Source organism: Carex rostrata, chromosome 7 (genome assembly GCF_964058835.1).
Source record: "Carex rostrata chromosome 7, lpCarRost1.2, whole genome shotgun sequence".
Taxonomy (NCBI): domain Eukaryota; kingdom Viridiplantae; phylum Streptophyta; class Magnoliopsida; order Poales; family Cyperaceae; genus Carex; species Carex rostrata.
In genome coordinates, this window is record NC_135924.1 from 2,844,106 (window position 1) to 2,961,104 (window position 116,999).

General features: G+C 32.6%; 7 protein-coding genes, 1 long non-coding RNA gene and 1 pseudogene across 10 annotated transcripts; 3 read left to right on the plus strand and 6 right to left on the minus strand.

Moving 5' to 3' along the window:
- The first annotated feature begins 1,192 nt into the window (after positions 1-1,192).
- LOC144556652 (uncharacterized) lies at positions 1,193-3,629 on the plus strand. The gene is made up of 4 exons (XM_078305039.1): positions 1,193-1,198; positions 2,067-2,466; positions 2,762-3,039; positions 3,347-3,629. The coding sequence occupies exons 1-4, from the start codon at positions 1,193-1,195 to the stop codon at positions 3,422-3,424; spliced, it is 762 nt and encodes a 253-aa protein (XP_078161165.1). The 3' UTR covers positions 3,425-3,629.
- An 8,948-nt stretch (positions 3,630-12,577) lies between these two features.
- LOC144557613 (putative laccase-9) lies at positions 12,578-15,802 on the plus strand. The gene is made up of 6 exons (XM_078306209.1): positions 12,578-12,803; positions 13,268-13,422; positions 13,511-13,884; positions 14,078-15,046; positions 15,314-15,478; positions 15,598-15,802. Exons 1-5 carry the CDS (start codon positions 12,696-12,698, stop codon positions 15,442-15,444), a joined length of 1,737 nt encoding a protein of 578 aa, XP_078162335.1. The 5' UTR covers positions 12,578-12,695; the 3' UTR covers positions 15,445-15,478; positions 15,598-15,802.
- A 16,571-nt stretch (positions 15,803-32,373) lies between these two features.
- Positions 32,374-34,317, minus strand: LOC144557366 (uncharacterized). Of its 2 annotated transcripts, XR_013512632.1 has the most exons (5): positions 33,949-34,317; positions 33,468-33,515; positions 33,139-33,187; positions 32,870-32,975; positions 32,374-32,644 (listed from the first exon to the last, which is right to left on the minus strand). It is a non-coding gene; the product is annotated as an uncharacterized LOC144557366 (long non-coding RNA). The 2 variants fall into 2 exon arrangements; XR_013512633.1 differs by having other exon boundaries at positions 33,139-33,510.
- Positions 34,318-39,918: 5,601 nt separating this feature from the next.
- Positions 39,919-42,811, minus strand: LOC144556815 (galactan beta-1,4-galactosyltransferase GALS1-like). Its single transcript, XM_078305267.1, has 5 exons — positions 42,162-42,811; positions 41,624-41,847; positions 41,227-41,539; positions 40,961-41,140; positions 39,919-40,535 (listed from the first exon to the last, which is right to left on the minus strand). The coding sequence occupies exons 1-5, from the start codon at positions 42,674-42,676 to the stop codon at positions 40,178-40,180; spliced, it is 1,590 nt and encodes a 529-aa protein (XP_078161393.1). The 5' UTR covers positions 42,677-42,811; the 3' UTR covers positions 39,919-40,177.
- Positions 42,812-56,739: 13,928 nt separating this feature from the next.
- Positions 56,740-61,618, minus strand: LOC144557418 (subtilisin-like serine-protease S). Of its 2 annotated transcripts, XM_078305985.1 has the most exons (11): positions 61,478-61,618; positions 60,955-61,064; positions 60,745-60,842; positions 60,469-60,627; positions 59,627-59,738; positions 58,734-59,304; positions 58,564-58,658; positions 58,100-58,342; positions 57,774-57,888; positions 57,497-57,686; positions 56,740-57,407 (listed from the first exon to the last, which is right to left on the minus strand). In XM_078305985.1, the coding sequence occupies exons 1-11, from the start codon at positions 61,550-61,552 to the stop codon at positions 56,863-56,865; spliced, it is 2,313 nt and encodes a 770-aa protein (XP_078162111.1). In that variant the 5' UTR covers positions 61,553-61,618; the 3' UTR covers positions 56,740-56,862. The 2 variants fall into 2 exon arrangements, with proteins under 2 accessions (XP_078162111.1, XP_078162112.1); XM_078305986.1 differs by lacking the exon at positions 61,478-61,618 and having other exon boundaries at positions 60,745-60,837; positions 60,955-60,984.
- A 15,504-nt stretch (positions 61,619-77,122) lies between these two features.
- On the plus strand, positions 77,123-92,404 carry LOC144556653 (galactan beta-1,4-galactosyltransferase GALS1-like). The gene is made up of 7 exons (XM_078305041.1): positions 77,123-77,726; positions 78,692-78,752; positions 79,011-79,079; positions 90,287-90,441; positions 90,533-90,845; positions 91,311-91,490; positions 92,047-92,404. The coding sequence occupies exons 1-7, from the start codon at positions 77,399-77,401 to the stop codon at positions 92,402-92,404; spliced, it is 1,464 nt and encodes a 487-aa protein (XP_078161167.1). The 5' UTR covers positions 77,123-77,398.
- Positions 92,405-93,557: 1,153 nt separating this feature from the next.
- Positions 93,558-94,817, minus strand: LOC144556654 (cell division cycle 20.2, cofactor of APC complex-like; annotated as a pseudogene).
- Positions 94,818-102,813: 7,996 nt separating this feature from the next.
- On the minus strand, positions 102,814-103,868 carry LOC144557627 (protein LURP-one-related 8-like). The gene is made up of 2 exons (XM_078306224.1): positions 103,434-103,868; positions 102,814-103,184 (listed from the first exon to the last, which is right to left on the minus strand). The coding sequence occupies exons 1-2, from the start codon at positions 103,686-103,688 to the stop codon at positions 102,819-102,821; spliced, it is 621 nt and encodes a 206-aa protein (XP_078162350.1). The 5' UTR covers positions 103,689-103,868; the 3' UTR covers positions 102,814-102,818.
- A 9,447-nt stretch (positions 103,869-113,315) lies between these two features.
- On the minus strand, positions 113,316-116,739 carry LOC144557349 (putative wall-associated receptor kinase-like 16). Its single transcript, XM_078305919.1, has 3 exons — positions 116,094-116,739; positions 115,836-116,000; positions 113,316-114,730 (listed from the first exon to the last, which is right to left on the minus strand). The coding sequence occupies exons 1-3, from the start codon at positions 116,662-116,664 to the stop codon at positions 113,556-113,558; spliced, it is 1,911 nt and encodes a 636-aa protein (XP_078162045.1). The 5' UTR covers positions 116,665-116,739; the 3' UTR covers positions 113,316-113,555.
- Between the last annotated feature and the right edge of the window lie 260 nt (positions 116,740-116,999).

The window sequence follows — 116,999 nt, forward strand, 5'->3', positions numbered from 1 at the left end:
AACATAAAAATATTATTTAATAATTCAGATCGACTGTTTAAACCTTGAATCAGATATACAAAATCTGCAAACACCCAACTTACTTTATTTGAACTTTGAAGTAAAATATAACTTTTATTTCATCAAATACCCAACTCACTCTACTGTATATACTTATCAAGTATATTAGTACAAGTGCTATGTCATGAATCAACTAATGGCGACTTTTATATTTGGTGATTCATGCTTAATATCTACAAATCACACACAAATTACCCTCCTCCCAATATTGTTAGATTCATATCAAATTATATTGAGAACAAGGGTGTCTGTAAGTAACTACACTAACAGCTATTACTAACAGCCATAGCTAAATAATGAATAACATACTATAGACTAGTCCTGACAATGTACATATGATTGTATCACTTTCGTGCACATGTAGCAACTTATTTAAAAAAACACTAATTTATTCAGTCAGGTGCCTTACCTTAGTACAATTCGAGGAATCAGCTTCTTGGTTGACATTTGGCTCTGCTCTAGCTAATATACAATCCCTTGTTCTTCTTGCATTCCTCCTAACAGGTCTTGAATTGATGCAAATCTTCAAAAAATGAAATCTATGTGATTGGATGTCAAGGTAAGGTCATTCTTGCATATTTCATGTTATTAAATAATTAAAAATCAATAAAATACCAAATTAGGGAATTTTACCCACACATCCAAACCAGCATCACCGTTAGTAGTAATATGAATTCGTTGTGGTTCAGTGACCAACCTTCTCAGTCTTTTCGAAAGTGGCAAATGATCTTGGACCGACATTGATGAAATTAAATTACAAATCAAAGAGTAAGGAACCTTTAAAACTACAAATTAATGTTTAAAAAAACTAAAGATCTAAAACCAAACCCTACAACCATATTATCCTAAAAAACCCCAAACTAGAAAACCTAGAAATTAAGATATAGACAAGGTGTCAGTTGCAGGAATCTTATGACGAAGAGCGCTCGATCGGTGTTGTTGAGGTGGTGGGCAATGAGTGTTATTGTCAAGACGAAGTAGAGGCGGAGAAAGTGAGTTACCTAGATATGACCTTTAATTTCGAGAGTGCGCTAGAACACTCTGTGTTGTTGGATATATATTTTTTGACACCCTAGCTCCCCCTTTAACTGTAATACCATCGGCTATGTAGTGATGGTCAGTAGTCCCATTGATGGCGGTATGTGGATAAATATGGTGGATAAATGCAAAGAGTACGCACGTATTTATTAATATAGCATTGTCGCTATCAACACCTCTCCGATACCATAGAGGATGGGCCTCATTTACGGTTTGAGATTAAATATCATAGCTTTGGGATTCGGACTAGCAATATTATTGGGCTTTGTGATTCGTGCCAAGTTAAAAAGAACAGTCTAGATCCATTAATTGTAAAAGATTCCCTTGTGAAGTATTGAAGAGGATGTAAATTTGAGTTAATTCATGTAAATTCAAGCAACATTTACTAATTAATTTATGTAACTGTGCAATTAATCCACATAAAAGTTAACAAGTTGTGCATACAATTAATATAGATAAACAATATATGAGGAGAGATCCACTTACAATTAACATTTGTTGATACATGTTTCTTATAAATTGATATTTCTTAGGCAATAGGTAAACAATCATAAACAAATATTAATTGTAAGTGGATCCCTCCTTATGTGAACATGTTTCGTTGATATTTCTTATAAATTGATATTTCGTAGTGATTTGCCAATTCTAATATTGGAGTTCACTAATTCAATACAAGGAGCTTGACAACACTAATCGAATTGTACATGCAAGCAACATTCACTTAATTTATCTAAATGTGCAATTAATCCGCATAAAAGTTACCGAGTTGTGCATGCAGTGGGTAAACAACATATATATATATATATATATATATAGATAGATAGATTAAAGGGCCTGTTTTAATTTGCTTCTGTGACCGTCCGATCTCCTTCAAAAATCATGTAAATTAGAGATGATCAGATCTAAAAATGGCGGAACAGGAGATGTCCAGTTAAGCACCCTTTAAATTTGTGAAGTAAAATTTGGAGCTGGACATCTCCAATTTTCACCACAGACCTCCCCGTCCCAATCTTCCTCTCTTCCTCACGCAAAACCTAAAGAGAGAGAGACGCGATCCTCTCCAACCCCGACCCTCTCTTCCTCTCTTCCTCACGCGAAAACCCAAAGCAAGAGAGGGAGGGGCGCTCCTCTCTAGCAGCAGCGGCAGTAACACCGCCGCTTTCTTCTTCACCGCCACACTATTTCTATGGGCGGCATCGATAGCCTTCGTAATAACCTTCAACGGCCGTTGTGAGCTGATGGTCATCACCATTGGTTTCTTCTTCTTCCAAACGGCGAATTTTGTAATTCGTCGCTTCATCTCTGAAGACCCCCTTCTTGTAAATACCTCCGTCTCTCTTCTCCATTCCCCTCTCATTTCTGCCACAGGTAGGTCAAGGCACCTAATTGCTCTTCTTTTGTTTTGTTTCTAGCAATTTCTTGTTACTTTGTGGAAATTTTGCTTCTATCTCATGTAGGAGTTTAAATTTGAAATTCTAATTCTAAAGAAAAAAAAAAAAGCTTATTGGTGAAATTATACGTGCATAGCATAGAGAAGATTAACCAGAAGCATGAGATCTTATGAATTCTTCCAATTGGTATTTGGTACTTACTGAAATTTAGCTAGAATAATCAATTATGATGTTTTCTTACTGAAATTTAATTAGCTATCTACATATTGCAGTTGTATATATACTTGTAAATCAATGGATAATGAAAGTTCTGAGAGAGATGTTTACACACGAGGAGCTAGTGACTGGTACTTTGTATGGCGCACATTGGGCACTATGCTTTTCATGTGGGTACTTTGCATATGACCAATTGGATATGCTTCTGTACAGGTTGTATAGCGGGTTCATACCCGCAATCCTTCTGCACCATTTGATCCTTTTGGTTTGTTTCACACTGGCTCTCTATAAGGATGTTACAATCAACTATCTCATTCTTTCGCTTGTATGTGAGGTACATTTGTCTTGAGTTCTGACAATCAATTATCTTTTAATTTTCTGCACTTTAGCATTACACATTCTAGAAATGTTTATTCTAGCTGATGGTTCTTTTTAAGAGTGCCTTGTAGTTTATACCGCTATATATACAGGATCGCTCCCTCCTAAAAATAAAAATAATATAAAATGTAAGAACAGCAATACTACAACACCCCCAGAAGAACCCATAACAATGATAAGGCAGAGGAGCGGAGGGAATAATATTGCTCTTTTCCCATTTCCTTTTGTTAACTCTTTTATTAATCAATTTCCTTTTATTTCAGCTTCATTCTATATTTCTACATACAAGGAAAGTGAGACGAATGGCAGGGGTACGAGATGTAAACAGCCCACTGGTCTGATTTGAATGGGTTCTTAATTGGTGGACCTTCATCACTACTCGGCTTGTATGTCACATATTAATAGCTTACAAGCTAATTATAGATGCGCATAAATTTGATATAGGAATTGAGCTTCCATTAGCTCTCTTTGGCATGGTTGGTATGAACATTTTAATTGTATTTTTGGTTCTTGATTTGTTCAAGGCTTTTCAAAGGGAGCGGAAACAACAAAAGCATCAAGAGTACGTAGTTGTCTAATTCCTTTGCTTTTTTCCTCTGATTGAACTTTGTAGTCACTAGACTATACAATTAAACCTTTTAAATGTGCTTATTTTATTAGTGGCTCGCTGTATTTATTTGCATTATGATATAATTAGTCCTTTTTTTCTCATTTTTTTAGTCATGTAAAGCTAGATTTGTTTTGTACTACTTGCACTGACTTGAGATGCACAAGAAAGTTGTAAATGTACTTTGTTATTGTTCCTTATTCGATAGAATATAATTTCCACAATGCGCTTGGGTGGGAAATGCAAGAAGAAAATGATCTAGTGCCTTGATCAGAACAAGAAGAAAGAAGAGAAGAGGCTGAAAGAAATAGAACATTGTTATTTTAATTTCTTTTGGTTACATAGTGATCGAAGACTATAAATAAATTAAAGAAGAAGAACAATGCTATGTTAAATTTTATTTTTTTCCTCATGCTGTGCAATTTCTATTTAAGATGGTATTTATGAAATATGATTCAGAAACTGGGTTTATTGTTTTTCTGTTTACTGTTTTTCTGCATATTTTTATATGTTGCTATTTACTGAATTGCCCAGAATCAAGCCCCCAAGTTGGATAAAAATGATAAATCCATACATGAAAACAAAGCAAGCACAGTATATCAGTCACAAAGCACAGTATATCAGTACAAATGGTAAAAATGATAAATTCATATATCAGTCACAAAGCAAGCAACATACGCAATTCATGTTTTGACATTTTTTTGTACTATGAGGAGAATTGTACATTTTTCACACAAATCATCAACAACACTTGTACCACTAATTCAAAAAGAAAAAAAAAAGGCTAGATAAAGTAACCTCAATAGAGATAAAAAAAGAGAGAGGAATCTCAAAATGCTAAAACATAAAACTAATAGGTAAAACGTGCTTAAAACTTCATGAAACTGGACAAAGGTAAACAACCACATATTAACAACACACATTCAAACAAATCAAACACATTTCGGTTCGAATCTTATTCAAATCAAACACAGTATATATAGAGATTGGCTATTCTACTTCCATAAGCATATGAGAGCATATGCTTATAACTCATTTTTGCATTTTCAATGTCCAAATGGTTGATCTCAAATGCTCAGCATGTTCTCCATATTAATATGTGTTTGGAGACCAAATTTTACATTTTTTGGAATTTTTTTACTGTTTTTTCAGAATTTTTCAAAACAGGGTTTTTCATTTTTTTTTTTTTTATGACTGTTTTGAAAAATTCTGAAAAAATAGTAAACAAATTCCAAAAAATATAAAATTTGGTCACCAAGCACATATTAACATTGAGAACATGTTAAGCACTTCAGATCGTTATATATATATATATATATAGAGAGAGAGAGAGAGAGAGAATGCCTAAGCTCAAATCATTTGTTACTGGACTCAGGAACAAACGATTCAGTTCTCTGATTTCCGAAGTTCAAATGGCCGATCCAAACCGTTAGATGTTTAATCTATATTAAAATGTGCTTGGAGACAAAATTTTATATTTTTTGGAATTTTTTTACTATTTATTAAGAGGGTTTGAAAGTCGCTGTTTTTTTATGGTGCAGAATTTTAATAAAAACAGCAACTTTCAAACCCTCTTAATAAATAGTAAAAAAATTTCAAAAAATATAAAATTTTGTCTCCAAGCACATTTTAATATAGATTAAACATCTAATAGTTTGGATCGGCCATTTGAACTTCGGAAATCAGAGAACTGAATCGTTTGTTCCTGAGTCCAGGAACAAACGATTTGAGCTTAGCCATCCTCTATATATATATATATATATATATACATACACACACACATGTATGAATCATAAAGATTGTGTGAAGATTATATATATTATGTGAACATGTTTTGTTGATATTTCGTAGTGATTTGTCAATTCCATTGAAGTTTACCGTTTCTAATTCTATACGTGAAGCTTGACAACACCAATCGAATTATACATGCAAGCAACATTCACCAATTTATCTAATTGTGCAATTAATCCACATAAAAGTTACCATGTGCATATATGCAACATAAACACTCAAATAAACATTCATATATAAAACTCATCTCCTTATTTATAATTATAACACAACAATTACAACACATCATATATATATGCAACAATTTCTTTTGATTTGACTAATTAATTCACTATATTTTATTAGACACTAAATTTATAATATCACTATTAATTATCTTGGTTAGGTTACAAAGAAACGGGTCAAACTAACTTTCAACTAAGAAAACATGTTCTGAACAATAAATCATGTATTCATCCCAAGTCTTCAGTAGTGTCGCAATGGACATGTGACAATTAATTAATCTATATAAAAGTTACCATGTGCATGCAACATAAACACTCAAATAAACATCCATTAAATTCATCACAGTATTTACAATTAATTACACAACACAACACATCATATGCAAACTTAATATGTAGGATCAATTTAATATATATAATTATAACACAACAATTACAATACATCACACACAGTAGTTGATTAATGGTAGGACCGATTTAATATAAAGCCAAACTTAATATTTTTTGCATTGGAAGAGATAACACTATTGCAGAACAATTAAATGAGATGAGTGTCACAAGCTGTCCAACATCCATGCAAAAACATTAAATCATGTTTTAATCCTGAGTCTTCGGCAGTGCAAAAATGGACACACAACAGTGGACTTACGTTGTTGTTTGAACTCTTTCACAAATCACCACTTAATTTAAAGAGAGTTTGTGTAAGAGATCAAACAACAATGCACTGTTATGTGTCATTCATACACTGCAGAAAACTCGAGATCAAAACGTGATTTAATTTAAAGAACATGTTTTGCATGAATTTTGGATAGCTACTGTGACACCCATCTCATTTAATTGTTCTGTCATAGTATTTTCTCTTCCAATGTAAAAAAATATATTAAGTTTGGCTCTATATTAAATCGATCATACCATTAATCAACTACTTGACATGAAGCAACAACACAACAATTAAAAAACATATCACAAACATCAACACACAAAGTATGTCCGACTAACATGAATCCCTGCAAAAAATGTTCTAAACATTAAATCATATTTTAATCTCGAGTCTTCGGCAATGTAAAAATGGCCATGTGACAGTGGATTTATGTTGTTGTTTAAACTCTTTCGCAAACCACCACTTAATTCAAAGGGAGTGTAAGAGATTAAACAACTGTAGCTACCGTGCTACAAAACCAACGCTCGACTCAACCTTTTAAATGTGATTTAAATTTTATTCGGAGTCGCCACCCGTAATGCAACGGGAAATACACAATCTAATTTATATATGCCCATGGATAAGCTAGGTTCGTGTCTTGGTTATGAATGTGGAAGGTGTTAGGCACCACATTCACCCGATAAATTGGTCTCTACTAATTCTAGCTTTCAAAAATTTATTTCAACAATAATGTATATTACAAAATGAGATAAGCAAGCTTGACAAACAACAATAAAAAGAAGGAAGAAAGAAGAAAAAAAACAGAAACAAAGCAACTAAAAGAGAATAAAAATTAATCAACAAGATTTCAAGCCACAATGATCTTCATTATTGTTATTAGCACGTCATGATAATTTCTTCGATGGCTTGGATGGATGGTTTTAGTATTTTGAGAACTTGGTTAATGGAATAACATAACAAGGATGTCACTCATGATTTTTGAGGGTCATTATGTTAGGGTTTCATGAGGATATTTGTGGAAAAATTATTTTTCTTCCTTGCTGTTTTTTTTTTCTGTGGGCTGGATTATGGACGTTTTGCTCTCTTTTTGTGCTTTGGATGCTCTAACCAACCATGAAGATGCAGTGGAGATGTAGGGAGCTATTTATAGGTGGAGTTGGAAGCCATTTGAAGCTTAAAATCATGCTTAATCTGCTGCAAGAAGCCATGCCCCACAGTTGATCCTGTTTTGAACAGATTTGACTAGAATTAGAAAAAGGCTGTGAAAACACTGAAATATAATGATTATAATGCAGGAGCAAAATCCAAACAATGCCTACAGTTACTTAGAAGGTTTTTCTTAATTTTAATGATCATTCTACACATCTTAATGATGTTTATCACCAAGAACAAGAGGAAACATAGCAGCAGGATTCTTGCTGCTGAAATTCAGAAATTTGCCTTATTCTTTGATCAATTCCAAGAGGATAAAAAGCTGAAAATTTGCAGCAAGGATATGACTAGACCATATGCATAAATGAGTTAATTTTATTGCTTTAAATCTCAATTTTTGTTGTTGAATTTGCTGCTGAAAAAATGGTGCTGTTGCTGAATTTTTTGCTGCTGATTTTTCTAGCTGCTGGAATTTTTCCTATAGTTGAAATGAAGTCATAAAACATTCTTAATATATGTAAATACAAGTGAATAATTTAGGATTTTAAATTTTAGGTCCCAAATGATGATTTTTTATATGTTTTTGGTGTTTTGATTTGCAATTATCTAATTTATTAGGAGCATATGATAAACAACTTCCTTCTTGTGAAATAAAATTTTTGGGCAGATGGATAGCATGTTTTACACCTACAAAATTCAGTAGGTATGTTCCCCTTCAAGGAAGATTAATTTAATTAATATCTAAGAACAACATCATGTGAAATAGGCAAAGATTGTGCTGAAATTTCAGGTGCAACTTGATCTTTTGACTTGAAATGACATGAAGAGCTAGAATCTAGCTGAAAATGAGTTACAACTTGTTCCTTGGCTGGTCCTACCACTTGCACAAGTGATGTGAATATAAATTTTATAATCATGACTTGTTATGTTGCTACTAAATCCATTTGGAACTTTTCTGAAAAAAAAAATTTTAAGTGTAATCATGCTCAAAGCTTATGAAGATATATTTTTCTGAATTTTTGTGACATTAAAACATATTTGCTAATTCTAGAATCATTTAAGTAAAGTGACTTGTGCACTAAATACTATCATTTCCATATTAAAAAGCTTTATTTTGGGGACGAAAACATATGCTTGATATAAATGGTAATGTCTTGCAAAATAAATCATGGGTTCTAAGAATTCACATATTTAAAAAAAATATTCTGATGGTTCGTAATTCTTTTGAAAATAACACTGCTAGGATATGGTTACATATATTAAAAGACTTTTTGATTTTTGCTATATATGCTAAAAGATAAAACATGGCCTGACTTTGAATACAGAACAACATTAATCTTATACGTGAGGCAATAATATAAAACGAGTAATGAGGGTGATATTCGAAAAACAAGCACGTTGACGATATGACCTTTATTTCTTTTTACGACAAGTAATTGCCTAGAATTTTGGGCACGTGGCAATTAATATGCATAATAGTTTCACCTATGTTTCGCCAAGTGCAACCCGTTGAGACTATCAAAACAAATTAATTTGCTGATCCTTAATTATTCTTATTTTCGACATATTTAGCTTAACTTTTAGAAGAGGATGCAAGAAAGAAATATATTTTATAAAATTCTTAATCTTAGTCATGTATTATCACATTTTACCCAAGTGCTAGTATTTATCTTAGGTTAAGAAGGAAATATCGTACTACATGTTTAGATAGATTATCAAAGCGAGGGTTGAATACTCGCTCCCGTCATAACAGAAAAGGTGACACTTGCTCAGAACTAGTGTTCCAGACTATCGAATATTTGTCCATGCTTGAACGATGCATTTCACATTTTAAGCTAAGATAATTAGCAAATTAAATAACTAATTCATATCATAATTTTGATATCTTATCTTAATTTTGCGAGATAATATTGTTTTTTGAAATGTGTTTTTCCCACCCTATATATATATATATATATATATATATATATATATATATATATATATATATATATATATATATATATATATATATATATATATATATATATATATATATATATATATATATTTTGGATTTTATTTTAATTTTGCCAGGTGCTACATACTACTAGAATTTATCTTAAAATCGTGAATAGGAAACTATCGATAATAATCATCATTAACGTGGATATAATTATTTTTTGAAGTATCTTTCACACTATTCTCGTGCTGAATTTTGTTCAACCAATAGTACACATCTTCAGCTCGAAACTTAGCAGTAAAAATGATGCTTAAAAAAAATTGATTGCAAAGCGTACCTCATTTTGCAAGTGCATGGAGATAACATTCTTCATTTGTCTTGAATTTTCCAACTTGCGCTTGGTGCAAGCACACATTTTTTTTTTATTGTCAAGATTACACAATTTAGGGTGTCTACAACAACAATGACTTGTTACATGCCATTTTTACACTGCCGAAGTGTTGGGATCAAAACATGATTTAATTTTAAGAACAAGTTTTGCATTGATTTTGGATAGCTTGTGACACTCATCTCATTTAATCAACTACTTTACATGAAGCAACAAAACAATCAAAAAATATATCACAATCAGGATCAACACACAAATCACAATTAATACTGCTAGTTGTTTCTTGAGAATCGAAGATACTTCTGCCTCATTTCGGTATATTGCAACTTGTCTGTAAGGTTGCATATGAGGATTATTTAAACTTAGGTTACTTAAATTGGCCGTGTTGTCACACCAACCCATCCATTGATTGCATCTTGGACATGTATAAAATTTTCTCTCCAGATTCTTTTTGGTCTTCGAAAGCATCACAAATTATAAGATTCTGATGAGTAACGACTACTTTGGCTACTCATTTCTCCTATACAAAAAAATAACATTAATTAACTAAACCCTAATTTAAATTAGTTGTTCCCTAATTTAAGAAACCATTCAAAGTAACGATTAAAATAAACATAAAATAAAGGAGGGAAGAGTGATCTAGCATACAAATTAATGACTCAGGAGAGGAAATGTTGATCTTTGTCCGTCGATTTGGGAAGTTAAAATTTGCAGCGAGCAATATAACACAATACTTAATTTGGGGATATACTGGAAAGCTCTGGAGAGATGAATCGATCGACCTAGGGTTTATTGGAATATATAAAATATAACAGCATCACCATCGGTTTAACATATTGAGTAGATAGTGTATACTAAACCCGAGGTTCTAATTATTTACAAAGCGTTGCCCCTGGAAATATGCCATCGGTTCAATATGGTAATGAGTTGTTATTACTTTGTACTATCACCAACGGATCATGTACATAATGGATGGTAAAAGTAACTCCCTCAGTGCCATCGGGCATTTAGCCGAACTGATATTGAAGAGTCGCTCAATACTAACTATTCGTGAAATTTAACCGATGGCAAAGGAGGGGGTCAGGAGAGGGTCTATCAACGTCATTGGGTTTTTTTCCATAACAGACGGTAAAAAGTTCAAAGTAATTACAGCGATGTCACTTGTGACGTATACCATGAGCATATTTTTAATTAAATTTTCTAAGTATAATGCGTGCGCAAACAAAAGGTTGCTTTAATTACACAACTCTACACTAAGCATTGTTATCCATATTTGCAAGGAAAAAGGTATATAAAATTGTCAGTGACCTGCCGTTACCAATAAAATAAACATTAATTACTCACAAGTCATAAGTCATGGTCTTATGAGCATATTTTTAATTAAATTTTCTAAGTATGATGCATGCGCAGACACAAGGTTGCTTTTTTTCAAGGTTGACAAAAGGTTGCTTTACTTACACAACTTTAAGGTTGACAAAAGGTTGACAAAAGGTTGCTTTATTTGCAAGGAAAAGGGTATATAAAATTCAGATAGTCATACTCATACTCGTATTACAATATATAAAAACAAATCTTGAAGTAGGTTTACATAAAATATAGTTATAAAATTAACAGCCAATGTCCAGTGGGTAGGGAATCATACGGATCGGATATTATTTGTTCGGATTTGGATCCATATTTCAATTTTTGCATATTTGGCTATTTGGATACGAATAATTTACAGATAGGAATTTGGATACAGCTACAATTTAAGTGGATATGGATACAGTTTTGATTTTAAAATCAAATACACATATGGATACAGATAATTATCTGTATCCGTATATTTTAAGTTTTCATATATCTGTTTATCCGACAGAATTCACATCCGATTTCTTTTCTCAATCCCAATTTCCACTCCCATTCCTTCGACTTCTTCTCCCACGGAACCTGTGAATCCACCAAATAGATTAAAATTCGTAGTTGCTCTTGCAAACTAGTGACGAAATATGATACAAGAAAACCATTCCTTCTAGTATTCTAAACCAAGTATGGTACAAGAGCCAACAAGATTCTTTTGTCTAAGAATTATTTTTCATTGTTTTTCTTTTAGTATTCTAGACCATTCCTTCTAGTATTCTAGACCAAGTATGATACATAATTGGATGGCTTGACCTCCAACCTTTACTCAAAAAAAAAAAAAAAAACAAAACAAAACAAATATGATACAAAAACCAACAAGATGTTATTTTTGTCTAAACAATAAAATTCCTGCTTCCAACACCCTTCCTACTATTCTGATCAAGTTCAAGGTCTTGATCTTCTTGACCTAGTCAGATTCAATATATAGATTATTCCTTGTAAAAAAAATGAAATTAGGAATTCATATTAAATATCCGAACTATATCCGTATTCATATTTGTATCCATGTAATATCCGATTCGCATCCGTATCCATTTAATATCTGCATCAGTATTCATATCCGTGTAATATCCAATCCGTATCCATATCCTAAAAATAAATACAAATACAGATATGGTTTTGCCACTATCAGATCCGTATCCGATCTGTTTGCACCCTACCAGTGGGCCACGACACTTGATAGTAATGTTTTTGGAACAATTGAAAGAAAAGGATTCTAATTTTGTTCCTATATTCAATAATGGAGGCTGAGCCTATTCTTCGTCTTCAGAAAATAAAATAAAACATTCCTATAAAAACCATCAATATATGCATGTTCTCCAAAGCTCACTATACCAAATAAGTATATGATTACTGCTCTAATTAACAGTCTCCTCCGAGGAAGGAAACAACCCAACAAAATATTGAGCAATATCGCTTTTGGTTTATTTTTTATTTTCAAGCACCATGTCTTTTAGTAAGCTTTTCTCGTTATGGCCAATAGTTATCGGTCTAATGCTATGTTGTTTGTTCTCCATTCCATGTGGGGCCAAGATTCATCACCATACCTTTGTTGTAAGTGATTTCTCTTCTTAATTTTATAATCCATGCAGTTTCCTTTTATCAAATGGCAACTTTTCAATTTCCAAAAGGACAATCCAACTCATGAGCTCATCACGCGAATGTTGGAGTTGAGAGTAGGTTCCATTATATATAGGCTTTACCTTAGACTTTAATATACATTGTGGGGCTAATTAGCATTATCCACTCCAAATTCGATCCATTTTCACCCCTAGATCAAGGCAATATACTTGTGTAAAGGGAACAAGTGAGGTTATGGTACCTGTTTTGTAAAGTGCGGATTGGTCCTTACTATTCATCCATATTTTTGTTTGTAAAGTCTAAACAGTCAATCCGAACTGCTTATAATATAATATTTATATGAAAATTTACATGGAGATCATATTTTACAAGTTTTAGATAGGTTAAAAATCACTACTTGGGTGGTTCAAAATATTTGTTTTTTTTCGCTTAAACAGATTCAAGAAGCTACCTACACCCGGCTCTGCAATAATACAAAGAGCATTCTAACTGTCAATGGATCATATCCGGGACCCACTATCTCTGCTCGCAAAGGCGACACAGTCTATGTCAAGGTCATCAACAGAGGGAACAAGAACATCACTATCCATTGGTACTATACAAACATAGTACATACATAAAGAATCTGTTATTTGCATTATTATGCAAGACACATGTATTCATCTAATTTCTATCTATAGGCATGGCGTAATCCAACCGAGGGACCCGTGGTCAGATGGACCGGAATACATTACTCAGTGCCCTATCCAACCAAGAGCCAACTACACACAACGGATCCAATTTACAGAAGAAGAAGGCACGCTCTGGTGGCATGCACATAGCGAATTTGATCGTGCTACTGTTCACGGTGCTATTGTTATTCACCCGAAGCTTGGAACCACCTTCCCCTTCCACAAACCCCATAAAGAATTCACGTTGATTCTAGGAGAATGGTGGAACAAAAACATAACAGATGTGTACCAAACTGCAATTGAGAGTGGCGGTCAATTCGATTTGTCTGATGCCAACACCATCAATGGACAGCCTGGTGACTTCATGCCATGCTCAGCAAATGGTAATTTATTGTTCCCGGTATAGGAAGTTGTTTATTTATAATGCAAGTTGTTAATGCTTCATAAGATGGAGATTCTCTTGGACAAAGTTTGTTACTTTATCAATTTAAACACAATTAGGAACCAAATTTATTATTTTTTTCAAATATAATGTGATCTAACTACGTGTATCTTTCATTTTTTTTTTTGTTGCAGAAACGTTTAAGGTACAAGTCGAACAAGGCAAAATGTACCTCCTCCGTGTAATAAATGCAGCGATGGAAAATGCATTCCTTTTTGGGGTTTCTGGCCACAATGTAACGGTGGTTGGAACTGACGCCAGCTATACGAAGCCTTATGTGAATAAATTTATCATGATCACCCCGGGCCAAACGATGGACCTCCTCTTACAGGCCAATCAATTCAAAAACTCTTCTGCCCCATTCCGTTATTACATGGTCGCAGCTCTATACTTTGATGGAAGTTCTAGAGCTGATAGAGATTGGAATGAAGCTGTAGCTATTTTAGAATACAAAAATAATCATTTCTCGCCATCAATAAAACCGGTTTTCACATCCTTACCAAAGCACAACGACACTAATGCATCAGCTGCGTTCACTAGTGGTCTTCGCTCACTGGCCAGCTCAGATGATCCAGCTGTCATAACCCAAACTGTCGATGTCAAAATGTATATCACGATATCTTCGAATGAACAATTGTGCCCTAAAAGCACATGTGACGGTGCAAACGGTAGTAGGTTTGCTGCTAGTATGAACAATGCTAGTTTCCAAAACCCAAAAATTGCTGTGCTAGATGCATATTATAATTCTATAGCCGGTGTGTACACCACTGACTTCCCTGACGAACCACCGCTCTTCTTCAATTTTACTGATGCAGAATATCAAGAGAATGCAAAATTTGTTGATAAATCGACAAAAGTGAAAGTGCTCGAGTATAACACAATCATGGAGATTGTGTTTCAGGGCACTAACTTAGTAGACGGACAGGTTACCCATCCAATACACTTGCATGGCCACAGCTTCTATGTCATTGGAAGAGGAACCGGGAACTTCGACAACACAACAGATCCTCTGAGTTACAACTTGGTTGATCCGCCATATCAGAACACTTTGGGTGTGCCGAAGAACGGTTGGGCAACTATCCGCTTTAGGGCAGCTAATCCGGGTGAGTTTATTCTTTTTCCTTTTTTTCTTTTAAATATCAAATTTATTGAATCTTTTTATAGATTTCATTTTGACAATCAAAGGTGTTACACAACTACAATTAATGAGAACGATCTGGTTAGCAATATTTGATTAGATAGTTGATCCGGACTAATTAAGTAGATCAGCAAAATTAATCAAATAGTAGATTAGTTATTGTTACAAATTGTTGTTTTGAGTGTTTTTCAGACAATAATCATAAAATATTTTGGTTTTGCAATTAAATTAGGTGTTTGGCTCATGCACTGTCACTATGAAACGCACTTAATCTGGGGAATGGATACTGTGTTCATAACAAAGAACGGTAATAGTACAGAGGCAAAAATGCTGCCTCCCCCTTCTGACAGGCCTCCTTGCTGATTTTACTCGAGCATTGTATTATTTTTTTTCAAAGGTGAGTTTGTACTGATTATTTATTGTATATTAATAAAACAAATAATTTTGAAATATCTTTTCCTCGTTAAAATTATGGTTGGATTTTAACTTGTTATACATTTGTAAATGGATAAACAGATGAATAAAGATTGAGTATACGAAAAAGACAGTAAAGTATAAGCTGGATTGGAGAACAGGGAGATGCAAGATTTAATTAAAGGAGGTGTTAAGATCTGTCACAAAAAACTAAATCAGAAACTAAGTAGAGTTTATTGTCACTTGGGCTTCTTTTACTTGTACACCCAATTACTTGTGGTAATTAATTTTAGTTGATTTACTTGAATGGTATACAAGATCCATTGATGAATTGTTATGTACCATCAAATATCCATTGATGCATTGTTTCTAGGCCCAAAATGAAACTCAGGTAATTGGGCTCAAATAAAAGAATTATCTTCTAGGCCCAAAATGAAACTCAAGTAAACGGGCAAAAGTTTGACTTCATACATTTCTTATTAAATGAGGGTTCAAAATGCCTTCATTTTTTGTGTCTCCAGCCTTCATTTTTAAAATGATAATAACTCAAAATTTAAATTACAAACTTTATTTTCTCTATGTGCTCATAAAAAATTATCACATTTTGATTTTGTTTATATATGAATCAATAAGTTAAAAAATCAACATCTAGAGTAGTTAATTTTGTAATACTTTCGGAGTTTTGAGCGTACCACAAAATTCTCAATTGAGAATTCAGAAAAGATATATGTTTTAATATAAAAGTGAGGTATTGAATTAAATTGTTGTCACAAACTAACAAATTAGAAAACTGAATATTTATTCTATATATACATGCTATATATTCTTTTATATATTAATAAAGACTAAAATAGAAATTTTATAAATTTAAAATGAATTTTAATATAAAAGCCAATATATCATGCCTCTAATTTGAATATACATACTGTTTCAGAAGACAAAATATAATTTCAATAATTTTAAAAAGGGAAAAAAAATTTTATGCCACCCCAAAACTTGGAAATTACCAAATTGCCACCTCAAAACTTAAAATTATCAAATTGCCTCCCCAAAACTATTCAAATTATGAAATTGCCCTATTTATACATCTAATATACATAATTGATTAAATTTTTTCTGAAAAGTATTGTATTAAAAACGTATTTTGATATTTCCAATTTTACCCTTCATTTGAAGGGATAAAATTTCAACTGCTCTCTCCAGTCCCCTTCCCTTCCAGTCAAATTTTTTGTTTCGCTCCCTCCCTGGTTCGCTACCCTCCCAAAATCAAACACACTCCCTCAACCCTGACTCTCACTACAGCAGAAATACCCTTCTGCGACCGGCCAAATGGGTCGCAGATGGGTGAAGCGCCGGTCGCAGAAGGTCTGAACCGGTCCCAGATGGTTGAAATGGGTCGCAGAAGACCCCTTCAGCGACCGACTAGATCCGTCACGGATGCGACATGATGACGTGGCTAAGAACTTATCAGAGACCAACTGAGCGGTCACAGAAGGTTCCCATATGGGTCGCAGAAGCGTATTATTTTTTTTTTTGTTATTTTTTTTATTATTTTTCTTTTCTCCAATTGGTACGAAATGTATCAAACAAATTTAATATTAAACCCATTTTGTTCATATATTTTTCTCCAGCTCCAATTGGTACGAAATGTAATTCATAAGCATTTAACATCAAATAACAATTTCCACAGAATATGCAACCTTTATAGTCACTGGAATAAATGGAATTAAAATCAACACATCAAATTTCAATTTGTTTTATTATGATTATTCCAACAAATGACATATTAAATAGCACTGGAATAAACATATTTTGAACCATAACATTATATTATACAAACACAAATAAAATAAGGTGCCCAAAAATTGAAGACCTGAGTCTATCATTGAAAACCAACAACGAAGAAAATATAATATAAGCCAAATGAGCATAGACAAAGAAGCTGTACACTTGAAAAGATTATGGCACCGCCTTGAAGAAGCTGTACACTTGAAAAGATTACTCGAGTTGCATTGAGTTAATTGATATTTAGTTTGCCAAAATACTGGGTCTGCTAGTGGTTATACCAAATTTGTGCAGTAAAATACTGCAGTTGGTCTTATAATTACTATTGTTTACCAAGTTACTCGTACCATTTATAACGATCTGCAAACAAAGAATTTTAACCCTTTTTTCTCAAAATTTAGTCCTAATCTGTCTGTATATTACCAAGATATAGGTTAAGACGTCATAGAGTTACTGTCAAAATTCTAACTCATTGCCTTCTAAAGTAGAAACCAGCTTGTAGTCACCTTTCCAACTAAACAATTGTGCAGACATGATAGTACATAAAAATAAATACCGTGACAGAACAACAAACTTGAGACTTATTGCCTGGTACGTACGGAGCTGTTATCACAAACAACATTGTCAGGAAAGGAAGATCCAATTCACCTAAATCATCAACGAAAACAAAAGGCATGCGTCAAGGGTTTCAAACTAAACAAAAGGCTATATATCAAATTGCTCAATGGTCAATTGGTTTCAAACTTGCAGAAAATTTGATACATGGCCTATATCAAAATAGCAAACATATCTACAATTTTGATAAAAGTGTTGTGTTGGTTTTTACTATTGCAAATAAGTTTCTTGTTTATATACCCTATCCCAGAACTAATATGAATAATATAATAAAAATCAAAACCTGTCCTTAATGTCAGCAATGACTTTGTCTACCACTTGAACTGGGAATTTCTTGCCACTTAGCTTCTTTCTTAGTTCAGCCACTGAGAAAGCCCTGTTTCAGATAATTGATACAAGTAATTAATTTGAAATAATAATTAGAGAAAAAAATTTATCAGAACAAGAAACCCAGAATAACATATTTAGCAAAATTTTGATAAAGCTAATGGATCAGATCCAGTCAAATAAAGAATAAGATATTATACTGTATGAATTTTAAGGCTTTGATTTTTCTTGAAATCAATTCAAAGGGTAATTAAGTCATCCTAACTTTTCATGCTAATTATTTTCTGAGCCTTTACACAAAGTATATTGTTTTTCAGTTTTTTATTTACACAAGGATGTAATCATACTTTAAGAAATAAATAAATAAATTTGAGAAAGATCAAACCTCCCTGCAAGTAACTGAATAGCAACGTTTTCAGCTTCTTCTAATGTTCTTTTGCTTATCTCTTCCTCTTGACAGCTACTCATATCATCTAAATTAACTACTCGAAAAAATATATATTGTAAAACAGTTTATCTGACACATTAGCAAAACAGTTTACCATTACATTTTACATTTCAAATATAAAATTGTAACTTCCACATGAAAAGTTTAGGAAGGAAAAAAGAACTTACTGGTTGCCGCTTCTGTTGACCATTAAATAACACTGAAGTTATATAGTTTATTTTCATGCTGGTGCGCATGCATCTCTCTAATCACACGACCTCACTCCGCATAACCAAATGTTGAAATTAAAAAGAACTTTACTGGTACAGGAAAACGATAAAAAGCACTTTACTGGTACCAGTCAAAATTGAACTGATGTACGTGCTTAGATCAACATTTCCCCTTTGCATCCTGGTACAATGATTGAAAGCCAAACAAAATATGAGAGATTTGATCAGATCGCCAAAACCAGGGACAAAATCGATTAAAATCGAAAAGAAAATTGAATTACAAAGGAGGCAAACCTTGACAGTGAAATCGTGTAATAGCTAGAGAGGAGGCAAACCTTGACAGTGGAGATCGAGAACGGAGAGGAGGAGATCGAGAACGGAGAGGAGAGGAGGAAAGAGCGTTTCCCAGCAGTGGAGGACAGTGAACGGTCGGTGGTCGATGCGTTCCTAGCAGTGAAGGCGAAGAGGAGGAGAGGAGAACGACGGCTACCGAAGGAGAAGAGAAAACGCAGCGTTCTTCCGATTTTTCAGCGGAGGTGTTCTTCTGATTTCGCAGCGCCGATTTTTTTTTTGCTAACCTAACACAAAACGCGGGAGAGAAGAAGTACTGGAGGCGTGTATTTCAGGTGACCTTCTGGGACCGGGCCAAATCGGTCCCAGAAAGGTGTGGGCGCCGGTCCCAGAAGGCTGTGAGTCAAATCCGTCCCCGCTGCTTTTTTTTTTTTTTTTTTTTTTTTGAAAGTCTTCTGCGACCGACGATTGGACTGGTCCCAGATGGATCATTTTGCTGTAGTATCTCTCCGGCGCTCTCGCTCCATCCTTCCCTTTGTCGCCGCCAGCCTGCTCCCCAGAACCCCAAACCAACGATCCCCTCTTCCAGCTACCCCGCTCTCCAATTCCAGCCCGTCTCTCCTCTACCGCACTCAACCGCTCAGTATCTCCTCTGATTCTCGCGCTAAAGCCTCCAAGCTATGGGATCAAGTCGCCCGCCAGCAACAGGTGTCTTCAATCTTTCCTTCTTTTTCTATTTTTCAGTTGATCAATTGTCTCTGATTTTATTGCTTTACCTTGAAGCGGTTGATTAAATGTAATGCGACAAGACAATATTTCTTTGAGTGACAGGCTGTAATGAAGCAATTTTATGGAAGTGACAATTACAATTAAGACTAGGTAGCATACGGAAACTAAAAGACATGAAATGCAAAATTATTAATTAATTTAACATGAAATCTTTATTGTTCCATCGGAAGACCCAGTACAAAACCAAGTATTGCTTGGATCAAATGCAACTAATCGTACCCATCCTAATTGATCAGTTTACAGTTTAAATAAACGAAGAAACAAGTTCTGGTATATACAGGAAAGGTCAAGACAGGAAAGATGTTGCATAAAAAAAAGGCCAAAACTGTTACTTCAAGATATACTGTCTTTTAATGCTGGTATAGAGCATCCAAGGCAGTAATACAATCAAAGAAAAGATTTCGGCCATTTACTTGGAATTCTATCTATCAGTGCATAACTAAATCCAAATCTAAGTGATGCATTTTGCATTAAATATTCTAGAAGAACTTGCTATTTAAGTGAGTATTAATCAGTGGTCATTTTTTATTTGTAAATTTGAAATAGAATTTCTAATTTCTATCTCATTTTATACTTGTCATTACACAGAATTTTCAAAGATATCATCCGTGGCATTGGTAATAGAGCACAAGAATACATGTCAGTAGCACCACTGGAGCAAACCCATAGCACATCAGCATTAGTGCTATGATAGCACACATACTGGAGCAAACCCATAGCACATCAACATCACCACTATGATAGCACATAACATCAGAAGTTGTGAAGATGTAACAATGTTGGTTAGAGAGTTTGTTAGAGATTCAATTAGGTGGTTAGAACTCTAATTAAGAGTCTAAACCATATTTAGTCAAGACAGGATCTTAGACAAGCATCTCTTTTTATACATCAATGTAATTGTACATTTTACAATCAATGAATGAAAATTACAAAAATTTTAAAATCCCTCTTAACTTCTATCTCTGTTTAGAATTGGCATGAAAATCTGAACTCTAATTAAATAATTATTGCAAACTTCTGGCTGCTACAATTTGTAATGTTACTACTTTTACTTTAGTTGATTGAAAGCAGGTAACAACATAAATGCTACTATTGCAATATGACAATTAGCACCAACATCTTTTTGCTTAGATGTATCATGACACAACACTGATTAGTATCCGAAATGAATGTCTGACAAGGAAATGTATATTTGGTATTTCTCTTACCAAATGACATACAAGACATACAATTTTTCTTATAGAAGTAATCTACTTAATAGCAAAAAAAAAAAATCAGTGTTACATCTTCATAATAGAAAAAAAAAAAAAAAAAAAACAGCACCATTACATCAAATTGCTGGTGCACAAAAACCAGCATCTTACATGCTATATCAGGTCCCTAACAAAAAAGTAAGCCTTTTGCTTACTGATACACTTCTGATAACAAAAGAAATGTGTTATTGATAACAAAATATGGGCATAATTACTCTAACAACACTACTCAGATTCTTCATCATCAACTTCATCGTCGTCATCACTATCGTAAGCTTTTTGTTTACCCTTTCCAAAACCTTTTTGAATCTGTAAATTATGTGAAGCTATCGTTAATTAGTTTACCCTTTCCAAAACTTCATTGTCATCATCACTATACATAAAAGGAAAAAAATGAAATTATTTCTGGTGCAGCTCATATAAAACATCAAAACATCATGTACAGCATTGCAATATCAGAAAATATAAAACACGTCGCATGCCTCTAAGGCATGTTGAGTCTCATGGTTATGTATAGACACTGAATTTTCAATAGCAACATGGGGAACTAGTGGGTGAATAAGTGCTAGCTGAACTAAAGATCCTACAAGTAACAAACAGAGTTATTGTAAAACAGATCATGTAAGCCTGATTTGAGTTGCCAAGGCGTTACTTTCCCCTAATTTATGACTAAACATCCCTCAAGGACCATTAATTATGCAAGTAATCCTCAGTTATGTGCTTTCAATACTCATGCAAGCCTGATTTGACTTCAGTTTTGCCTAAGGTTTGAACAATATAGCTTGTTAAGACTCAATTGTGGCTAAGTTACTCCACATTGGTACAGTAGATACCAGTACTGAGCTGGCCAAAATCTAAATGTTGCTTTATTTCTTTTTTGAATGAGAGGGTTGTGGCCATTCATAATAGCACCAATTACCCACCAAAACCCCAGAATTCAATATTTGAAAAAATTGATTTCATCTATTTGAAAAACGTATTTACCCACCAAGACAGCGGAGGAGAGACGGCGGAGATAGGCCGAGCAGAGACAGCGGAGAGGCTGAGGAAGAGAGGCGAAGGGGTTGATTTCGGAGCAAGAGAGGCGGAGGAAGAGAGGCAGAGCAAGAGAGGCTGATTTCGGATTTATAGTGAAAGAGAGGCGGAGGCAGGGTGAAAGACAGAAAGAGAGACGGAGGAAGGGTGAAAGGAAGGGTTCTGGAGATATCAAGTTTAGAAGTTTATTAGTTGAATTGAAGGGTAAAATTGGAAATATCAAAATACGTTTTTAATACAAAACTTTTCAGAATAAATTTAATCAATTATGTATATTAGATGTATAAATGGGGCAATTTCATAATTTGAATGGCTTTGGGGTGGCAATTTGATAATTTTAAGTTTTGGGGTGGAAATTTGATAATTTCCAAGTTTTGGGGTGGCATAAAAAAAATTTCCCTTTCAAAAAATATACATAGAAATTTTCAAAGGTCCCTAACTCAAATCCTTTACAAGAAGAAGAAAGTTGCATCTTTTCTTTCATGGTATCTGGAAGCTGCTTGATTCTTCCAGAAAATGATATGATTCCAAACAAAACCTAACTAGAGCTCAGGTTTTGAACCAAATGGTAATGATTCTAAGAAAGCTAAGTTTCTTGTGTCATAAAAACGCCTGAGAAAATTATTACCAAATTATGCATTTTCTTTTTTAAGAAAGCAAAAAGAATCAAGGAGCCAAATTTGACCAAGTATGAAACCTAGCTCAAGGTGTTTTATAGGTCCCGAAAAATCCATAGTGTGACATACTTCATACTGAACTAAAATTATCACATTTCAGTTTTGTTTATATGTGAATCAATAAGTTAAAAAATCAACTTCTAGAATAGTTTTGCAATACTTTCGTAGTTTTGAGTGTACCACAGAATTCTCAATTGAGAATTCAGAAAAGATATATGTTTGTTGTACACAACAAGTGAGGTACTGTATTAAATTGTTGTCACAAACTGACAAATTAGAAGACTGGATATTTCCTCTGTACATGCTATATATTATTTTAATATTAATAAAGTCTCAATTAGATGTTTTATAAATATAAAATGAGTTTTAATATAAAAGTCAATATATCATGCCTATAATTTGAATATATATACCTAACGTTTGTGTGATGAAAAATTTAGAAGACTAAATATGATATTATAAATTTTAGAAAGAAAATTTTATAATTTCAATAAATTTTAAAAATATACATAAAAATTTTCAAAGGTCCCTAATTCAAATCCTTTCCAAGACGAAGCAAGCTGCATCTTTTCTTTCATGGTATCTGGAAGCTACTTGCTTCTTCCAGAAAATTATATGATTCCAACAAAACCTAACTAGAGCTTTTCAGGAAAGAACCAAATGGTGATGATTCTAAGAAAGCTACGTTTCTTGTGTTATAAAAACGCCTGGGATAATTATTACCAAATTATGCTTTCTCTTTTTTAAGAAAGCAAAAAGATTCAAGGAGCCAAATTTGACCAAGTATGAAACCTAGCTCAAGGTGTTTGATAGGTCCCCAAAAATCCAGTGTGACGTAGTTCACACTGAACTAATACACAGATTAATTAGTCCTTATTGACTCTTGATTAATCTGAAAAAAAAAATATAACCTGAAAAAAATATATAATAACTAAACTAAATTTCAGAATGGACCCATATGTCAGTGGCCTACGCCTTCACCTGCACCCGCCTTCTCTCTGACTCTGTCCCTACTCTATATCTCTCCCTCTTGATCGAGCTCTCTTGCCTTCTCTCTTTTCTTGGGAATGTTGATGTCGAACAAAGCCCCGGGACTTAGTGTGTTATTGACATGTCCTTGTGGTTTCTTTCTTTTGATAAGCCTTTGGGCTACATAATTTTTCTAATTATGTGAATCGAGTATGGTTTAAACAACCAATCGGGTGCTTAAAATTGTTGATTTATAGCTTGACCACTCGAACTGATTTTTCTTGGTTTGGTGATTTCTATGCTTGATTAATATGTTGTTTAAATCTCAGTTTGGTTTAGAACCATTATTCTAATCATGTCATTTGGTTTTGATTCTATAAGTTACTGGTATGATTTTTGTGATGTCAGAGACCAATTTGTAAATTTTGGTAAGCTAGAGGGAATAGTTACAATTTCTGAGAATCTGTTAATAATTATCCCTCATCAGAGGGGCTTAGCTATACAAATTGATTTTTTTTTTAAATATGTGGGCTGATATGTTAATTAATAGATCGTTAGTAATTTCCCTTTTTCTGATGGCTTAGATGAAAATTTTGACTTTTTAAATGTGGAACTCGGCTAGAAATGAATTAAAATGTTTGTCCCTTTTAGACCGATTGGGCTCGGCTATAATCTTTTTATAAAAATTGGGCTATGGCCCATACCAAAAATAAAAGAATGTAAGATAAATGAATTTTTTGGATTGGGCCTTCTCTTTTAGAAAATAAATAAAACAGAAACTTAAATTTAGATTTGGGCTCTTTGTGTTATTGGGCCGAAAATTAAAAAAATATGGAGTTTCTTTTAACATCGGATTTGGGCCTTTTAACATGGGCGGAATTAAATAGAAAGGGATTTTATGTACCCTACTAAGCACTTGGTGTGGTTATCACCTAAATTAGCACAAGGTAATACACAGAAGGAAATACAGTAAAAGTTTATGTTTTACTTTACATTTATATCTCTGTTTTTAAAGTTCAAACAGTCAATCAGAATCGTTCAATATGATATCTATATTAAAATAAGCTTGGAGACTAAATTTATATATATATATATATTTTTTTAGTATTTATTTGTTATTTGACTTATTTTTAAGATAAATATTTTTTTGAATGATTCATAATCTTCCCAATCAATAAATTTCTATCTAAAAATATAGTAACTTTTTTTTTAAATATATAAGGTTTGGTCTCCATCACATTTTAACATAAAAATATTATTTAATAATTCAGATCGACTGTTTAAACCTTGAATCAGAGATACAAAATCTGCAAACACCCAACTTACTTTATTTGAACTTTGAAGTAAAATATAACTTTTATTTCATCAAATACCCAACTCACTCTACTGTATATACTTATCAAGTATATTAGTACAAGTGCTATGTCATGAATCAACTAATGGAGACTTTTATATTTGGTGATTCATGCTTAATATCTACAAATCACACACAAATTACCCTCCTCCCAATATTGTTATATTCATATCAAATTATATTGACAACAAGGGTGTTCTTAGGCTCATCAATCATTTGCTAAACTTCATAATATATCGAAATGATTTTAAATGACAAATCTAAATAGTTAAAATCGATCTACTTCATACGTGATGCATTTACATATCAAATTATAAATTTTAAAATTAATTTAGTATAAAATTAACTGGACAAAAATAATAAAAATTAACATATTAAAATTAACTTATAAATATTTTCTGACCAATTGATTTTATACTATATTAATTAAAAAATTTATAATTTTGAGATGTAAATGTATTACTCGTGAAGCATATCAGTTTCAACAATTTAAATTCGTTATTTAAAGTCAATCCTATAAACTTTAAAATTAAGCTAACCAAAACGTTTGGTGAGCTCAAGAACTCTCTAATTCTACTCCAAGCTAGCATGCACTATGTTCATCAAGAACGAGTGGGCATAGCTCCAAAATCTATCAAATTAGCTTCAAATGACAAATCAAAACCGTTGAAACCGATCTACTTCACGAATGATGCGTGTACATGCAAAAATTTCAAAATTTCAAATTTATTTAATACAAAGTCTAGCAGTAAAAAAATGAAGATTTATGAGTTATTTTAATGCATTCAATTATGTAATTATTTTTTACCACTTGATTTTATATTTATTGAATTTGAAAATTTAAAATCTTTCATGTACACACATCACTCGTAAAATATATAGATCTGAAGAATTCGTAGTAGGGGTGTCAGCGGGTACGATACGGGTCGGGTGAAGATATTTTCATACCCGTACTCGTTATGATAACAAAAAAAAATCTTTACCCTTACCCGTCCTTTCGAATACGGTACAGGTCAGGTAAATGGATAAAAAAGTGTCATTAACATTTCGATTTATGCTTTCGATAAAATATTTTTCAAAATAAGAAAAAAAAATAATGAATACAACTAATTTGTATTATGAAAATTAAATAAAATACAAAATTTTATTGTATCATGTATCATCTTCATACAAATATATATCTATATATATAATTTTATTTTTAAAAATTATCTTATACCAAAACGGGTAAGATAACGGAAAAAAATCATTACCCTTACCCGTACCCAATTAGCTAACGGAAAAAAAATCTTACCCTTACCCGTGTTTTCGGATAAGATACGGGTCGGGTAAACGAGTAAAAGGGTGCCATTGATATTCCTAATTCGTAGTTTAAAATCAAATCAACAAATTTTAAAATTATACTCATAAAATCATTTTAATAAACAAAGTTCACGCTATTCGTCCAACGGAGTGACTGTTTGACTGAGTGCTAATTAATGTTTTGGGTAAATTTCGTCATAGGTCACTCAACTTTGTTATTTGTCACGAATTGGTCACTCAAGTTTGATTTGTTTCTTTTTAGTCACTCAACTTTGTTATTTGTCCCAATCAAGTCCCTCTGTAATTTTCCATCCAAAATCTTAACGGAATATGCATATTCCGTTAGCATTTTGGATGAAATATGCTCATTATGTTAATATTTTGGATGGAATGAGTATATTCAGTTAATATTTTGGACGGAATGGAAATATTCCGTTAAGATTTTGGATGTAAAAGTATAGAGAGACTTAATTGGGACAAATAACAAAGTTAAGTGACTAAAAAGTGACAAATCAAACTTGAGTGACCAATTCGTGATAAGTAACAAAGTTGAGTGGCCTCCATCGAAATTTACCCTAATGTTTTCCTTACCTCGTAACCAACATGCAAATAAAGGTGACACGTGTCCGACACAGAGATACGCACCTTAGTTGCATTTGTGTTTGAAGCTGGTGCTTCATGCTCTGTGAGGGAGATGGTGTTTCTTCATCATCCATAATTAATTGGATTGTTTGATAAATTATATTCAACCTGCGGGATAAAATTCTAACCTGCTACGTAAAAAACGTCTATTTAGATCGATAATCGGCCGACTAATCGTTAGCGGTGATCAAACAGTTATAGATTTTCTTAATTAATCGGTCAATTATTTCTGATTATGACCGATTATTTCTGATTAATCGCTTAACGGTACTCTATTCGTCCAACGAGTTATTCACAGTACTGTCTGCTATCTCCTTTTATTTTATTTTATTTTATTTTTTTCTGTAGAACTCTTCGACAACAAACTGTGTTGTTTTTTAAATTGACCCACTACACATTTGGCTTCGAGATAAAGCACAGAATATCCTGAGGTGTGAATATTGTTTATTTTTCTATCTAGGTGTGAATATTGTTTAATTAGTCGGGTAAGGCTACGGTGCTATGGGTTGCATAGAGAGCTACGGTGCTACGGTTTAATATTCGAGTTTTCAAAATTCTAACGGTCGATCTGAACCGTTTATCTTGTTCTCCATATTAATATGTGTTTGGAGATCAAATTTTATATTTTTTGAAATTTTTTTTACTATTTTTTTAGATAGGTAGAAAATAAAATATCTAAATGGTGCAGAATTTTTTAGATCAAGTGATTTTTTACCTATCTAAAAAAACAGTAAAAAATTTTCAAAAAATGTAAAATTTGGTCTCCAAATACATATTAATATGGAGAACAAGATGAACGGTTCGGATTGACCTTTAAAATTTTAAAAACTCAAATATTGAGCTGTAGCACCGTAGCCTTACCCTAATTAGTCTCTATGGGTTCTCTTTATTTCAGATGAAAAAAGTGATAAAAACGAAACAAATCAAACAATAAGAAATGAGTGAGTCTATGGTGCTATGCATATTACGATTTGTTACCGTGCTATGGCTTTATATTTGAGTTTTCAAATCCTAACGGTCGATCCGAACCGTTCATCTTGTTCTCCATATTAATATGTGTTTGGATGGTCCAGAATTTTCATATCAAGTGATTTTCTAAATATCTAAAAAAATAGTAAAAAAATTTCAAAAAATGTAAAATTTGGTCTCCAAACACATATTAATATGGAGAACAAGATGAACGGTTCGGATCGACCGTTAGAATTTGAAAACTTGAATATAGAGCCGTAGCACGGTAACAACCCATAATATGCATAGTACCATAGACTCACTCATATGAAATTCATAAAACTCATATGGCATCAACCAATCGGGTTGAGCTTGACTGTATATCAGATCCGATCTCATTTCAGTAGATCTATAGGAAACAAAACAAACCAGATCCATAGAAAACTCACATGCATGACTATCAAATTTGTTTCTTATTTGCATCGATCTTGACAGTCAAGGCTTGACTGAATCAGATTGTTTAGTGCTTTCTTCTTAGGGTTTATCTTATCTTCATTGTTGTTGGAGAGTGAAAGAGAGAAAGCAAGAGAGAGAATGAAGGAGGAGATTTTAAATTTCGATTAGGCGGGAGGAACAAATTTGTCGAGGGTTTATCTACACTTCATTCTAGATGGATGGACGGACACGATGAGAAGATGATACAATCCGTGAGAGGTGGTGATAGACAATGAGAAGAGAGGACACGGATTAGAATTAGGTGCTTCTCTCTCTCATTCCTCATTCCTCATTTCTGATGGATCAGGATTAGGCGGGAGGGAGGGAGGGAGCGAGAGTTCTGGTATGGCTTGGTACGGGATTGACAACTTGTATGGTTGTTTCTAAAATGCAAATTCTTATGAAAAAGAGAGATAATTATACAAAGGAGATGGAAAGATGATAAATGGAGACCAACTTTTGTTTGTTTACTACTATGTTACTCCGATACTTCACTTAGGGTTAGGGCTGCTAATGAGTCGAGCTGACTCGCGAATCAATGAGTTGAGCGGCTCAATATTTCATAACGAATCGGACTCGAAACTAAAAAATGCCCTAACTCGACTCGACTCACTTTTGAAAGAAAAAAGCTCGGCTCAGCTCGACTCATGTAAACACTTGGCTCGACTCGCGAGCTCGCGAGTCAGCTAATGAGCCGGCTCATATTACATGTTAAAAAAATGATCATTTAATTATTTTAAAGAAATAATTGAAGTGGGATAAAGATATTCTTGTGACTTTAAATTACATGTTGAAAAACTTTGATTATTTTTTAAAGAAATTTGAAAAAAATATCATTTCTTTAAAATAATTTCAAAATGCCGACTCATATTACATGTTGAAAAATTTTGAAAAAGGAAAAATTTGAAATTTGAAAAAATTTGAAATTTGAAACATTTGAAATCTAAAAAAATTTGAAATCTAAAAAAAATTGAAATCTGAAAAAATTTGAAATCTGAAAAAAATTTAAAATCTAAACAAATTTGAAATCTGAAAAAAAATTGAAATCTAAACAAATTTGGAATTTGGAATTTCAACTTTTTTTCAAATTTCAATTTTTTAATTTCAAATTTTTTCAGATCTCAAATTTTTTTCAGATTTCAAATTTTTTCAGATTTCAAATTTTTTAGTTTTCAAATTTTTCAGATTTCAAATTTTTTTCATATTTCAAATTTCAAATTTTTCCTTTTTCAAATTTCAAAATTTTTCAACATGTAATATGAGCCGGCATTTTGAAATTATTTTAAAGAAATTATCTTTTTTTCAAATTTTTTTAGATCATGTCTTTAAAAAATAATCAAAGTTTTTAAACATGTAATTTAAATTCACAAGAATATCTCTATCCCACTTCGATCATTTCTTTAAAATAGTTAAATGATCATTTTTTCAACTTGTAATATGAGCCGGCTCGCAAGCTCACGAGCCGAGTTGAGCCAAGTGCAGGATTTCATGATGCGAATCGGATAAAATAAAAAAAATTTAATCCGATAACATCTAAGATCGTTCTATTATTGCTAATTTATCCATGTCGTAATCATATACATATATTCCTACAAGAGGGAATTTTATATCATACCTATGATCTTTAACGTAGCTTGATTCCTCTGAGGTTCACCTTGAATCCGAAACAAGAACGGTGTCGAATTCGTGCTAGCGAACTCTCTTCCGCGTCTAGCTTTTCACCCGTCTATTAATCGATTGTATAATCAATCGATATATATTTTAGCAAAATGTTTTGGAGGAAAAACTCTAAACTCACTTGAGAGAGAGAAAAGCCATACCAGATGTATATATTTTGTTCTATTATTTACAGCCATTAAAATATAATTAGACTCTTTAAATTCGTATTAAAACATGAACAGAATTCGAAACAGCACATCAACTTCTGACCTTTCGTTACTAAAACTATCATAACTTTCTGTAGGGAATTCCAAACGACTTGAAACTTTCACCGTTGGATTCTAGATTCGAAGGGCTACAGAATTCATAGATCATACGCCCAGATTGGTTAATGTTTGCCCCTTCAAATGCTCATTGAAAGTTGCCTTAAAATCTGTCCATTTTGTAATCCGAATTTAATGGTCATAATCAATATTTGTTTGGGCTTATTCTCTTCTCAATTTGCTAAAATATGTTTTGGGCTTGGGCTTGGGCTTGAAATAAATTTATATTTCATAATATTCACATATTATGATATGTGCAACGAATATTATTCTCATAATATGCACATTACAATATATATTTATTTCCCTGCTAGTCAGTCACATCATGTGACATAATATTTATTTCTTGTTTCCCGTTCAGTTGGTGTGACCTATATTGAGGATCTATATTATGTTGGCAATGAAATAAAATATTTAATTTCATAAACTGTAAGCGGTATTCTAGCTATACATTACAGCTACCCAAATAACATAGACGTTTAGTAATCCTTTTACGAAACGCGATCCTTACAGTAATGTAACATTTGTCATTACTTGTGTCCATTTCTTGCCTTATGATATTCTGATTAATATACAAAGTAGGACTGTGTCATCTTTGTATTATAATCATTTCTTGATCTCTATTAAGCAAATTATAAAATTATAACTGCACTTCAGTTATATTTGATCCATTTATAATTCTACTTTACCAAGGGGCCCAAAATATCATTTCTCATTATTAATGAGTGGCAATGATGCTATTGACATATATCATTTTCCCGCACAAGTTACATATAAAGAACTATTATTTTTATCACCACTTCTTGCAAGTAGCTTTTAATAATAATTACGTTGTACATTCCTCATGTGAAAACAATATATATCTCAATCTTGAAATCAGAGACACGATGAAAACATTAATGACACTAACACAATCCATATAATGTTTCATCTATTAGGTCTGTTCAATATATGAAGCATTTCATATATTCGTGTTATTAAATGATAATCTTTTATCAACGTTTGCAGAACTACAACGTACTTTTAATCAACACGACAGTCTTATATGTCATATTAGTGTTCCTGCTAATATGCAAGACCTGTGAACATTTTAGTGTTGTATATTTATTTACTTAAAGTCATGCAGTTCAAGACCAAGTGCATCTTCTTGAACACTTCTAAATATAAATATAAAACTCATGGAACAAAATGTAAATCACATTCAATTCATAAATATAACATGTATAAAAGATAATCAACAAATGATAACTTTTAGAACACAAATCTAACACCAAGTGCTTACATGAGCCGAGCCGAGCTTTTTTCTTTTAAAAGTGAGCCAAGTTAGAGCCGAATGATTTTGTTTCTCTCATTGAGCCGAGCCGACACTAGTACAAAAAACCCCTTCACTGACTGTTAAAATACCCCTACACCGACTGTTATAGCAGCATCAGTAAAACCAGCGCCAGTGAAGATTACCTTTTACTGACTCTCTAAAAACAGTCAGTGTTGGGTTCAACACTGACTGTTTTAAAGCGTCAGTGTTGAGCACCAACACCGACTCTTTTCAAAAACAGTCAGTGTTGAGCACCAACACCGACTCTTTTCAAAAAGAGTCAGTGTTGAGCACCAACACCGACTCTTTTCAAAAAGAGTCAGTGTTGTGCATCAACACCGACTATTTTTCTGTGTTGGCATGATTCTGTTTTGCTAGCCATATATTACCATTCAACATTTATTGACATTAAAAAATTAATATGCCACAATCACAAACAAAAGACACCAAACAAGTTAATTGCCATTAAAAATTATCAAATTACATGTTATCCAAATTACATGCCATATATCCACAAAACACACAAAAGACACCAAATTATCCGAGTTAATTGCCATCAAATATCTATTTACTTGACTTAAATAAAAAATGCTTCTCTTTCTTGCAACCTATAACTAATACAAAGGATAGTACCACCCGAGAAGAGATGACATTCAATTGACGAGGCCTATTCAACGTAATCAACCTCACATTGCCACTTCACCCAAGACAACCTACGGATAGCAATTAGTGAAAATTAGAATTTGTGCCATTAAATTTAATATCACAATGATGAAGCTATCACTGAACTTAGTACCATTCAGAAGCTATCTTTTTCTCAAAGGGTTGTTTGATACTCACTAGATACCTACTTGTACTAATAATTAATAACAGTGGTACCAGAGGCTTACTTGTACTAATATTTTGATAAAGACGCAAAAAAACATTCAATTCAGAACCTGTAAAGTCAGAAGAGTCACGGAGTAAGCATACTGCATGAGAACAGCTTTGTTGATGAAAACCACGGCCATTGATGCAATTCCATAGGACAAGGCTGCAAATAAGCTGTAGCAAGGCAAAAGAATTGAAGAGGTGAAAAACTACAATTTTTAAAAGAATGAAACTTTAGAGCTCATGCTTTAGCAACCTGATTTGGTGGATGATACAATGGGTATCACGACTTAATTAATAAATAATAGATGAAAGAATAAAAATAAAATTGTATAACCTGTACATTTGACACCCAATCAGTCCAAACACTGTGCTGCTGGTACTGTCTGCAAATCAGGCCTAAAAACACATCAAGACCCAAAAAAAAACCAATTCCTATTACAAACAAAAACTAGACATTATAATGGATATTTAGAAACAAACCTCATGTCATTTGGATTTTTCTGAAATTTATTGCAACATTTCAAAGTTCTAACTCTAAAAGGTAAAATATACTGGTAAATAACCTTGCTGTCCCAGAATATGCCCTTTATAAAATTACAAATTAAAAATAGATTTAGGTCTTCTAATTTTTTGAAACTTTTCGAGGATATAGATTGTGCTTTCCTGAAACTTTTGGTACTGAGAACACCCAAATCAGAATTGTAGTCTGCCCTGTACAAATTTTACAAAAAAGGTCGTCTGCAAATAAAAACTGGTACTGGGCTGAAACTCTCCTCTTATAGAAGTTATTAGAAACCATGGCTAAAAAATACAGAAAAACATGAAATAAATCAAGGGTATAGGTTGCATCCTACTGAGAATTTTGGTATAAAGAACAATAAATTTGGACTTATGGGCTGTCCTGTGCAAAAATCACAAGACAAGCAGGTTAAAAGACCAAAAATACCCTTCAGTTGTGTATTTCAGCAAAATGGAAGGAATAAGCACTGTAAAGGTCATGAGATAAATTGTATAAATCTTCATAAGAACAATATACACTAATGTGTAAGTCTCGAACTAACAAGGATTTACTTTAAGGCTATTTGTACTCAACTAAAATCTAGTTGCAAGATTGGCTCAATTGAAGAGTTTAAAATTGACTTGCCTCTCTATCGCAGCCATGTATGAAATCTCTGTACTTTGTTGTAAGCAATCGAACAGCCCTCTTTGCCTCTTCTATATTATCGACCACTAACACCTCATATACCTGCCGAAGCCTCTCACTTGAATTTTGAAGTGATTGTACGCAGGGGAAGGCGGAGAGGAGAGGCAGGGGAAAGCCGGGAGGCGGGGGTCTAGGGTTTCTATCGGGAGGAAGGGTCTAGGTCAGGTAAGGGGTCTAGGCGGGAGGAGTGTGAACTGGTGGTCGGGAGCGAATGCATGATTGCGGGTGGTTTGTGCAAGGTGGAGGCGGAGAGCAAGGAGAGCAAGGAGCTGAGGCAGGAGAGAGATAACAAGGCGGAGAAATTTAGAAGGAGATGCATGCTTCGCGATTTTTAGATCGGAAAATGCTGATCGAAATTTTGAGTTATAAGCCCGGGAAATGAAATTCACACCGGCTAAATAATCAAAAATCACCGACGGTTTCGAGAAAGGGTCAGTGTTAGCTACAACACTGACTCTTTTTCAAAAGAGTCAGTGTTGAAGCTAACACTGATCCTTTTTCAAAAGAGTCAGTGTTGGTGTCAACACTGACTGTTTTTTGAAAAACAGTCAGTGTTGGTGTCAACACCGACTGTTTTTTAAAAACCGTCGGTGATTTTTTTTGATAGAGAGTTAAAAAATTTGCAAGGAAGAGAAATAAAAAAGTTTGCAAAATAATTTGTATATATATAATTATATTATATAGATTGAATTTTATTTAAGAGATATCTTTTGCAAAAATTTATGAGATAAAAAATATTAAACATAACCAAAATAAAATTTTCGAAGTTCAATCATGTCTAAGCTTCAATCCAACGTGAAGTGTTTATAGTGCTTCGATGTTTCAATATTTCATCCTCTTGGTCTATCAGAACCGTTCAAATTAAAGAGCATTACATTTATTTTATCGTCGAAAAGTTGGATCAAATATTATTTCTATTTACCTATCCATCTAGTTGCTGGAATATTGAAGCATCGAATGGCTATAAACACTTCACGTTGGATCGAACCTTAGACATAAGTTTCTAATTAACATATTTTTATTTTTATTTTCTTCAACATAAATTAAATTATCATATTATTTATTTATGTACATACTTTCTTAACAACTAATCAAAGTTTAAAAATATATTATAAATTTTGGAAGACTTAATTGTATTATAAAATATCCACAAATTACTTAATTGGATTCCCTTCTAAAATTTGTCAAAGTTTATCATATTTTGGCGGAGACTTTCGATTTTTGGCGGAGAGGGTTTTGGCGGAGAGGGGTATGGCGCTTCATTAGCCGCGCGTTTTTTCCAAAATTTCAGCAAAATCACTGACGGTTTTTGCTAAAACAGTTAGTGTAAGCTGCCAACACTGACTGTTTTTTAAAACAATCAATGTTAGCAGCCTACACTGACTGTTTTTTATAAAAACAGTCAGTATTGATGGTGTAATAACATGTTATTGCAGTATTGAATATTTGTTGTTGGGTATTAAGCCCTTAATTAACGGATCCAAGTTTGCATGAGCATGTGTTACACAATTCTAAGTTTCTAATTAACATATTTTTATTTTTATTTTCTTCAACATAAATTAAATTATCATATTATTTATTTATGTACATACTTTCTTAACAACTAATCAAAGTTTAAAAATATATTATAAATTTTGGAAGACTTAATTGTATTATAAAATATCCACAAATTACTTAATTGGATTCCCTTCTAAAATTTGTCAACGGACACAAAATCCCAGTTGAAATCACATTTCATATAACCTGTGATTTTCTTTAGGATTCTCCATCTTCTTGCATTTTCTTGTAATTATTAAATTCGTATTTCTAAAAACTTGAAATATTTGAAGTGTTAACTTGATTTTATTAACTTGATTTTATTTGACATATAAGATGTAAAAAGAGTAGAAAATATTTATTATACATTAACATATAATTTTCTTAGATACAATTAAATTTAAATAAATTAATTTTGAATGTCTAAATTAATTCTATATAAAGGAAAAAAAAATTAAAATAAAAAAAGATAAGAAAAAAAACCAATTTTTAGTTTTTGAGATTTTTTTATATATCTTATCGGATTAGAATTTTGTTCATTCTGAAATATAAAACAATTTTTGAATGGTAATTCTTTTAGCATGCTCTCTGTTTTGCTTGTGTTTGACATAATTTCAACTGTTGGCTTCCCTTTGAGGTGAATCCAATTTTTTCTGCAATAAATATATACACAACATTAGAATAATTTTATGCAAAATTTGAAGTTAGAATTAAATTGAATTTAGAACAACCCACCTTAATTTATGCAAAATTCATATATGCAACATGCATGTAATGCTATCTAATTTGATGTTCATTTACACATCCATCCAAGCGACAGAATATAACGAGATCGTAAGGCTATAAACATTACACATTGGATCGAAGCTTACAATTGTTGGAACTCCAATTATTTTTTTTGTTTTTAAGGTTCCTGGTACTAACATGATCATTTTAAAATAAATTAGGAATTATTTGATTGCAGATCACCCGTTGATTATTCATAAGAAAATGAACGGTCCACAGTTATTAGCTCAATTTGTTTGAACAAATATTGATGAAATTATATGAAATTGATAATTACAAATATTATTTGGTCACAAGTTATGTATAAAAGTAGGAAATATTTTTTTTGGAATTTATTCATATTATTTGCTGTACAAAAATCATAAATTTCATCATCTGCTGATATTGCTACCCAACACTGACGCTTTACCAACAGTCAGTGTTGGTACGCAACACTGACTGTCTTGATAAACAGTCAGTGTTGAGTACCAACACTGACTATTTTTAAAGAGTCAGTATTGCTACTCAACACTGACGCTTTACAAAGAGTCAGTGTTGAGTACCAACACTGACTCTTTTGAAAAAGAGTTAGTGTTGGTACTCAACACTGACTGTTTTTCAAAAGAGTCAGTGTTGAGTACCAACACTGACTGTTTTTAAAGAGTCAGTGTTGCTACTCAACACTGACGCTTTACAAAGAGTCAGTGTTGAGTACCAACACTGACTGTTTTTCAAAAGAGTCAGTGTTGAGTATGACTGTTTTTCAAAAGAGTCAGTGTTGAGTACCAACACTGACTGTTTTTAAAGAGTCAGTGTTGCTACTCAACACTGACGCTTTACAAAGAGTCAGTGTTGGTGCTCAACACTGACTGTTTTTCAAAAGAGTCAGTGTTGGTGCTCAACACTGACTGTTTTTCAAAAGAGTCAGTGTTGAGTACCAATACTGACTGTTTTTAGAGCGTCAGAGTTGGTAATCAACACTAACGCTTGAAAAACAGTCAGTGTTGGTGTTCAACACTGACTCTTTTTTGAAAAACAGTCAGTGTTGATAACCAACACTGACTGTTTATAAAGCGTCAGTGTTGAATAACAACGCTGACTGTTATTTAATAAAAGGGTCAGTATAGTGTGAGCAACACTGATGCTTTGCTTAAAAGAGTCGGTGATTAAGGGTCGGTGAAGGGGTTTTTTGTACTAGTGCGAGCCGAATTTGAGCCAAACCTTAATCATTAGTAGCCCTATTTAGGGTCCCGTACCCGTATCGGTTACGGATACGGCTCCGATATTGCTCCCATGATTCGAACTCACGCCATCTTAATTGGACGTCAAAATACAGAACCGCTGCAATAGACAATATCATCTGTTAAATCTAGTAATTATATTATTTATTGTATATTTGGATTAAACCTTCAGCTTACAATTGTATTAATTGTCATATAAAAAAGGGAAGATAAAAAATCAAAGAACCATGTTATATATTTTAAAAAAAATATATTTATATTATTTTGAATAACATAAATTTAAATCTTTTTCATATCATGTAGATTACCCTTTTTTCAAATTATATTATATACGACCTCAAATAACAAAGTTCATACATTATTTAATTAACAAGCTGGTTATTTGCATTACTATCATATTGTATAAAAAATCAAAGGAGCAATTAAAAGTTCAAAACATGAGCTAATTTACTATTTTCTATTTTTTAGATATATAAAATATCATTGTTTTTGAATGGTTTATAATCTTCCCAGTCAATAAATTTTCTATATTGAAATATAGTAATTTTTCTACAAAATGTAAAATTTGATCTCCATCACATTTTACTATAGAAATAATGTTTAATATTTCGGATCGAGTATAAAATTCATTAAGTACAAAGTCAAGTGGTAAAAAAATAATGAAAAAATTTAGTTTAATAATGAATACATTTATTTCTCATTATTCTTTTGATTAGTTTATGAGTTAGTTTATTGCATTCATTTTTCATTATTTTTTTTATCACTTGACTTTTTACTAGATGAATTCGAAAATTTAAAAATTTTACACGTACATAAATCACTTGTGAAGTAGATTGATTTCAACAATTCAAATTCATTATTTAAAATTAATCCAATAAATTTTAAAGTTATATTCACAAAATTTTCTTAATAAACATAATAGACACTTGCTTTATCTCAAAATCATTATCCATTGTTGGGATATTGGTATTGACTTTTTGACTTAGTGCTAATTAATGTTTTCCTTACGTCGTAAGTAACATGTCAAGGTGACACGTGTCCGACACGGGGATACGGTGTTTCTTCATCATCCATAATTAGATTGTTTCATGATTAATTCAACCTGTGGGATAAAATTCGAACCTGCTACCTCTTTGTTTTATTTTCTGTAAAACTCTTGGTCAACAAGCTGTGTTGTTTTTTTAAGTTGACCCGCTACACATTTAGCTTCGAAGATAAAGCACATAATATCCCGAGGTGTGAATATTGTTTTATTCTTCTTTCTAGTGGATCTGAAATCGACCACCTGTGCTGGTCCATGAAATGTGAGCATGTCAGAATTGTTGGATTCAAATTACAATTTCTCATTTTGTGTGTGTGTGTGTGGACGGGGGGGGGGGGGGGGGGGGGGGGGGGGGGGGGGGGCTTGTTCAATTCGCTGTTATTTCTTCAAAGTTATATAAACCCAATTCGGCCGTAATACAAAGCCCATTTCTCTGCACCAATAATTATTAATTCCAGCAGAAATTTTTGGAATTAATGGCATTATATGTATGTATGTATGTATATATATATACCAATACAAATGTCTGATACTTTTATTGTAATAAAAAAGTGTTTCATGTGGGTTCAACATAGCTGTGAAATTAGGTTTGACATAAAATAGAAAAATAAAGAATAATTGTAATCAAAATTATAAAATAAATAAATTAGGTTTGGCAAGCTTTTTGTCCATGTTTTTTACTTTTTTGAGATAAATGATAATATTGTGAAGAGTAACCAAAACAAAACAAAACAAAAAATTGTTTATTAATTTGGTTGTGAACACATGCAATAAAAACATTATTTTATGTCCTTTATATACTTTATATTATAAATAATTATAAAATTATGTTGAGGTTGGCTAATATCAAAACGTTTGTTCCTAAGCTGTGGAACAAATGCTTCAGTTTTTGCATTTTCAAAGTCCAAACAGTTGATTCAAACATCCAACATCCAATCTCTACTAAAAAGTGCTTGGAGACCAAATTTTACATTTATTGAAATGTTTTTACTATTTATTAAGCCAATATTTAAAATTGTTATTTTCAATGGTCCAAAAAAATTTCACTGTGTATTAAAATCAAGAATTTTGAAATTAACTTAATAAATAGTAAAAAAATTCCAAAAAATATAAAATTTGGTCTCCAAGCACATTTTAATATAGAGCACACATCCAACGGTTCGGATTGACCGTTTGGACTTTGAAAACCAATCAAAAAACCAATTAATTTCACCACAACCTAGGAACAAACGTTTTGATATTAGCCAACCTCAATTATGTTTCATATTCACCATACTCACAAAAAATACACATTAAATCAGTGTAGACAAAGAAAAAAAAAAGAAAAAAAAAAATATACACCTATTAATTAATTTAAAGTACAACAGAATATGGGCTCTCTCTATTACAACTACAAAGAATGTTGGCCGGCACATCGCCTATTGCCAGATTATATATATATGTATCTTTCACCAATGAATATATATATATGAACAATATAAAGGCATTTTCATTTTGCATCTTATTTTAACAATTTCAAAACCACCAAGAAAACTTTCCGATTATCATGTCGAAAGATGCAAAAAGCAAATTCACCAAGAAGAGATTAGATTTGAGGCGGAATCTGAACTGGCCCGATCATCTCGTATTCAAACCGCTTGATTGTAGGCGCCAATTTTCGAATTCCATCATCATAGACATATGGTATATTATCATACAATGTTGTGTTGCCATTAGGTGGTATAGGTCTAAATTCTTGGCATGGTTCACCTAATACATTAATGGAGCCGTGGTAGTGGTAGTACCGGATTAAGTGTTCCGTCTTGTGTGTGGTATTTCCTATGACATTTTGTGACATGTGGATTCCAGCTGCATACGCATTCTGAGCTTGGATCGCATACTTACGGTCACGGCGAATCCCGGTAATTGAGTCGCGATAAACCAACTTCTCAAAACCCCATTCACTGTTTTGAGAAAAAAAGATTAAAAGTTAATAAGTGCATTTTTCTTTTCTTAAATAGGGACTAGTTAGCAAACTGAAGTGCCACCTTTTGTTTTTTCTTTCTTATGTTGAACTCAATTTGTATAAAGTTTTGATGTGACACTATAACCAATTAAGCTAGTTCCATGCATGAGTTGGCATCATTAAAAACTAATGCAAACAAAAAGATATATATACATTCATTAATTAGTTGGCTTGGATAATCAATAAAATTAATGGAAGGTCCCTCAAAGAACACAAAAGAATTTATTAGGATATCAAAAGGAATATGTATATATATATGTGTGTGTGTGTGTGTGTGTACCCCCACCCCCTCCTCAAAGAATATATAATGTGTTTTTGTGCTTAATAATTGAATAAATGATGAGAAATAGAGTAGAAACATACTTGGCATGATCTTCTTGGGGATCAAGAACACAGAGCTTGCTAGACATGGGGTTTTGTTCAATAGTAAATTGTGTATAAGGTAACAACTCGGTAAGCACCGACTCTAATGTACGACCATCAGGCAAGTATATGTACTCATCCACATCAAAGAAAAATGTCCAATTTGCTGCATGTCGGTACCTATTAGAAAAAAAATATATATATATTAAGTTAAAGAGAAAAACCCTCAAGTAATTAATAATATGAAATGACGAATTTATCCTCACCTGTGCAAGCAATCATTGACCACAACAAATTGATTGTAGTAATATCCATCATACTCAGCTTGGTCTCTTATATCTTGCAATGTGGCCCGTCCAGCCCGTATCCATGGGTCTAGAGCGGCACGTACCGCCGGTGAAACCCCACCGGCATCATGAAATACAAAATGTGATTTTGGCCCGAAAAAATGCACATGGTACGCCATCCATTCGCGTATGCGTGATGCACTCAAGTTTCCGTATAGAGATGACCCGCAATATAAGTACTCGTAAGGAAATGGAGGTTTAAATTTTGACTCGTTGTAGGAACCCGGTGCCTCTGTTGTTACATCAAAATTCAAAAAATTTAATTTTTATATATTTTTAAGCAGCAATTAGTCAAAACAATGAGGGTTAAACTAACCTTCTAGTGCCACTATTTTCTCGTATTTTTTTGGTGATGTCGAATAATACGCATAGAGTATTAACTTCCCCCCACTATTATCATGATTGGGCATCTCGGTGAAGGTACAATTCACAACTACCATTGTGTACACACGGCCGTATCCCCAATCAGGCAGCATCTTGTATGCCTTGGCATGGATTGTATTCGACGAATTTGAATTTGGTACCCACTCACATTTGTACCTGATTCAAAAAAAATAAAAAAATAAAGTCAAAGTTGTTAGCTTTCTTTCTAAACAGGGAAAGAATAAGGTTAGTATATTTTAATAACAAATCAACTGCTGTGATTGTGATGGTGATGGCATAAGTAAGTCATTGTTAGATCTTGGCCATTTAATTAAAATAAAAAGGTGGACTAAATTAGTAAATTGCATGGTCATGCAATTCTCTACAGTGGATGTGGTTGACAATGAAAGATACATGTGTAATTATCAAATCTGACCTTCAATTGACAGCAATTGAGCAAATTTAAACAACAAATTGAGAGAAAACAGTACCATGGCTTTCCAAAAACATGGATCGGCTTCGATGCCAGACCGATTATTGCAAATGTGTAGGGCCCACCTCGATACGCCCCCATTTGAACAAACAATGCTGCTGCATTTCCATAGGGCTTGAATTCTCTCTTATTTGGGTCACTAGAAAAAGCCTTAGTAGCACTAATGGTGGCAATTTTCTCCTTTAGAACTGGTACAGTGTTGGGTTTTTTAACAGTGAAAGTGTTAGTGGTGAAATTATCAGGATTTGGGCAGGAGAGAGAGGATTTAGAGGCAGGAGAGAGAAGGAGAGAGGGGTTGTAAGGATGTGGGATTTGAAAGAAGGCAATGACAAGGGTTACAAGAAAGAGTGTGGCTATGAATGGCTTTAGATCGATACCAAAAAAGCTGTACATACCAGTACCAGTACCAGTACCGGTACCAGTACTGCCTGAGTAAGCAAAGTCTTTCTTCATTGGTTGGTTTTGCTTCTTGCTTTCTCTCTTTTGTAAGTGTGGTTGTAGTATTTTCAGCATAAGCTAATGGAAGAAGAACAAGAAGCTCTCTCTCTCTCTCTAGAATGGTTTCACTTTAGAAACAGGAAAATGTGTGTGGAAAGAGAAGCTTCTCTCACTCTTCTCTCTCTCTCTCTCTCTCTCTCTCTCTCTCTCTCTCTTAACTAATTATTGAGCAGTGTGTGTGGTTTGCTTTAATAGTGGAGAGAGGAGGCAGTGATGAACTCTCTCCTAGAAATAGGAATAGGAATAGGAGGTTGGTTCTAATTTCTAAGGGGTAGCTTTTGGGCTTTTTGCATTGCTTTAAAGCTGGTATTTATTACAGAGGGTGCTAAATTTCATCATTTTTTGCTTTAAAATTTGAGTATAATTATTTTTTTTTAAATTGTGTGAGACAAATTTAATATGTATATTACTGTAATGTTAATCTGTGCTATAAATTTATTTTTATTTTTAAAGTTCAAATAGTTGACCTAAATTATTAAATATTATTTCCATATAAAAATGCACACAGAGATTAAATTTTACATTTTTTAAATATATAGTAAATAAAATTGTTTACTATTTTCTATCTATCTGAAAAAATAGTAATTAATATGAAAAAAATGTAATATTTGGTTTATAAATACATTTTTACTGAAAAATGTAATATTTCATATTTGGTCTATAAGTGCATGCCATAAATAGCATTCTTTAACATTATATTCCTTAAAATTATATTTTATGTAATTCAGGATAATTGGAATATATTAGCAGACTTTAATTATGAGAATATTTTGCTTTTCCATATAAAGCTTGCTTTAAATTATAATGCAACTTTAGAAGCATGTCTAGTATAATGGCTAATTAATGTATTGCTTTATAATGCAACTTAGACAAAAAAAAAATAAATAAATAAGACTTATTAAATCTGCGTTTCCTGCATATGGTAAAAATATATTTTTTTTTCTTTATAAAATATGAGGAAAAAATTTAATTTTTTTTTTGGAAAGATGGAAAAAAAAATTACAAATAGTTGTTAATTATTTCTGATAATCACAACATTTCATATACAGTTTTTTTAATATAATACTAGTTAAGCAACCGATAATGTAATTTAAATAGACGATGATAATTTATCAATAATAAAGATAAAATATTTCCAAAAATTAATTTTACTTTTTTGAGATATCTGAGGTGTAATCAAAAAATAAATAATAATTTCACTTTAATTGCCGAATTTTTTATTTACACCATTTCAAAAAAAAAATAAACTAAAACACCTCAAATTATGAGGATTTTCACATCTATCAGGGCCTCCAAATCAATCTGCAGTCACATTCTTAAGAGACTGCAGATTGGTTTAGAGACCTCTCAAAACCTAAATATATTTAATATTATAGTGCATTTTTGAGTTTTTAGAGGACCGCCAAGCTAATCTGCGCCCCTCTCTAGAAATGGACCACATATTAACTTGGCGGTCCGAGTAGATGTAAATTGTTTCCAAAATCAAAGTGTTCTATTATTATTATTATTATTATTATTATTATTATTATTATTATTATCATTATTATTATTATTATTATTATTATTATTATTATTATTATTTATAGTATAAATAAAAATTTCGGCTTTAATTGTACATGATGAACAATACAAGGTGAGATGTCAGTGTCAATGATTCAAATATTCAATTCAACATTGGTATTTAGCGAGGTCTAAACCAAATTTTACCTATGTCTTTCATGAAATCGTGATAGATTAGTTTATTATTTAGAATATAATGTTTTGATCATGTTAGATTAATTAAATATTGTGTGGTTAGTATTATGGAATATTCTGATTATTTTATTCACCGACTTTTGTGCTGTGTGTTTCTTGCTTTGCTTCACAGACAGCAATGTTTGTGTGCTTTTTGGTTTTATTTGTATTTTTTAACTGATTTCAAATTTTGATTTTAATATTACATAGTCAGAAGCTAACCTAAAGTACAGAATTTGTCTATTTTTAGTTTAAACTAACAGTATAATGCCAAAAAAATTATTAATAATCTATAAATAAATTAATTAATTAATTAATAAATACATGGTTTTTAACTAATTTTTAGAAGTAACCTAATTCAGTGCAAAACCGCTGGATTATTGAGCGATTTTGAAAGAGCTCATTTTTGCTGGATATTTCAGTAGAATTGACAATTTTAATCTGAATATCATCATGATTTATTATTTTTATTCATTAAAATATTTTAAAGTTACAAACGAATTGAATCAATATTAAAATATTTTTTCTACAGTTGAATTTAAGTCCGCTGGATTATCTAAGAAAGAAGCTTTCCAAAATGCTCGATAGTTCAGTGGTTTTTCTCTGAATTACCGCTGAATTATACATCGGTAAGATTATTTTTCAAAATTTGTTGAAAACCATATTATTTTTTTTAATTTATTTATTTTATAGGTTATTAATAAAACTAAATATATATACTTCACATTTATGATCGAGCTTATAAGTTTAGTTTTACAAAATAAAATTTTCTAAGGATGAGATGAATAAATTAAGCCTGAATTCATACATTAAGAACTATTCAAATAATAAATTGTAATTTCAAAATATTAATTGTTCATTTAGAAGTTAGGACTGAATACATGCATTTAAAAAAGTTGTAAATAAATATGTTTAGATTCACTTCAATATCTCATACTTACTTTTTATAAAATAATTTAGACATGCGTTTAAAAAATTAGACACAATTTTTGTCAATGAAAAGTTAATAGTAATATATAAAATAGGAACCGAGGTAGGCAAATTAAGAATTATAGGTTTAAATTGTTTATTATTTTTTATGCATGAGAGAATCTTTCTCATAATTTACATGAAGCAAACTCAATTGTCACAAGCAAAATAAGTACACAAAAAGAGAAAAATTAAATTGTCACCATCAACCCATCCACACTCCACATTAAAGAATAATTATGCGCCAACTTTACGTATTAGTCCTCATAATATAAAGAAGAGCTATGCGCCAACTTTACTTAATAGTCCTCGTAATATAAAGTATTAACAATCTTGGAAATATCTTTTTGTTTTGTATATAAAATATGTTAGGCTCTGAGAAATGGAGTGGAACATCAAATCAAATTCGGTTTGTTACAAGATTCTAAATAGCTGTTATAGCGCTATAGCTTTTTCGGATAAGTTCCGAAAAAGCTATAGCGCAACATAACTAGCTATTTAGAATCATTATAAAAGAAAATCAGTTAATAGCGTTATAGCTTTTGAGGTTCGAAAAATCTATAGCGCAGCTATAGTTCGCTATTTAGAACCCTAATTTGTTATAAGTATGATAGTTATGTAGTAGATAACAGAGAAGTGGTACCAGTCAAACAATGTCGGTATACCAAAGAGGTGGTACCAATCAAACAATGTGTTGATTTTTTGTTTTAATTAGAAATCGGTAGGCTTGATCTCATTTATCTCAAAAGAAAATTAATCAAATTATGTTTGGTGTCCGATTAAAGCCGTTCGATCTGCGTGAAGATTTGTGTGTATTTTATCTGCTCTTGATGTAGATCTAACAACATCGAATAGCATCAAATCGACTTTGTGTGTATTTTTTAAGAGGTGGTCATATAATAATATTGCATGATTCTTAATTAATTTAGGAATAAAAAATATTTTTTTAACAGAGTTGTCTGTAAATTTTTTTTTTCTTTGAAATGAGTCTGTAAATTGTTGATAATGCAAGGATCCTTTAGAAATATTGATAAAAGAAAAAGGTAAAAGAGTTTCCACGTGGCTGAACCGGTCAAATCAAAGAATTCAACACTGTCTAAAGCAAATCAAACAAATTTTCATAGAATTAAGAATGTTAAAGCAGAAAGGCGAAAACAAAGCAATGTCTCTGCTTTTTTGCATATACATGCACAAAGAAACTAAAATGGTGTACTTCCCATATTTTTTAGGGACTTTATTTTATAAATAAAAAGAAACAAATTCTGCCCCAAAATTAGTATTCAGAAAAATGTCGCTAGTATATAAAAAAAAATCAATTAAAGTATATCTTTTGATGCCATACAGTTGTAATTTATTATTCACTTAGCATGTTGGTTTTGACTAGTTAAAATCTTTCATATTTTCAATGTCTTAAATTTTATTAATTTAAAGAGTTACAAACCAGCTGTTACATAAGATCAGACAAGAAATGTCTTAGAAAACACTAAAATGTAAACAAATTAAAAACACACAGTGGTATATGCATTATGTGGATACAATTGTAGTCATCCTTGTTTGATAGAAATGATAGGAGTCTATTGATAGTTTCCTCTGTGTGCATAGTTGTTCTGCTGATAGACTTCATCGTAGAAGACACTGAATCAAAATCAGATCGAAAACTAAATTAACCGGATCAGAACAATCACCACTCATAATTCCCAAAAGAGGCACTGAACTGCCATAGCAAATATGATTGAAAAAAGAGGAGGGATCAAGTTACAACAAGTTATCACAACTATTTTCTACATTTTCAAAGTCCAAATCGTCGATCCAAACCGTTAGATGTAATCTCTACAATAAAATGTGCTTGGAGACCAAATTTTACATTTTTTATGGAATTTTTTTACTATTTATTAAGATGGGTACATAATTCAATGGTATGAATTTGACTAGTTTTTGTACCCATCTTAATAAATAGTAAAAAAATTTCAAAAAATGTAAAATTTGGTCTCCAAGCACATTTTATTGTAGATATCACATCCAACGGTTTGGATCAACGATTTGGACTTTAAAAATGTAAAAAATAGTTGTGGTAACTTGTTGTAACTTAAAAATTGTTGTAACTTGATCCCTCCTATTGAAATAAATAGCACCACTGAAAGGTAAATGTGGTAAGAGATATGAGCAAATCCAAAGGCAAGGCAACCCTTGTTCTGGCCCCAACCATCTCCCTCTTTGTCAGGAGCTTAATTAGTTTCTTATTTACTAATATTTTTTCTCAACAAATAATGTTATCACATTTAATGTTTGATTTTTTAATCTCATTTTTTTATTTTTTTATTTTAAATTTGGTGCTAATGATGCATTTAGGAGAATGTTCTATTCAGGATTTTTAAGTGTTAAATCCTTTTGAGCATGTAATATTGCAACTTTTTATGAGTAGTGCAATGTGCCTAAGGGTTTTTTTTTAAAAAAAAAAAATTGAAGGACATTTATTTGTCAGAAATATTTAAAATTTGGAGACGGTGATACAACCAGTGTTGTAAAAAACAGTTATTTAGACCGATTAATCGGCCAATTAGTCGTTGACGACTACCAAATTATTAAAAAAATTTCTAACTAATTAACTGATTATTCTCAATTAAAACTAATTATTATCAATTAATCACTTAACAGTATTATATCCGTCCAACAAGCTACAACAGTGGATACAACAAATCTCATTTTGTAAGAATTTATTTCCTCAATAATAAATAAATTCACAACTCATAAGAAGTGTGGTTGACTGGTTGGCAACAAGGCACCAACCAAAAACAGTCTGATATTGGGTCCTACGCTAGCTAGCTTCATACTTCCCCAAATCATCTCCAGTTCATTCACAAACTACAGGGGTTCTTAGCTGCTTCTTCAATGTGTAGCACTTGTGCCTTCAAGGATGCAATGGAGAAATAAAAAAATAGTAAAGACAGAAGTCACAGAACATTAATTGTAGAAATGCAAAAAAAGATGGATATATTTAATTAATTGGTGAATTGGGGGAAAGCATCTGGAAGGTTCTCTCATCGATGGAGAGAACAATGATGGGGTCCACCATGCGACATTAGGTTTTGTGTTACCTCTCGGTGTAGATAACTGTGTGGCAGACAACTGCCCAATAACTTTATATATATATAAAGAGATTGACTAATATCAAAATGTTTGTTCCTAGATTGTAGAATAAACGCTTCAATTTTTACATTTTCAAAGTCTAAACAGATAATCCAAACCGTTCAACATTCAATCTATATTAAAATGTGTTTGAAGACCAAATTTTACATTTTCTAGAATTTTTTTACTATTTATTAAATCAGTTTTAAAATTATTGTTTTCAATGATCAAGAAATTTTTCATTGAAAATCAATGATTTTAAAACTGACTTAATAAATAGAGATCACCTCTAACGATTTGGATCAACTATATGGACTTTGAAAATCAGAAATCAATTAGTTGCACCACAACTCCGGAACAAACGTTTTGATATTAACCAAAAATGCACTATTTATATTTAAAATTATGACTACTGTAAAATAGCTCTCAAATAATATTCATCATAAAGCACAATCTTTTGCCTTTTAGCACACACACACTCATAAAATATTTTACTATTTTGTCAGCCGCCGTTGGATTAGCAATTTTCAAAGTGGTTTAATAAATAGTAAAAAAATTCGGAAAAATATAACATTTGATTTCCAAGCACATATTGATATGAAGAACAAGATGAACGGTTCAGATCGACTTTGGATTTTTAAACTTCAAATTTGAACCGTTAGCACTTCAGCCCATATGCTACCAAAAGCATATTAGTCACTCTCTCTCTCTATATATATGATCGTTTATTTTCTTGATCAAATTGATGCCAACCATAGATGATTAAATGTAATCACAAGGAATTAATTTGATCGTTAGTTCAATAGTCTATTTTCGAATGAAGTCATGCTAAAAAGTTTCTTTGATATATATTTAGGCAAATGAAGACCGCTTATTTTGTTGAAATCACATCATTAAAATGCTTTCATAATCAAAGAATCCATATGTTCCAATAAATAATTTAAATTAGATTGCTATTGTAAAGAACAAAGAAGTCTATTGTTCATGTCGTTAGTATATATTTATTTATTTATAAAATTTTAATAATAAAAATTTCAAATATTAAAATAAAGTCAATATATTTAACCAGTGTTGTAAAAAACGTCCGTTTAGGCCGATTAGTCGTTGGCGGTGATAAAACCATTGCGGATTTTTCCGACTAATTGACTGATTATTCTCGATTATTTCTGATTAATCGCTTGGCGTTATCCTGTCCGTCTGATGAGTGCGTACTATTATTTTCAACACGGATTTAATCTATTGTTTTTGTATGCATTCATAGAAGAGTACACTATTTTTGAACATTTTTTAGTTAGTATCAAGGATTTATTTTTTAATTAGAAAAGAAAATAGTCCAAATTAAAGCAAATTTTTCATTAGTCTTTACTTGCTATAAAATAACTAGAATCAAATAATTAAACCTCCAAAAGCCATAATTACTAAGACACAAAAATGTGACATGAAAAATGTCATGAGTATAAAATACAACCTAAATTATATAATCACAAATTTAATCCTTGAATCACAAAAATACAAAAGTGTGTATGTAGTGGCCAGTTGGTATACAAATATAGATGTCGCTCTCCATTTATAGAATACAAAACTACAATGAAAGGAGCAAATCAAGTAGGCAATACTTCTCCTTCATGCATGTGAACAACCGACCTCTTTTTTTTTTTTTTTTTCTTTTTTTTGTTCACTAGTTTGAATTTGTGTGGTGTGTTGATATGGTGGTGGTGATGATGATGATGATAATAATAATAATAAAATGTTATTAGTGATTATAAATGTAGGAGCTAATTAATTACTATATAGTTTTATTATTACATACTATGGTTTTCATCCTAGCTTGCAATAATCATTTAAAATTTTTGAAGCCTTAATTAGTTTAGAAAAAAAGAAAAAGAAAGTTGAAACTTAGCTATGAAACCATAATAATTTCCTAGAAAAATGAAGTGATTAAATATATAAATATTAATACATATTCAAGAGAATTGACACAAGATACGAATTATAATGTGGCATGCTCATCCTAAAATACTAAAAAAAACGATATATTGATTTGATTTAGTGACAAAAAAGAATGTTATTTATGTGAAAGGTTGCAAGTTAGCGCACAAGAAAGCACTAATGCATCAAATTTATATCGTTTGCACTAACTCAAATTTGAGGTACTGCAGAATAAATTTTGACTGTTCGATCTGTATTGACATAAATATTAAAGAAGCTCTATATTTACAGGCGTGCACTAGATTAGTTTGGATTCTAATCGGATGGTTGAAATTCTAAATCTGAATTACTGCAAATGATATGGACTCTTCATTATGCATAGAGGGATTTTTTTTTTTAAAATAGAATCAAATTTAAATATATCAATGAAACAAGCACACTGAATAAAAACAACTCCACCGATTGGTAGAGGCAAAAAAGTAAGCATAGTAAGAAAGCACAACAAGTATAGTAGCTGCCTCCACCGATCTACAGGATTAGTGAAACTGTTTTTCATAAAAAATAAGTCCAACTTACTTGTTTCGTTAAAATATTTAAATTTAATTTAATTTTTAAGAAATAATCTGCATAGAGATCCCAAAAATGAAACAAACAGGAGAGGAGGGGGAATAGAGTTAGAGACAGAGCAATGGGACCTGAATGAATGAATGACTTGTTGATTGGGTCATCTTAACCAGCACATCCTTCCAAGATATATATGCAAAAAAAAACAACACAAGTGTTCCTTCCAAGATATATATATAAAAAAAAACAACACAAGTGTCCACCACTGTTCATCTACCGTATTCTATTGCTTGTTCATTGTATATCTTCTGTTGCGCTGGATGGTGTAGCACACCGTGTAGGTATACAAGAGTTATACAGTAAAAAAATAAAAAATAAAAAAAATCCTGATTTTAGGAGATTTTCAAAACTATTCAAAAACAAATCTCAAATTCGTTTGATTGTATAATAGTTGCTTAATAATTTTTAGAAATAGAAATAACATAATAATTTCGATATTTAATTATTTACTAGAAGTGACTTTGGAACTGGGATTAATAATTCAAATACAAAGTATTTTTATTTTTTTATTAACACAATAAGAAATAGTTTAATTTTTTTTTAGAACTGAGAAAATTCTTGCCTGAAAAATGTTTCGGAGTCCTTCTAGTACATCTTAATTATAAGATGTTTTATTTATTTTATTTAATTTTCTTTCTAACATATTTAAATTATTAATTATTCTTTCTATTTATGAAAATTATGAAACAATTATTATTCTCCTTTGATCCAAAATAATCAAATTGTGAGGTTTGATTTTGTAAAAGTATATCTTAGTATATTTTGTTATTATTTTTTTGAAGTATAAACTAACTTAAAACTTGAATTTTTTTATTAAACGTAATCAATTATGTCACATATGGTCACGGTGTGACCATACGTGACGTAATTATTCACGTGGCGTAACTGTTATCTTTCATTTTAGTCACATCACGTAAAAATAAATTTTGATCGACACAACATATTAATTACGTAACGTCACGTTTTTTCTTCCCTACTACAACATACTGCATTGGAGAGGATTCATCATGCATTCATGAAATGGTGTGGTGTAGAATGCAGCAGAGGATCTGAAAACATATGAAGAGATATCTTTCCGTGACATGATATGAAATATGTGCATGCGCGGGGACCCCTAAACGCGTGCATATATATATATATATATATATATATGTCTCCTGTTCTTCATTTCATTAATTTTTTTTATTTTTTATTGAACTTCTCTTACAGCTATATTTCGGATTTTTTATATAAATAAAACTGTTTTTAATCATTTTCTCTACCGCTCCCTGTGATCGATGGAGCTATTTTCGGACCACTGATATTGCTGATTTTAGATAAATGTGAAGGATTGGTGGAGAAAATAGTTTGTTGTCTCACTGATTTCTAGAATCAGTGGAGCATTTTCTTATAGCTTCCCCATATATATATAGTGTTTGTACCGTTAAAAATTTTAAAAACAGTTCTATTTAAAAAAAATCTATATTTTGTGTGCTTCATTCCGATATTTTTTTAGGTGATGACAAAATATATATAAAACACACATATTTGTTATTTTGTGAGCACCAAACTTAGGTATCATGTGCATGGTGTACTTGATGATGCAATTTTTTTTGTTAATCTTGTTATTTAATTATGTAGTAGAATTAGTAAAAATTTAATTATAATATTGATTTCAATCGACGAATTTAAACTATTGAAATCAATTTACTGAACGAGTAATATACGTATTTACACATAAATTTTTTTAAAAATTGAATTGATTTATTATAAAAAGAAGCGGAAAAAAGAATAAATGAATTATAATTAATCAACTTTTTAATTTTCCCGCTTAAATTTATACTAAATTAACTAAAAAATGTGTATAATTTTTATATAAACGCACATATCACTCGTCAAGTAGATCGATCGCAGAACAACCTAGTTCTACTCATTAATTATATAATTAGAAAGTTACAAAATTGCAACTGGAGACTCCAGCTCTCTTGGAAATAACAAATAAAAAATAATAAATATACCGTGGTCCCAATTACTGTAACGCGTAGCAACTAATTGGCATTGTCCTGTTGTCACTTGCAACTTTTACTGTTCAATTATTCTTCAAAAAAAGGTACTGTTTAATGTAAATTTTATAAAAAAAATATCTTTATTATTGGAGCAAGACTTGCCATTTTATGTATAAATTTTGTATTGAAATTTTAAAAATATATATATTATACAGAACTTACACATGTGATAACATTTTATTGGTAGAAAAAAATAGAAAAAATATATTCCGAATGATTGGTAGGAGGTCTTAATTTCGAACATAATAAAATAAATGAATATCCCCTCAATTACATGACAACAAATTAATTAAAGGGCCTATTTCTTTTTTTTTTTTTCATAGTCTCTCATATATTCTTATATATACTTAAAAAAAAAAAAAATGTTTGTGATAATTTTGGCCAAAATTTTTATTAATATCATTTCAATAAAAAAAAAAACCAAAACACCTCTGAAATTGAGGAATTCCAAATATACCCGGGCCACCAATTCAATTTGCGGCCTTTGAAATTGAGAAACCTAAATATTAATATATTACAGTGCATTTTTTTGTTTTTTTGGGGCTCCAATTCAATCTGCGCTCCTTCAAGAATGGGGCAGCCGATTGAATTAGTGGCCTGGGTATTTTTGAAATTCTCCAAAAAAAATGGTTTTTTGTTTTTAAGAATATGGTATGAATACAAATTTCGGTAAGTTTGGCGGCAATTATCAAACTTGTGCACTAAAATTAAATATTGATGTCATTGCTTTGATTGATCGTTTTTGTTTAGTTAAGGAGTTAAACGACAAAAAGGATAAGAGATATTAATTATGTTTAATGGCATTATCTAAGTAAACAAAGAGAGGATGTATCATGTATGTAGTGATGTGATCTAAAGGAATAATCAATTGATGTATATCTTTATACCAAACGCTTTAATTAGAGCTGCTTAGCCACCCTCATAATTTTTTAAAATTTAATCATTTATATTGAAATTTAGCTGAATTTTTAAATTTTTTTTTTTAATATAATATAGTTCAAGTCTCTCATAAAACATTAAATTTAATGTGTACTTGTAACTTTTTATGAAGATAATTTTTTTCTGATTATTGTTTATAGTCTATACATGACGCTATATATGTGTGTGTGTGTGAGTTTGAGGGGCTTTTTGTGACATAATTAAAACAATATGGTTTTTGAAGCGAAAATTCATATCACCTAAGTTAACTCAAATTTTGCGTTTACAACTTTACATACATACCATCTGATCTGCTTTAGCACATATATTAAAGGAGACAGATTGATCCGAATTCTGGTTAGATGGTTAAGATATGAACTCAAAATTTGAGGTACTTCAGAGGATCTGGACTCTTTTTTTTTTTGACTAAAGCCTTTAGACACTCACACAACTCGAATCCATATTCTCCCGTGGGAGAACGGATGACTTCTCAGAGGGTGCATTTGAACCCTCTTCATATATATATATATATTATGATTGAAAGTATATTACACTGTTGCATGTATAAAACATGGAATATTTTTTATTTTTTATTTTTAAAGAAAGAAAGCGCCAGATCAAAGGCAACGACAAGAAGTGAAGAATATTTGGAATTCAGGCGAAAAAACATTGACAATTATTTAAAATTTTAATAGGAAAACCTCACATTGGACAGCTCTGTTGATCCAGAAATGCCACGTGTCCCCATTAATTACAATTAGGATCCTCTAAAGTAACTCAAATTTTGATTTTAGATCCAGACTGTTCAATTTGCTATTGCACGAATATTAAAGGAAACCTGTGCACTTCACCTCTTGCCGAATTGACCCGAGTTCCGAACAGATGGTTCGGATCTAAACTCAAACTTTATGTTACTTTAGGGGATCCGAGGCTAAAGTTACTCAAATTTATGTTACTTAGACATGAATATTAACGAAGTTCCATTCATTCTACCTCGTGCCGGATTGATCCGACTGATTGAAATATTCAAATCTAAACTCAAAATTTGAGTTGCTTTAGGGGATCCGAGGGTTCGAAAATGCTAGTATAGTCAAAATTTTGATCAGACGGTTAAAATCTAAACTCAAGATTTGGATTACTTTAGGGATCCGGACCTCACTAATTAAGCGATCCAGAAATGCCATGTGTCCCCATTAATTACAATTCGGATCCTGTAAAATAACTCAAAATTTGAGTTTGGATCCAGATGGTTCGATTTGCTATTGCACGAATATTAAAGGAAACCTCGTGCACTTCACCTCGTGCTGAATTGACCCGAGTTCCGATCGGATGGTTCGAATTTAAACTCAAAATTTATGTTACTTTAGAGGATCCGAGGCTAAAGTTACTCAAATTTATGTTACTTAGGCATGAATATTAAAGGAGTTCCATTCATCCCACCTCGTGCCGGATTGATCCGAATTCTGATTGAAACATTCATATCTAAACTCAAAATTTGGGTTTCTTTAGGGGATCCGAGGGTTCGGAAATGCCAGTGTACTCAAAATTCTGATCGGATGGTTTGGATCTAAACTCAAAATTTGAATTACTTTAGGGATCTGGACCTCATTAATTAAGCAGGACATGTTTTAATACAGAGTAGTTGCAGGGCTCCAGTCATGTGGGCCGGGGCCAGGCCCACAAACCCCCATAAGACTTGATCTTGGGTGGGCCCACTGGTCATAGAGGAGGGACCTTAGTTGGGGGAAGATAATATAAATATGATTCTAATGGATTTTATGTGATGGAAGTGAATGCCAGGGGTTATGAAAATGACATCTTCCCAAATTATTGTTCTCGCCCATAATTGAAGCATTTCTTATTAGTTCAATCAATAATGATGATGATGATGATGATTGCAAAATCTAATGAACTGGTAGAAAAATAAGGAACTAAAACAGAATGTTGCTATCATTCTAATTTTTTTTTTTTTTTTTTTTTGAGTAAAGGTTGGAAGTTAAGCTAGCTAATTATTTAATACCCTTGTTATTACATCAAATGATTTCTTTCATCTGAGTTTCGAATTTATTGTCTCCTACATAGAGACTATTTGTCTTTGACACTAGATCAAAGACCAATTCTGCTATCATTCTCATTTAGTATCAACTTATGTTTTGCTTTATGATGTGGAAATAGGAGTTGGAGGCGGTTTGATAGGTATCAAATCAAATTCAGCTCGGTGTCCAGTCGGAGCCAGTACGATTTGCATCAAGATTCGTGTGCTCTTAATCATCAACAATTTTGAAGTTATTTGTATGAATCTTGATGTGAATCGGACAACAAACCAAATTTGATCTGATGCCCGACGGCCTAGGCAAACTGATGATATATTAAGAGATTTTACAAGGAAAACCAATTTACCAAACAAATTGGATTTTAGTTTAGTCGATCAGAGAACAAATTGGATCCAAAGCAACAAACGAACAGAAAAAGCAATTAGATTTTAGTTTAATCGATATAACAAACTGAGTTTCAAAATGTTAATTTATATATTATTAGAATTTTACATATTATGGTACACAAGGCCCAAAATTTATTGCATATTACTTGCAAATTTTCTTTGGGTAAAAGTGTTTTTTTATTTACTGGTATGGTATCAGTCCTAAACTGGACCAAATTATCTTTTTATGTACCGAACAAATCTGTACCTGTAACAGTAAGTGGAGAGCGAGAGCGAGAGAGAGAGAGAGGGAGAAAGAGAAAATGTTTATAATTTACAACTAAATCTATAAATAATTTCTGACAGGAACCAGTTACCAAATTTAACTTGTACAAAAGTTATAATTTTTCTCTCTCAACTATAAACCTTGTATTAGTTCATTTACATTTAACCACCAGTGGCACTTGCACCACATTATTCTTTCCTATCCATAAAATGGAACCAAAAACATAGTCTTGCAAATTAGGATCCACAACCCGAAAATATACTGTGAAATTCTTACTTGAACCATAACTCTTGAAAGCAAGAATCCTTGGTGACACAGTCACATTTACACCCTTTGGTGCATTGACAAAAGCTTTGTATGTACTACTGGGTTTACCCACATTGGTTACGGCTCGGGTCACCCGATAACTTTTTTGAAGATTTGGCACGGTGATTGATGCGTAGTTCAGGTCACTGGCAAGCAAATCTGGCTTTAAACAGACACTGCTACTATCTCCAGTTATTATTTGCAGAGAGTGATTGTTATAACCTATAGAACAGAGGAAGGATTTGTAGTCCTGTGGGGATGAATCGAAAATGAGACCCGGGTTTAGAATGCGGGTCGGGTCTATGAAGCCCGACCCGAAATCAAATGGATTTGCCAGAGTTCCTTCTGGATCAGAAATTATAGTGTTCCCTTTCTTATCCAAAATTTTTGCTGCAAATGAAATAATAAACATGTAAATAATGACTGGAGAAGCTATGCTATAGCATTTGTTATATACAAATTAAAGAAAAAAATCTAACCTGTAGTCATAATAGCAGATTTGATTGCCGAAGGAGACCATGTAGGATAGACGGCTTTTACTAAAGCGGCGATGCCAGTAACATGGGGACATGCCATAGAAGTACCAGACAAAACATTAAATTGCATATTCTTATCTTTTGCCGGAGACCATGCTGCCAGTATATTCAAACCCGGCGCTGCCACATCAGGCTACAATTAAGCCCTATATAAGTTAGTTTATATATTTAAAATTTGGTACATAGGGTCCTCATTAACTGTTGTATGCATTAATTTTACCTTTAAAATCTGTGGTGTTAGTGAATTGGGTCCTCTCGAAGAGAATGCTGACACACGAGGAGCTGCTTGGTATCCCGTTACAGTACTTGCTGGTAAAATTTTTGACTTTGGCCTCCTACATTAAATATTTTTATTGTAATACCAATTTTTTTTATGATTCTTGAAGAAAAAGATGAATTCATAGGAGCCTAATTTCAGTTATAGAAGTTCACAGTTGAGCAGAGTATGGGGTCAAATTTACGATATCCAACTATCCATAGCATTTTACTCTAAACTATATAGAAAATAATGTATAAGAGCATAAATTTTATATAATTATTGCTAACCTTGTGGTGTTAAGATAGGAGATTATTTTATCACCGGCTTCTCTATTAACTGAGGTTGCTGGTAAAACAAAAGGAGATGCAACCTGGTAGTTGGTTTCATCTATAAGTATCATGCCAGCGGCACCCGCTCTTTTAACAATCTGACTTTTTTGCACCCTTGAGTCTGACGAGCTTTCACTATGCCGGCACACTAGTATTTTCCCTTTTGCCTTTGTCTCGTTTAGCGAGCTATCTAAGCAAAAGCTAAATGTATTGGAGCAAAAAAAAATGCATTAATTATAAAAATAAGATAACACCCCTATTTTGTGGCATTCACTTTGTTTTGTTAAGTGTACAAAATGTAGGGTTCAAATGTACCATCTTGGATTACTGGTATGGAATAAGACTGCCATTTCCTTATTTCATTGAAATATTAAAATATACTTTATATGTGAATTGTTTCCAGTTTAAATGTATTTGATTACCTAGATTGGTAAGGGGTGAAATAGGTTGCATTGGCCTCAGAAGCCGAAATGGTGCTGATTGATGTGTTCATGATAGATCTCGTCAAGCTATCACCCTGATTGAATTTCGAAATATCTGAATTCAACAACTAAATCTACAGATTGAAATCTATATTTACTTAATTATGTACCTTTATATTAGTGCCATCACCAAGCACAACCGAAGATGCAAAATCACGGTCCGTCGAACCGGCTGCAACAGTGAGCAACCATGGTGCAAGATTTGTTGCGGTACCATGACCCCCGGCATTTCCAGCAGAAGAAATTACCAAAATACCCTTACTGAATGCATGAAATGACCCTATAGAAATAGGATCACTGAAATAGTCATCTTGTGGTGGATCGGGGCCTATAGAGATTGAAATAATATCGACGCCATCTTTTATAGCATCATCAAATGCCGCAAGGAGATCTGCATCATAGCATCCCATATCCCAACATGCTTTGTAAATGGATATTCGGGCCATCTGGGCCCCACCTCGGCCCCCGCCAACACCCAATCCTTTGAAGCTCATGTTTCTCACATAACGACCCGCAGCAGTTGAGGCAGTGTGGGTCCCATGACCCAAGGTGTCTCTTGGTGACTTGGATTCGATTATTTCGTCGGTTTTGGTGTCTTCTTCTTCAACTACTGGATATTTTTGGTGTTGTTGTTTTTCTGCTTCGTATCCCGATAAATAGTATCTAGCTCCAATTATTTTCCTGTGTAGGATATTACTTGTTAAATTAGTCCTAAGCTGTATAATTCAATGATAATGACTGTCAATGGAGGTATATATATATCAGCAATAAAGTTGTGACTGTGAAAAATGATACTGGATGATATCATGAAAAGCTGTAATAAGCCTTTTTTTTGTCACCAGAAGTTGATTTCACTTGATATATCATATTTAATTAATTATAGTGATCTTTGTTTTTGTTTATGATCATTTAAGTCAGTCTAAAATTGTTAGGTATAATCTTCAAAAACATGGGGAGCTAACAAATTGAAGGGGTAAAACCATAAAACAAAATGATGTTTTACTTGTTGCAAGTGAAATTTGAAGAGGGGTCTCCAACTTGACAACTGCCTTTCCATCTCGAGGGAACTGGAGGCATCCCTTCATCGTGAAAACTTGGCGATTCTGGCCATATTCCTACAATAAAATTACATATTATTAAGTTTTCCTTTTTCACACAACATGCTGCCAAAATAGAAGAATACTGAGTCAACAGATTGTCAAGATATGAATCAAATTTGTGTTTTCTTTGAGATTCTGATTTGCATATTAGTTTGAAATGTCTCTCTAGCTGGCAGATCTCTATTCTCTCTTACACAGAATATAGGAATTTTATTATGGTATTAAATATTCTATAAGAATAGGATGTAATTCATGTATATAAATTGAGGATATTGTCCTTGTGATATAGCATTCAGAAATTTCTTTATTATTATTCCTTTGTATATTCTGTCAAGTATAAGAACCTACAGCTCTAGTATCTATTTTTAATCCAAGGAAATATGAAAATACTTTTAGTATGATGTCCCACCAGATAAATAAAATATAACTATGTGACACTCTAATAAGGTCAAGAGAGAGGCACAAGGAACAAAAACTGGATCACATGATATGCTCATCTGTCAATTAGCTAAACTCCAGTCAGAAAAAAATGAACAAAAAAATAAAAGTTTGGTTAATTGGAAGCTTCTACATGACATGATTATTGCAAGCCTATATGTTATTAAAAATCATTGTAATTTTATATTAATTATTCTTCACTGAGCAAGCAAGCTTTGAAAAATAGAGAATTTGCTCAGTGTTGGTCAGTTCAGAAATGGGGGTTTGGATTGAAAAAAAAAATGAAAACTTAAAAGAGAAGTTGTACCGGTATCGATAAACCCAATTATGACATTTTCTTGGTTTTTTGTGGAGTATCCAGTTATTTCCAGTCCTTCATTTGTATGTAATCCCATGAAATCCCATGAGTGAGTTGTATGGAGCTTTCTTTTCAAATTTGGTAGAACTGAGACAACACCAGGCATCTCTGTTTAACCACAATATAAAAATTGAATAAAAGTAGTAATAATGAATAAATTGTTCACAACTGAGACAAATTGCAATTTAATTAAGAGAATATGAGCATGTGTGTATAACTACATACCAGCCAATAGTGATGCCTGCTCTTCGGTTAATTTTGCGGCAAAACCCCTAAAACCTCCTTCATATGTATATATATGAGATGCTTGTGCTTTCTCTAAACTGAATCATAAACAATCCAATATACCTTATTTACCTCTTTTACAAGATAAAATTTTCGATTGAACCGTAATTATAAATTGAACAAAAGCAATATATTTTGTTCTTTAATTACCTTCCATTGTGAACAGAAGCAAGCATTTGGTGGTGATGGTTCAATATATCATCATTGGGACCAACTACAATTCCTTCTTTTGTAGCACTTCCCATATAAACCACATAAACCTTGTGATTTTAAGAAAAAAATATAATGAAATGTTAAGTTGAGAAATGATAAACAAATTCCTAATTTCTAAATTGTGAATACAATGGTACTTAAATCCTAAAATAAGTAAAATGAGCATGTAATCTCATCACAGCAAGAAGTTCTAGTAAAAAACAAAATATATATATATGGTAATACAATAGTTTGCATATAGAAATTAAGAAATAAATAGTAGAACTTGGTGGCAATTTGGCATTGCCTAACTTGGTTTGTCAAATAACTTCACAACAAAATTAAACGAGTTATTATTGGTACCAAGCGACGGTATTAAATCAGATTCCAACACTATGGTAATCTAATTAAATCAAGTCTTGCAGGAAACACCATTGATATATAATAAATTGTTTGGAAGAGGTTGAGGAGGGTTTATAACCTGAGAAGATAAAGAGCAACCAAATTCTTCTACAAGTAGTATAGAGAGAAAAATGATGATAGAGAGAGAAGCCATGATGAGAGAGAGGGGAGGGGATTAATGGAGAGGTGGGTTAGATTGAATAGATTAGATATTTCACAATGGTTGTGCTAGCTTCAAAAAAACTGCCAGGTTTTCTGCATGAGCAAACAAAAATCACCAACTAATGAAGCAAAGTAAAAAGGCCTTTTGATTTTTGAGAGAGAGAGAGAGAGTGACAGAGAGAGGTTGGTACATGGCGGTAATCTAACTACTAGTCAGGAAAATATAAAATATATAGGATGAAGGGTGCCCCTCATTTTCTTTGAGATTCGTGTCAAAATTATTTTGGTGTCTATTTGGATTATAGGTGTTCGCTTTGAAATTCGTGTTTGATTAAAAGGGACAATATAAATTTCATTCTACACGAATTAGGTTAATGCGTTTTAATATTCAATTATTTAGTGCTGAGAGAAAATTTTGCATTTTAATATTCAATGTGCCCTTTCTTAATTAAGAAAGTTAAGAAAAAAATATAAAATTTTGTCTCCAAACACATTTTAATGTGAATATTATGTTGAGCGATTTGGATCGCCTGTTTGAATTTTGAAATAGAAATTAAATAAAGATGTAGAATATGATTAAACCATGGAAGCAATGGGACATTTGAGCCATCTCTAATTAATGATAAATTAGGTATTCTGAGCAATAAATAACCAAATTAGTGCGCTTAAAATATGACTCCTCAAAATAAGATGAGAAAGGTTATCTTATCCTATTAATTATTCGTGTCATTAATTACTAGCATAGTTGTGAGGAACAACTTAATTTTAATCTACCCTTCCTAATTTTATATTCTTCAATTTAAATCTTCAATTTTTAAAAGAAAATTAAAGAGGGGAAATGTGATTAAAGTTCCTGACAAATGTAAAATACGATGAGCACTTAATTCGTCTCAAAATTTTGTGATAGCAAGGGATTCTAAGTAATTGGGCTGATGTGTATTGTATTGTATTGTTTTATGGCATTACACAGTTTTGGGTCACAATTTTGTAGGTTGGGATTTGTTCCTTTCAAGAAAAGTTCAGGCCCAAATCATGAAGGGACACTATTGAAGGAATAATAATGCCACATTGGGATTTTCTGTGCTTTATCTTCGGAGACATACTTGTAGCGGGTCAAAATAATAATTGATTTAGTAAGCAACAGATTTTGCTGGACAAGAGTTTCTACAGATAAAAATAATTAAAAAAGAGAGGTAGCAGCTGGTTGTCAACCATGGATCATGAAGAATCACGTGTCACTGTGTCGGACACGTGACACGTGTCACCTTTGCATGTTGGTTACGATGTAAGGAAAGCATTAATTTGCACTGAGTCCAACAGTCAATACCATTATAACAAAATCAAATGTATGCTCACCTAAGTTTGTTTTTGAGCTGCAATCCAATTACTGGAAAAATAAATGAAAAATGAAGAGGATAATAATTTGGTATGAATCCAAGACTCTTGGGAGGAGGGAATTAAATTTGTGTGTTATATATTTGGAGATGTTAAGCATAAAAATTAGTTGATTCACAAGTGGTTTTTTTTTTTTTTTTTGGGTGAAAAATACTGGCAGCAGCTAGCTACCAACAATAGTTGATTCACAAGTTGAAGAGTATGTTTTGATTCCGGATTATTATTCTGACAAAGCACTTGTACTAATATATATAATTGATAACTATTCAAGAAGAAAATTAAATATGTATTAGTTGACCTTTATGATCGAATGATGAGTAAATCGTGTATACCGCTTTGTAATAAATTTTATACCACTTGTGCAACAAGTTTTATTTATGTATTGTTGAGATACCCCTTAATGGTTGACTCTAAAGATGAATATATAACTAATAACTACTTGGTGCGAGTAATTATTGGCACAAACATTTATATATATGAGTACAATATATATATATATATAGAGGAGGGGAGTAGAACTAGGGTGCTCTTAAGCTCACCAAAGTGTTTGGTGAGCTTGACTCTAAAATCCATCAAATCGATTTCAAATGACGAATCCGAACCGTTGAAACCCGCCTACCTTACGTGTGATGCGTCTACATATGAAATTTTTAAACATTCGAATTAATTTAGTATAAAGTCAAGCGGTCAAAAAACGTTAAAAAAATGAATGCACTAAAATTAATTTATTAACCTTCTAATTTTGACCGCTTGACTTTATACTAAATTAATTCGAATGTTTAAAAATTTCACATGTAGATGCATCACACGTAAGGTAGGCGGGTTTCAACGGTTCAGATTCGTCATTTGAAATCGATTTGATGGATTTTAGAGTCAAGCTCACCAAACACTTTGGTGAGCTTAAGAGCACCCTAGTTCTACTCTAGAGGAGGGTTCAAATGCACCCAAATTTTTGTGCATCCAAATGCACCCTATTCTTTTTCTCCATTTTCAAAGTCCGAATAGTCAATCCGAACCGTTAGATGCGATCTATATATTAAGATGTGCTTGGAGACCAAATTTTATATTTTTTGGATTTTTTTTTACTATTTATTAAGCCACTTTGAAAAATCGCTGATCCAATGGTCCAGAAAATGTAAAATCAGCGATTTTCAAAGTGGATTAATAAATAGTAAAAAAATTCCAAAAAATGTAAAATTTGGTCTCCAAGCACATCTTAATATATAGATCACATCTAACGGTTCGGATTGACTATTCAGACTTTGAAAACGGAGAAAAATAATTTGAAAGATAGGGTACATTTGGGTGCATTTGAACCCTCCTCATATATATATATATATATATTAATGAGTATGGCTAATATAACATCAGTGTCATTTCAGTCTATATAACACCAACTCCAAAACCTATCAAATTGAGTTCAAATGGTGAATCCAAACCGTTCAAACTAATTTAATTTATGAGTGATGTGTTTTCATGCAAACTTTTTATATTTTCGAGTTATTTTAGTATCAAATCAAGCGACAAAAAAATTGAAAAATGAATGTATTAAAATTAACTTAAAAACTCACACATTAGACCTGACTTGATACCAAATAAACTCAAAAACTTATTAATTTTACATGTAAACGCACAACTAATGAAGTAGATCGGTTTGAACGGTTTGGATTCATCATTTGAACTCGATTTGATATTTTGGAGTTGGTGTTATATAGACTGAAATAACACTGATTTTATATTAGCCATACTCTATATTAATAGATCAAACTGTCGATCTGAACCGTTCACCATAATATCCTTATTAAAATATGTTTGGAGATCAAATTTTATATTTTATTTTTTGAAATTTGTTTAATATTTATTTAGATAGGTACACAATCACTATTTATGGATGGTTCAAAAATAACGATTTTGTACCTGTCTTAAGAAATTGTAAACAATTTTTAGAAAATATAAAATTTGGTCTCCAAACATGTATTAATATGGGGGTTACATTGAGTGGTTCAGATCACCAATATGAACTTTGAAAACAAAAATAAAAACTATTAGGTACATGCTTCATTTAAAAACAATAATTTTGTATCTATTTATAAAAATATCAAATTTTTTTTTAAAAATATAAAATTTGGTCTCCAAGCATGCATGTATGAGGTTACGTTGAGTGGTTCGGATCAACAATATGAACTTTGAAAACGGAAATATAAACTATGAAGTACAATAAAACATGAAAATCATGACGTATTTGAACCCTCCTCTTTGAATTATTGGAACTTGTATAAACAAAACATATAGCTATATACATACATGCAACATATATCTCAAAGAAACAGATAGCTATTTATATATAGAGAAAAGGTAATGTCCCCCGGGCTACAGTCCTCCGAAAATCTTCGTGTATAAAAACCTTCCCTTTTTAGCTTAGTTCCGACGTGCTTTTAACCGCTGGTAACAAAAGAAGTACTTTTTCAGCCACGCGCTTTCAACTGCCATAATTTCAAGTACAATATCACTACTAGAATTTCCGTTTTTTTCAAGGGTAGCATCTGTATTTTCAAGGGTAAGAAGGGCCCTTGGAAATGAAATTGAGTTTGCTGACACATTTAACTATTTTCAAGGGTAGGCCATTGGAAATAGTAGCGCATGGAAATCCCTGATGCCAACCCTTGAAAATGCTTGCTATCCACCCTTGGAAATACTTTTGCATGACCCATGACCCGCTAAACAGAACGAATACTATATTTTATTGAGAGCCCATATTATTTTCAAGGGACTACCCTTGAAAATGTTTTGGTAAGTCTGTTTATACTATTTTATAGTGAGGCTCATGGAAATGCTGGAGCACAATACCCTTGAAAATACTTTGTTGATTCAGTTTATATTATTTTATGCTGAGGCCCATGAAAATGCTGGAGCACACCCTTGGAAATGTTTTATTGATTCAGTTTACATTATTTTATAGTTGGACATAATATTTCCAAGAGACTACCCTTGAAAATGTTTAGCTCCTAGAGACAGAAACATTTTTGTTTATTTGAGATGCCCCTTTGAATGATGAAAATAATAAATCACAACAATAAAACTAGTACAATAAACACCCACAATTCCAATTAATAATACTAAATTATATAAAAAGATTACTAAATAACACGATAATAATATCATATTATCCAAGTATCATATTTACAAAATCAAAGTACCTCATTATTCAACACACAATTTCATGTATCTATGATCAGAAAAAATCCACCTACAATTTTTCTCAAAACAATAAAAAGTGTAAAAAAATCCACTACAATTTTTCTTCGTAATCTGATCATTTGTTCATTTCCTTGTATGCTTCCATCTCCAATTACTAGACTAAGAGGCAAAAAAAAAAAAAAAAAGCAATGTCAGCTCTCTCTCTTTTTTGAATAAAATGAGGTCATGGATAAGATAAGTTATTTCACCATGTACAAGATAATAAGAAGAAGACTTAAATTAGTAAGACACTAGTTTACCTTCTTTGGAAATGGTCAAATCTACAAAATTTCATACAAGTAATTCAATTGATTTTGCACAATTCTCCTTTCAAAATGACAAAATCTGTTTGTTGGTAAACTGCAGTTCTCTATTCTGACAGTCTGATTTGTGATTTTTGCTGAGAGCAATTGGCTGGGCCAAATTTGGAGTTTTTTATATGGAAATGACCATCAATACTTGAACTTTATGCCTAATTAATTTCAGAATGTTTATGGCTCAGGGACTATGATGAACAGGTGGTTTTCTAACTGACAAATTTCAGGCTGGTAGCAATTTTTCTGAACCAGTCCCAATTTCAAAAGATGAACTTCTAAAATCGATCATAAATCACAGAAAATTCCAAATCAAGAAATTCATTTTTCAATATATTCATATGAATGTCCTCCACATGTAGATGTAGCAGTTTGAACATATTTGAATTAGAGCTATGCTTTTCTATTTGTTTAGTGCATAGTGACTTGTAAATAACCAATGAGACAGTACTGGTACTGGCTCCTTAGTTGTCTCTCCTTTTATATCTTTATTTGTGCAAATGGCAAGTTTGAGATTCTGTTCTATACCAAAATTTTCTTCCTTGTCAAAAGTAAAATAATAAAAAAGAATATATAATAAAATAAACTTGTCTTGTGTTTCTCTTCAAGTTTCTCAGATGAATCAAATGACAGCTGATCTGTCAAATGGACCAAGGATAATTTGTGATAAAGTGAAAATGACCAACTTGTCCTTGAGGCATCCTCTTGCAGGTAGTAACAAGAGCCTCGCCAAAACTCCTCTAGCTGAGACTTCATAACAGCATTCATTTTGGTTTCTTGTGATGAATGTATAATATCTACTAAGTTCAGTAATCTCTCCATATCCTATATAAATTCAATTCAAAGCATTACAGTAATATTCATGGCAACTTCCAGTTTCTTCCTTAACCCTTCTTTGCAAATATTAAAAAAGATGGCGGACCATTTGATAATCTAGGCACCATTTGCAAAACTGTAATTTACATATTTTACTTGGTAGGCAGGGTAATTAAATATATTACAAGTACTGGCAAGGTATATCCTATTTGAAAGAGAAACCCCTATTTCTTCTCAAATTTGTGTAAACACGAAATGTTATAACCCTTGCAATTTATATACACTGGTGTAAGTAAAACAAACTTTAGATTACTTTATTACCAAAGTATTTCTTTTCTCAAATATGTTTTGAGAGAGAGAGAGAGAGATTACCCTTCAGAAGCAAGGATATTAACACGTGCCACAATTTCAAAATGTACCATAGCACCATGAAATCATCCTTTGGAGGTCGTCATCAGCCACTGTAACATTCATGAGCACCAGTGATTTGACAGAACGAATGCCGGTTAATTCTGATGGCACCACCAGCCTATAGGTGCTGATCTCCACCTTTACAATCGTGTCGCAAGCAAACACTGGAGAGGGTATCTGGTAGCAGCTATGGAAACCAGTGTTGGAGATAGGCAGCTCCTCCACACCAGCAGAGCAGACAACACTGAAAACCAGGTAAAAATCATCAACATATAGTTCGCGTATATTTACCTCTGTGTCAAACTTCTTAATGACAGTTTCTCTCTCTCGGCTGAGACCTCTCCCTCCCTCTCTCTCTTTTTTCTTCTCACAAAACCGAGTTGGGGTGTTTCCACCTCTCTCCTCTTTTACTGCTCATTTTCATTTTTCTCTTTTACTGGTAAAACCCTAATTCAATTAAAAAGCCCCAATTAAACAAAAATTAATCAATATCAGTGTATAACAAAAAATGGTTAAAAAAATAGAGAGAAGAGAGTACCAGTTGCGGAGGAGGTGAGTGAAAGCAATCTCGGAGGGGGCGGTGTAACAGAGCTGCGGCGGCGAAGGATGGGACCGACGGAGAGGGGGAAGACAGCAGGGAGGGGACAGAGCGCATGGTGTCGACCTTGGGTTTCAGGCTGGGATTCGTCGGAGGAAGGGGAAGGGAAAAAAAGGTGACGGTGGAGGAGGAGAGGAGGCAGAGGGAGGAGAAGGGGTGGTGGGAATGAGGATCGGAGGGGAGTAGAGAGAAGGGAAATGCGGAAAAAGAAGAAAAAAAAGAATCGATATCGCTGAAGAAAGGGAGTCTGCATCGTCTGCAATAACTCAAAAAAAGAAAGAATCGATATCAGCCGTCCGATTATAAACGGAGTCCATCCGACCCTCCCCTAAAACATAGGGGTCTTTACTTTTAGTGCGGATCTAATTTTCACGACTATCAAAACAAATCAGACGGTCTAGATACTTAACTCAAAAGATTCATTTTTGAGTTAATGCAGAGGATACGAATTCGAAGAAAGGGACCCATTTGTCAGAGACGCTGTTTAATTCATTATACTGTAGCAATCATCAAGGATTAGATACATAGTATAGATTGGTCCGGATCTCCTGAGATAATGGAGATGTCCATTGACAATCAGGATGACACATTTTTAATCGAACGGCTTAGATTTACAAATGTTCATAGCCCTTCGATATCTCGATATTCCATCAGCCAGATAGATAAGTAAATGAACATGAAATCAGATCAAACTTTGCTATAAGGAAATAAATGCAGTGCTCTTTAATTTCAACGGTTCCGATCGACCAACGAACAATGTGTTTACGTGCGTCTTCATTAACTCACAGAGCAAGAGTTTATGTTCTATGAAACATATACTCTTGCTTTGTGAGTTAATGAAGGCACACGTATACATGTCGTCCGTTGGTCGATCGAAACCGTTGAAATCAAAGAGCACTGCATATATATTATTGCAGAAAATTTTGATGAAATTTTATATTTATTTACCTATCCATCAAGTCGACGGAATATCAAAACATCGAAGGGCTATAAATACTTCACGTTGGATCAAGGCTCAGATACAACAAAACTTCAAAACTTTTATGTTGGTTGTGTTTAATATATCTCCTTGATCATTTCAAAACAAATTTAGAATCATTTCATTGAAAATCAACCGTCGATCATTTACGTGAAAATGAACGGTCCGCAAATATTTGCTAAATTTGAAGGGGCAAATAATGATGAAAGTCTTTAAAATTGACACTTATAAGTATAATTTGGCCCTAAAAAACATAAGTAATTTTAATTTTAATTTTTTTCATATTATTTGATGTATATGCATTACATAATTAGCAAATATCAACCTCCAAGCCGTCTGATAAATAATAAATGGTGATGATGTACTTATTTGAGGTGATTTTATTAGCAAAGTAGTTTTAAATTATGCAGCGCACAACCTATATAATTTAAGGAGCTTCTAAAATATCTGATACACTGCTTGAAGCTAAAACTGCTCTGTTAAAATCTATACTTCTCAAATTTTTTGTTCTCCCATTTCATCCAGAGAAGATTTTTAGGCACCTACTCTCTCTAAAATTTTCCATTCCCTCCAATTTTATCCGCCATTTTCCTCTTCTTTTTTGGAAATTTCAAATGGAGTTGCCGCTATCACCAAACCTAATGCCGATCTTTTTCACTTACGATCTAACCACTAGACCTTACATTCGCCCAATCCCACCACCAAACCCTTGTGCACACGCAAACTTCCATCTGTGCTCTCCATCTTCTACAATGCAGCCGCCGCGACGAGGTAGCAGAGGTGGCGACTAAGATGGCCGCGATGAGCAGTGGCTGAATTTGTGAATTTACACATCTGATTGCAATTTAAATTAACACAAGTCTCTCTCTCTCACACACACGCACACATATGCGCACATAGAATTCTAACGCAATTGACCTCCTTCTGCCTAATAGGAACTCTGAAGAGGCCCAAATTAGTCGTGTCAGCACAGAAAATCTCGCTTCCTTCAGTGACAACAAGTTTAGTAGCATAGCAGGTATGCTACGGGGAACTGATGAGTTGATTAGTTATTATTGTCTTTCTTGTGGTGCACTTCAACTGTTTGATGAAATGCCTCTTTTGCTTGCTTATGCAAAATTGACAGTTTTTTACTAAATTTTTTGACAAACTTTATTAGATCTTCTTCATGATTTACAGTTTGGCTGTTATTTTTGGTGCTGGATTAGTAACCAGCTTATCCCCTTGTACATTGAGTGTTCTGCCATTGACTCTAGGCTACATAGGTAAAATAATTTCATAATGCATGCATTAGTTAAATGATAATGTTGAATGCAAAGTACATTTCCCTCTCATGCATTTCACTTTTTTTTAACTTTTCAGGAGCCTTTGGTGCTGGGAAAGATTGAGGAGAGGTAATGAAAATCTTTGTTTAAGAAAAAAAAATACCTTAATGGAGGCCCATATGAACCTCTAGTGAAAGAATGATGATATTAATATGTTTAGTCTAGTTTTCATAAAACTAGCTACTGGAGCACATCGGGTTTATATGATAAGCTGCAAGAACAGTTACTTTATTAGGCGCAACAGTAACTGTTCTTTCTCATATTATTTCCAAAAAATTATAACGGGCAAGAACAGTTACTTTTAGAGAGAAAAAAAATAACTTAGGCGCAACAGTAACTGTTCTTTCTCATATTATTTCCCTATTTCTCACATTGTATCAATTCCACATTGGTTTTCATTATTAGGCACTAAAAACTGAATAAATGGTGAATTGCAGTGCTGAGGGGCTAATGGAGGCTCAATTGGTCATAATTGAATATTATTGTAGCCTTTGCCATATTTGCTAATATGCTACTATAACTGCTTGATTTTAGCTCTGGTCGAGTTGTTGTGTGCAATATTCATCTCCTACATGGGGTACGTATTTTGGATTTACTTTTTTGTTGGTATCCTTGTTTCATCATGTCAATTAGGCCTGCAGTTTGCTTGTGGAAGAGATGAATGCACACTTGGTTTTACATGCTGGCCTTATACTTGACTTCTATATAGGTGGCAATAGCATTAAGAGTGAGGCTATGGTACTATATATGCATAGTGCATATTGGTCCGTCCTACGGATCAATATTTTCATTTTTAAAGTCCAAATGTCAATCTGAGTTATTCAACATGATTTCTATATAAGAATGTACATGCAAAATTTATATTTTAATCCTTGGGGGATTATCTTTTGTATTCTTGGCATTTGTTTGATTAACTAATGTTGAATTGAAAACTAACTAATATTTTGGTTTTAGCTGAAAAACTTTAGTTCGATGATGACAAAAAGCAGTCCAGATTCATAAGCAAGTTAATGAACTTAAGGTACTTTCATATATACTTGTAGTTATTTATTCTATGCTTTTGGTGCTTGTAGTATTTGTTTTTTTTATTTTTTAACAGGATCTTACCGATCTATTAAATTTTTCCACCTTCTTTTCATACAATGACTTGCTTTTTGAAAATATTTTGCTAAATGACTTGCAAGGTAACCTTCTCTTAAGTATTTTTTTTTTCGAAATTTTTGGCAAAGGTTGTTCCTCCATCTAAAGTAACTTCTCATTTTTTAGAAGTTAAAGCCTTAGTGATGTTTCACTTGTGCTGTTAATTCTCAATTGAAAAAATGCAGGTTTTGCTTTCTGACAATCCATAATTGTAGTTGTCAATTAATAGTAACTTATGCTTTTTTCATATTTATTATTTGGATAGGTAAACTTTATTTCATAGATTTGAGTATGGCTCATACAGTTACAGAGGATACGACATTGAGAATCATTTCAATGAATATGCTGGTTTTGATTTCGACTATATACAACCAGTAAGTTCAAAAATAATGATGAACTTTCTAGTCTATAGCCCAAAATTAAGAGGCTTTATTTGACAATTAATGATATTTGTAACTCTGCTTTAGATATCCATATAAGGAGGATAGTTTTGTCCTTTTTCAAAAGGTATCAGAGATTATATATCTTTTCAAGTCTGCTATTTTTTTATGATACTGGTATCAATATTGCTTGCCTTCTCTTCTATTTTCTATTATTTAGACATTGGTACAGTACAGGTACACTGATACAAATCACTTGATTAAAATTGTGAAAATGACGAGACATTGGTACAGTACCAGTACAGTACAGGTATGCCAATTTCTGAAAATGTTTCCTGCTTTGGTTGCTTAATCAAGTTTAAACTAGTATTTCATTATACCTATCCTTGCTTGTATGACCATAATTATATGCAAAGCATTTTTTATTAATTCAAATTGCACCTCATATCATTATTGTATTTGCATTGATGCCTACTAATTGTGTTTGTGATCATCATCGAACATTGGTTTATCTTAGCAATTCTAGTTTTAAAATTGCATATAAAGTGGTTAATTTGCCTCAAACATTTTGAATTAATTGAAAACTAGCCTCTCCACAAGCAGTTGATGTAAAGAACAAAAAACTATTATTTGGTTGACATCTGGTTACTTTTTTATCAAATTTACACTAGCAAGATGGTCAAGTTAAAAACACAACATGGAGTGATAATAATGAGATTCATTCTACCATAATTAGATACTACTTTGACAATTGACACACTGATCATTATAACCAAAGATACCCAACAAATTAACCTTGTCAATCTATTGTCTGTTTATAATGGTATGGCCATGTTAGTCCTGGGTACCAACATGTACTTTACATCCAAGATTTTATTTATTATTATTTAATTTTAATTATTGAAATTTTAGCAATTGAGATTTAACTTATACCTTCTACAGTGAGGATAAGTCAAACTATATGTCCAGGCAAAACTTACCATCGTCCATGATAAACAGCAGCAAGGTAGAGTACAATTTTTAGTAACTTATCACATTTTTGCAAAATGCATTTCCAAGCTAATAATAATAATATAATTCTCATAATTTATTTTCTTAATATTGTAGGTAACAGACTCGATAATTTCACATGGATGCTCACATGGATGTTTTCTTAATATTGTAGGTGGCAATCTACCTTCAACTTTAACCAGACCTTTTAGTGTCCGAAAGTGCACATTTTGGTGAATTTACAACCTCTAACATATCAACAAACTAGGTGGTAACTTATTATGTGAATTTTTGTTAACTCATAGCATAGTGGGTATATTTTGGGTATATTAGTAGTGTGCAAGTACACAATACTGTGTTGTAAAGGGTTTTTCACTTTCTTTTGATACAATGTGTTGATTATGCTATGTTAATGATTTATGCTTATTAAATGCTTTGCAATCTCTTTTCTCAATGTGTTTTTTATCGATTTGTAAGATGTGTTATCAGTTTGAATGAGAATTGGGAATTGTAAAGGAATATTGGGTTGGTACCGGGAGAATAATCCAATGAAAACATTCTGGTACAAAAAAAAAGGAGGCTAGTATTTCCAGAGGTATTTCCATGGAAAAAAATGCACGAACTCATTCAAATAATAGCACCAACATTTGACCAGGTGGGGCCCACTTTTGTTGGCCATGAATTTGCTGGGGTGGGTCCTCCATAAACTGCCCTTGAAAATACTCAAGTGGGTCCCAGGGGTGTCACCCTTGGAAATGTTCAAGTGGGACCCATGTTCCCTCCCCTTGAAAATAATCTGGTGGGCTCCACGATGCTTCCCTTGAAAATAATCTAGTGGGCTCCACGATGCTCCCCTTGAAAATAATGTAGACAGAAGTCAAATTTGAAAGTATTTCCAACGGTCCTTTTTTCAAGGGTAGTCTCTTGAAAAAAGCTAGAAAAGAGTATTTCCAACGGTCCTCTTGGAAATACTGACTATTTCCAAGGAGGGTATTATCAACGGTAGTATTTTCAAGGGCAGCGCTTGAAAATGACGATTTTTGGGCTTTTTTCAAGGGTAATCCCTTGGAAAAAGCCATTTTCGGGAGCATGAAAAAAGAGTGAATTCTAGTAGTGTATGTATGTTCACAGAATAATATGTGTATGTTCACAGGATAATATTTGTATGTCAGGATAATATGTGTATGTTCACAGGATAATATGTGTATGTTAACAGGATAATATTTGTATGTTCACAGGATAATATGTGTATGTTCACAGAAGGTGGTTCCCAGTTGAACTGCCGATTGTAATTCAATTGTACTTTGTTCGTTGACCACGCATTTTCAACAGCTTTCACGTGTTTTCAACAGCTTTCACGCGTTTTCATCTGGGACCACGCGGTTTCATCTGCAGAACATCCATTGAACTTGTTTATATGATTGTTTTTATAGTATTACCGGATCTAATGAACTTGTTTATAGGATTAGTGTGAAAAGTCCGGAGATTTTCGGAGAACTGAGAGCCGGGGACTGTTAGCTAGCTGCTTCCTTATATATATATCATTCAAAAGAAAGAGTTGTCTGATCTGTATTTAAATTAACGTAACTTTTGTGTATCCTTGTAGAATACAGTGTGTACGGATCTTGATACAGATTGGACAACTCTATGTTTCTATGTTGTTATAGCAGTTAAAGATATCTACAAATAATTTTGTTAATCTAATATCCGTCATGTGTGCATCAACTGAAACTAATTAAGCAATTAATGTGGATGGAAAAAGAAAAAAATAAAATAGATCTAGAAGGAACATTGACCTTTGATATTTCTCATAATTAATTGAACACCTTTGTTAATTCATTTTTAGGGATAAAGATACTAGCCTAGCTGACACACGCCTTTATCAAAAGGAAAACATGCATGTTTAGTTCTGTATAATTTAATTAATTATTAGTGTTAGTGTACGCCATGACTACAGAGAGATGGATAATACATGCATGTCTATTAATTAGCGCTTAATTTTTTTATACATATGTAGTACTGGTTGCATGCCCGGTCGGCTGCTAGTCGTCGTTTTCTAAATCAATATAAATAAAAAAAAAACTTGTCCAATCAATTATTCATTTTAGGCGTCTGACTTTAACATATTTAATGAAGATCAAACACAATTATTTTGATTAATTTGTAAAAGTGGGTCGCTATATGAAGTTAGGGGGTGTCAATAACACCCTTTTATCCGTTTACTTGATCCGTATTGTATTTGAAAACATGAGTAAGAGTCAGATTTTTTTTCGTTAATTTATTGAGTACGGGTACGGGTAACGATTTTTTTCGTTATTTTATCCGTTTTTGTATAAGATAATTCTTAAAAATAAAATTATATATATAAATATATATTTGTATAAAGATGATACATGATACATGATACCATAAAGTTTTGTATTTTATTAATTTTTTATAATATAAATTAGTTATTCATTATTATTACTTTTTTTTTTTTTCTTGTTTTGAAAAATATTTTATCGAAAATACAAATCGATATGTCAATAAAACTTTTTTATCTGTTTATCCAACCTGTACCGTATTCAAAAAGACGGATAATGGTAAAGATTTTTTTTCGTTATCATAAAAGATACGGATATGAAAATGTCTCCATCCGACCCGTATCCGTTGATACCCTCTATATGTAGTCCCCCTGTATACCTTTATCATAAGTGCAAACCCTTCAAAATTTATAACATACTCTATTAAGACAAAGCATGTTTCTATAAAAAGAAAATGACAAACAAATAATGATATGGTAACATATATATGAGTGTGGAGAATACATTAAAAAAATGGTTAGAAAACCACATCTAGCATATATAATTATCTAAAATATTATCTTTTGTCTAACAAAAACATTAAAGACTCAATATTTATTATGGAATGTATTTTCAAAAGTTTGATATTCATCTTAGAGCAAAGTTAGGGTGTGATGTGCTCACCAAGAGGGATTGGTGAGTACAATTCCAAAAGTCTATCAGATTGTCTTCAAATGACAAATTCAAACCATTGAAATCCATATACTTCATGAGTGATGCATATACATGTAAAATTTTGAAAGTTTCAAAATCATTTAGTACAAGGTCAAGTGGTTCAAAAATATGATGAAAAATGAATACATAAAACAACTTATAAAATAAGTTGTAAAAGTTTAGTTTTTTAATTACCAATTGATCTTGCACTGAATGAATTCAAAACTTTCTAAATTTTGCATGTATGCATCACTCATGAAGTAAATTAATGGATTTCAATGGTTTGAATTAATCATTTGAAGCTAATATGATATTTTGAAGTTGTGCTCACCAACTAGGTGTCAACAGGTACGGTAAGGATCGGGTGGAAGCATTTTCATATACTTGTACCAGTTACAAATTATTCTTACCCATACCCTACCCTTATCCGCAACGAATTAGCTTCTTCGTACCCTACTCTTACCCATTATTATTGTCAGATAACGAAACGGTAGCAGATATATAACGGATAATGCTATTATAATAAAAAATTATTATTTACTAAATAATACATTAAAACACATTCATTTCAAAAATATATAAAGTTCTAAATTTTATTGGTATTTGCCCAAATTTATTTACGTGTTTGCGTAACACAATTATCAAGAATAGTTGGAGAGTTAATATCAGTATATATATAATATATATAATTTTTATAATTAACAGGTACAGAATAATAAGTTTTACTTAGTTTAGATAATGAATTTTTTTACCCATACCCTTACCCGTACCCGATAAGATTACGGATAAATAATCTTATCCATATCCATCTTATCGAATACGGTACGGGTCAAATAAATGGATAGAAAGGTGCCATTAATATCCCTATCACCAACCCCTTTTGATGAGCACATCACAATCTAACTTTGCTCTTCATCTTATACTAAAAAGGAGATGAAAATGAGTTACTATGTTCGAAAGAGAAACTCAAAAGCATATATCACAGATAGGCACACATTAATTAACAAATCAAATTAATTAAGAAGTATATTTTTTATGAGTTATTGGGAAACCACTAACAAATGCATTGACAAAAAAAACAAAAGCAAAAAAAAGTTATTTACAAGTTCTTATTTTGGTTAATCCTCACTCCTAGCTACTTAAGAAGTTCTAAAGGACCCTTTTCTACATAAATTTTTCTAGAGAGAGAGAGCTTCTTTCACTAGGCAGTACTAGTACCAACACAAAAAGAAATATAGAAAGCAAGGAGGGAAACCAATGGAGAAAGATTCTGCATCCATAGACGGTACCAGTACTGGCACGAACATCCTATTGCGCATCGATCGAAAGCAATTAATCATCACACTCTTTCTGCTGGTAACCCTTGTCATTGCCTTCTTTCAAATCCCACACCCCTACAACCCCTACAACCCCTCTCTCTTTCCCTCTCCTGCTTCTAAATCATACCTCTCCTGCTCCAATCCTGAAAATTGCACAACCAACACTACACGACCAGTTCCAAGTGACAACCCAAATAAGAGAGAATTCAAGCCGTATGGAAATGCGGCTGCATTGTTTGTTCAGATGGGGGCGTACCGAGGTGGGCCCTACACACATAGTTCGAAAAATCGGCCGATTCAACTCGGAATCGGACTGGACCGATCCGATTTTTGCCCGATTCTCAAGTTGGTGCGATTTTTTTCAAAAAAAGCGGATGAACAGTGAAAAAATCGGCCGATTTTCCGATTTTCTGGCCGATTTATACCGATTCAAGCCGATTTAAAGAATTATTTTTTTCAATGTCACTAACCTGTGCCGATTCAAGGCGGACGAGAAAGAGGAAATCGGGTCTATGCGATTCTCGGGTCTGTGCGCCTATGCCATTTGAGTGAAAGACGGACGAGACAGAGGAAATCGCGTGCGCCGGTGCCAGTCAGCGGAAGAGAAACAGAGAAAGGGAGTCTCGAGGAAAGGAGAAAGAGATGGAACGGGAAGAGGAAAAGAGAAGAAAGGAAGAGAAATGGGCTGTGGGGTCCGCTGTCAGTGGAACAGAAGAGGAGAGGGAATGGAGGGGAATGTGATGGACCCGAAAATTCCATTCAATTGGGTTAATTCAGCACATGAATTCAAATCACAGCTTTGAGATCTGTGCTAGCTGTGATCCGACGGAATAAGAAAGGTTTTGAAAGAAATCAATATATATATTTGAGTGTGGAGTGTGGATCCGAACCCTTCAATTAAATTTGATTAATTTCATTTCTTCTTCAAGACTTTGAGATTTGTACGGCTGGTATTTGATTGATTAATATACTTCCTAAATTCTAAATTGTCATGTAGCACTTCAAATTTAGCTAGCTAAGAATCAACGAATCTATTTATTTATTCTTAATTAACATAATTTTTTTATAAATTGTTTTTATCAATTTTTCCTACTTTTTAGCTACAAAACAAGGCTTCTGCCAAAAAAACCCGATTTACCGATCCGATTTTCCGATTTCGGCCGATTTATCCGATTCTAACTAGGCGGTCAAAAATCCGATTCCGATTCCGATTCCGATTTTTTGAACTATGCCTACACATTTGCTGTAATCGGACTCGCCTCAAAACCAATCCATGTTTATGGAAAACCACGGTATACTGTTTTATTTTATCTGTTGTTTAAATTTTTTTAAGGTATTATGTTGGTTTTTGAAAAAGCAGATAACTTAGAGCAAGCATTTAAAGTAGAAAACAATAAAATTAGTAAATAACAATTTCTTCATCATCTTAGAGTGATTTGATTTAACTAAGTAAATAAATAAACTAATAGTGGTTAACCATACCAAATTTAGTGTCTCCATGGCTATAAACAATGCTAATTAATATTTAAACTTTGCTTTTGAACCTGCAGGTACAGGTGTCGATGGATTTCAAATTCAAATTCGACAAACAATATTAGTTCCAAGGCATACTGGATGCTGCCAGCACTAGTGGAAAAACAGGAATCAGGATCGGCTTATCTGGATCGGGTGTACTAACCAACCGATACTAATACTTACCTGAATCGGTTCTATCACTAAAACCGATACTAAAAGCTAATGAAAGCACAGCACATGCACTATCAGCATCGGTTCTAATATTAAAACCGATGCTGATACTATCAACATCGGTTCTAAGTTTAGAACCGATTCTGATTATAAAGTATCAGCATCGGTTCTAAGCTTAGAACCGATGCTGATAGTATCAGCATCGGTTTTAATATTAGAACCGATTCTGATTGTAAAGTATCAGCATCGGTTCTAAGCTTAGAACCGATGCTGATACTATCAGCATCGGTTTTAAGCTTAGAACCGATGCTGATAGTTCATATTTAGCTTTATCCCGAAGTCTGATTCTTCACAGAATCATTTTTCTTTCTTCTTCCTCCATTGCTTGGCGCAGCAGCTATCTTACTGGGCATTGATCAGCTATCTCACTCTTCGTTCTCAGGTTCATTAATTGATTAATCATCTCTTTTCTCAAGTTTGATGTTAGATCTAGCACAATTTAGGTTCTAATTCGGCCCATTTTATAAACCCTAATCTATCTTTTAGGTTTTAATACATTTTTATATTTTAAGCTTTTCTTTATATGTGAAGATGAGCAAATTCATGATATATATGAATTTTTGATATAACTATATTTGCACATGCATGCTATATTTGAGCTTTTGATATATACCAATATATACCCTAGCATGCATCATATATATGTTATATAGTATTTGGCTAATATGCTATGGGTTGCATAGAGGCCTCCCGTGCTACGGCTCAATATTTGAGTTTTCAAAATACTCACGGTCGATCCGAACCGTTTATCTTGTTCTCCGTATTAATATGTGTTTGGAGACCAAATTTGACATTTTTTGGAAATTGTTTACTATTTTTTTATGGTCCAGATTTGTATGAAAAACAACGATTTTCAATAAATCTAAAAAAATAGTTAAAAATTTCCAAAAAATGTAAAATTTGGTCTCCAAACACATATTAATACGGAGAACAAGATAAACGGTTCGGATCGACCGTGAGTATTTTGAAAACTCAAATATTGAGCCGTAGCACGGGAGGCCTCTATGCAACCCATATATAGCATCGTAGTTAAGTCCATGTTATATATATATACATCTCTTATTTAGGTTCCGATGGTTTAATTTTGTAGTTTGGCTATTATTGAGAGATTTGGTGCAGCGATCTTCATCTCACTCGGTACGGCATCTAAAAAAGTTGTAAGTACCACATAAAACTCATGTTTAATTAGTTTTGTGCATAAATGTGTATTTCGATAGCTAGACTAAATAGATTTGTAGTAAGTATGTAGCTAGAGTATTGTCTTGAGAGCCAAAACCGCATGATTAATGCCTTTAAGTCATGATACCCGTTCAAAATTAATCCATTAGGGATTAATTTTGAATAGTCCCCGTTTTGGGACTGCTCTTTGAATACTTTGTCTCAATTAGGATGTGACCACTTGTTAGTCGTGTTTTAGTATTTAAGAAAATTTCGGCAGCATTTCTCCTTATTAGTTCCCCGAATACTCGGGGAACTAAGGGGAAATGCTGCCGAAATTTTCTTAAATACTAAAACACGACTAACAAGTGGTCACTACTGAGACGAAGTATTCAAAGAGTGGGATAGGATGGTAACCAGGCCCCATGTAAGCCTTACTGTGAATATAATTTAGTACCCCAAGCTTGTTATAAATTAATTGTGTTCTACTATAATTGCAGATGGACCGCAGTTGGATGTACGAAGCATCACGTCTATCGGATGAATATACGACAGGTGTCGAGGAATTTATCAGAGTTGCTATGGAAGATATGGCGAATAAGGGGAGTACAATGATGTCGTGTCCTTGTCGTGATTGTAACAATGGTCAAAAATTTTCCAACTCGAACCAAGTGAGGAGCCATTTAATCCGTCGTGGATTCAAGCAAGGATATAAGTGTTGGATATGACATGGTGAGAGTTTTCCAACCGACATAGGTACTGGTACTGAGCATCAGGAATACCATACCGTTGGGGATGAGGGGAATGACTTACGGGGATTGGAAACCGACGTAGGTACTCGTACTGAGCAACAGGAGTATCATACCGAAGAAAATGATGATATAGTGGTAGATAAATGTGATAATTTTGATCAAATGTTACGTGATATAGAAGAGGATTTTGATAATGATAAGCAGTATTGTTTGTTTGAGAATTTGTACGAAGATTCTAATAAGGAATTGTATCCTGGTTGTTCTAAATTTTCAAAATTGAAAGGTGTATTAAAATTGTATAACCTTAAAGCATCTAACGGTTGGAGTGATAGAAGTTTTACTGAGCTATTACAAACTTTAAAAGAAATGCTTCCGGAAGGAAACGAGATACCACCCAATATTTACGAAGCGAAGAAAATATTGTGCCCAGTTGATTTGGGAGTTCAAAGAATACACGCGTGCCCAAATGATTGTATATTATATCGAAATGAGTATGAAGACCTTCACGAGTGTCCAAAATGTGGTGCATCACGTTACAAACCAAAGCAGATTGCCAGTGATAAAAGTGATGATTGTAAACCGAATAAAGGACCTCCTGCAAAAGCATTGTGGTACCTCCCCGTAAAACCGAGATTCAAACGTTTGTTCTCAAATGCTAAAGATGCAAAATTACTGCGTTGGCATGCCGAAAACCGGAAGAAAGACGGGAAATTACGGCACCCCGCTGATTCTCCCCAGTGGAGGAATATTGACAGAGAGTTTTCTGAATTCGGACGTGACCCTAGAAATCTAAAGCTTGGGCTGAGTGCAGATGGAATAAATCCGCACAGTAGCATGAGCAGCAAGCATAGCAGTTGGCCGGTTTTATTGTGCATTTATAATCTTCCGCCTTGGTTATGTATGAAGCGCAAATACATCATGTTGACCTTGCTCATATCAGGACCCAAACAGCCCGGGAACGATATAGATGTATATCTAGCGCCATTGATTGAGGATTTAAAAGAATTATGGCAACCCGGAGTGCAAATGTATGATGCATACAGCAAGGAGAAATTCACTTTACGGGCCATGCTTTTCTGCACCATTAATGATTTTCCGGCTTATGGAAATTTGTCGGGTTATAGTGTCAAAGGAGAGAAAGCGTGCCCTGTTTGCCTGGATGATACAGTCGATGTGTGGCTACCCAACTCCTCTAAAAATGTGTACATGGGTCATCGTAGATTTCTTCCTGCCAACCACGCACACCGAAAGAGAAAAAAAGAATTCAATGGAAAGACCGAGAATACCAGAGCAAATTACCCGTTGACCGGTAAGCAAGTTTATTCGCGAGTAAAAGATTTGAAAGTTCAATTGGGTAAATTTAAAAAGAAGGTGGTGAGAAAGAAAGGGGCTCCGAAAATATGTTGGAAGAAGAGGTCAATATTCTGGGATTTACCATACTGGGAGCACTTAGAGGTTCGACACTGTCTCGATGTGATGCATGTGGTTAAAAACGTGTGTGATAGCATAGTTGGAACATTATTGAATATTCCGGGTAAAACTAAGGACGGTATCAATGCTCGGAAAGACATGCAATTCTTGAACATAAGGCCAGATCTACAACCAGCAGAGAAGGAAAGAGAAAAAGGAAAAACTTGTACATATCTAAAACCCGCAATGCATACGCTATCGAAAGCAGAGAAAAAAAGCTTACTGGAATGCCTTCATGGTGTCAAAGTTCCATCTGGATATTCTTCGAATTTTAAAAACCTAGTTTCACTGGATGATTTAAAATTGACAGGAATGAAGTCTCACGACTGTCATGTTTTAATGACACAGCTTCTTCCTGTTGCAATTCGGGGCATATTGCCAAAGTGTGTTAGGCAGACCATTACGAAGCTTTGCTTTTTCTTTAACGCCATCTGTTGCAAAGTAAATGATCCTGATACGCTAGATGCTCTGCAGAAGGAGGTTGTTGTCACTCTTTGTCATCTTGAAATGTATTTTCCGCCGTCTTTTTTTGACATCATGGTTCATTTAATCGTTCACCTAATTAGAGAAATTAAGATGTGTGGACCTGTTTTCTTGCGGTACATGTATCCGTTCGAGAGATACATGGGATTGTTAAAGGGATATGTCAGGAACCGATATCGGCCTGAGGGCAGCATCGTAAGAGCTTACACTGCCGAAGAGGTTATTGAGTTTTGTACTAATTATATGGATGATGTCAAAGCCATCGGCATCCCTAAGTCTCGGCACGAGGGTAGGCTTCACGGGGTAGGAACAATCGGTGCGAAATTATTCGTGCCTGATAGTACAACAATGTCATTAGCACATTTTCATGTTTTGCAACACCTCACTGACGTTCATCTTTTTTGGGACGAGCATATGACTCTTTTGCGGCAACAGAATCCTAAGAAATCTAATAAGTGGTTAATCGGCGAACACAATAAAACGTTTGAAAGATGGTTTACACGTAGAGTCATGCAAGCTCCGGAGGGAGAAAACATTAAAGAAATTGTCAAATTGTTGGCTCTTGGTCCAGTTCATGTCGTGAGGACCTTCCAAGGATATGACATTAACGGGTACACATTTTACACAAGAAATCAAGATGCAAAGAGTACCGTACAAAACAGTGGAGTGACGTTAGTAGCTGTTTCGAGTGATTTGTCAGATCCTAAAGGTGCCGGACCATCGCATGCATCGATGTCATATTACGGGTTTATTGAAGAAATTTGGGAGCTCGATTACATAAGATTTAATATCCCGTTATTTATGTGTAAATGGGTCGATAACCGTAGGGGGGTTAAAGTCGACGAAGATGGTTTTATTCTGGTGGATTTCAGTAAAGCTGGATATAAGGATGATCCATTTATACTTGCAAGACAAGCCACGCAAGTGTTCTACGTAACTGATCCCGCCGATCGTTCAAGACATGTTGTCCTCTCTGGTAAAAGACGTATAATCGGGATTGATAATGTGGAAGACGAAGAAGCGTACGATCATTTTGATGAGATACCACCGTTTTCTACTGGCATGGCATCTCTACCGGGCGCTGAGGATAATGAAACAGGTCACATGCGCATCGATCATGATGAAGGAGAATGGGTTGAAGAAGTTTCCATTGGCAAGTCATAATGTTGGTATGTCATATATTTAATATTGGTATGTCAAAAAATATTAAAATGTGAGTTAATAATCTTTAATATTGCTGACAAAAAGGTACGGGTTTTTTTTTTCAGAATGCACTGAAACACCCGACGATGAGAAGCATGCAAGTTATTCTTCAACACTTCTTGTAGCTTATTTTTTTTCATGTTATATGTAATTTATTAGCTTATTTTTAAATTTTTAATGTTTGTATTTTAGTAGCTTATTTTATTTTTATTTTATAAGTAATTTTTAAAATACAAAAATATTAAATAACACATAAACATGCTTTTTTTATATTTTAAAATAACATACACATACAAAAATATAAAATAACACATAAACGTGCTTTTTTTATATTTTAAAATAACATACACATACAAAAATGATGAATAGCATAACACATAAACATGTTTTTTTTATATTTTAAAATAACATACACATTAAAAAATATAAAATAACACATAAAAATCCTTTTTTAAAATTTTAAAATACAAAAATATAAAATAACACAATAACATGTTTTTTTTATACAAAAATATAAAATAACACAATTTTAAATGAATAGCACTATCAGCATCGGTTCCTAGCTTAAGAACCGATGCTGATAACTATCAGCATCGGTTCTTAAGCTAGGAACCGATGCTGATAGTACTCCGCATTATTTTAAATAAATACCACTATCAGCATCGGTTTCTAGTTTAAGAACCGATGCTGATAACTATCAGCATCGGTTCCTAGCTTAAGAACCGATGCGGATAACTATCAGCATCGGTTCTTAAGCTAGGAACCGATGCTGATAGGCTTCCCTCTCCAACCGGCGCCTCTATATTCTTTAAAACTTACTCATTTTTCAAAACCTCAAAACCTCAAAATTAAACCGTGCTGACCTAGCCTTGCTCCTCCTCCGCTGTGACCTAGCCGTGCTCCTTCTCCTCCGCCGTGGCCTAGCCGTGCTCCTTCTCCTCCGCCGTAACCTTCCTTAGCCTCACTCGGCCTCCTCCGCCTCCTCCTTCCTTAGCCGTGACCTCCTTCTCTAGCTGCTTCCTTGGCCGTGACCCCTCTCTCTCCTTCTCCTCCGTTGGCTCTTCTCCTCCGTCGACTCTGTTGGCTTGTGACCTCCGTCGGCTCGTTTGCTCCGCCTCCCTCTCCCTCTCAAATCGGGTAATTAATTGAATTGTTACATTAATTGAATAAGTAATTGTTTTAGTTAACTAGTTAATTACCAAACCGAAATGTATATGATGAATGTATATGATGGTTTAGGGTATATTAGATTCGGGTATATGATTGTGAATATATATGATGAATGTATATGATGGTTTAGGGTATATTAGATTCGGGTATATGCTTGTGAATGTATGTATGTTAGATTGTGAATAATTACCAAACCGAAATGATTGTGAATGTATGTATGTTAGATTGTGAATAATTACCAAACCGAAATGATTGTGAATGTATGTATGTTAGATTAATTCGGGTATATTCTTGTGATAGTACTTGCATAATTTGTATGTATATGATGGTTTAGGGTTTAGGGTTTGCAAATTTAATTCTTGTGAAACTTGTATATGCTTATAGATTCGGGTATATGCTTAAATAATTGTGAATGTGTGTATGCTTAAATAATTGTGATACTTGGGTAAATTCTTGAAATTGTTTAGAAATTCTTGAAATTCTTGAAATTGTTTAGAAATTCTTGAAATTCTTGAAATTGTTTAGAAATTCTTGAAATTGTTTAGAAATTCTTGAAATTCTTGAAATTGTTTAGAAATTCTTGAAATTGTTGAAATTGTTTAGAAATTCTTGAAATTCTTGAAATTCCATAGAAATTCTTGAAATTGTTTAGAAATGTTGAATTAGTTGTTTAAGAATTGTTTAGAGATTCATACAAATGTTGAATTTGTATGAACATATATATTCTTGTGATACTTGGGTAAATTATATTCTTGTGATACTTTGGTAAATTATATGAAGGTGATACTTGTTTGAAATTGTTAGATATTGAGTTTAGAAACTCGAATTTTTTGTCATATTGAAATTGCAATTTTTGATACTTGTTATATTGTTAACCTATTTGCAAATTCAGATATGGAAAGCAATAGTCAGACAGCCTCGGCTAAGAAACGAGGAAGAGGGCCTAATGCAATCAAGGAGAAGTTTAACGAGAAAGGGAAAGAGCTGGAACTTGACAAGTTTCACAGGCCGGTTGTTACTACGGATACAACGTCTTTTCCAACGGAATTCGGTATATTGGTGAGAATGAATATTCCTATAAGTTTCGTATTGTGGAAAGATGTTCCAGAAGAGAACAAGCGGAAAATATGGGAAACACTGAAGGTAAATAACGTAGTACTAAGTTCACAAGCTTTCATTTGATATTAACTAACTCTAAATTTTGATTTCTATTTGTTTGGCAGCTGAGATGGGGTATAAAAGAGGAAGAAAAAGTGAGGAACTATTATTATCAGAAGATGGCTACTTATCACCGGAGGTGGCGAACCGAGATGACTAAAGTGTGGCGCGCGGGTGAGACTCCCGATTTTGCCAAGCAAAATATGGAAGAAAAAGACTGGGAGGTATTTGTCAAGTATCGAGAGACGGAGGAGTTTGAGGTATGTTTATTTCTGCGGATCACCTACCTTATCTCTAAGTAAGAATTCAAATACTCTTATAATTAAGGCCTACAATGATTGTCTTGACATATTAATTGTAGACTGCTAGCAAAATTGGAAAGGAGAATCAGGCCAAAAACGAGTATCCGCATTTCTTAGGATCTAGAGGTTACATGAGCGAGGGTTTTCGGAGTAGGCTTACAGATGCTATGCAGACGATTGCAGACGAGAAAACATCTAGTGATCCGTCTTCCCAAGGCTCAACAAGTGCATTGAAACCAGAAGAGGTCCTTGATATGTCGATTGAGCATAGGCACGTCACCTGGAGACTAGGAAGACAAAAGCTCGATAAGGAGACCAAGGAACGCTTTTATCCAGAAACATACGTACCGATCATCGAGAAGATTGTAAGAATTTTAGATATTGTTATTCATTGAAAACGCTACTTTACTTTATTAGTTTATTGTAAGAATTTTAGATATTGTCATTCATTGAAACCTCTACGTTAATTTATTAGTTTATAACATGTTGTCATTCCAGGAAGAACAAGAGGCGGCTCTGAAAAAAGGCTTGTTGGCCGTCGAACGATACGACGATGTTCTCGGAAAATCTCTGCCAAATCCGGAACATCCTGGGAGGGTGAGAGGAGTGGGAGGTTTGGTTCCTATCAGGAAAACATACGAGAAGAGCTCAATAAGGAGGAGACGCGCTCCCTCGAGTTCCGAAGCAAAAATGAGGGAAGAACTGAGGGAAGAAATGGAGGACAAAGTAAGAGAAATAGAGGTGAGACTAGAAGCAAAAATGAGGGAAGAAATGAAGTCTCAACTTGCACTTTTGGTTCAGCAGTCAATGGGCCAACAAGTTCAGACGTTTACCCCAACAGTCCTTCAGAGCAGCAGCCAGTCAGTCAAACCAATTGCAGATCTTTCCGGGTATACTGAGGTAATGCAAATTCAAATTCAATAATATTCAAATTTCACCATTTATTTTCCATTACATGTTGTACTGTTCATACGTTTTAGTTTATTCGAGTAAATACATATATCTGAACAGGAGGCAGAAATAAGCTGCAAACTCCAGGCAGCTATCAATGGGAACACTGTTACAGTAGCCGTGGGGACAATTCATGTTCCAGTTGCACCCGGTGGAACAATTCACGGCAGACCGATGCCGCTCGACCATGCAAGAGTGTTGGTGGATGGTATTTTCGATGCGGACTTCATAAATCACCCATTACCTGTACCAAATGGCGAGCAGGAAACCCTAAAGGATGCCCTCGGCAGTTTCACTGCATGGCCGATGTCCATGATAGCGATAGGTTCAGCTGAGGTATATTATTATTACAAGTTCTTATACTTCCGAATTAGTATCTATGTGATAGAGTTATAGATGATTTTGGATTTTACTTCAATTTATTATGAAATTTTGCAGGAACCACGCAAAGAAATGATTATTCCTGGAGGTCCGAAAGCAACGAGTCACTGCAAGGCATTTGATGGTATCAATTTTGACAAGCTGGGACAGACATTCAAGCATATTCGTGATCGGTTTTCGGAGCTAGATGGCAGCCCAATCGAAATCGATTCCCCAGCTGATCTTTTATGTTCAGATGACTCCATATGCGTCTATGCAGATGATTATGCGGCCTTGCTTTCACCACGGGAGTGGCTCACTGTACCAGTCGTTCAGATCTGGATGCTGTGAGTTAATATTCGTAATAATTGTAGAATTTAGTACTTTTAATTCAAATTTCACAAAATTGATATCACCTCTATATCTTTATTTTGTAGGTATTGGCACAAATACCTCAAGGAGGAATATCCCGATGAGCAGATTGGTTTCATGGACCCCAATCGAACGAATGCCAACCTGATGAATGATGACCGAGGACGTGTTCTTCAATACATAGGGAAAGCACTCCGAGAAAATCAGGACAAGAGATTAATCTTCATACCATACCATCAGATGTTAGTGTTACATATATATATATTCTAATTTTATTATATTTCTTTCAATTCATATAAATTGAATAATATGACATGCTACAAACCTAACATGCAGAAATCATTGGATATTGGTCGTGCTTATGCCAAGAGAACGTGCATTGTACGTGTACGATTCCGATAAGAAAGGTAAAAGAATGCTGATGATCAGTGCTGCTATCGAGGAGTAAGTGTCTTTCCTAAATTTTACGTTTTTTAAGAATACTAATGATTTTATTATTATATTATCATTTCAAAAATGTATCGTAAGTACTGATTGTTCAATGTTTTCATATTTCAACAGCGCCTTCATAAAGGAAATGGGTGCTTCTTTAACAGTTCATAACGATTGCAAGGTAAAAATTCATATTGCGATATAATTATAATGAATATACATATAAGCCATTTGTATGCTCGTAATACAAACATTTTTTTGTTTGAAACTTGTTATGTAGTGCCCACAACAACCAGCCAGCTGGGAATGTGCATATTATACCATGTTGCTCATGCAAGACATAATAAACCACTGTCTCGATGTTTTTCCGCAATTGAAGGTATATATGCATTTATAAATTTTTCAAAAATAAGAATTGTTGCTTCAAATATAATAAAATACACAATTTAATTGTATATATATGCTCTTCACAAATTCTAAAAATGCAGGATATTCCCGCTAAATATACGTTACAACGCTTGGCCGACTTTCGCCAAATGTGGGCCAAAGCCTTGCTGAAAGAAATTAAGACGAGAGGAAGTTAGGAACATGAATTTTTTGTAATAAGTTAGGATGTGTATGATATATAATTAATTTATGATGTGTTTTATTGATAATTAATTTAGGATGTGTTTTATTGAAAATTAATTTAGAATGTGTTTTATTGATAATTTAGGATTTGTGATAATTTCAAATTTCGGCCAGCTAAATAAATATGGAAGCTGGTCATTTAATAAAAAATATTTTTTAAAAATTCAATTGAGTATCAGCATCGGTTCTTACTTAAGAACCGATGCTGATAGTGATTTTCTTAATTAAAATAAAAATCAGTATCGGTTTTTCAGTCAGAACCGATGCTGATACTCTATTTTCTGAATTTAAAAAATATAATTTGAAATATACATCTGTATCGGTTGTACAGTAGAACCGATGCTGATAGTTTTTCCTGAATTTTAAAAATTCTATTTACAAAATCTATCTGCATCGGTTGTTAATTAGAACCGATGCAGATAGGTACTAATCTGCATCGGTTGTTAATTAGAACCGATGCAGATTAGTACCTATCTGCATCGGTTGTTAATTAGAACCGATGCAGATTGGTACCTATCTGCATCGGTTGTAACAACCGATACAGATTTGTTTGGTATCTGTGTCGCCCTCATCAGGATCGGTTGTGAACCGATACTGATATCTGTATATAACCGATACTGATTCTATTTTTTCCAATAGTGCAGATTGGGGATACGGCCGTGTGTACACAGTTGTAATTGTGAATTGCACCTTCTATGAGATACCTAATTTTGACAATAAAGGAGGGAAATTAATACTGCATGCATATTATTCTAGATCCTCAAAAAGAAACGAGAGAATTGTTGCATTAGAAGGTATATATAACCTTCATCCCTTTGATTAAATGCTGCTTAAAACATCAATCAAAATATATATAATATTTTTGAATGTTGAAATATATGACAGAAGCACCAGGTTCCTATGACGAGGCAAAATTCAAACCTCCATTTCCATACGAGTACTTGTATTGCGGATCATCTCTGTATGGCAACGTGAGTGCATCACGCATACGCGAGTGGATGGCATACCATGCGCATTTTTTCGGTCCGAGATCTCATTTTGTGTTTCATGATGCTGGTGGGGTCACCCCTCCGGTACAAGCTGCTCTGGACCCATGGATACGAGCTGGACGAGTAACACTGCAAGATATAAGAGGCCAAGCCGAGTACGATGGATATTACTACAACCAATTCCTCGTTGTCAATGATTGCTTGCACAGGTAAAGCATAGATTCTCATGAATGGCCATTCGTATGTTGTACGTGATCACCTCCGACAAAAATAATACAACACTATACAGTCTAATCATGGCACAAGACATGACATGTGATCACGTGACGTGACCACATACATTTTTCATAAATTTTTTCACATTTTTTGACTTTTTTTTTATTGTTTCCTGCCTTAAACAAACTTAAAATAAAAAATAGTTAATATGATCAATCACATCACATTTTATCATGACATGTGTGAACACAACATGACTATCGTGCTGTGATCATTTCTCAAAGTTTGATCACAGTACAACATGTTACATGAAAATTTGACTTGGTCAAGATATAAAATGGCACGTGACTAATCACAACATGACGCAACTAGGAGTTATATTTGGTCTCTTTAACGTGTTAAATGTAAGTTGTTCAGATTTTGATGGAGAAACTAAAGTAATTTTTCTCTTCTAATAGGTACCGGCATGCAGCGAACTGGACATTTTATTTCGACGTGGATGAGTACATATACTTGCCGGAAGGTCGTACTTTGGAGGGGGTGCTTGCCGAGTTGTTGCCTTATACTCAATTTACAATCGAACAAAACCCCATGTCTAGCAAGCTATGCGTGCTTGATCCCAATGAGGATTATTCCAAGTATATGTTTATACAAACTCTCTTTAATTATCATCATTTATTAAAACATTTTCCATGAAAGTTGTTAGTTAATTGCATAATCAGAGGCAGAACTACAAATATAATATTGGGGGGGGGGGGGGGGGGGGGGGGGGGGGGTGGTGGTGGTGTTGGAATTCGTATTGTATTCATTAACTCAGAATTTGAGTTAATGTAGAATGAATCCAGAACGTCCGATCTGTGTTGGCACAAATATTAAAGGGGCCTGCCCTTTCCGCCCTCTCTTCTCCATCTCTAATAAAAAAAATCATTTATGATCTATATATAGAGACATCCACATTAATTTTGACAATCCAACTAATTAATTATGAATATATCTATCTTTTAATTATTTTTTAATATCATAATATTTCCAATTTATGGAACTAGCTTGCATTGGTTGGACTGTCACATCAATGTTTTATACAAAGTTGCATTTAGTTCATTACTAATTGGATTAGTTCAACACAATAACACAAAAGAACTTTCTAACTTTTAATTTTTTCTTCTCATTCTAACTTCTCCATATGCCAAACAGTGAATGGGGTTTTGAGAAATTGGTTTATCGCGACTCAATTACCGGGATCCGTCGCGACCGCAAGTATGCGATCCAAGCTCAGAATACATATGCAACTGGAATACACATGTCACAAAATGTCATAGGAAATACCACACACAAGACGGAACACTTAATACGGTACTACCACTACCACGGCTCCATTAATGTATTTGGCGAGCCATGCCAAGAATATAGACCTATACCGTCTGATGGCAATGCCACATGGTTCGAAGAAATACCTTATGTCTATGATGATGGCATGAGAAAATTGGCCCCCACAATCAAACGGTTTGAACGAGAGATGATCGGGCCAGTTTGGCTCCCGCCTCAAACTTAACCTAATTTAGCTTGGTGGTCTTGAAGTCTAATCTATATAATTAATGTAGTAGCGAATATAAGTTGAAATACATTCCTTGAAGTTGTAACAGAGAGAGCTAGGTGTTGTACTTGAAAATTCATAGTTGTTAAATTATTAATATATTTGTTTACTTTTTTTTAGTTTACACTGATTTCATATGTATAAAATTGTTTGCCAGTATTTATTGTACTTTATTCTGAGATGGTCAGCTAGAACATATATAATTTTGTTTGATATGCTTACATTACATGGATTTTCAAAACATGATGTCAATTTGAGCTGAATTAAGATTTTTCTTTTGGGGTCATGCAATAATGACAGAGGTTTCCTCTTCAAAGTGAGAACTTGAAAATATTTTCTATATTTAAACAAGGAAAACTGGAAATTGTGTGTTAATCTCAATAAGAGAATTAAAAATTGTTATACACGGGAAAAAGAAAACTTGAAATGTTGAGTGTTGAGGGTTAATTTTCACATATGCCTAAAGAATATACGATAATTTATGCATTTTGCATATTAAAAATATCTGGGCTTTTATTTTAGAAATAGTAGGGACATTGAATAATTTATCAGCTATATATGTTTCATTTAGGGCTTATGATGTTTAAGTTAACATGTCTCTTATTTGAAAGCAAAATCAAATAGTCAACTTGAATATATAATTAATTATTCATGTCATTTAATAATTTTGGAATAACAGTAATTTGACTGTGTTATTGGCATATTTAACTACTTCCAGTCAGATGTACTTTTCAAGCTAGCTAATTATGATAATTAGTTTCTTTTAATTAGTAATGTAATTCATGTTCTTATATGTTATTATATATAGAAGGTTGATCACCGGAAAGCAAACTAAAAACTGATAAATATGCGGTTTAGCAAAACATCCATGTCAAAAATAATATATAACTAATGACAGCGCATACTCTAATCCAATCCAAATCAGTATATATAACTACCTACTGTCTTATTCATAACATATAACATCCAATTTAACCATTGGTTTTTTTTTTTTAAGGTTCAATTTAACCATTTGTTGTCCAAAAATAACAACAGTAGTAAGCATACATGAGGAGAAACTTCATTTAGAAGAAACTAAATAATCTAGAAATAAGTTCCTGAGGGAGACATATCATCGGCGGATGTGGCGGTTTGTGGGTCCCATCAAATATGCAGTCTTAGTCTTAGGAGCTTTGCGTTCTCCGAAAATGTTCCAAACCCCTAACTTTTCATCTGCTGAGATTGATGCTACCATACACCCGTTCGGACTCTACAGTTTGCAAAGAATTACTAATTAGCATTAATTAATGATTTCAAAATTCAAAATATTTATCTAGGGACCAAACTCAATTTATGCAAGATGGTCGCATATATACCTCAGCCATGAAGAGAACATCGGAGGAATCCGGTGAGATCTCCGCTATTTTAACAATGGACGGGTATTTCCACAGTGTAAGTTTGTTATCTCCTCGCCAGTGTGAACTCAACAGTTGCTTCTCTTTTTTGTTCCACAACAAGGTGGAGACCTGAGACCAGGTACTGATGCTAGTAGGTTGCTCTGATATGGACACCAGGCGATAGCTTTAACTTGGTCTCTGGTTGAAGCGGTGCTATTGGGTACCGGTCGAGAGGTCCTGTATGTTAACATGGCCATCTTTTCCACCACTAGCAAGTTTTTCTTGACTCTGACCATTTCAGGTTGCACACCTCAGATGTGTGGTCACTGTAAGAGCTGACGACATGGTCCCACACTCTGACATCGTTAATGACGATTGTTCTGTCCCAGCCTCCAGTCGTGAGGAGATGGTTTTTCCATGCTAGGGAACCAACCCTGTGCCGGTGAATTCCTCTTAGAGTTCTCACCTGTTAACATATATATTGGTCAGGTTTAGTACGTAATAGATATCTTGCAAAGAAAATTCAAATGGTTTAATTTGAAGACAAGTAAACTTGATTAGAAAATATAATTTGATAAATATATATAGCTTCAACTTCAAGGAAATTAAGTCGATAACACGAACCTAGCATCCCATATCTGTACTTGAGATGAATCGAGACCAATGGTAATGTGGCGACCATCTGGGGCCCAGCTGATACTTGTAACTAAGCAATGCTCGTCATCCACCGTTATCAATTCAGAAGTAGAACCATTTGTCGCATTCCACAAGTGGACTGTTTCGCATAGTGCAATTGATACCACATTCGAACTTCCCCAATCGAGCACATTAATGTCATAGTCATGTCGCAGCTTTGGCAAGTAGATCTAGTACTTCTACCGGTGCCTAGCTTATTCATTAAGAAGGAAAATTAATTAGAAATTTCAGAAAAACTAAACTTAATCTTTCAAATAAATGAAAAAACATTTCTATGGTACCTTAGAGAAAGGAGCCATCAAAATTTCAAGAATTAAGGGGCTTGGAACTTGGAAGAAAAAGATGCATGTTTAACGTTGAATAAAATGAGAGAGAGAGACGCTCCTACAGCAGCTTACTTATTAGGAAACAATTGTTAAAAAAAGGAAACATCTTCTGTTCTATAATTAATTCATTTTTCGTTTTAAGGCCTTACTTTGTATATCTTAGAATTTGGGCCACTATGTATTTTTTCTTTGGGCCCAAATTGTAAAGATTTCATGTAAGTAAAGAGAGCATGGCCGTTTCCCGGTTCTTCATTTGGACACTAAAAATAGACTAGAAATTTTTGCAAGGGTCTCCAAAGATGACGACCATTAATTTTTTACGAGTAGAAGCAAAAAATAAATTTATAAATTAAAAAAAAATAGTTATTTGAGATTTATTAATTTTGCCAGAAAAGATATACATTTTATTTCTTGTGTATTATCCTTCAAGGATTTTAAGTTGGGCTGATGTGCATTGTATTTTTGGGCCACAAATTTCTAGGTTTTGGGATTTGTTCCTTTCTAAGGAAGTCGTGGCCCAAAACATGATGGGGCGCTAATGAAGGAAATGAAACCGGTTAGTGTAAGCCGTTTCACCGAATTGTGGGACCCAAAAAAGGGTTTTACCAAATTAATGAGGGGAAGCTATCTTCTTTAATAAATGCCAATGGAGTTGCATTTCAAAATGCAGCATCAAATTATGGATGACTTGTTTTACATATATAGAAGATAAAATATACTAAAACTTGCTAATAATTTTTGAACTATTTTTTATAAAATTAGCAAATTTGATTCGTATAATTCACAAGATATTTAAATTCATAATCAAATAACATATGCATGATTGATCATGTAAACTCTTGTTTCTCTCATGTATATCATATTTTGATGTGCATTTATGCATGCCTCTCTTTAATTATACACTTTAACAACTCAATTTTAAATATACAGTCTCATAGTATATATTGCCAAGAAGCATTCTCCACTCAGACGATTTAATTGAGTTAAGAAATTTAGAAATTCAGTTTTGGGCTCATCTTTTAAGAAAGAAGGCTTTTTTGTTTGAATAATTATTTCAGTATCCATACTACATATCCGTATTTAGAGAAATAATGTATTATGATCCTCACTAATTATATATATTGTGTCCACTAATTATTATTTAAAAAAAATATTATATAGTCTCAACTAATTATTATTCTAAAATCTCAGTAGCACCATTTCTTTATGTTCCACACTAATTATATAGTTTCCATTTTACAATCCTCGCACTCGTTCCTGCATCAATCTTTCTTCAACAAAAATAGTTGACTTCATAGGAATAAATACTTTAGTGCATAGATATAAATACTTTCAGTACTTAAATATTAATACTTTCAGTGTCATATGTAAAAAATACTTAGATATTTATACTTTTGTAGTTATAAATACTTAGAATATAAGATATTAATACTTAAAAAAATATTAATACTTTGATGCATAACTTGTTATGATTATCCCTTTTCAAGTTGTCCAATCATCCCCATGTCTGCCTTCCTTTAACAAAAATAGTTGATCTCATACGTATAAATATTTTAGTGTATAAGTCATAAGTATAAATACTTTCAATACTTAGATATTAATACTTTCAGTGTCATATGTAAAAAATATTTGCAAGTATAGATATAAATACTTGTACGGCGAGGATAAACACTTGTACAACGACAAGTCTGAAGGTACGTTATCATGGATCTCATTTGAAAGAAAAAATTGTGTATGTATTAATAATTTAGAAAAAAAAAATTAAAATTGTGGAGATTTTGCAGTCCTTGCAGGAAGTTATCTTTCTGCATTTAATTTTCGATGGTCCCTCCACGGGTACAGTACAAGTACTATTATCTTCGCGCTACAGTACCCGCATAATAAATAATTGTTCACCTCATAACTATAAATACTTCTGTACTTAGATATAAATACTTCTGTGTATAGGTATTAATACTTTAGAAAAAAAAATCGAATTGTGGAGTTTTTGAGATCCCCACAAGAAAATATTTTTTCCCATTTAATTTTCGGTGACTCCTCTACAGATTCAGTGTGGGTACTGTAGCGCGGGTACTATTACCAGCTCCCTTTTTCTAATTAAGATACAAAATGTAATATACAAATTAAATGTATCATGTGAAAGCTTTAAAATTTTATTTTTGTTCAAGTCCAAAATAATGTTTTAAAATTTTATGAGAGAAATAAAATCAGAAAAATATCCAATATTTTAAAATAATGTTACGAACGTTGACAATATCATTGACAACTCACCCTCCCCCCACCCCCAAATGTGATAAAAATAACAAAACCCAGAATGTAAAAAGTAAAAAGAAGAAAAAAAAAACATATTGTTACCGTTCTCTACTGCTGATAATGCCAGCAATAGAAGTACGCCTAGAATAAAAAAAATAATAAAAAAAAAACTAAGGACATGTTTGAAAAAATATTATGTAGAACTGGATCCCTTATAAATATATGAGGAGTGTTCAAATGCCTCTATTGTTTGTATCTTCAACATACCTTTATTTTTAAAACTTAAATAACTCAAAATTTAAAATTTAAAAGTGAAAAAAAAATGGTTAGATATGATATACATTATTTTATCTATACACATATAATAAAATTATGACATTTCAACTTTGCTTTAGTTGTCATCAAGATCTTGTAAAAAATACATTAATGTGAATAATTTCTAGACATTGAATTTTCACTTATTGATTCACATAAAAACAAAATTAAAATATGATATTTTTTTATGATCGAGCACATAAAGAGAATAACATTGATCACATCTGATTGTTTTATTTTGATATTTATAATTTAAATTTTAAGTTATTAACATTTTGAAAATAAAAATATAATAAAAATATAAAAATAAAGACATTTAAACCCTCTTCTATCTCTATATATAATATATATGGACAGTGATAACAATCCCCGCAGCTTTATCCCCGCATTTATCCCAGCAGATACTGCCAAAAAAAACATGGGGGGACCGCTCAATCATTAATGAGCGTTTAAAAAACTGCGGGTAATTAACTTGAAGCATTAAAGTATTTACCTTGAATTTGTCAGGTATTAAACCCTATGCAGTGATCTCTATTTATGAAAGAATAAATCAATCCATTAATTGTCCCCGCATAAAATTTCTTTTTTTTTTTGAATCGTCCCCGCACAACTGGGGACCATTAAACATGGGGGGACCGCTCAATCATTAATGAGCGTTTAAAAAACTGTTAGTATTTAACTTGAAGCATCAAAGTATTTAACTTGAATTTATCAGGTATTAAACCCTATGCAATGATCTCTATTTATGAAAGAATAAATCAATCCATTAATTATTCCCGCACAAAATTTCTTTTTTTTTTGAATCGTCCCCGCACAACTGGAGACCATTAAATAAACAATCCTCTCACCCAATGATAAATACTCTGAGACATAATAATAAATATTTTATGTTACATGGGTAAATACTTGACATTATATGGATAAATACTTTATGTTACATGGATAAATATTTCTCAGACATACTTGCAACTTTCAGTAAAACATCAATGATAAATACTCTCATGCATAATGATAAATACTTTATGTTACATGGATAAATATTTTGTATTGCATAGATAAATACTTTTCAGACATAATTGCAACTTACAGTAAAACATCAATGATAAATACTTTTAGACATAATGATAAATACTCTATGTTACATGGATAAATACTCTATGTTACAAGGGTAAATACTTCTCAGAAATAATGATAAATACTTTTTTGAACATCAATTAACAGATAAGCATTTATTAACAGTGATTGTTATTAGATAACAGTATAATTAATGCGCAGATTGTTTTTAAAGCAATAATTAACGCGGGAATTGTTATTAGAGGAATGCATAATTAATGCGGGGATGAGAGTGGGGGGTTCCTATAATTAGTGGGGGATAAAAGGAAACTTTTAGGAAAATTAGTGGGGGGATATATGGCAGTTAAGGAAGAGAGAGAGTGCGGGGAAAATGGGGAGATGGGAGTGGGGGGTTTGTTATAATTATTCTTAAAAATGTTAAAAATTATTCACTCCTCCCTAACAGGCGACGCGCGTAACAAATAATCAATCAAACATGTACTAGATATTATTAACTAAGTTTGTTATTCAGGTGAGAAGCTAACTAGGAAAGAAAGAGACGAACGATACATGCCAATAGCAATCTGAGATTAATTAATAGAGACGCGTGGCACTCATGAGAGTAGACAATGCCAAACAGGCGACGTAACAAATAATCAATCAAATTTTAATAACTTAAAATTTAAAATTTAAATTATAAAAAAAACGTTGAATATGATTCATATTATTTTATCTATACACTTGTAATAGAATTATGACATTTCAACTTTATTTTAATTGTCATTAATAATTTATAAAAATGTACTAATGTGAATAATTTTAATGTGAATAATTTTAAGACGTTAATTTTTCAATTTATAAATTCACATTTTAACATTTATAATTTAAATTGAATTTATTAATATTTAAAAATAAAAATATAAAAAATAAAGACATGTAAACCCTTCTCTCTATATATATACACCTCTCTCTCTCTCTGTATATATATGTAGGTTAAAAATTATTTACTCCTGACAAATAATCAATCAAATAACATATCTACTAGATATTATTAACTAAGTTTGTTTTTCAGGTGAGAAGCTAACTAGGAAACAAAGAGACAAACGATACATGCCAATAGCAATCCAAGATTAATAAAATGGGATTGGATTTTGTTCAAAGAGCTTTAGACAGTCTCATCCAAAGCTAAGTTTAAACGTCTGATTTGCATTGGGATTCGTGCAAATATATTTAAAACATAATAAATTTAAATGGATGCTTGAATCTAAATATTTATACGAATTTTGAAGCAAATCGAACAGTTTAAGTCCGATTTTAGATGAGACTTTGTCCAAAGCGGTTTGGACAAAACCCTCATCCTAATAAAATAGAGATGCGTGGCTTTCAGAGTAGAGAATGCCAAATTAGAATGGCACCATCAAATGGGGTAAGATGTCACCTACTCATTTAATAGGGACAAGACCACAAAGATTCCCAAAAAAAAAGAAACTGTAGGGAGTACTAATTAAAATGAGCTTTTACTTTGTGTAGGGGCTTGTCACCGCTACAAAACAATTAAATACACATCACCAACACTTAGTCACCAACCATTGTTATAGTTATATTGACTAACCATTGTTATAGTTATATGTAATATATAGTCGGCGTATATATATATATCTTACCAACTGTTTGTATAATAGAAGGTGATAAGTGAACATTCACCAACAATTTTTCTTTTTTTAACTATATGAACCGTTGGTGACTATATAGTCATCAATCACCAATGGTTCATCAATATAATAATTAGCCAATGATGATTATCATTTATGAATATTAAATAGTTGAATGGTTTGATCAACAATTTTTATCTAAAAAAGTTTATTGATGATAATTTAATTTTTAAAATTGCTGTTTTCAATGATTAAGTTTTTCAGGGTGGTGATATTAAAACAACTTAATTTTATATTGACACAGCATCATCAAAATATTTTACTATATAGACAATTTTATCATTTATTAAGTGTTTCCTTTAAAAACTAATTCTCTCTCATATATTAGCATATAATTGTTTTAAAATATGTTCCTTAAAAGTTACAATAAAATATGTTTATAAACTTTATGTTATCATATAATAAGTATTCATTATTTATTTTAATCAAATGTTTAAGATTTTTTGAGAAAATTACAACAGTGAATTGATTTTATTATATTATTAAAATTTATAAACATTGTATATATCGATTTATTTTATACGGCTTCACAACATTTTTTTTTAACAATCTACTATAAAAAAATTGTCTATTAACATTTTATCTTCTTTTTTTACGCAATAACACTAAGAAAACAACATTATTATTTATATAAAAAAACATATTGAATGCAAATTATCATGAATAATTTGACATTCAACTTATAATTAAAATAATAACTTAAAAGTACAGCAAAAGACTACAAACTAACAAATTTATTTGGTCACAATCCGCAAATTGTTAGCATACATAGCCTTTAGCACCATATAAATTATGAACAACAAGAAGTATATCATCACGATTTTCAAACTTCAAATTAAGAAGATGATTGCTTTCATTTGCATAATTCAAAACTTGATTTTCAAGGTTTTCTTCTGATAAGTTAGGGGATTGATAGATCTATTCAATTAACAAATATAAATTAATTACAAAACATCAATAAAAAAATTGCTAACAATTTTAATTAAAATAGACTAATAGATTATAAGTATCAAACTAAAGAAGAAAAATAAATTAAAAAATTAAAAAAAACTATTTGAGTTGGAATATATCATATATTAAAGCAAGTGTATCTTAATATAAAAATAAATAAATTTACAAAAAAGTTAAATACGTACCATGAGTCATGAGAAAAAGGAAAGATCAACAAATTTATGTAGCTTTTGATTTTACATGAATGCAAAATATAAAAAAAGGGAAAAAAAATCTAGTAATTATGGAAACTAAATAATTTAATGATCACTATATTAATTACATTATGAACAAAATGGTAGTTAGAGAAATATTTAATGAGGGTTAAAATTGTTCATACATTAAATTTGTGTTAATATAAACATGTGTAGTGTCGATATGCCTATCCAGTTTTTCACTTTTTATTAAAATTAGCAATTTTAAAACTGGTTTAATAAATAGTAAAAGAAATTTCAAAAAATGTAAAATTTAGTCTCCAAACACAGTTTAATATAGATATCACATCTAACGGTTTTGATCGACTATTTGGAGTTTAAAAATCGGAAGACCAATTAGTTAATTACACTATAGCTCCGGAACAAATATTTTGATATTAGCCAATCTCTCTCTATAGAGAGAGATACAATTCATTATTTTATTTAATTAATACGAGACTAACTATAGTTAAAAAGATTGTACAAAGAATGAAAAAGAAGTGCTACCAAGCTCCACTTTTAAAGGATGTAATTCACAAAAAAGTTAAGAATAACTTATTAACTAACAACTCCTAATTCCAAGGATGCATTAAGAAGTGAGGTAGCAAAGAGGAATTATAAAACACGGAACACTCTAATGCAAATGAAAACAAAACAAAATAATTATTTTCTAATCGAAATACAATTCCCATTCTTTCTGAATTCTAGGAGAAGATCATCTATCTAAGAAAAAACTCGAATACAAAGAGTACGAGCAAAGAAAGCAAATAGGACTCACACAGATGGGTTAGATTGAAATAAGCATGGACCCAATTAAAGAGGGTGTCTTTATTCTCTTTCTCACAGATCTTCTTAAAGGAAGACCATCAATGATGCAAGAGTCTTAGGCTGAGAAAGAAGCATTCGTGTATGTCTGTGTGTGTATGTAGACATACAATACATATATGTATACATATGTAAATGTACAGACACACACACATGCCAGTATGAGAACAGATAACATCGTAGCCCTTTTATAAAAAAAAACCAGAAAAAAAAATGCTAATAACAGTGCATCTGTGGCTAAAAACAAACCCCCAGAGATATAACAAAAAACCCCATATATATGTACCAAAATCAGGGGGATAACAGTGGAGAAAAAATATACAAAGAACCAACAATAACTGCTAGCAAATCCAGAATCACGACTCAGGCACCCATTGCAAACGTAGGATAGGCGAAACCTTCAGCACTGAAGACTGCATCATTTTGGCAAAACACGCCAGTTTGTCTGCCTCAGAATTGTACTGGCGCGATATATGCTGAGACATCGAAACTGTTTGAAACTCCTAAGATAATGCCATAGGTTCATAACCTCCGTGTAGGCCCGCCAAATAAAATTACAGAACCTAACGGAAATTTGTAAAATTATATATATATTGTAAATTTGTAGAAATACCCAACACAAGGGGGTTATTCTAACGAATTCGATCCATTACAATGACAAACGCCATGACCAATTTGCAATCAAATCCGGGCTGGATAACAAGAGTAAAGACATCATCTCCTAGTAACACGGATGTTTGCCGGGTTGTTTTTCGTGAAATATGCGCAACCTCATCCCCTCTGTTGTCGTAAATTTTACTACTACTTTTCTCGTAGCCGCAGTCATCAATTCTAAAAGTTGGCATTAGTCTCGACTTGTTATTTATATCGGCCAAGTTTCTTAGCGAAACTTCTGCTTTATCAGCGTTATGAAGCATTGAGTATCGATTCATTGAGAATAATTTTGAGTCTGGTTCTTCAACTTCGTACGCATTCCATCTGTCATGCAAGCTAAACATCTGCATGCCACAATATATGATTAGCTTGGTATATATATATACACACACACTACAAGAATCTACTACTATCCGCGTGAGGGTTAGAAGTGAGTATTACTCAGAATAAGCCGACATGAATTGTTATTTCTGGGGTATCTGGAGTATGTGCGATGATACTGATTACCTTCGCAGATAATCACAGATTCTTGCAGACATACATAGATTTATAAATTTTTAATTTTCTTGAAAATAAAATAGATATATATATACCTGAGGACGTAAATAGAGGAGAGGGTTTCCATCTCCATCCATGAGCACCACCTCTTTGGTTAAGCACTTTTGCCTTCTGGAGTAGTTATCAACACGAAAAACTAACTGGCCGGACTCGTCATACACCGAGAAACCATCGGTTCCTTGAAACCCCATGCTCGACTTTTGCCAAACCGTAAACACACTCGGTTTTTCGTCGACATTTTTGGGGCTGATCCCTGTCTCTGTGTGCTGCACTTGTATCTCACTCATCATTTATTTGTAGCTAGACTTTAGTGGAGAAGTGACAGTAACAGGGTGGAAGACATAAATTGGGAATTTGGGATGGATCGTTTAAGGAATGGTGACCAATGTATTATTGGATCTATATGTATTTATTATACAAGGTCCTACTTGCTCAACAATTTTGTCTGTAGCATTTAATTTAAACTAATCAAATTCATGGCATCATTAGTAGACTTTAATTACTAGGAAAGTGACAGTAAGAGGGTTGAAAACATAAATTGTGGTCGTTCAATTTATTTGTTTAGGAATATTGGTACCAAATGTATTGGATTTATATATATGTATATATTATACAACATCCTAGCTACCTGCAGTACATTTTTTGTCTGTAGCATTTAAATATAGAATAATCAAAATCATGGCATCAATTTTGGAGTATTGTAACATGCCGTGTTATCTGTAGTATTCTTTTTCTCAAAAGAACAAGGTTAGCGTATCATCTATAGCATAGTGACAGGCTGTGCTATGTCTTAAAATAATCTATTTGATATGCTTTAATATAAATTTAAACTGTTAAAATTAATTTACTTAAAGAGTGATGTATTTATTTAGTGAAAAGTCAAGAGATAAAAAAATGAAGATTTATAAGTTAATTTTATGCATTATTTGTTCATTATTTTTTTATCACTTGACTTAAACTAAATGAATGCAAAAAAATTGTAAACTTTATCTAAATGCATTACTCGCGAAGTGGCTGTGTTGGATTCGTTGTTTGAAGTCTATTCAATAGGTTTTTGAGGAGATAGCACAACATGTCACTATGCTCCCATTACTCTTTCTTTTTTTTAAGAGAAATTATTATATATATAGATATTGTAATTTTTCCATTTAAATATGCCTCCATCAAAATATTAAAAAAAAAATTCTCAACTAAATCACTTATTTTATTGGTACCAAATTGGGATATTCGTTTAATTTATTTGTTTAGGAATATTGGTACCAAATGTATTGGTTATATATATATATGTATTTATTATACAACATCCTAGCTACTTGCAGAACATTTTTTGTCTGTAGCATTTAAATATAGAATAATCAAATTCATGGCATCAATTTTTGGAGTATTGTAACATGCCGTGTTACCTTTATATCCTTTTTCTCAAAGAATAAGGTTAGCGTGTTATCCATAGCATAATGATAGCTAGGTTATGCTATGTCATAAAAGAATATGCTTCAACGATTAATCTAAAGAGTTAAAATTGATCTATTTTACGAGTGATGTATATACATGCAAAACATATAAAATTTTGAATTTATTTCTTATAAAGTCAAGCGGTAAAAAAAAATGAAGATTTATAAGTTAATTTTAATGCATTCATTTTTCATTATTTTTTACCACTTGATTTTATACTAATGCAAAAATTTATAAATTTTACATGTAAATGCATCACTCATGAAGTAGATCGGTTTCAATGGTTTAGATTCGTCATTTGAAATATATTCAATAGGTTTTTGAGGTGGTTGCACGGTATGTCACTATGCTACAGATAGCATGCTAGCCTAGGCCTTTCAAAATACTCTTTTTTAAGATGAATTGTTATATATACACATTGTAATTTTTTCCATTTAAATATGCCTCCAACAAAATATTAAAATTATATTTTAATTTCTCAACTAAACTCACTTATTTTTATTAATATTTATATTTCTTAAAATAAATATTAATTTTAATAAACATTTAAAAAATGATCTTCATTTTGAAATGTGGTTGGGAACAAAAATTTACATTTTGTTGGCAATTTTTACTAATTTTTTTAGAATTTTTTAAATCACTGTTTTTCAAAAAAATATGGATCTTAAAAAAAAATTCTAAAAAATTCTAAAAATATAGTAATTTTTTTAAAATGTAAAATTTGGTCTTCCAACACAATTTAATATGGAGAACAATTTAAACGGTTCAGATCGACTATTTGAACTTTAAAATCACAAAATATGAGCGTGAAGTAAAACATGTCATTTACTTCATGAATCACGATAGCTCAACTCATATAGAGTTAATTATATACTAATGATATATATAGAATTACAGAAACAAAACTTCCATTAATTTTACTTCAAAGATTTAACTGTATTAATGATATCCATAAAGCACTGAAAATTTTCTTAAATGTCTTTTAGCTACATTCTAACAAAATATATTATAATTTTTTTTTCAAACAGGAAATGGACAAACAAAAGTTAAAGAACCTTTAATGGGCGAAAGAAAGAAAGCTTAAATGAATCATGTGTGTGGTCGTCTTAACTTTATATCTCAAGTAACATGATATGAATACTTGATTATTAATTTCTAGGTAGTAGCTTCACTGGCTTAGTTCACTTATTTACTACTCGCCATTGACTTCACAAAAAAAAAAAATGTGAATTTTACTTCGCCCTCATATCATCAATTTCAAAATTCAAAGAGTCAATTTGAATAATTCAAATGATCTAAATATTGAAATGTGCTTGGAAACAAAATTTAATATTTTTTTAGAATTTTTACAATCACTGTTTTTCAAAAAATGTGAATCGTAAAAAATAGTGATTTTAAAAAAAATTCTAAAAATATAGTATTTTTTTTTTAAATGTAAAATTTGGTCGTCCAGCACAATTTAGTATGGAGATTAAGTTAAACGGTTCGGATCAACTGTTTGAACTTTAAAATCATAAAATATGAGTGTGAAACAAAACATGTCATGTACTTCATGAATCACAATAGCCCAACTCGTATCGAGTTAACTGTACTAACTTACACAGGGGCGGAGGCAAAAAATTGACTACTAATAATGGAGGTCAATTTTTTGAATAATTATAAATAATATGAAATGTTAGAGTTTCTCAAATTATACATAGTATATAATAACTAATTTTTCTTTTAAAAAAGAATGGGGGTCAACAATATCAACTTTTCATATAAAATATGGGAGTCATTTTGAGGTTCTCATAGCATTTTACAATAAAAAATATAAAAAAAAACATACATAACTACTAATTTTTGGAAAAAAAAAAATGAAGATCAATTGACTCCCATTATATGCATATACATCCGCCTCTGATCTTACAGAAACAAAACTTCCATTAAATTTACTTCAAAGATTTTAACTGTACTAATGCACGATATCCATCACGCACTGAAAATATTCTTAAATGTCTTTTGGCTACATTCTAATCAACAAATTAAATGTAAACAGGTGATGGGCAAACAAAAGTTGAAGTACTGTTTGTGAACAGATTAAGAAAGCTTAAAGCAATCATGTGTGTGGTCGTCTTAACTTTATATGTCGATCGAGTAACATGCATATATGCTTGATTATTAATTTCTAGGTAGTTGCTTCACTGGCTTTGAGTTCTCTCATTTAATACTTGTCGTTGACTTCACAAAAAAAATTTATTGGAGCAGGTGACCTCGAAATTATAAAAAATAATATAGAAATAATAAAATACACACAAATTTGTACGAAGAGTTGGAAGTTGAAAATCCGAATAATATATATATTTTGTGAATATTAAATAGTTGAATAATTTAATTTCTATGTTAAATTTTACTTAATTTACAAAAATATCTAACAAAGTAGGTACATATGTTGATGCATCCATGTCACAAATAATTTGCATTGCGACACCAATTCTATATATGTTATAGTATATATATATAGATTTTGAAATTTTGTATTGCGACACCAATTCTATTATGTCTTTAGTTTTAATACGTTAATAACTTAAAATTTAAAACATAAACATTAAAATAAACTGTTAGATGTGATCTATGTTATTTTATCTGCGTGCTCATAAAAAAATAATCACATTTGAGTTTTGTTTTTATATAAATTAATAAGTTGAAAAATCAACATATATAAATTATTCACATTAATACATTTTTACAAGCTCCTAATGACAAAAAAATAAAGTTGAAATATCATAATTGTTTACACATGCATAGATATAATTATGTACATCATATCCAACAGTTCTATTTTGATTTTTCAGTTTTAAATTTTGAGTTATCAAAGTTATACATTTTGAGTTATCAAAGTCCTCTATTATTATCTATATATATATTTGTTAGTGAATGTATTTGCTAATAAATATTTTGAGTATTGAAACAAAGAAACTTAGTTGAGTTGCAACACTGCAGGAAGAATAAATTTATTTGAATCAAGAATAGATAAAAATTAATTTTAGAGATGTGAAAGCTAGAAATTTTAGAGACATTAATTTTTAGAAAATAATTAATAATTATTTAAAAACTCATTTGAGTTGCTAGGATGTAGATGCTCAGAGTTGCAACCTGTGTCAAGAATAAATTTACTTGGGCTAGGAATAGATAAAAGTTATATTTGTTGGAAGAATAAATTTTCTTGAGTCAAGGGTAGGTGAAAATTATATCTGAAAGTACAAAAAGTCTAGAACACAAAAATAAAATCTGAAATTCCAAATTTCAAAAAATAGAGACAACTAGATCAATCTTATTGGATCAAACCCTGACTTTCGGTTGGAAACAAGTAAAGGGTCTAATTCTTTGCTTCTCCACCATAATCACAATGATTTGATATTTGATGGTGCTCTCAGAGAATATCAAATATGTGTACGAAAATATTCTCATTGCATATTTTGAGCCGACATGCCACGAGGATTTAAGAAGGGTCCGGATCCCCTAAAGTAACTCAACTTTTGAGTTTTGGATCAGAACCGTCTGATTCAAATATGTTACTTGAGATCACTTGAGGATTCGAATTTGTTATTTGAGATGTGCACGTTCTACTTCGGATAAATTATCAAGGTTTAAAATCAGACGGTCCAGATTCAAAATCCAAAAGTTGAGTTACTTCACTGGATCTCAACTCATTTGAGGAGGGGACACAAGTTCATGATGTATTTGTCTTTTTTTGAAAATTGTTCATGATGTATTTGTCAATTAATATTTTTGAGATGCGCGCAATCATGCACACAAGATAACAAAAAAAATTCCTGTTATGGTACCCGAACCTAGAGTTTTGCTAAACCCGTTAGGGGTTCAACCCGTTTTACCCGGTCCGTACCCGTTACCCGAGGTACCCGTACCCGTTGCCCGGGTACAAACGGGTAGACGGGTAGACGGGTACGGGTAATAAACGGACCGGACAACCCAATTTGAAAAAAAACCCGTTGTACCCGTACCCGTTTACCCGTCTACCCGGACCCGCCTACCCGTACCCGTCTACCCGCCTACCCGTACCCGACCCGTTTCAAAATTTGAATTTCAAAATATTTTTGGCGGCCTACTTTTAGAATTCAGATTCAGTGCAATACCTGACTGAGTAGAATGAGATCTGAGCCGTCAATTTTAATTTGGCATGAATCTCAAATTGACCCCTATAGAATTCAGATCCAGTGCAATACCTGACTGAGTAGAATGAGATCTGAGTCGTTAATTTTAATTTGGCATGAATCTCAAAACGGACTCCTATATCTAAACGGACTTCGGGATATGTCCTTTAACTTGGCACGAATCTCAAAGCATAAAAATTCAGAAAAAACAGAAAAGAAAAAAAAAAAAAACCCGCCCGTACCCGGGATACCCGTACCCGTCAACCCGCAACGGGTACGGGTAATAAACGGGTAGGGTAGAGGTTTTGGGAAAACTACCCGTCTACCCGTTGCGGGTTGTACCCGTACCCATCCTACCCGTCTACCCGCCCTACCCGTTACCCCTAACGGGTTACCCGGAACGGGTCACGGGTAACCCGTTTGCAAACCACTACCCGAACCTATAGCATTTGTAGGCTAGTAGCTAGTTTCCTGTTTTGTTAAATTATTTCTCCTGAAGTCCCTTTTTTTTTTTTTTTTTTGAGAGTTTGGTAGATGCTACCTATTTCTACAGAAGTTGAATTAATATTTTTGAGATGCACGCAATCATGCACACAAGATAACAAAAAAAATTCCTGTTATGGTACCGAACCTATATATAGCATTAGTGGGTTAGTAGCTATAGTTTCCTGTTTTGTTAAATTATTTCTCCTGAAGTCCTTTTTTTTATTTTTTTGACAGCTTGGTAGATGCTACCTAGCTATTTCTACAGAAGTTCAATACTCTAAAATATATTATACGCACTTCAAGGACCGAGAGAAATTAAAAGGCTGACCTTGTCATGTACCCATCTTTTTTAATACCCTCAATTAAAAAAAGTTCCAGAATTGCCCTCAGTTTTTTCTCTTTTTTTTTTAAAAAAAAAACTACTCCAACAGTCAGGTTTTTTGATGGTTCTAATTTTTTTTTTTGAAATTGAGGAATAATCGAGTAGTAAAATTGTTATTCAGTTAATTTTTTAATGATTAATATAACATCGTAATAAGAAATGTTGATTAAATGACAAAACAAAACTGGAATATTGTATTAGTTCAATTCAAAAACGATGATTATCCTTCTTTCGGGAGGACGTATATGAATGCTCTAACAATTGTACATAGTTTTATTGTATGATCCATGCATGTGTGATAAAAAAATACAAATTAATTTGTTCACATTCTCGTTTCGTGCCTTTCTGTTATAATGCACCCCTATCTATTTTCTAAGTCATTTCTCTTATTTCTAAAGCACATGTAAGTTGTACATCTCTCATAAACAGGCGAAGCTCAGGCGAGAAATAAGGCAAGAGAGGCGATATCTTCACCGAAAAGTCGATATCTAACAATGAAACTTTAAATAGGCGTATCTCAAAGCTCGAGTGTCTGATTTCAGCATATGATCACTATTAAAAAAACTTGCAAGAAGAATATATCAATTTTTAATTTCATAAATGGACAAAAGAAATTAAATGAAAGGATGAAGTTTTCAATTAAGTGTTTTCTAATTTAATTTTTTATTTTTTTTGTTCTTTATAATACTTTTTCTTAAGTATATTGTTCATATATTTTAAATATATGAAGTCGCATATTTAAAAAATTTATTGTATTTTTATATTTTTGTAGTTTAAATGTTATTCGTATAAATTTTGAGCCGACATGCCACGAGAATTCGAGGGGACACAAGTTCATGATTTATTTGTCAATTAAGATTTATGAGATGCCATCCTGCACACAAGATAACAAAGTAATTTCCTGTTATGGTACCAAACCTACAGCATTAGTAGGCTAGTAGCTAGTTTCCTGTTTTGTTAAATAATAATGAAATATGAGGAGGGTTCAAATGCCTTCATTTTTTGTGCTTTCACTATATCTCCTTCATTTTTAAAAACTTTAATAATCCAAAATTTAAAACTTAAAAGTTAAAATAAAACCGTTGGATATGATCTACATCATTTTATCTATGAACGTGTAAAAAATTATGACATTTTAATTTTATTTTGGTTGTCATCAAGAGCTTGTAAAAAACGTACTAATTAATTTGGATAATTTCTAGACATTGATTTTTAAACTCATTGATTCACATAAAAACAAAATTGAAATGTGATAATTTTTTATGAGCATATAGTGAAAATAAGATAGATCATATCTAACGATTTTATTTTGATTTTAAGTTTAAAATTTTGAGTTATTAAAGTTTTTAAAAATAAAGACATAATGGAGACATAAAAAATGGAGGCATTTGAACCTTCTCATGAAATATATGGTACTAACTTTGAGGACCGAGAGAAATTAAAAGGATGACCTTGTCATGATACTGACGACCTTCAATTAATTGATGAAATTGAATTTTTATATTTTTTATATCATTTATTTATAAAGTCCATAATAACGCAAAGATATATAAGTTTTGACATACATTTTAATATGGAAAATGCATTAAGCATTTCACATCGACTATTTGAATTTTGAAAATGTTGAGATTTTTCAAACTTTTTTTTTAACTATTTGAGCTCTTCAGATTTTTAAAAATTACTGGTTTTCATATTTTTTAATTTTTATTTTTATGAAAAACAATGATTTTGAAAAATCATTAAAAAATATATAGTAAAAAGTTTGCAAAAAAAAATGTAAAATTTGGTCTCAAATACATTTTAATATGGAGAACATGTTGAACATTTCAGATCAATTATTTGAAGAGCTCAAATAATTATGTTGATCAATTATGCTGAACATGTTGAACAATTATTTGGTTAATCCTAATCTACCATTACAATAAAAAAAACATAAAATATTTACAGAATTACCGTAAAAAGGAATAAAGGGTTTGATGTAAAAGTGCAAATTAACCGAGAGGTGGACAAGCTAACTTAAAGTTAATCACAAGCGTGTAAGATACTACAAGTAGATAGAGAAAGTGGAGAATAAAGTGTCTTGCAAATGGAAACATGAATAATTAATTTTGGAATATATATGCGATGAAATTAAATTCACATCTTTCAAATTTGATTGATTCTTAAAGTCAAATGGAATATATTCTTTCAATTTTTATTCTTTCAATTTTTCAAGATACGGATCGGATCGGATAAATTATATAACATAATTTTTTTTCATAATATATATTAAACTATATAATATATATTTATTAGAGGAGGGTTCAAATGCACCCAAATTTTTGTGCACCCAAATGCACTCTATCTTTCAAATTCTTTTTCTCCGTTTTCAAAGTTCAAATAGTTAATCCGAACCGTTAGATGCGATCTATATATTAAGATGTGCTTGGAGACCAAATTTTATATTTTTTGGAATTTTTTTACTATTTATTAAGTCACTATGAAAATTGCTGATTTTACATTTTCTGGACCATTGGATCAGCGATTTTCAAAGTGGCTTAATAAATAGTAAAAAAAATTCCAAAAAAAATGCAAAATTTGGTCTCCAAGCACATATTAATATATAGATCGCATCTAACGGTTCGGATTGACTATTCGGACTTTAAAAACAAAGAAAAAGGATAGGGTGCATTTGGGTGCATTTGAACCCTCCTCTATTTATTATATAAATACAATGATTAAAATTACAATCATATACATATATATATATTTATATCCGTATCCGTACAAATACATATCGGATCGAATATCAAATATATATTCATATCTAATTTTCAAATATGAATCAAATACGGATAAGATATTATTGATCCGTTCCATTTTTCACCTCTAGATCAGAGTCGTCCGATCTGCATCAAATTTTGCATGGATAAATTTTAATAGTCGTGCAAATTATAAGCGCACAAATCTTTATGCGGATCGGACGGCTTCGGACTAGACATCGGACAGAGACCCTCACTAGGAATGGAAAGAGTTAAATATCAGTTATGGGCCTGCTTCCTTTCCCTTGTTAAGATTCAGAGAATGTTTCCTCTTCCGGTCTGGGCCTCTTTGGTTTTGGCCCAAACAAAGATTGGCAGATAAAACATTAAAAACAAAGCCCATAAGAGCGCGTCATGCATATATGGTAACAAATTGAGATTTGCAACCCCAACTCTGTTTCTGTTTCTGATTAAAATTGAAAGAACAATAGAATACCACTAAAACAGAAATCCAATTGATCTTGAGAAAGCAAGGAAGAAACTATATATTATGTATCTGATTTCATTTAATTCCAGAACATGAAGAGAAAAATGAGCTAAAAATGTTATTAAATTATTAAGAAAAAAGGTAACATTTATGTATCTCCTGAATTGCTAATTTTGCAATTCATGCCTAAGCTCTCACATAATCATATATGCATCTGATATGAATGTTATCTTACTCCCATCCACATAATATAACAATAGCTCATATTTATCTTCTGCTAATATCGTCACAGCATAGCCATGTAATTGTTAAAACAAAGGTCTTTCATGAAACTTACAAGATCTATATTGAATATAAGTACATGGATGGTACAATTTCAATAAAGCATGCAACAGTCTCTCATGCTCAAGTTCTTATTTATATCTATAGCTGAAATGCTTATAAAATTTACAGTATTATCTTGGCAGGTCCATGGACGACAACATGTGACCTTCAAGGCTAAATTGTTTTGTGCATTCTATAGTTTCCGAACTTGATAGGTTCCCTCCAACAAGCAACTGCGGAATTTCTTCATTCCCTCTCTGCCTCTGTTGGCTTCTCATCCTCCTTAGTGCCTCTAGTTCTAAAGCAACTTCTTTCATCACTGGGCGTTCTTCTCCTTTCGTGTTCAAACATTGCCTTGTAAGACGTGCAATGACGTAGAGTTCTTCTGCTCCAGCCTCACTCGCAATTGGTGGATCAACGACTTGAAGCAAGCGGCCCTCATCAAATGCAACTGTGAAGTACATTGCTAGATTGTGAAATTCTTCTGGCCGAGCAAAAGAGATGGGTTTCTCTCCTGTTAGAAGCTCAGCAAGAACAACACCAAAACTATACACATCACTTTTTTCTGTTAGTTGGCTTGTATAGAAATATTCTGGATCCAAATAGCCAATAGTACCTTGAACAAGAGTAGTGAGATGGGTTTTATCAAAGGGAACAGACCTTGACGCTCCAAAGTCTGATACCTTTGCTATGAAGTTTTTATCAAGGAGTATGTTAGAGGACTTGATGTCTCTATGGATTATTGGAATTGACGCTGCTGAATGCAAATAAGCAAGAGCTCCCGCAGCTTCAGCCGATATTCTCAAGCGACAATCCCATGTTAAATGGTATTCTGAAGTTCTTATAAGTTGTAAGAGTGTTCCATTAGGTATGAACTCGTATACCAATAAGGGAACTTGAGTCTCCAAACAACACCCAAGGAGCTTCACAACATTTCTATGGTTAATCTGTGAAAGAATTATGATCTCATTAATGAATTGCTCAATTTGACTCTCACCTTCTATTTTAGATTTCTTAATTGCAACCACTTTTAGGTCCGATAAAGCGCCCTTGTACACGGTACCAAATCCTCCTTCACCAAGAATATTGTTTTCATTGTAGTTTTCAGTAGCTTTCTCAAGTTCTTTCTCAGTGAAGATTTTTGTTTCTGAGTTGATACCTTGTGAAGCTAACCTTTGTTGCAACAAGTAACCACCATTCTGTCTGAAGAACTGGGTTCTCATCTTCACTATTTTTCTTTTCTGCAAACCCCAGTAAGAGAAAAAACCAGACATGACCAGTATAAACAGAAGCCCCAGCCCTGCACCTGGAATGCAACAAAAAATCAGTTAATACTTTTCTAACAACTGACAATGACCAGATAAACAAGCCTTGTATAGATTTTGTTTCAACTAGAGAATGGCCTTCTTGGAAATGTTATATTGGTAGTCCACCATAACAATTAGTCCAATTGGTTTTGACAAGTCTCCACTATCATGGAATTATGCTACTATATATTCTGATGTTTCAGCTTCCAAGTATACATGTAATTTGACCACCTATTATTTTGAGTTAAAGTTTGACGTATGATATAGGTTAATGACTTAAATTTCATAGATACTGTATGTTGGTATAAAAATTAATAACTTTATTTTATTAAAGTAACATACATAAGTCTCAAAACTGTGTGTTGCCGGAATTTTCGAATTCTGTTTCCTCTGAATATATATGAAATTTTGTTGGAATTATTGCCAAGCGGTGCTTAATCAATCCAAAATGACAAGTTATTCATTTATCCCGGGGTTAGTCTTAAAATTTATCCCGGTGCTTGATCAATCCGAACTGACTTCTCCAGTTGGGTCCAGAAATCTTAAACCGGACGTACTTACAATAAGATGAATCCCTATCAGCAAAAAAGCTAGATTTTTGGAGTAAAGGTTGGAGGTAAAGTCACCCAAAACAAAATGGCTAGACTTAACGTAGTGATTCTGATATGTGGAGAAGTTGAAATTTTGATCAACTAATCTGGATATCTTAAATTATAATATTATAGGTGGAGTAAGTTAATCGTCCTAGAGAAATGGAGCAACTTATTCCGGATTAACTCATCTCTTACTCCATCTAACTTCTATTTTACTTATCGTTTGACAGCTTATGTGTAGAGTAAAGAGTTTTACTCCACTTCTTACTCCGCAACAAAACATGACCTCAGGGACTACCCTATAGGTACGTAAGAAAGTTAAAAAAAAAAATTCTGTTTTTTTTGTTGTTATATCCGCAAGTATCAACTGCAACATTGGCAGGGACATTAATATACTTCCTTTCCCCTTGATCCATGAGATCACTATAATACTAGAAACAATTTGTAATTGGAGACATCTTAACTATTGCTCACAAGTAATATTAGGATTCAAAAGGGAAAAAAATAATACCTAAAGCAACATCAAGTGGGAACACCTTCTTATTAATATTATTGCATCCACTTCCCCCCTTTTTACCATCACCAGTCATGCCTTTTGGGCAAGAACATGTATAACTTCCTGGTAAATTGGTACAACGGCCTACACACGGATCTGATTCAAGGCATTCATTGATATCTGGAAAGAAAAGCAAAAACCATTTGGTCAGGGATAATTGTATGCAATTCAAGCAATGGTAATTTGCTGGGGCTGGAAAATTATGTATTATACCGGTGCAACCATCTTTGGCATAGGGATTTCCTTCGTATCCTTCACTACAGTTGCACAAATACCCGGACAACATGGGTGTGTTATGGCAGTAACTATTATTTTTGCATGCGAGGGAACCACTATCTTTCCAAGAAGCTTCACATGACTTGTTTCCGATTGCCCAATCCAATTGTACGAGGTTATTGTTCTCGTAAGATATTGCCATTTGAGAGCTCTCTAAGTTGAACCATCCGGGTCCTTCAGACTGGGCACCAAAACACCTTTTGTAAATTGGTTCCGCAACGATCTTTATGTAGCCTTGTAATAATGATATTTCTTGAATCATGTAGCTGTTGTTGGATATGAACAATGAGGGAGTGGTTGTCGAGGGTGGTTCTTCCTTGGGGCAGTCTATCTCGAAGCCTGGTAAGGCGATGCCCGGAGTGCCAAACGGGTACGGAACCATCGCACATGTTAGTTTTGAGTTAATGTCAGCATCAAGTGCAGGGAAATTGATGTATGAGGATGAAGAAAGTGACATGGATGTTAGTATGAACACTAGTAATAGAACGAGGTCGATTTTTAACAGCATGGCTGATTTAAGGAGGAAGTTAGATGTTATTGTCTAAAACACCAATGAAATACCTCAAGAACAGCATAAATGGAAACGAGCAAGATCACATCCTTGGAACATTTATGTACATTACCATATAAGGGAAAATCGGATATGCAATCGGGATCGGTCACTTGATTGTGAAATCGGAATTGGATGAATTGGTCGGAATCAGTTGAATCGGATCGGAAACTCGGATTTTTTTGGCAAAACCTTGTTTTGTACAAAAAAATAGTAAAATAGTTTCTAAAATAATAATATGTTAAAAGAAATTATATTGAAACAAAATATTACACACAGATAATTTATTTATA

Bases quoted from the DNA above. Each gene is read 5' to 3' on its own strand.
- LOC144556652 (XM_078305039.1), top strand. The intron at 2,467-2,761 runs GTAGGTCAAGGC...TACATATTGCAG, and splicing joins CCCTCTCATTTCTGCCACAG to TTGTATATATACTTGTAAAT. The intron at 3,040-3,346 runs GTACATTTGTCT...CTTTTATTTCAG, and splicing joins TTCTTTCGCTTGTATGTGAG to CTTCATTCTATATTTCTACA.
- LOC144557613 (XM_078306209.1), top strand. From the start codon at position 12,696: ATGTCTTTTAGTAAGCTTTTCTCGTTATGGCCAATAGTTATCGGTCTA. The intron at 13,423-13,510 runs GTACTATACAAA...TTCTATCTATAG, and splicing joins AAGAACATCACTATCCATTG to GCATGGCGTAATCCAACCGA. The intron at 13,885-14,077 runs GTAATTTATTGT...TTTTTGTTGCAG, and splicing joins CATGCCATGCTCAGCAAATG to AAACGTTTAAGGTACAAGTC.
- LOC144556815 (XM_078305267.1), bottom strand. From the start codon at position 42,676: ATGCTGAAAATACTACAACCACACTTACAAAAGAGAGAAAGCAAGAAG. The intron at 41,848-42,161 runs GTACTGTTTTCT...TTTTTGAATCAG, and splicing joins CATGTTTTTGGAAAGCCATG to GTACAAATGTGAGTGGGTAC. The intron at 40,536-40,960 runs GTATGTTTCTAC...TTCTCAAAACAG, and splicing joins CCCCAAGAAGATCATGCCAA to TGAATGGGGTTTTGAGAAGT.
- LOC144557418 (XM_078305985.1), bottom strand. From the start codon at position 61,552: ATGGCTTCTCTCTCTATCATCATTTTTCTCTCTATACTACTTGTAGAA. The intron at 58,343-58,563 runs GTAATCAAATAC...CAATACATTTAG, and splicing joins TTCACCCCTTACCAATCTAG to CTTTTGCTTAGATAGCTCGC. The intron at 57,687-57,773 runs GTAAAATTAATG...GCTTAATTGTAG, and splicing joins TAACACCACAGATTTTAAAG to CCTGATGTGGCAGCGCCGGG.
- LOC144556653 (XM_078305041.1), top strand. From the start codon at position 77,399: ATGGAGAAAGATTCTGCATCCATAGACGGTACCAGTACTGGCACGAAC. The intron at 77,727-78,691 runs CCTACACACATA...TTTTGAACTATG, and splicing joins GGGGGCGTACCGAGGTGGGC to CCTACACATTTGCTGTAATC. The intron at 90,846-91,310 runs GTAAAGCATAGA...CTCTTCTAATAG, and splicing joins GTCAATGATTGCTTGCACAG to GTACCGGCATGCAGCGAACT.
- LOC144557627 (XM_078306224.1), bottom strand. From the start codon at position 103,688: ATGATGAGTGAGATACAAGTGCAGCACACAGAGACAGGGATCAGCCCC. The intron at 103,185-103,433 runs GTATATATATAT...TGTGGCATGCAG, and splicing joins TCCTCTATTTACGTCCTCAG to ATGTTTAGCTTGCATGACAG.
- LOC144557349 (XM_078305919.1), bottom strand. From the start codon at position 116,664: ATGCTGTTAAAAATCGACCTCGTTCTATTACTAGTGTTCATACTAACA. The intron at 116,001-116,093 runs GTATAATACATA...TTTTCTTTCCAG, and splicing joins TGCCAAAGATGGTTGCACCG to ATATCAATGAATGCCTTGAA. The intron at 114,731-115,835 runs GTATTATTTTTT...GTTGCATTCCAG, and splicing joins CCCACTTGATGTTGCTTTAG to GTGCAGGGCTGGGGCTTCTG.